The sequence below is a fragment of the Anabrus simplex genome, chromosome 5, assembly GCF_040414725.1.
Source record: "Anabrus simplex isolate iqAnaSimp1 chromosome 5, ASM4041472v1, whole genome shotgun sequence".
NCBI lineage: Eukaryota > Metazoa > Arthropoda > Insecta > Orthoptera > Tettigoniidae > Anabrus > Anabrus simplex.
In genome coordinates, this window is record NC_090269.1 from 263,976,404 (window position 1) to 264,120,582 (window position 144,179).

Genomic DNA, 144,179 nt, shown 5'->3' on the forward strand with positions numbered 1-144,179 from the left:
GCTATTCTGACTCATAATGCATATTTAAAATTAGAAGAAGGCTACTACATTAAATTAACAACAACATTAAAAATATCCTCCCTCTCTAAAGCACTCTCATACATTAAAAATAAACAATACATGCACATGAAATTTGATGAATCAAATTAAGGTGCTTGAAATTAACCTCACAAGTTTCCATTCCCAGATAATCTCACATAATTAAAATAATATCCTACTGACCACTCTAAGCTATCCCTATCTGACAATCTAATATTCAAGTGATACATATCATTATTAATCCGTATTGAATATACTATATATAAGATGCTAATAGTTTATTATGTCACCTATTCAATACATTAGAAATTTTAAACATTTAGGAATGTATCATTATTTAAATATGAGACATGTTTCGTACTTTTTTGTGGGCATGATCAGGCATAGTACTACCCAGTGCTGGATTAAGGTGTTTGGGGGCCCTGGGCTATTTAAAAATGTGGGGCCCCTTATTCGTAACATCTCGTAAGACTAGCATACTGAAGTCGTTATAGAACTACTTGCACTTAAATTAATGAATTGGGAAGTATTGAAATAGACTACAATTTTTCTCTATTTTTCATGTTAATATTTCATAATGCCAAAACATATTTTACATTTGTCTCATCATCACTATCAAATCGACATACAAAACAGAACTTACGTTGTTTGGCACCACTAGGATATTTTCTATCCATTTTACAAAAACATTACAGTTGTAACTTACGAATGGTTCAATAATCAGAGGTGAACTGGAAGTTCTTTTCCTGATGCAAAGATATAGTATAGCATCAGCATTCCACCGTGCTTCCCTTGTACCCTGCCGCTCACTTCATAGACCTCTTCACCCCCTTTCCCTTCTGCCCGTACTCGCAAGCTGCCAGATTTAAATTTTCGTCAACAATAACCTTTACAATAATTACAGTGCGTAAGTAGCGAGGATTCGTGTCTCTGTACGGTAATTGATTCTAGCAGTGATGAAATACTAACGCGGACAACTGATAAGAAGGAAGGAAGAGTGCGTGTTCGATATTTTGCAAGCGCAAATATTCATATACATGCACGGAGGTGGAGCAGGGAAAGTCAAGAGAAAAACAATTTACAATGATGATATAGATAACAAAATAACAGCCGTTGGCTGTAAATTATCAGTTGTGAAGCATAACAGCGTCAAAATGTTAGGGTATATCCTACAAAGGATGACATAACATATTAATGTGGGGCAGTTTAAGGGAAAGATAAGTGACTTGCACTAATAAGTAAGACCACAGGGTATATGACAGTGTCCAGCAGTAGTGGTCCATATGAAGTATTGACGTTACATTATCAGAAATGATGGTAACTGTTACTAAAATTTCATTAAGAAACAGTGTTCATTGAGAAAACAATGTTCATTAATATATGAGTTAAAAGGGGTTATACTAAGTGTATAGACACAGTAGTCGGCACCAGTGCGTAAAACCACAGGGTATTTTAGCAGTGTGCAGCAGTGGTGGTCCGAAGAATCATTGAGGCTACTCTATCAGAAAATCTTAGGAAATTATTATGTTTATATATATGTACATGGAAGCAATTTAGGGAGAAATGGTACAAAGTGTCTGGCACCAATGTTCATAACAATAATTACTGCCGTTGGTTGACGATCACAGTTCGACAGGGCAACTATACAGTAATATTTACGTTATCAATCAATCAATCAATCAATCAATCAATCAATCAATCAATCAATCAATCAATCAATCAATCAATCAATCAATCAATCAATCAATCAATCAATCAATCAATCAATCAATCAATCAATCAATCAATCAATCAATCAATCAATCAATCAATCAATCAATCAATCAATCAATCAATCAATCAATCAATCAATCAATCAATCAATCAATCAATCAATCAATCAATCAATCAATCAATCAATCAATCAATCAATCAATCAATCAATCAATCAATCAATCAATCAATCAATCAATCAATCAATCAATCAATCAATCAATCAATCAATCAATCAATCAATCAATCAATCAATCAATCAATCAATCAATCAATCAATCAATCAATCAATCAATCAATCAATCAATCAATCAATCAATCAATCAATCAATCAATCAATCAATCAATCAATCAATCAATCAATCAATCAATCAATCAATCAATCAATCAATCAATCAATCAATCAATCAATCAATCAATCAATCAATCAATCAATCAATCAATCAATCAATCAATCAATCAATCAATCAATCAATCAATCAATCAATCAATCAATCAATCAATCAATCAATCAATCAATCAATCAATCAATCAATCAATCAATCAATCAATCAATCAATCAATCAATCAATCAATCAATCAATCAATCAATCAATCAATCAATATTGATATGCATTTAGGGTAGTAGTCCAGGTGGCAGATTCGCTATCTGTTGTTTTCCTAGCCGTTTCTTAAATTATATCAATGACATTGGAAATTTATTGAACATCTCCCTTGATAAGTTATTCCAAATCCTAACTCCCCTTCCTATAAATGGATATTTGCCCCAACTTGTCCTTTTGAATTCCAACTTTATCTTATTGTGATCGTTCCTACTTTTAAAGACGCCACTCAAACTTACTCGTCTACTGATGTCATTCCACGCCATTTCTCCGCTCACAGCTCGCAACGACCACTCAGTCGAGCAGCTCGTCTCCTTTCTCCCAGTTCTTCCCAGCCCAAACTTTGCAACAATTTGTAACACTCCTCTTTTTTCGGAAATCACCCAGAACAAATCGAGCTGCTTTTCTTTGGATATTTTCCAGTTCTTGAATCAAGTAATCGTGAATCAAGTAATTATTCTATTGAACAGTTGGGAAATTACAAGCTTATATTACATGTTTACAAGGGAGCAGTTTAGGGAGAAAGGATACAAAATGTCTGGCACCACTGTGCATCATATTATTTACCCGGTTGGTTGATGATTGCAGCATTAACAAGGCAACTGGGCCTACACAGTAATATGTATATACCAACGGCAGAAATAATGTAATGCACATTGGTGCCAGACATTTTGTATCCTTTCTCCCCAAACTGCTCCCTTGTAAATATGTATTATAAGCTTGTAATTTCCCAACTGTTCAATAGAATAACGTAAATATTACTGTGTAGTTGCCCTGTCAAACTGTGATCGTCGACCAACGGCAGTAATTATTGTTATGAACATTGGTGCCAGACACTTTGTACCCTTTCTCCCCAAACAGCTTTCATGCATATATATAAACTTTATAATTTCCTAAGATGTTCTAATAGAGTAGCGTCAATTGATTCTTCGGACCACCACTGCTGGACACTGCTAAAATACCCTGTGGTTTTACGCATTGGTGCCGACTACTGTGCCTATAAGTAAGTTAATATAACCACTTTTAACTCCATATATTAATGAACGTTGTTTTCTTAATGAACACTGTTTCTTAATCAAATTTTAGTAATAGTTACCAACATTTCTGATAATGTAACATCAACACTTCATATAGACCACTACTGCTGGCCACTGTGTATTTACAATATAATTACAAATCAGGTACCTGATTTATGCCTTTAGGCAGTACTGTGACTGATGATGCTCTCAAAGAAGGGCAAAACATGCCTTATATGGAAATAATGATAAATTCCTAAATGTTTAAAATTTCTAATGTACTTAATAGATGACATAATAAACTATTTAGCATCCTACATAATCTAATATTCATCAAATTACTCTAATTCTATCCTGATATTATCTACATATTTACAACAAGAAAGAATCCCCCGCATTCACTTAAATCGGAAATCTGTACTCAACATCGTGTCGGGTTGTCCATCATTCGAGCCTCTGGAGAATCGCGGCGTAGCTTATCCCATCCTGAAGCTGTTGTAGGCCATCGGTTCCAAACGTCTTGCGTCGATTATGGAAATCTTCATGGTCCTTGAATTCGCAAGCACTGCAACAAGACTAATGACACCACGATCACAGAGAATCCTCCTCCACACATCACAGTCATGTTGAGCCGATACTGGCAACTCTAAAATTGCACTAGCTGTCAGTAGGTGAGCTATATAATCACTAATATAGTTTAGGCATGAGCCGAATGTGAATATAAGGAAACTCCACTTTTGTACTTTAACCAACCAAAGTTAAACCACGGCAGACACTATTACGATCACTGCTACAGTTTAAGCAACTTAAAGAAATGTGATAGTGGATTTCTGTGTTCAAAATAGTGTCACAGTGATCTGTATTTCTGCAGACAAAGCCTATCTCTACTGGGACCTTTCCCATCAACCCCCATAGCTCATGGAACCTTGTGACAACGCAAATTTACCCCGACCGGGTCGTGAACACATGGGACCACGCGCCACAGAGATTAACAGTCAAGGGACCTTTTCTGTCTAGTGACAAATGTCTCCTCATCTGGATTTAAATAACTAATCCGAACAGATGAGATGACAAATGCCCTTACGACAGTGCGAGGTCAACTTCACTCCTTCCGTTCCGAGGTATGAGCACAAGCCTCCCAGGGACATAGTGCGTCCACGGTTACGAAATACAACTACCTTAAATCTAACTTACATGCATAAATGAACGGAAGAAAAAAGGATACAGTTATCGCCAATTATAAGCAAAAATGGAGTTTAAAAAAGTTTAATTAACTCTCGTTGCAACATATAATTAAAACTCTACAACCCTGATAATAAAGTTCATTAAGTTACATAAATATGTTTAACACCCGATAAAGCAACGGGAAACCAACTTCGTGCTATCAAACATGTAAAAATACAGATTGTATCTACATGAATGTCCTTAGTTGGACTATTGTGTTCATGGTTTCGAATCTCACTTAATTATATAACAATCCATTCATATTTTAATGATGTATTGAGTGTTTTTTTCGATTCAAACAAATTGAAAAGGTTGAAATACTTTTAAAATACTCAAATGTTTGTGATTGATTTTGACGTTGTTCGACCCTTCATTAAACACCAGCTGTTGAAGACGACAAAAAGTTACCTTTCAAAATGACCTAAAAATCGACTATCTACATTGACAATATAGGACCCTGCGAATGCGAAATATTTCCCGGGAAGGCTCCCAATTCACATATTCAAAAAGCACAGATTTACTCTGAGATTAGTCTTAGAGTGGCTGCCTAATTAAATTATAGCGCAATAAAATTATATGCAAAAAATATAAGAGAAAGCTAAAAACACATACTACAAAATTACGACGTATAATCCACGAATAATAAAAAACTGAATTCCGGTGAATCCATATCACCACGTTTGATGACCAACAGTGTAAAGTCATGAGAATCTGACCCCTTTCACCTGATCAACACTATCTATGAATCTCACGAAAACTACCATCAACAAAGCAATAGTTACCTAAACATAATATACAAACACTAATAACACCTGGAAGAGAAAAACATATTGCACAAATATTGGCTGCATTTTGTATTTACACGTTGCTGTGCGACTAGTGATCCTCATGTGCCCCGGAATTCGAAGTGGTGGCCTCGATTTCGCCATCGTTAGGGATCCTGAAAACAAAACCCTAGCTGTCGCATCAATAGGGATAATAATTAATGACTGAGACATTAATATTATCATAGCTCGTTACAAATATGGAAAGTAAATGGAAATACATCTCCTGCTAAATGCTGGAAATTGTGTGTCAGAATTATGTATTTTAAAACCAGCTGTGAGAGCTCAGTTCGCTTGTCCTTCCTTTAAACATTTCTCCCCTCGACTGGACAGCCATAAATTTCAGTCTGACAGGGCCCTTAACACGAGTTAGGAACCTTACTCAAACGAGCTTCTCCACAAGCAAATACATTCTCAAAGCATCTTCAGCGGCTAGTTATTTCAACACAATAACACTGATGCACCATACATAAAGCTCAAATCAGCTCGTGGGTGTATCATATTCTTTAAATACCTCTCAAAATCATGCCGCTATTGAACCGACTTACTCTTCACTGTGGTGTCAGTCTCTCTTCCAATCAACTACACGCCGGCGTTCAAGAAAATCTCCAGCTAGCTATGCCATACAACTCAGGGATTATCCTCTTTCAAACTAAAATGTTGTATTTTCTTTTTTAACGTGAATCCGACTGAGATACGCACCTCTAATATTTCCATCATGTTTACCTGACTAACAGGTCAATAATTCAAAATACGACCAATCTTAAATTCCATTATTTCCATATGAAATTAACTTAAATTATTCTTATAACCTATAAATAATATTAATAAGTTAAATTCTTAAATACTAATTTTATTCAAAAATTATTTTTGTATTAATAAGTTGTTATTTAAATGATTCTTATGTACATGTAGGTATCTCATCAAAAATAAAAAAAATATTGACTTGAAGATATCACTCTAATTATTGGTTTACATTTCATTCACATTATTAGTATTTTTTTAACATCCACGGTCTCGTCTACTCTGATAATCAATTGTGAAGTGGAATTGTATTATTTCAGGAAGCTCTCCTGACCTGACATGGATTACCTCCTACATCTCCTCAGTCTCATATATAAAAGAATTAAAATGTTCAGTCCACTAAACTACCATAAAAATAATTCTATGATTCCTTCTGGCTACTTCAAAATTAATGAACTGTTATATTAAGAATGAACTAACATGAAATTATCTGGGAATAGAACTCTCAAGTTCTCCTTAAATATCACATTCTAACTTGTTATTAAGTTTTATCAAGACTTTGAATGATTACATAATATTATGTTCTACATATGTACGTAATTATTAAAAGGTTTGTTCGGCCATGTATTTAAAGAATACTTCTTTTTGGTGTCTCATTCTAACATTATTTCATTTTTGTGACTGCATCATTAATAACGTAGATGGAGTAAGCAATGTTTCACATGTGTAGCTTTCAATTGCTACCTAGGCTGATATACAAATGAACATAAAAAAAAAATATATATATATGTTTGATCATACTTGGACATATTCAAAATATTCCCTAAGAAATATGTAATAATTGTTCAATAAAATCTCAACAAGTTTATGTCTAGGTCAAATAAAGGTCGAAATGCTTTATAAATCCAATCACTGAGTGCTAATGCTCAAGGGCTACCGTTGATGAAACTTCCACACTCGCAAATAGCAATAACATAACAGTATGAAGACACTACCGTCAATGATTTACTGTTCCCACTTAAGTCATTTTAAATATTGAGTAACATGTGAAATTTTCTTAGAAAATGCCGTCATTATGCTCTACTATAGGTTATCTAGGATTATTTTTGAGGATCGTACGTTATTACCAATCTGCAAGTTCACTAACCAAATGTCAATAACTCAAATAATAAGACAAGCCATATTACATATCGCTATATGCGTCAAATATATCCTGATCCATAGCTGCTTGAAATAAACGGACATCAATCCCTTATTCGTCGTCGTATTAATCATAATTCCACGCCTAATATCTCAATGCATATATTATTTATAACATTGACAAGTCTTACCTCAATATTCCCGACGTATATGAGCTCACCGTAAATATAAACATCATTAATTCTTTTCAAAGTACCGCTCAATTCACTATATTCAATATCTCATCAGAATTCACATTATATGGATCAACAACTATAATTTATATCGACGCATACTTCTCTCATTAAAGTATGAAGATATTAGGCCTGTATCAATTTACATTAGGTAAAAGTTGACGTCGTATCCGTACGTTAACCTATAATTCAATATACTATATATTCTCGTTTGAAATATCTCATTTCACATTATATACGGCAATATTCTTTGAAAGAAAACTAAACATTGCAAGCAAAGCACATCATTTGCGAGTGTTATCTTTCCTACACATGGGAGTGTTTATTAGTTTTGGAAGATTACCTAAATCCATCAGTTAAACATCAACATTGGTACATTCGCGCTGAAACTCGATATTGAGATCACCTCTCGAAGATATATCGACCTAGCTCTCGTACAATCACCATCGACAACTTGATATCACCATCTAACTACAATTTAAGAAAAGAAATTTGTGAAACTTAACTTAATCCATCTGCGTTTCTGGACTGGGATGGCTGCTTCCTGGTTCTCCTAGGACGTTCATCTCCGGGTTATCGCTGCATCATGACCGGGCTGCGGCCACGATCCTCGGGTCCGTAGGAATGGTTGGCGGGTTACCGTCAGACTCTCGTCCCATCTTCAGTCTAGCCGGTCATCTCGTAGCTCTCGAAGACGTGCATAAAACACATATTTGAAGGCATCATTAGCTTCCTTAAACTATACTTATGTTGAGCAGAGTAGGTTATGTGACAAACGTCAATATTATAATTTGAATGATCTTAAGAGGTATCTTAAGTGTTGCTGTGTATTCACTAAATACATTAATTGATCGATTTTCGCTAGTTTACTCGGAACCTGCGCTCCACTATTTGCTTTGTTTATTTATTATTTTTTTTTGATACTCTGCTTGGGATTTCCGTTACGACTACGAAAAATATATTCTTCTGTTCTAGTTGCCTATCAATTCATACGTAAATCTCTTCCCGATGACTTCATGCGATGTTCACCCGTTCTTATTGTTGTTGCTTCCAATTAAAAGTCACTGCATTCATCTAAATCACGGCCATTTGGATTCCACATGTCTGCACTTTCTTCTAAGATATTCATGGCCTATTTAATTCTGCACGCCTGTATATTACAAGTCGTATTTTCTGCCGCATGATTTCCGACACTTTATCGCTATTCACGGCAAAACGACGATTTTAATATCGCGATTCTCAATGACCAGGGCAATGAAATGGTACATTTTTCTTCCCTGCTACAGACAAATAAATGTACTGCTCGCAGTATATTTATTTCAATTTCATTTCTATATATAAATGGAGCTTTCATTGACCTGTTTATATTATAGTGTCCTGCATAGTTCTAATGAAGCATTCTACATTCTATTCTCGGTCTTCTTCATAATTGACAAGTTAGGGTTTTCGTATTCAATTTCTGCTCTTCTCTATCTTTTCTTTTATCCTCCTGAATTTCTAGACTCTCGGCTTCCTCTATATCTCCATTGATATGTCGACCTTTGATCGCTCCTTCCCATCTCTTCTTTTCTCTGGTTCGTTTTCTTTTATTTCGGTAATCCATTTCGTTCTTCCTTTCCTTCGGAAATTTCCTTGTCCGTTTGACATTCGTTCTTGCCTGTTCTGCTTTTATTTTCACCTTTGGATTCGGTTGACCTCCTCCATGGTGATGTACTTGATTTACACCTGTTATAGTTGTAAGCTCTCTCACGATTCTCTTCATCATTATTTGGTCTAACTCAAATAAGTATCTTCCGTCTTGGTCCTGTTCGTTGATTTGGTTCCTCTCTAATTCGTTCTGCATTTGCCAAATTTCTGCTCGGACTATTCCAATTTCCATCTTTCTTCTTTTCTTCTGCCTCTCTTCCGTTCTTCTTATTTGTCTTAGCTGCTTCTGCCGCCATTCTTCTTGCTTCTTCTCCTGTTTCCCGGTTTCTTCATGTAATGATTTTTGTGGACTTATACGTTCTTCTTCTTTTGTTTCCAATTCTTCACTAGCTTCTTGATCTTTCTCGTTATTTTCTCCTCTCAAATTTTTCATAAATTTTTGATGACTGTCATCTATTTGTCTCATGAATTCTTGATGTCTCTCCTCCATCCGTCTCATGGATTCTTCCATCTGGTTTCGATAAGTTTCTTCTTGTTTCTTCATCATTTGTTTTAACAATTCTATTATTCCCTTCTGTTCTTCTTTCCCTTCTTCTTCTTGCAATTGTTTTCTCTTTGTTTCCTTTTCTCTTTCTTGACTTAATTTTTTCATTTTTCTCTCGAATTTTATCTTCCACTCATCACTTCTTCTGTAAAGTTCTTCCATTCTTTTTCTTCCTTCTTCCGTCATGCCTTCCAATAATTTCTCTCTTCTTCTTCTTCTTTCTTTCAACCATTCTCGCTCCTTCTCTTCTAGTTTTCTATCGTCTTCTAACTCCTCGGCTATCTTGTTTATTTGTTCGTCCTTCTGTTTCTGTTCTCCTTTTGCCTTTTGTACATCCTCTATTATCCTATTTATCTCCTCATCCTTTTCTTGCTGTGTATCCCCCTGCTCCTTTTGATACTCTTCACATTGCGAGCGCAACTGACTTATATTAGACATTTTAATATTTGATTTATTAAGTTTTGCTAAGGTTCCTATTTCTCTATATATGTATAGATTACAATCACAATAATTATATCAATATTTCAATCTAATTTGGGACTGACAGTCTGACTTCCCCCAATAAACCAACCATCCTACTATCCCAGTCACTCATGACACTCAAAAAGAAGCATTCTTGGTATTTCTTAAATTATTATCCTATTAACCATCTCTATCTTAATATAAAATCCTATCATAATCTGAATTAATATTGTCAATCAACTTAACCTATCAATTATTCAAATTATTATTGTAACTTATCATTAATATCTATCTCTTCTTCCGCTCCCATATGCATCTGCATATCTTCTCGCTTGATTCTTGATTTGCCCTTCTTTTCTCTCTTTCTTCTATGTAGTAGCGTGAAATAATTTCTGTTCTACTGTGCTTCTCTTCCCTTGATCTCAATCATAAATGTCCAATTCTAATCATTTTCTTCTTCCTCTCAGCCTTACTTCACAATTGTACATCAAGTTCTCTTAATTATTCTTTCTCCTGGTCATGCAACACCTCTTTCTCAGTCTTGCCTCATTGGTGGGCATTGATTTTTCTTGATGCGCCCTACATTCATTTTGTAACTGTGCTGGGCGTTCTCAGTCTTGCTCCACTGTTGGGCGTCAATTTTTCTTGAACCGACTTACTCTTCACTGTGGTGTCAGTCTCTCTTCCAATCAACTACACGCCGGCGTTCAAGAAAATCTCCAGCTAGCTATGCCATACAACTCAGGGATTATCCTCTTTCAAACTAAAATGTTGTATTTTCTTTTTTAACGTGAATCCGACTGAGATACGCACCTCTAATATTTCCATCGTGTTTACCTGGCTAACAGGTCAATAATTCAAAATACGACCAATCTTAAATTCCATTATTTCCATATGAAATTAACTTAAATTATTCTTATAACCTATAAATAATATTAATAAGTTAAATTCTTAAATACTAATTTTATTCAAAAATTATTTTTGTATTAATAAGTTGTTATTTAAATGATTCTTATGTACATGTAGGTATCTCATCAAAAATAAAAAAAATATTGACTTGAAGATATCACTCTAATTATTGGTTTACATTTCATTCACATTATTAGTATTTTTTTAACATCCACGGTCTCGTCTACTCTGATAATCAATTGTGAAGTGGAATTGTATTATTTCAGGAAGCTCTCCTGACCTGACATGGATTACCTCCTACATCTCCTCAGTCTCATATATAAAAGAATTAAAATGTTCAGTCCACTAAACTACCATAAAAATAATTCTATGATTCCTTCTGGCTACTTCAAAATTAATGAACTGTTATATTAAGAATGAACTAACATGAAATTATCTGGGAATAGAACTCTCAAGTTCTCCTTAAATATCACATTCTAACTTGTTATTAAGTTTTATCAAGACTTTGAATGATTACATAATATTATGTTCTACATATGTACGTAATTATTAAAAGGTTTGTTCGGCCATGTATTTAAAGAATACTTCTTTTTGGTGTCTCATTCTAACATTATTTCATTTTTGTGACTGCATCATTAATAACGTAGATGGAGTAAGCAATGTTTCACATGTGTAGCTTTCAATTGCTACCTAGGCTGATATACAAATGAACATAAAAAAAATATATATATATATGTTTGATCATACTTGGACATATTCAAAATATTCCCTAAGAAATATGTAATAATTGTTCAATAAAATCTCAACAAGTTTATGTCTAGGTCAAATAAAGGTCGAAATGCTTTATAAATCCAATCACTGAGTGCTAATGCTCAAGGGCTACCGTTGATGAAACTTCCACACTCGCAAATAGCAATAACATAACAGTATGAAGACACTACCGTCAATGATTTACTGTTCCCACTTAAGTCATTTTAAATATTGAGTAACATGTGAAATTTTCTTAGAAAATGCCGTCATTATGCTCTACTATAGGTTATCTAGGATTATTTTTGAGGATCGTACGTTATTACCAATCTGCAAGTTCACTAACCAAATGTCAATAACTCAAATAATAAGACAAGCCATATTACATATCGCTATATGCGTCAAATATATCCTGATCCATAGCTGCTTGAAATAAACGGACATCAATCCCTTATTCGTCGTCGTATTAATCATAATTCCACGCCTAATATCTCAATGCATATATTATTTATAACATTGACAAGTCTTATCTCAATATTCCCGACGTATATGAGCTCACCGTAAATATAAACATCATTAATTCTTTTCAAAGTACCGCTCAATTCACTATATTCAATATCTCATCAGAATTCACATTATATGGATCAACAACTATAATTTATATCGACGCATACTTCTCTCATTAAAGTATGAAGATATTAGGCCTGTATCAATTTACATTAGGTAAAAGTTGACGTCGTATCCGTACGTTAACCGATAATTCAATATACTATATATTCTCGTTTGAAATATCTCATTTCACATTATATACGGCAATATTCTTTGAAAGAAAACTAAACATTGCAAGCAAAGCACATCATTTGCGAGTGTTATCTTTCCTACACATGGGAGTGTTTATTAGTTTTGGAAGATTACCTAAATCCATCAGTTAAACATCAACATTGGTACATTCGCGCTGAAACTCGATATTGAGATCACCTCTCGAAGATATATCGACCTAGCTCTCGTACAATCACCATCGACAACTTGATATCACCATCTAACTACAATTTAAGAAAAGAAATTTGTGAAACTTAACTTAATCCATCTGCGTTTCTGGACTGGGATGGCTGCTTCCTGGTTCTCCTAGGACGTTCATCTCCGGGTTATCGCTGCATCATGACCGGGCTGCGGCCACGATCCTCGGGTCCGTAGGAATGGTTGGCGGGTTACCGTCAGACTCCCGTCCCATCTTCAGTCTAGCCGGTCATCTCGTAGCTCTCGAAGACGTGCATAAAACACATATTTGAAGGCATCATTAGCTTCCTTAAACTATACTTATGTTGAGCAGAGTAGGTTATGTGACAAACGTCAATATTATAATTTGAATGATCTTAAGAGGTATCTTAAGTGTTGCTGTGTATTCACTAAATACATTAATTGATCGATTTTCGCTAGTTTACTCGGAACCTGCGCTCCACTATTTGCTTTGTTTATTTATTATTTTTTTTGATACTCTGCTTGGGATTTCCGTTACGACTACGAAAAATATATTCTTCTGTTCTAGTTGCCTATCAATTCATACGTAAATCTCTTCCCGATGACTTCATGCGATGTTCACCCGTTCTTATTGTTGTTGCTTCCAATTAAAAGTCACTGCATTCATCTAAATCACGGCCATTTGGATTCCACATGTCTGCACTTTCTTCTAAGATATTCATGGCCTATTTAATTCTGCACGCCTGTATATTACAAGTCGTATTTTCTGCCGCATGATTTCCGACACTTTATCGCTATTCACGGCAAAACGACGATTTTAATATCGCGATTCTCAATGACCAGGGCAATGAAATGGTACACTATATCATTTCGATTCATCTCAACTTCACGGAAGGCCGGAGTTCAGACACAGCTCCTTCCATCGCAGAGTTAACCACGGTTTCCCCTAGCTCACAAGCTAAAACTTTATCATTAACTCTAACAATGATATGAGATTGTATACTTGAAATGAAGTAAATTTACTTTAAATAAAATCAGCATTTAATATCAAATAAAATCAAATAAATGAATATAAAATAAAAAATACTCATGGGCCTAGCTACTGTAGGGAGGATGGACTTTCGAATCTGGGCACGACGTTTTATTCACACACAGGTCATACAGCCATTCCTTAACCTAGCATGCAATCAACTCTACAACTTTACATTATGAATAGAGTGCTTTTACTATTCCCACATTTAAAATACTGTCCACAGGCAGTGGTGAAGATCCCACCGTCCTGCGATCCTGACTTATATTGAATAATTAATTCAGAGGAAGAGTAATACATTAACTCACCAATATAAAATCATTCTCCCCTTTCTTAAGAGCACACTTGATCACAAATAAACCCAACACATGCCCATGCAACTAAATTGGGGTAAAATACATGCCATTATCCTTACTTGTTTCCTACACAAATAATTTCATGTCATTAAAATAGAAGGAATCCTACTGGCCACTCTAAGCAAAACTAATCTGACAATTCCATATTTATAAAATTATACTAATCGTATCCTTACAATCTCTACCTATTTACAAAAGGGAATATTAGAATTGCAATGTCATAATTTTGTACTCAACAGCTGTGATAGGTCCTCCGTTGTTCGAGCCTCGAGAGGCTTGCAGGATGAGTCTACTCCATATCGCTGTGGCGGTGAATCACGGGTTCCAAATGTCCCTCGATGACTCTTGAAGTATCCATGGTTTTGAGTTCGTGAACACTGGAATGATACTAATCACACTACGTTTTAGAAAGACTCCTTCTCCACACGTCACAGATAAAATTCCACTCACAATCTTATGATAGCGTTTACCCTCAGTGTGAAAGTTAAATACTTGTTAATCTGATTCCAGCTATGGCTGTGCTACTACAATCAGACCAAGCTAGTACAGAAATCACTGCTATAGTTTAATAAATCTTAAAAGAACGTGACAATGGGTTCCTATGTTTTTAAAACCCTGTCACTTAAAGAAAATTACTCCGTCGTTTAGCACGATAATTTAGACCTGGAATTATGTTTATGTTATTTTACATGGACTTTCGTATTTCGATACCCGCGTGTCTATCCACACAATTTTTACAGATTATTCGCGCGCACACTGCGGCCACTCTCTATACCACAAGACATTGATTAGAGGATAGTTCTCTTCGTCCGACATTCGGCACGATACAGCGTCACAATCTCGCGATATGAAAGTACCACATGGTTCATTTAATCGCACGCGCGTCGCATCCGACCCGTAGTTCGTACGGCACCATTGTTCAATCACAGTTTGTTTTATTATACTGAGAACACACTAAAAATTTATTCATTCACCGCACTCCCGTTTACTTTCATGATTTCTTCACAAAGACAAAGCAGAGTCCGACCACAGAACGGCCGTGTGGTTGCCTCAGAGACTCTGTGTCGACTACAAAGCCACCATCGCAAGTGTAAGCTTATATGGTTTCACATGGGGTCGGAGGCACACAGAGAGGCGATTCCCCATTCCAATTTTGAGATCTCAAGATCCACGAGGTCTAGAGAAATTAGCGATGCGTCAGATTGTGTGGCCCGTCAATCACTAATACTTGTAGTCGGAAAGCAAAATGATCAGTTGTTGAACAATAATTCGGCCGTCTAAATCAGGCCTTCAACGGGGAATCCCTACTGGCGGTCTGCTATCGTAGCTAGCGTGGGGACGCTCCAGCCACTTATGTAACCCCTTTGTGGCGTAATTTCATGAATGATATTATATTTTGTTTTATAATTTTGCCAATGACCAAATATTCTTGATGTTCCTTCGACGTGTGCTTAATTTAGGCGTTATTTTCCCAAAAATGCTTCCAAAATCCCCTTCTAACGTTGGCTCTACTGTGAGTTGGCATTTTGTAGGGGCGGAGTCAGCTAAATATATTTTTCTTCCTTGTCTTCCCTCATCATGCGCTCTCACTTTGGGGGTTTCATCAGCTACGATACGCGTGAGTTTGGCGTCACGCAGGCGGGGATGTTGCGCAATAAGATGAAACTGAGCTCCCGTCCTGACAAAGAATCTCAAAGCATATTAATTTCGTAGTAAATATTCATAGTGACGATACGGTCACATTACGTAATGTTATAAGTACAGTTTATACGTCAAAATATAGTACTATCAATTTACATGGAACTTCCTCCTTCTCTATCCGCATGTTTATCCACACGATTTCACCAGTTTGTTGAGGATCACACTACGGGCTTCATCCTTATCACAAGTCATTGTCTAGAGAACAGTTCCTTTCTCTTGATGCACGGCGCAATACCGCGTCACCATCTCGCGATAAGAATATCGGCACGGTCTGATCATACGCCCGACGCGTCGCGATCGTCCCGTAATTTGCAAGACACTACCGTTTTCAGAGATTTTTACTTTTAATGTGCTATTATAGAGACTTGATCCCCGCACTGCCGTTCAGTTTGCGCGGTTTCACACCGAAACAAGGGCAAAGTCCGATCGCTAACCGGACGTGTAACTGTTTCACAAACTTGACGATGACTGTCCTTCCATCCACACAGGCGGGTCCTTATATGATCTCACCCCGGGTCGGAGATGAACAAAGGGTGGCTCCCCACTCCAATTTCTATATCTCTTGATCTACAAGATCTACGATATTAGCGATGCGATCGATAGATCGCGTGGCCCATCAATCAATATCACTTGCTGTGATGCGTAACCCAAACCGATCGGTAGATTATTTATTATCTGCGATCTGAAATCAGGCCTACTTCTGGGAATCCCTATTGGACGCATTAGTTTGCGGCTAACGTGGGCACGCTCCGGCCGATTTCATAATGCTTGGCGGCGTAATTTCATACATAGTGCTATATTAATCTGACTTATGATTTTGTTAAGAACCAAATATTCTCAATTTTGATTTGACATGTTTTCTTCGTATAATTTAGGCGACTTTTACCAAATATTCATCTAAAATCACCTTCTCACGTTGGCAATACTGTGATCCGGCATTTGTTTTAGGGGCGGAGTTAACCAGATATATTTTCCTTCCTTGTCTTTCCTAGCCGTGCGCTCTCACTTTGGGAGTTTCTCTAGCTACGAAACTCTTGAGTTCGGCGCCACCAATTCGGGTATATTGCGCAATGTGATGCAACCTATCTCCCATACGGACAAAGAAGATCTATGCATGTTTTCTTCCCATATACTAATTTCAGAATCAATATTCCCAGTACTGATACGGTCACAATATCGAATATAAATAAGAATATTTCTACACCGGTATCATCACCGTTCTATTCTACATCGAAGATAATGGAACAGAAGAAACAAAAATAGGGGTCGGTATTGTAAATTATTTTGATAACGAACAATGGAACATCTTGCATCGAGTCTAACACTTTACTAGTGTGTAAGGCTATTACTGCTAATTATGAACATCTAAACTTACTCTGTATGTTTGCAGTATTTATTACATATTTACCAACTGGGTTCCTCTCAAAGTACATGTACAGATGTAGAACAAGCCTGGGAAGTAATACCTTCATATAATAAGATAGTATTAGATGTAAATACATGTAGACGCTGTAATCGTCTCTATAACAGAAGTAAGTAAAACTTTCATGGACCATATCCAGTGATAAAAACTGCAAACTATATAAAAGTGTATTAAGTGATGCATTTAAGAATTATGCTGTAGAATAGAAATAAGAATATTTCTACGCCGTTATCATCACGGTTCGCTTCTATATCGAATGTAATGGAACAGAAGAAAGAAAGAAAGAAAGAAAGAAAGAAAGAAAGAAAGAAAGAAAGAAAGAAAGAAAAAATAGGGGTCGGTGTAATAAATTCTTGAACATACCGGTATGGAAAAGAAGTGTTAATTAATGAGTACGTAAAGCGTATTGTTTTTATTTCTTTGTTAAGATAACCATTTCCCGTTTTGTATTTTCAACCGCTACTCCTAATACCTCAATCTGTTCTACTTCTACCGACGATAGAGCTATCATCATAAAAGAGGCACTTTTCGCACCCTGCCACAATAAGTATTATTTGGTGCTCGCGTGAGATTAAGTTCTAGTTACATATCTAGAAAATATCGTAAATATATCAGGTAAGTATAAGAGAAATCTGATCGTAAACTCATTCAGGAGGCATGTAGCGTGACAGTGGTCCTAGGTATGGGTCCACATATACAAATGGACCTGTTAGCGCTTAAAGTCCTCGTCTCTGGACCTAGGCTTGACTCAGATATGTGATAGATCTAATAGTGTGGACGGCCCTCGTCCGTGACCTGAGGATTGCCCAAAGATGTGGATGGATCCGGATCTAGTAGCGTGGAAGTCTCTTTATAGTGTGTTCTGAACATAACGGTTCATTCACTGAGTATTCTAAAAGTCCCTTTAGCCTGCTAGAAGTCTCTAGACTTCACATCTACATGCATAGGTGTTTAGATCAGAAATTGAGCGTTTTAGTCACAAAAACAGTGACTGTGATCGAACCAGCTCAAGAAGTCATGCATCATGATCAGTTTCCGGTATTGCACGTGTTTGACCGTGCCCGCGTGATCACCGCATGCCGAAACCGTGGGAGTTTTGTATGCATCACGTGCTACGCCTCTTGCCATCTTGTCTCAGCTGTTAAAGATAGCTGTTGCAGTGCGATGGTAGCTGTGGAAAAAAAATACGTTCACTTATGCTTACTCTGATCTAAAAGTCTCATCCTGTCAACACATCTTTCTCTCTAACACGTGTTCTATGTTAACTGTCAAATTAAAAACGCGCACTCTCACTTCCAAAAACATGGTCAAGTTTTAAAATACGCGGTCCAGTTCAAAACATATGCTTGTACCACGATGTTAGGCTCGAACTACGCTCTTTCAATATTCAAAATAAGCGCTCGTGTTAAAAAATCCTACGCATGGGTTTCAACATTTCAATTATTGTGCCAAACCACCCCATATACACTGACTGACTGACAGAGCAAATGCAACACCAAGGAGGAGTGGTTCGAAAGGGATGAAAGTTGGGGAAAAAACAGAGACGGCACGGACGAATAATTGATGTTTATTTCAAACCGATATGCAGGTTACACAATGCGCACGGCATCGACTCAGTAGGATGTAGGACCACCGCGAGCGGCGATGCACGCAGAAACACGTCGAGGTACAGAGTCAATAAGAGTGCGGATGGTGTCCTGAGGGATGGTTCTCCATTCTCTGTCAACCATTTGCCACAGTTGGTCGTCCGTACGAGGCTGGGGCAGAGTTTACAAACGACGTCCAATGAGATCCCACACGTGTTCGATTGGTGAGAGATCCGGAGAGTACGCTGGCCACGAAAGAATCTGTACACCTCGTAGAGCCTGTTGGGAGATGCGAGCAGTGTGTGGGCGGGCATTATCCTGCTGAAACAGAGCATTGGGCAGCCCCTGAAGGTACGGGAGTGCCACCGGCCGCAGCACATGCTGCACGTACCGGTGGGCATTTAACGTGCCTTGAATACGCACTAGAGGTGACGTGGAATCATACGCAATAGCGCCCCAAACCATGATGCCGCGTTGTCTAGCGGTAGGGCGCTCCACAGTTACTGCCGGATTTGACCTTTCTCCACGCCGACGCCACACTCGTCTGCGGTGACTATCACTGACAGAACAGAAGCGTGACTCATCGGAGAACACGACGTTCCGCCATTCCCTCATCCAAGTCGCTCTAGCCCGGCACCATGCCAGGCGTGCACGTCTATGCTGTGGAGTCAATGGTAGTCTTCTGAGCGGACGCCGGGAGTGCAGGCCTCCTTCAACCAATCGACGGGAAATTGTTCTGGTCGATATTGGAACAGCCAGGGTGTCTTGCACATGCTGAAGAATGGCGGTTGACGTGACGTGCGGGGCTGCCACCGCTTGGCGGCGGATGCGCTGATCCTCGCGTGCTGACGTCACTCGGGCTGCGCCTGGACCCCTCGCACGTGCCACATGTCCCTGCGCCAACCATCTTCGCCACAGGCGCTGCACCATGGACACATCCCTATGGGTATCGGCTGCGATTTGACGAAGCGACCAACCTGCCCTGCTCAGCCCGATCACCATACCCCTCGTAAAGTCGTCTGTCTGCTGGAAATGCCTCCGTTGACGGCGGCCTGGCATTCTTAGCTATACACGTGTCCTGTGGCACACGACAACACGTTCTACAATGACTGTCGGCTGAGAAATCACGGTACGAAGTGGGCCATTCGCTAACGCCGTGTCCCATTTATCGTTCGCTACGTGCGCACTACAGCGGCGCATTTCACATCATGAGAATACCTCAGTGACGTCAGTCTACCCTGCAATTGGCATAAAGTTCTGACCACTCCTTCTTGGTGTTGCATTTGCTCTGTCAGTCAGTGTAATATCCCCCAAGAAATCAATACGATGATATTACACCGAAAAGTGACGCATACATTGAGAATAATTGAGGCGTGGACCCCGGCTAGGAAAGGCCGAGACAGCCCTGAGCAGGAAATGACCCTCGTTGTCGGTGAACAAGGGGTAAAAACTACAACTACCGGCAATGAAAAGCAGAATGAATTAAAAGAAAAATGCATGTACAACCCAAGCTTGAAGACGTAAAGAAAATCTTTAAAAATCACATAACCACATTTCAGTTGAGAACTGTAGTGTAGATACAGCATATTAGATAGTATCTTGCCTGTTATATTTGTGTGTATTTTTGTGCAAACGGGAGGTTTCATTTCTATTACAGCATAGTAGGACAAAGTAGTACTAATATTAATCTTTATACGTGTTTAACTTTGTTGTTAATCTTTGAGTACCGTACTTACCGGTAGTTCTTGAGAATATCTAAATTTAGGCCTAATTGGAATTTTCATTTCTATTTGTGCTTAGTAAGAAGCGAGGATACGTCTGAACGTAGTTTTAACATTATTGCAGTGTAGTATAGTAACTTATTAGAAATTAGAGTGCCTATTCTATAATTGAAGGTGTCGGGGCAAAAGAGTGCCAGGCAACATTTTCTTAACTTTAAGGGAGAGCAGTTAGAAAGTTTGTTCAAATCGTGAAATCGTACCATTCACGGGAATGATGTAATAATAGCTTTGAAAGGTTCAGTAATATTCATTGTACATGATTTGCAGGCATAATTTCTTTGGGCTGCTATTTGTAGAGTAAAAGTCAATACTTTTAATACCATGTCACAGAATACTGTGGCTTGGCATTTTATTGCCCCAATGGAAGTGACACTTATCTTAGGAAAATTATTTTATGATAATGAAACAATGTCTGATATTTCAACTATTTTAATCAGAAATGAAAACTAACACCAATTAAAATAACATTTCCACCAATAATATTTAAATTGGTAGCAGTGGAAATCGGGGTAGAACTGGCAACTGAAAAGAAATTTAAATAAATCAACATAAATTCATCACGGAAGAAGGTCTGTTTGTATCTTTTAACTATGATGTTCTTTTCAAAATATGGAATTTAGGGACTTATAGCTGCGCATGCATAACATTAAAGCTAAAAGATCAGCTGCTCCTTTCTTACACTCCTTCAACTTCATTAGTGTCTTCAGAATCAGGAATCAAGCTGAGATAAAACTGGTGATGGACAGGTGGGACACAGTCCAGGAGTTTCAACACATTTTGCAGTTTATTTTTCTTTATTTTTCGCACAGCAGTGTACTTTCGTTTCAAGCTCAACGTTGTGGTGTTGCCTCTTTTTCGCATGCTACAGTCTTCAAAATCCATATTCACTCTTGTTTTTAGTTTGATGAACCGTGGATTACTTGCTTCAAATTTGATCAAATTACGTCTGTGAATTTAAATTCCATGCCACTTACACATGTTTTTTTACTGGTGTTCAGGAGTCCAACTTTTAATGCTGCCAGGTCATAAACGTCGTCTTGTTTCATGTCTGTTACACTGAACTTCTTCTTTCTCCCACATTCTTGAATGATACATTTCTAGTCGGCAGCGTCGTACACAGGCGGTTGATTTCGTTGGTACTTCTCAATTTTAACAAAGTCTCTATCTGATGGCAGGAATGTGTGGACAGATGTTAAAACCAGTGTTCGATCTCATTAAATCCTTTAGTGTGAATTAAATAAGGCCAGAGTGCCATTATATTCCAGTTTTATTCTGGCCCCCGCAGGTATCAGAAAAAACCACAAGCTTTTTTTTTTTTTGCTAGGGGCTTTACGTCGCGCCGACACAGGTAGGTCTTATGGCGACGACACAAGCTTTTTAGCATCGACGGCGTTTGTTTTCAGATACTTCAAACCTGCACTACCTATTTCGTCGCTGCCTCTCCTACAATACTCTCATCCCACAAAAACATGCAAACTAAGTCTTTACCACAGTCATGCATGCCTACATTGTATGTCCACAATTTCCGTAGCTTGGCTCTCCTTCAGGTGTCCTGTATCTCCGTTTTACAGGAATAGCTATAATACATCCAAATAAATAAGCATTTTGCTTATCAATATCAGCGAGATCCCAAAACCCATTAAATATTGACAAAATCAGTTGTTCTTCATGTTCAAAACATCTCAGGGAACAGCGACATAGCTCTCCAACTTTTGCTCCTGGAACAACTTTTCCGGTCTTACGCGCTAAATATTCTCTTCCTTCGTTTCGCTCTTCTTATTCATCTGTATCTTAATACGTCTATTTCTCTTTCTAGAATTCGGGCCTTTCTCAGGGGAATGTTACGGTATCCTTGAATGATCCAGGATATCCTAAACAGTGCAAAACACCAAGTCTTAGTACGAGAAATACCCATGTTGTATCCTCTGTTATGTAACTAATAACGATACTTTAACAAGAGTGTTGCAAAATTATGCACTCGTTTTTCTGTTAACTTGTATAAACCTCTGGTCACAAGTGACAATGTAACCTTTCTTGAGAAAAATGATGACTGATAGCAACAGATTTACAATTGGAGCAATATAGTGCCAAGCCACATAATGAATATTTGCGAATGTTGGTCAGCAAAGGCCTTAAACTAACTTGAGAAAACTTTGAACTGGAAAAGCCACTTGCTATAGATCCAAGAGTGTGTTATAACGGTTCCTAAAACATAACCTAATGACTTAATAAGTTACATAACCTCAGCAACAATGGCGGAAACTTTAGTTATGATCAAAATAATGCCAAGCAACACTTACCTCACTTCCACTTTGAGAGGAAATTTCACATGCTATGCGAGGAAGATAGTCAGCGTCTACATCAGGATCACTCAGATATTCTTCAGAATCACTCGAAAACACAAGCTTCCTCCTACAATCCATGGTAATATGGGTCTCCTGGTTGCTCGACACTGTTTTGCTCCGGGTGTTTCTAAGAACTGTTGGGGGCAACAAGATGAAAGTCACATGCAGTGCCACTTGAATGCGTTTCTATGCAAGTTTCCAGTGTTTACTGACAGCTTATCATAATCCTCAACAAATGGCATCGACAGCTCAGTTTTTTCAAAAATGTTGCTTGGCACTCTTTTGCCCCGACCCCTTCAATTTTGAGTAGTTTTGCGAATTTCGAACTTTAATGGTAATTTTCTTTTCCGTTTTTGCTTGGTAATAACCTGTTGTAATTAGAATACGTCTGAACGTAGTTTAAAATTATTGTAGTGTATTATAGGATCGTATTAGAAAGTAGTGTGTTTATTCTATTACTGTGAAATATTTGTATAGTATAGTACCGTTTCTGTGGTATCTGTAGTAACTCTCTTACTCAAATTCTGTTGTTGTAATTAGGGTAGACTTAACTGCAGTTAAGAATTGTGTAATTCTTGTGTATTATTCTCTGTTTCCAGTAAATAACAGCAATTTTCATCGTGTTAACGTGTTGTAGGAATAAAAATAGTACAATTAAGTAGTATTGTAGTGTAGAAGTAGACTATATTAAATAACTTAGTGTCGTGTGTTCTTTGTGAACTAACCTAGACGATATTGTTTTCCCTTTCATTTTTATTCTGCACAGAATATCTTATTTTTTCTTCTCTTTTCATTATTTAGTAAAGAATGAGTAAGCAGTGCGAGTGTAGGAGCTGTGGGTGTGGCCAGGCATTAAGGAGTATGAGGGAGGAGTTGGAGAGCTTGAGGGAGATAATTAGGATTCTCTCAGAGGACAGGAAGGAAAGTAGGCCTACAAACAATGTACAGGATACAGTAGGTGTAACAGAGGGATTGGAAGGAAAGGGGGAATCGTGGAAGACACGTTGACTAATGTTTTAAGGGGAAGGAGATTGCAGGCTAAGGGCTCCATTCAGGATAAGAATTCAGGGCAGGTGTCGGTGAGAAATCGGTACGGGTCACTGCAGGGAGAACAACCGTGAGAAGATGAGGAACAGGGAACTGTTGCCGAGAAGTTTGGAAGTAGGAGAAAGGGAAGAGGTAGGAAAGGGAAATGTGGAGTAGTGGATAGGAAAAGACAGGTGGAACAGGGTCATGGGATGGAGAAAAGGGAGGAGGAAGCAGCTTCTGCAGCTGTCAGGAAAGATAGGACTGACCTGAAGGGGAGGGTATCAAATGAGGTGGGTAGGGTTGAGGCTCTGGTCATGGGGGATTCTAACGTTAGACGTGTCGGGAAAGTGTGTGGGGGAAAGAGTACCAGGGTAGAGTGTTATCCAGGAATTAGGTTAAGGCAGATGTTGAAGAAAGTAGAAGAGAAGGAGGGAAAGGAGAAGGTGGTAGTGTTTCACGTTGGTACTAACAATGTAAGACAAGCAGGTATAAGTACTAACATAGTTGGGGATGTGTGGGTTTTGGTAAATGCAGCACGGGTGAAATTTAAGGAAGCGGAGGTTGTTATCAGTGGAGTACTGTGTAGGAGGGATACTGACTGGAAGGTGATTGGGAATTTAAATGAGACTATGGAGTGGGTATGTGGGAAACTGGGAGTGAAATTTCTAAATCCTGTTGGGTGGGTAGGGGATAGGGATCTGCGCTCAGATGGCCTTCACTCAAACCGCAGCGGTACATATAAGTTAGGAAATTTGTTTGGAAGGGTTATAGGGAGGTACATTCAGGAAAACAGGGTGACCTACGGAGCGGTGTTAAGGGAACAGGGAACTTGAAATCAAGTAGCGATGACATAAAACTGTTAGTGCTCAACTGTAGAAGTATTGTAAAGAAAGGAATATAATTAAGTAATTTAATAGATATTGTAATAGGAGTTGAATCATGGCTGAGAAATGATATAATGGATGCAGAAATTTTCTCACGAAACTGGAGGGTGTATCGTAGAGATAGGATAGGAAAGGTAGCAGGGGGAGTATTCATTCTCTTGAAAGAAGAATTTGAAAGCTACGAAAAAGTAAAGATGACAAGCACGAAATTCTAGGGGTAAGGCTCATTTCTAAAGATAATAGGCAACTTGATGTCTTTGTAGTGTAAAGACCAGTAAAGGGTAGCGCAGATGCTGATTCAGAATATTTGATAAGATAATCGGCTATGTGGGAAACGATAAGGAAAGGAACGTGATCGTAGCGGGTGATCTCAATTTACCAAATGTCAATTGGGAAGGTAAGGCGAACGACAGGAAGCATGACCAATAAATGGCAAATATGTTAATATGGGAAGGGCACCTGATTCAGAAAGTGATGGAACCAACTAAAGGGAAGAATATTCTGGATGTGGTGCCGGTAAAACCAGATGAGCTCTATAGAGAAACCGAAGTAATAGATGGTATTAGTGATCACGAATCTGTCTTTATGGTAATTAAAAATAAATGTGAAAGAAAGGAAGGTAGTAATATTACGACTATTAGGCAGTACCTATGGCTGATATAACAGGCATGAGGGAGATTTTAAAAAGTAACTATCATCGATGGAAAATGGTAAATAAAAATGTAAACAGACTCTGGGGTGGGTTTAAAGCAATCGTTGCGGAAAGTGAAGATAGGTTTGTTCCCATAAAGGTGGTAAGGAATGGTAAGGATCCACTATATTATAACAGAGAAGTAAGGAGACTGGAAAGAAATAGAGTTAGAAATGGTTATGGAAGTAAAGAGAAACTGAAGGAACTTACTAGGAAATTGAATCTAGCAAAGAAGTCAGCTAAGGATAACATGATGGCAAGCATAATTGGTGGTCATACAAATTTTAGTGAAAAGTGGAAGGGTATGTACAGGTACTTTATGGTAGAAACAGGTTCCAAGATGGACATTCCAGGAATCATTAATGAACAAGGGGAGTGTGTATACGAGGATCTTCAAAAGGCAGAAGTATTCAGTCAACAGTATGTAAAGATTGTTGGTTAAAAGGATAATGTCCAGATAGAGGAGGTGACTAATACTAAAGAAGTATTAAAATTTACCTATGACAGCAATGACATTTACAGTAAGATACAAATTTGAAAACTAGAAAAGCAGCTGGAATTGATAAGGTTTCGGGGGACATACTAAGGACAATGGGTTGGGATATAATACCATATCTGAAGTACTTGTTTGATTATTGTTTGCATGAAGGAACTTTACCAAATGAATGGAGGGTTGCTATAGTAGCCCCCGTATATAAAGGAAAGGGTGATAGACATAAAGCTGGAAATTACAGGCCAGTCAGTTTGACATGCAGTGTATGTGAGCTTTGGGAAAGCATTATTTCTGATTATCTAAGACATGTTTGCAAAATTAGTAATTGGTTCGATAGAATGCATTTGGGTTTAGGAAAGGTTATTCCACTGAAGCCCAAGTTGTAGGATTCCAGCAAGATATAGCGGACATTCTGGATTCAGAAGGTCAATTGGACTGTATTGCGATTGACTTATCTAAGGCATTTGATAGGGTAGATCATGGGAGACTAGTGGCAAAACTGAGTGCAATTGGACTTCACAAAAGAGTGACAGAATGGGTGGCTCTGTTTCTAGAAAATAGAACTCAGAGAGTTAGAGTAGGTGAAGCTTTATCTGTCCCTGTAAAAATTAAGAGGGGAATTCCTCAAGGCAGTATTATTATTGTACCTTTGGGTTTTCTTATATATATCAATGATATGTGTAAAGAAGTGGAATCAGAGATAAGGGTTTCCGCAGATGATGTTATTCTGTACAGAGTAATAAGTAAGTTACGAGATTGTGAGCAACTGCAAAATGACCTCGATAATGCTGTGAGATGGACAGTAGGCAATGGTGATAAACGGGGATTAAAGTCAGGTTATGAGTTTCACAAATAGGAAAAGTCCTCTGAGTTTTAATTACTGCGTTGATGGGGTGAAAGTTCCCTTTGGGGATAATTCTAAATACCTAGGTATAAATATAAGGAAAGATCTTCATTGGGGTAATCACATAAATATGATTGTAAATAAAGGGTGCAGACCTCTGCACATGGTTATGAGAGTATTTAGGGGTTGTAGTAAGGATGTAAAGGAGAGAGCATATTTGTCTGTGGTGAGACCCCAACTAGAGTATGGTTCCAGTGTGTGAGACCCTTACCAGGACTACTTGATTCAGGAACTGGAAAGAATCCAAAGAAAAGCAGCTCGATTTGTTCTGGGCGATTTCCGACAAAAGAGTAGTGTTACAAATATGTTGCAAAGTTTGGGCTGGGAAGACTTGGGGGAAAGGAGACGAGCTGCTCGACTAAGTGGTATGTTCCGAACTGTCAGTGGAGAGATGTCGTGGGAAAACATCTGTAGACGAATAAGATCGGATGGTGTCTTTAAAAGTAGGAAAGATCACAATATGAAAATAAAGTTGGAATTCAAGAGGACAATTTGGGGCAAGTATTCGTTTATAGGAAGGGGTGTTAGGTATTGGAATAACTTACCAAGGGAGATGTTCAATGCATTTCCATTTTCTTTACAGTCATTTAAGAAAAGGCTAGGAAACAACAGATAAGGAATCTGCCACCTGGGCGACTGCCCTAAATGCAGACCAGTGTTTATTGATTGATTGATTGATTGATTGATTGATTGATTGATTGATTGATTGACGTTAAATTAATATATATGACACAAAAACTCCACCTCGATCATCGTGGCTCCCATTGTTGTTATTTGCCACATACACAACGACAAGGTGAGCTTTAAATAGAAAAACGTTACAGCTCTCGTAAAATGAACGGTCTCCCTGTTTTACACCTAAGGGTGTTTCCCTCTACTGGAGATTACTAGAGATACATAAGTTATTGGGAAATGAGGCTGATAGAAGCGGTTTGTATAGAGAAATGTCTCCTATGTGAACATGCCACAGGCATGTTTCAATATTTAAGTTACTCACTTGCACATGTTACGGCCGTTAACATTCAAAATACGTGGCTTCGATCAAGAAAATATGACCATTTCAAAACATATGCTGTCTCCTATTCAATGAATAAATTCTGGTCACTGTTAGCGCATTCTATATCCCCACCCCGACGGAGAGTGGGCTCTCTATAACCCCCACATTCCCATTTCTCACCCTCTGATCGATGGCGTCTCCTATGGAGTATGTGAGATTAGTTGAGGACTGTTAATACTCTCACGTGGTCTGTTGTCGATGTCCACCATCTTTTACTTGTGTTTATGAGGCTGCACTATAATATATTATATCATTGACCAACAGTGGCACTCTCTATATCTACTTCATCATGCCATTAGTCGAGTCGAGATGGCTCCGACCATGGTGTTTGTGGTGTCTGGACAGGTAGATTAGGACGGGCACGGAGTATGTATCAGATGTCCGCTGTTTTGTACTGTGCCGATGGTGCTGCACTCTATATACCCACCACCGACCTATAGTGACGTTCTCTATTGAAGTCTACCGGGCACGAGTTACGAAGCATAATTATGGTGCTAAAATAATTGCATTCCTCTGTTCGAGAACAGTAGCCGACGGTGGGAGCTGGCTCAGTTTTCAAGCGAGCAAAGGAATGGAGAATAGCATCACTCGCTAATACTAGATAAAAAGGTAATTCAAGAAGGGAATGGAGAGCGTTTGCGAATCCTACGGAGATTTTCCGTCCTTCGTGGCCCTTGTGTTTCTTTGCCCGACATCTTCATTTTCGAAGCGTCGGACACCTCGCACGTTTTCCTCTCTGATTAATGTTATTAGAGGATGGTTTCCCAGTTGTACTTCACCTTAAACAATAACCACCACCAGAACAAACACCACTTTTCAAACTTATGAAACCTGCAAGGGTAAGAATTATATGCCATAGGCCTTCAGTCCATTAAAGGGCTGTGAAACATATTTCCGTCACTCTGCTGCCCGTAGAGGTCATTGGCTGTTAGACAGTAATAATAATAATAATAATAATAATAATAATAATAATAATAATAATAATAATAATAATAATAATAATAATAATAATAATAATAATAATAATAATAATAATAATAATAATAATAATAATAATAATAATCCGTGCCCAGTGGGTAAGATCATGTGTAATGGTGCTGCGTCATTTGTCGGCTTATACAGAAGAACTGTACTTCTTTTATGGCTTCCGAGGAATAATAGTGGTTCTACTTGTGGTGTTACAAATGAGTTAGTGTTATCTTGTGATTTTGTTGTTATATAACAGGGTTTTTGGTTAATATTTAAAATGAATTTCATGCCGTAAATGTCCGCCATATTGGTAAATACGACAATTATTCCATAGATAACACGATCTAGAGGTCACTTCATATATCTAGTGAACATTTTTGATATAACTGCACTCATTTTGTTTCCTTTGTCATCAATTCCATAGAAACCACGAATAAGATATGCAATATTCCTTTTACTATCAGCGTTGCCAAGGCCACACTGCCGGCCACTATATTGTCAGCCATTTTTAAGCCTGGCAATGTGACGCATATGTAATGGACAGCATAATGCATTATTACCTGGTCAGCTCACGTGGGGGTTTAGTTCCGAACTAAGTACGAGCTAAGCATAACCCTACGTGAGACACTGGGATGGGGCTCTCAACCCCGACACGGCGCGTCCCAATGGCTAATAGGGAAGTTTCCTGTAGAAATACAGGACAAGTGTGAATACGACGCAGTCAAATAAGCACTCGCGGATCAACTGAGGAAACTAGAACTGTGGTCAACGGCTTCGATGGCAGAAGAGGACATAAGTCTCAATGGCTGAGAGGGCGGAAGAACCAAAAATAAAATCCACCTCGCGTCTGACTCGGATCGAGCGGTGAAGTGGTCAGCGTCTGTTTACCTAGTAGGTACGGCTGTATAGTTACGTTCCAGGAACTAGCAATCCCTGGTCCTAATTTCCCAGTGGAAACACTGGATCAATCTTTGATTACAAGCTATGATGATTCGTGAGAGTAAAATCAGCATTACCCCAGGTGGTAACCAATCCACCCGTCATGAGACGGCTACTGGGTATTCGGATTCTGGGGAACCCAGGCAATCACGAACGCAGAGAAAGTCGGAGTTCTCTGGCAAACTAACATCCAAAACCTTCACATACATTGGCATGTTCAATGTAAATACCTTAATCCAACCTGGTAAATTGCACAATCTTGCAACAGAACTAGATCAACAGAAAATTCAGATACTTGCCCTGCAGGAAACGAGATTCACTGATGAGGACACAGCTGATTATGGAAACTACCGTATCTTCAAGAGTAAAACGGAGCGGAGAGTTGGTAAGGGAACTCCCTTACTAGGAATGGCCTTCATGGTACATAAAAGTATTGTAGACTCAATAAAAGAAGTTACTCCCATAAGTAACCGGCTCATGACAATGCGAATCCAATGTGCTAACAAGAAATATACAATAGTGAATGTACATGCACCCACTAACGCGGACAATAAAAAAGAACCGCAAAAAACGGATGCATTCTGGGCTAAACTTGAGAAAATCATGGCGAAGTTTCCAAAAGAGGATACAAAAATTTTGCTGGGCGACTTTAACGCACAAATTGGTAAAGAAAAAGAACATCAGAAAACTGTTGGCAAATTCCCTGCTCACAAATTCACTAATAAAAACGGGTTGAGACTCGTTGAACTGTGTCAACAAAACAATCTTAAAATCATGTCAACTTCTCTGAGAAAATCTCCACGGAAACAGAAGACCTGGAGGTCTCCCGTTCCAGGGATCGGTGAATTTCAAATCGATCACATTGCCATCTCTCATCCCATGCAGAGAGAGGTACACGATGTACAGGTACGCCGAGGAGCAAACGTCGATTCCGATCACTACCTAGTGAGAATAAAAGTAAGATTCACCCCGAAGAAAATTCATCATAAGAGGTCACAAATACCGAAGTTTGATACGACACAGATTGGAAATATTAATCTGCAAGAAGTGTGGGAAAGGGAACATGCAGGCACCTGGGAGAAATTCCGCAACAAAATCATCCAGAAAGCTCGAGAGCAAATTCCCCTGAAAAAGAATACTAAACACCCTTGGTGGAATTCTGAATGTGAACGTGCCTTGAAGGAACGAAAAGAAGCATTCCAGAAATACAACAGCAAGAAATCACCAGAAAACCAAACATATTTCAATGAAACTAGAAAACGAGTAACCAAAATCATCAGGCAGGTCAAGAGAAAACACTTGAAGCAACAACTGGACTCGATTGAAGACAACTTTCGTAACTACAATGTACGAGATTTCTACAGGGAATTTGGAGGACAAGTCCGTGGGTATGCTCCTCAAAACCTGGCTTTCAAAAGATCAGATGGAAAACTTGCATTCAGTAATCAGGATAATTGTCAGGAATTAGCACTTTACTTCGCTGATCTCCTCAACTGTCCAGAGCCCCTCACAAGATTCCCTCAAGAACCCCCAAGTCACACTTTCCCAGAATCTCCACCACCGACAGAGGAAGAAATCCGTGGCCACATCCTGAAACTTAAAAACAATAGGACCTCCGGAGAAGATGGCATCATTGCGGAACTTCTGAAAAATCTTGGACCTAACTCCCTCAAGGAGCTCACTCAAATCATCACAGATATCTGGCAATCGGAAGAATTACCTCAGGACTGGAAGTGCGCCCTCATCCACCCATTACACAAAAAGGGAGATAAGACCGACGTAAACAATTACAGGGGCATTTCTCTTCTCCAAGTGACTTACAAAATTCTTTCAGCTTGCCTTTTGAAGAGAACGCAAGAACAACTTGAACAAAGTATTGGCGAATATCAAGCAGGCTTCCGCCCTGGTCGCTCGTGTACAGAACAAATATTCAACTTGAAGGCAACACTTAAATACAAAGCATTGAGGAACAAAGCGGTCATCTGCATTTTTGTTGACTTCAGGAAAGCGTACGACTCGGTTGATCGACAGTCTCTCTTCGTTATTCTTGAGGAACTGGGGCTTGATTCCAAGACCCTCAACCTCATCAAGGCAACACTCACTGACACTATCTCCAAAGTTAAATTCATGGGGGAGATCTCTGAACCATTCCCGATTAAAACTGGCGTCCGACAAGGTGACGGCTTATCTCCGCTTCTTTTCAACCTCGTCCTAGACAAAGTCATCCGCGAGTGGGAAAAGGTATTGAAAGACATGGGATACTGGCGCCCCATACGACTAGGACGACCCAAAGACGGTATTGAGATATCATGCCTCGCTTTTGCAGATGACCTGGCCATACTTACAGATGATGTATTCACAGCCGTTAAACAAATTGAAACCCTTAGCGAATGTGCTGGAAAGGTTGGCCTACAAATTTCCTTTGAAAAGACCAAGTTCTTCTGCTCAAAACTTGACATCCAAACTTTGAACACGACACATGGGCAAATCAACCGAGTACCACACTTCAAGTACTTGGGAGAAATACTTGAACCAACGGGAGGCGAGAAGGTTGCCCAGAAAATTCGCCTACAAAAATTTCGGAAAGCCTACGGTAGGGTTCACAACATATACAATAAAAAGTGCTTGTCCCGCCATGCAAAGATCAGACACTACAATACAGTAATAAAGCCCGAAGTCTTATATGCCAGTGAGACCCTTACACTAAACGGGAAAGGTGACCTAGAAAATATTTTAAAAGAAGAAAGGAGAATCCTGAGGAAAATTCTCGGCCCCCGAAAAACAGAAGATGGATATAGACTGAGGTCAAGCAAAGAGACAGAAGAGCATTCCAACATTGCAGCAGACATCCGTAAAAGACGCCTGAAATTCTATGGGCACGTCCACAGATTGCCGGCAAGTAGACTGACACACAAGATTCTCACCTACATAGAACATCTAAAAAATATTCCATGGGTACTGGAAGTGAAGAAGGATCTGGAAAAAGCCCAGATAAACCCAAATGACACCGCGGACAGAAACCTTTATAGGAAAAAAATTAATGGATGGAAAGTGCAACCAGAGAACGAAGTGAAAAAGAAGACTGGAGCAAAGTGGACAGAAGAACGAAAAAGGATCCACGGAGAAAGGATGAGAGCTGTTTGGCAACTCAGAAAACAGAATCGTTAGAGCTTTGCGTGATCCATTGGGTCCATACGCACATAATAATAATAATAATAATAATAATAATAATAATAATAATAATAATAATAATAATAATAATAATAATAATAATAATAATAATAATAATAATAATAATAATAATCTGCCGTTTAGGCAGACTGCATACCAATTTAGAAGAGCTGTTTAGCAAAGTGTTACTTTACCAAATGGTTCCTAGGGCTAAGTTTATTTTGTTGAAGGAAATCCAAATATGCCATCAGATGTTTTTTATGAAATGGAGTGCCTAGATCTTTGCCCACGCTTCTAAAATCAGTTGCTTTGGATGTCATCATGCCCACAAACGTGGAATTATAAATCAGATAGCCTATGTTTCATCCATCCATTCTTTTTGTTCTTCTTATTATTTGTTTGTTATATATCGTTGTTTCGGTGAAACTGAAAAATCTGGTTCCCAATAAATTCCAATAAAATGTTTTACAAAATAAATTCTGTAATTCCTGAGAAATGTTTACCAGTAACTATATGTTTAAAGAATGTATTACTTCACTGAAAGAATAACTTAATTTTAAGCAATGTAAGGAAGAAATTGACTGTAAGATCCAGTATATTTTAAAGCTAAATAGATCTAACTGGATGAATATCAAGTATATAATATTTCATTCATTTCTGGTTGCAAGAAATGTGTTTTAATGTTGTTTTTCTTTGCAGGTCCAGGTCCGGGGGTGTATATGCTGCCCCCATTAACGGGTTACGACAAACATGACGTTAGAAAACTACGATACCCTGCCTATTCCATGGGGATCAAGACTCCTATTTTGGGGATGGGGTTACCAACTCGTACCCCTGGTCCTCAATACATGATCGAGAAAAATTATACTCGCTTTGGTAAAAATGGTATTCCTGCCTATACCATGCGACCACAACTACCGCATTTTGGTAAGTTGCAATTCAGAAACACGATTTCAAGGTTTTTGAAACCTGTTTGCAGTTCAACAAGTGATTTGGCTACGTGGTTTGGGTCAGGCAGATGTCAGCTTGCATTCAGAAGATAGTGGGTTAGAACTCCACTGTCAGCAGCCCTGAAGATGTTTTTCCGTGATTTCCCATTTTCACATCAGACGTTCCTCTGGGTAATTCGAGGCTTTGGTCCATAGGAAAATGACTATTTATTCACAGTGAACGCATCTCCCAGTCTGCTGGCCCGGAAGTAAATAATAACTTCGCTCTATAAAACAAGACTGGTTCTCTTCAGATTTTAGTTGATGGAAATTTTCGATTCTATGCTTACCATCACATTCAGAATAGGCAGATAATTACGATTCCTTGCAGGTCAGGAAGGAAATTAGGCCTTTCTCAAACAATGTACGGGATACGCTAGGTGTACAAGAAGGATGGGAAGGAAAGAGGGAGTTATAGAAGAGAGGAGGTCTAATATTTTAAGGCGGAGGAAATTGCAAGCTAAGGGCTCTATTCAGGAGTAGAATTCAGGAAAGGTGTCAGTGAGAAATCGGTATCAATCATTGCAGGTAGAACAATAGAGGGTAGATGAGGAACAAGGAACTCTTTCTGAGGAGTGCAGAAGTACGAGAAAAAGAAAAGTAGGAAAAGGGAGATGGAACAGGGTCCGGGAGGGAGAAAAGGGAGGAAGAAGTAGCTTCTGCAGTAGTCAGGAATGATTGGGGAGAGCAGGAGGGGAGGGGATCAAATAAGGTGTGTAAGGTTGAGCTCTGGTCATGGCGGAATCGTTTGTTATTAGATATGTGGGGAAAGTGTATGCAGGAAAGGGAACCAGGGTAGGTTAAAGCAGATGTTGAGGAAAGTAGAAGAGAAAGAAGAGGGAAAGATGAAAGTAGTAGTTTTTCGACTTTGTACCAATAACGTAAGGCAAGTATGAGTGACAACTTACTATATTAGGGGATGTGTGGTATCTGGAAAATGCAGCACGGGATATTATCAATAGAATATTGTGTAGGAGAGAGATTGACCGGATGGTGATCGGGAATTTAAATTAGACTAAGGAGTGGGTATTTGGAAAACTGGGAGTGAGATATATAGAGAGCAGATGTCTGCGCTGAAATGGCCTTCAATTGAGCAGCAGTGATACGTATAAGTTAGAAAGTTTGTTTAGAAGGATTATAGGGAGGTATATACTGAGAATCGGGGAAGATTAGAGAACGGTGATAGGGGTACAGGGAGCTGGAAGTCAAGTAGGGATGACATAAAAATATTAGTGTAAAGCTGTACAGAAAGGAATAGAACTAAGCAACTAATAGGTATATCTTTGCCAGATATTGTACTAGGAGCTGAATCACGGTTTCGAAATTAAATAGTACTGGATGCAGACATTTTTTCACGGAACTAAAGTGTTTATCGTAGGGACAGGAATAGGAATTCTAAGAAGAATTTGTAAGCTACGAACAAGTAAAGATGTAAAACATGAAATAATAGGTGTAAGGCTCGTCTATAAAGATGATAGGAAACTTGATATTTTTGAAGTATACAGACCTGGAGAGGGTGGCGCAGACACTGATTGTTGGGGGTGATCTCAATTTATCAAATAAAAATTGGGAATGTAATGCGAATGACAAGAAGCATGACCAACAAATGGAAAATAAGTTAATCTGGGAAGGACAACTGAATCAGAAAAAGATGGAACCAACTAGAGGGAAGAATATCCTCGACGTGGTGCTGTTAAACCAAATGAGATCTATAGAGGAACTGAATTAAGAGATGGTACTCGTAATCACGAATTTATTTTTGGCGTAGTGAAAAATAAATATGATGGAAAGGAAGGTCGAAAAGTGGGACTATTGGGCAATACCATATGGCTGATAAGACAGGCATGAGCGAGTTCTTCAAAAGTAATTATGATCGGAGTAAAACAGGAGAACAAATTTAAACAGACAGTTTGAAGTGATAAAACAATTGTTGAGTAAGGTGAATCATGGAAGGGCATATGTGAATACTTTGAGGCAGAAACAGGTTCCAAGAAGGACATTCCAGAAATCATTAATGGACAAGGAGATGTGAGGATCTACGGAAGGAACAAGTATTCAGTCAGCAGTATGTAAGGAGTGTTGGTTATAAGGAAAATGTCTAGATAGAAGGGGTTATTATTTATTTATCGTATGATGTACACAGAAAGATTATATAAATAAGTATGCAAATAAGTACACAATGTATACAAACAGAAGCCTATAGTTCCAAATCAAGTCCATTGATCCATTTTAAGGCCTCCTCAGTTGCGTTATGAATGTCCTCCAAAGGACCTTGAAATGCTCTCTGTGGACACTCGACAATTACATGGTAGATGGTCTGTGAGGTAGCTCCACAATCACACCCAGGAGACTTCTGCCAGCCCCATTTATAAAGAGTATAGCCACATCTTCCTTGATTGACTCTAATCCTGTTTATAGTCCTCCATTGACGTCTGGGTAGATGGAATCCGGGAGGTTGAACATGAGGTAGGGTCACAAGATGTTGATTGGGAACAGAAGACTGTTGCCATTGATGTAACCAGGCGTTCGTGATGGAGAACCCAGATTCTTCCAGTGTAAGTGCAGCACGCCAGGATGGAGATCTAGACTTAAGTCTTGGAGGGGCAAATTGATTAATATCTTGATGAACGGGGAGGTTGGAGTCCTGGTTGATCTTCTTCCACAATTTTAGAAGAGCTTCAGACCTTCTTAAGCAAGGCGGTGGAATATTGCTGAGTGTAGGCAGCCAGGCCACGTTTGTAGAGCGAATGCAACCAGTTATAATGCGTATTGCTTTATTTAGTTGAGCATCTATCTTCGCAGTATGAGCACTGTTCAGCCAAGTTGAAGCGCAGTATTCGGCAACTGAATAGCAAAGGGCTAGAGCAGTAGATCTCAACACTTGGTTGTTTGCGCCCCAAGAGGTGCCGGCTAATTTTTGAAGGATACTATTCCGACTTTTAATCTTGGCGGCTGTGTTGTTAATATGATGCTTATATGTTAGGGAACTGTCTAATGTGACTCCTAAATATTTTGGGAAGGGACAATGCTGTAAGGATTGATTTCTGATTGTTATTGAAGGCTTGTAGTTGGCAAATTTATTTCTGAGATGGAACACAGATACAACAGTCTTTTGGAGGTTTGGACGAAGACACCATTTTTGGAAATATGTGTCTAGCTTTTTTAGATCTGCTGTAAGTATTTGTTCAGCTTCTGGAAAGCTTGGTGTTTGACTAACCAGTAGTATATCATCTGCGTAAATAAATTTCCTGGACTTAGTTGCTGGTAAGTCAGCAGTATAGACGTTGAAAAGTAAGGGTGCCAGAACAGATCCTTGTGGAAGTCCATCATTCAGTTTGTAAATTTTGCTTACTGCATCATCCGAGAAGATCTGAAAGTTTCTGTTGCTAATCATATTGCCAATGAGATTTGTAAGCTTGACACAGGGGATGGCAGAGATAAGTTTTAGCAGAAGCCCTTCTCGCCAAACAGTATCATAGGCTGCTGATAAGTCTAAGAAGACAGCCATACTAATCTTCCGATTCTCAAATCCATTTTCAATATGAGAAGTCAAAGCAAAAAATTGGTCATCGCAATTTCTTCCAGGTCTGAAGCCAGCTTGTTCTGTGGGAAATTTGAAATTTGCCTACGATAATAAAAACATTTATAATAAGACTTTTTCGAATACTGGAAAAGCAGCTGGAATTGATAAGATTTCTGGGGATATACCCAAGACAACGACTTGCGATATAGTAGCTGTCCTTCGCATATTAGCTTGTTTGCCATTTGTTGGTCATGCTTCCTGTCGTTGGTTTTACCTTCCCAATTGACACTTGGTAAATTCAGATCTCCCGCCACAAACACATTATTTTCCATGTCGTTTCCCTATAGCTGATTATGTTATCAAATAATTCTAAATCAGCGTCAGTGCTACCCTTTCCAGATCTGTATACTCCAAGGACATCATGTTGCCTATTATCTTCAGAAATTAGCCTTACAACTAGAATTTCATGTTTGTCATCTTTAACTTTTTCGTAGCTTACGAATTCTTCTTTCACCAGAATGAATACTCCTCCTCATACCATTCATATCCTATATCTACGATACACACTCCATTTCCGTGAGAAAATGCCTGCATCCATTATATCACTTCTCAGCCATAATTCAACACCTATTACAATATCTGGTAAGTATACATCAATTAAATTACTTAACTCTATTCGTTTCTTTACAATATTTCTACAGTTCAACACTAATTTGTTTATGTTATCCCTGCTTGACTTCTAGGTTCCCGTACTCTTATCACCGCTCCCTAGACAACACCGTTTCACTCAATGTACCTCCCTATAAAACTTCCAAACAAATTTTCTAACTTATACGTACCACTGCGGTTTAAGTGAGGGACACCTGAGTGCAGATTCGTATCTCCTACCCACCCATTCGGATCTAGAAGTCTTACTCAAAGTTCACCACGTACCCACTGTATAGTCTCATTCAAATACCCAATCGCAATCCAGTCAGTAACACTCCTACACAGTACTCCACTGATAACAATTTCCATGTTATTATATTTTGTTCCTCGCGAGTAACAACCGTTTACAAGTTATAAACAAATCCCTTTATTATTGTTGGTAAGTACAAACTCTCTGGTTTTACAGATAGACAACTCACTGTAGTCTCTGTCATAGAATGCTACACTGATAGAGGACATAGAGGGCGTCTCAATCCCTGACATCCTCCCCACCCTGGTCTATCTCCAGGGGTATGACCAGCTGCACTGGACGAGTTATCACAGTCCGCTTTGAATCCTTAAGGATCACAGTTCTGATCACTCCGTCTCTTCCAGCTCGGATTTCCACTATGCGGGCCTTCTTCCACATGTGTCGTGGTTGGTTGTTTTCTTGAAGGAGTGCTACGTCTCCAACTCTCAGATGTGGTCTGTTACCTCGAGGACGTCGAACTTCGTGAAAGCTCCTCAGCTCCATGAGGTATTCCTTAGTCCAGCGCTTCCAGAAGTCGTCTGAGATCTTTGGTCGTACTGCTAACTCCTTTGTCAGGTTTGTCTTTAATGCTGGTTCTGGTCCAGTTGGTATGGCCGTTAATCTTTGTCCGGTCAAGAAATGGGCGGGAGTCAGAGCTTCTGTTTCATCTTCATTCTGAGAGATGGGTCGTGAGTTGATGGCGGCTTCAATGGTGTTAAGCCTTTCCTCGGTTATCAACGCCTTGCCTTAACACCTTCCTCAGGCATCGTTTTGTAGTGCCAACCATCCTCTCCCACCATCCTCCCCACCAAGCCGCCCGTGGAGGAATGAACCTCCATTTGATAGAATGATGTGCTAGGTACTGGTGGACGGAAGATGCGGTGAGGTATTGCCAGAGTGAAGACAATTCTGTGTTTGTAGCGTGGAAAGTCTTCGCGTTGTCCGTGTAGATTACATGCGGCAACCCTCGTCTTCCTGCAAATCTTTGTAATGCGAGGATGAATGTTTCAGCGGTCATGTCTGAACATAATTCTAGGTGTAAGGCCCTCGTTGATGCACACGTGAAGAGAGCAATATAACATTTCTTCGACTCATTCCCCACCTTGATATATAAGGGGCCTGCAAAGTCAATGCCAGTCACTTCGAATGGTCGTAAGGGCTTTACACGGTCAGGTGGCAAGGGTGCTTCAATAGCTTCACCAAATTTGTTGTGCGCCATTTTACAGGGTAGACAAGTGTGCAGAACTTTCTTTATGGCTTGCCTGGCGCGAAGAATCCAATATTCTGATCGTAGCTCTGACAGCACTATCCGTACACCTAAGTGATGAAGCCTGATGTGTGTCTGCCTTCTCAGAAGTCTGGTGAAAGTGTGGGATCCATCCAAAAGTATTGGATGCCTTTCTCTATGCGTCAGGTCTGCGTATTGAAGTCGTCCACCAAGTCGAATGATGTCGTCTTGGATGTATGGATTGAATCTTGCAATCTTGGACTTATTTGGAAGCGGAATGTTTCGCCTCAAAGCGGTGAGTTCCATACCGAAACATTCTTCTTGAGTCTGACGTATCCAGTAAAGTCGAGCGTTATTTATATCTATTTCTGTGAGATACTTGGAGTATCGTACTCTTTCCTTCATCACTCTGATAAAACGTAGAACCCAACAAGTAACATGTATCAGTTTCCAGTACGAACTGAATTGTGATGTGTCTAGCAGTGATACATGCGGAGTGATTAGTAGAATTTGCTTAGTTGGTTTTTTCGCATCTGGTAGAGATGTTATGTCTGACGGGTTTTCCAATGGCCATGATGTGTGTTCACCAACGAGCCAAGAAGGACCATGCCACCAAGAATCATTTGAGCGTAAGTCATTTGTCGAGAGTCCCCGCGAGAGGTAGTCTGCGGGATTAGTGTCGCCGGGGCAATGTCGCCATTGACTAGGGGCTGTGTAGCTTAGAATTTCATTAACCCTGTTAGCAACGAAAGGTTTCCACCTATTTGGGTCACTGCGAATCCAACCAGGCGTTATCTTACTGTCGCTCCATAGCGTGGCCTTGTTTATGCTGAGATCGGTCTCCATGCAGATGTAGTAGAGGAGGCGTGTACCAATTAGAGCAGCAAGCAATTCTAATCTGGGAATCGTTACTTTTCTCACAGGAGCTAGTCGTGCCTTGCTGCAAACAAGGCATACGGAACACAACATATCAGACTCTGACCTCGAATATAGTGCAGCACCATATGCCTTCTCACTTGCGTCACAAAATACATGTATCTCAGTGTTCCCTTTGCCTTTTGAAATGCCAATCCATCGGGAAACGTATATTGGTGATAAGTGAATTAGTTCTGACAACCAACATTGCCATCTTTGCGCCAGATCTGGTGGGAGAATTTCTTCCCATGCGAGTCCTCGACGCCAAGTGTCTTGAAAGATGATCTTCGCCGTGATGAGTATCGGTGCAAGTAAACCTAAGGTATCATAGAATTTAGCTGTTCCCTTTAAAACGCTACGTTTGGTTCCAGGCTCTTCTGCCAGATATTCTAAGATGTGCTTGAAATCGAATGTCAGGGAATCTTTGTCTGTATCCCAACTAACTCCAAGTACAGTAGTTTCGTTTTTTGTTTCCCTGCCCTCTGTTTTCCATATCTCCTTAAGTGGTATTGAGTTCGTAGCCCATTTTGAAAGCGGGAGTTTTATTAGTCTCAGAAGACTATTCAACTCGTAGTAGGTTGTGATCACTTCGTTGTTATCTTCTAGGCTGATTGTGAAATCATCCATGAAGGTTGATTTGTCAATAAGAGCTGTCGCTAATGGGTACGTTTCCTTATGAAGTGAAGCTAGTTCCCTTATAGTGGCAGATAATAGAAATGGGCTGCTTGCGAGACCGAAGGGAAGGCGTGTGAAGCGATATGCAATGATCTCTTCCGTCACTTGATAGTCTCCGGAGCCATCTGAATTTATGCGATACCACAGAAATCTAGTTAAGTTGCGGTCTTTCTCATTTAGATAAAGTTGGAGAAATGCTTGGCTTCCATCTGAAACGATTGCATTACGATACTGCCGAAAACGTAATAGGGTAGCAAGAATTTCGGGCAGGAAGTTTGGTCCAGTTTCTAGGGCATCATTTAAGGACGGTGACCCCTTTTCATGTGATGACGCATCAAATACCATCCTGAACTTAGTAACATTACCAGTTTTCTTCTTCACGGCATGATGTGGCAAGTAGAACACATTTTCAGATGAATCGTTTGCAGGCACGCTCTCTATCTGGTCTTTAGCAAAGTAGTCTAGCATATGCTTGTGATACATGTCGCGAAAATCTCCATCTCTCTACAGTCTCATCTCTAGGGCTTGAAACCGTTTTCTTGCTGTGGGGAGATTACTTGAAAACTGAACATCCTTCTTCCTAGGAAGTGACACTACTCTCCTTCCATCTTTAATGCAATAACTGTCATGAAACTCTTGAAGGATAAGCTTATCTTTCGCCAGGGGTGTCCTGGTGGCCTTCTCTTGTATCCCGATAGACTCTAGCTCCCAGAACTGTCTAACGACGTTGTCCAATATCACGTCTTCGTGCAATGAAATGTGATGTACTGTGGTTTGTTTGACTGTAGTACTTGATCTGTTCCCACTAAGTATGTGTCCGAAAATTGTGGAAATCAGGACCAGTGAAGGTGACACTCTAATTGGCTGTTTTGAAGTCACGATCTTCCAATAGTAATCCGCACCTATAAGAACTTCTATAGGTAGGTCTTCGTTAGATTCGTCTGGTGGATCAGCTAGTTTTACCTTCCTGACCGCAGCCAGAACTCCGATGTCTTGCGGCGGTGTTGGTTGCGCTGGATATGGGTTATTACTTTCGAAAGCCTTAACGGTAATCAAAGCCTTTGTTGAGTATCCCATGATGTCAAAGCTGACTTCTCTTCTCTTTTCTGCAGTGCTAGAGGGCGCTTCAAAAGCAGTGATTTCTAGACTCGTGTTACCGGTGACATTAAGTTCCAGTGAATGTATTAAGGAACTATGAATGAAGCTCGACTGGCTTCCCGAATCCAGTATGCAGCGCCTTAGTTTATTTCTCCCTGTTGGGCCTTTGATCCATATGCGGGCTGTTTGTAAGTACGTGAAGTTTGGAGTCGTAACTGAAATCTTGCCAACTGATGTCTGCAAGCTGTCGTTTCTATTGCAGATGGAGACATGGTGTTGCTCTTTACATTTAGTGCAGAATGCCTTCCAGCGTTTGAAACATTGGCCTTTGTTGTGGCCTCGCCTTAAGCATAGAAAACAACGATTCGTAGCTCTCAGTTTTTCGATTCTTGCCCGGATATCTTTTATTTGATTACAGTCTTGACCCCAATGTCCGGAATTCTTCTCAGAATACACGCAGAAAGGCTGTAGTGTGGAATTGACCCCTCTCTTACTCTTATTGGTCTTCGTATTTACTTGAAGAGCGGCTGCCGTTGGCATGTAGTTCAGTGGTTGTGCAGCATCACCACGTATCTTTTGAGCGCTTAGAGCTCCTTGAATTTCTTCATTTAAAAATTCCATTAAACGTGTAAGGTTGCCTTCTTGTAAGCCATTTCTTTTTGCATGAATTAGCCAGCGGCGGCAAAGGGCTTCTGGGAATGCTCTCAACAGTTTGGGTGCTAATATCCGTCCGAACGCGTCTATGTTTTCCCCTAGTGCTCTTAGTGCTTCTAATCGTCGATGGCACTCAATGTAGGTAGTGTTTAACATCGCTGGGCTATCCGAGGTGGCAGGTTCTAAATTTTCCAAGAAATCTAGGTGGCTTTGTATGATTCGGTCCGTGTCGCCGTATCTCGAGTGAAGAATCCGCTTCGTTCGATCGTAGTTATCTGCCGTGACCGCTATTCCGTCAACCAGGAGCTTAGGTTCACCCTCTAGGTAACCTCGGAGAAACACGTGTTTATTTATGGTTGAAAGACGCGCGTTGTTGTCCACAGAAGACTGGAATTGTTCCCAGAACCTGGGCCATGTCTCGATATCGCCTGTGAAAGGTTCAAGTCTGATAGTAGGTAGTTTAACGTCTTGAGTGATTGGAGGTTGTGTAATTGAATCAGCGGTGGCTTGAGTGATGTCCTCACGCTTCTCTTTAATGAGATTAGTGGCCTTCCGTATTGCACGCTTCGAGCGGTCAATACATTGCTCGCAATCCTGTGCGTCCGTCTCGTACTCATCATCATTCAACAAATCGTGTTCTTGTTCGTCTAGGATTAATAGTTTTTGTAGAGTGTCTTGTAAGCGGTCAAGAGCGTGAGCTATTTCATCCTGTTCCGTCGAGTCGTTAACTTCATTCAGGTACGTGGAGAAACGTGTAACAGTCGACCGGTGGGTCTTTCGTGTCCTTTTAAGTTTTTAAGAAGCTGTTAATTTTCCGTCATCGTGAAACTCAAGGGAAAGTTGACCTGAGGTGGGCTAGTATGGCAGTGATGGAGACGTTTGTGAGTGTGCGCTGACAGATTTTTTGGATCTTCTGTAATTGTATTGCTTGGCCACAGATGGCAGCACCTGTACCTTACTGATTCGTGGATGACCTTCGTATAACGGCAGATTACGTATGTATTAATATTCAAATTGGCTACTCTCTGCTTCTAAGATATCATGCACTTATAAACTTCTATTGCGATGTAAGCTTGACCATTTCTCAATAGGCATGCTTCCCTTTACTACAACCCTTTTCATTCAACATTATTTCCTTTACAACAACTTTCCTAATTAACTATTACAGAATAAATAGAATGCGATCTACTCATCTGCCGTCTGTCGTGATGTTGATTATCTTCTGATATTAATACTCGCGGCGTGAAGGAAAGGAAAATCTCTTACAGACATCCGTTCATTGTAGTCTTTAATGCCAGTGTTGATGATTCTTCGTTCCCGGGTTTCGGCACCAGTATTATATTTTGTTCCTCGCGAGTAACGACCGTTTACAAGTTATAAACAAATCCCTTTATTATTGTTAGTAAGTACAAACTCTCTGGTTTTACAGATAGACAACTCCCTGTAGTCTCTGTCATAGAATGCTACACTGATAGAGGACATAGAGGGCGTCTCAATCCCTGACACATGTCCTTAAACACCCGTGCTGCACTTACCAGGTCCCGCACTTCCCCAATTATGTTGATAATTATACCTGCTTGCCTTACATTGTTGGTACCAACGAGAAACAATACCACCTTCTCCTTCCCCTCCTCCTTCTCTTCTACTTTCCTCAACATAATTCCTGGATAACACCCTACCCTGGTACTCTTTCCTCCACACACTTTTCAGACATATCTAACAATGGAATCCCCTATGAACAGAGCCTCAACCCTACCCACCTCATTTGATTCCCTCCCCTCCTGGTCATTCCTATCTTTCCTAACAGTTGCAGAAGTTACTTCCTCCTCCCTTTCTTCCCTCGCTCGACCCTGTTCCACCTCACTTTTTCTATCCTCTAATATATATTTCCTTTTCGTACCTTTTCCTTTCCTCCTACTTTCACACTTCTCAGCAACAGTTCCATGTTCCTCATCTTCCCTCTGTTCTACCTGCAGTAGTTCGTACCGATTTCTCACAGACACCCGTCCTGAATGCTGATCCTGAATAGAGCCCTTAGCCTGCAGTCTCCTTCCCGTTACAACATTATATCACTTGTCTTCTACAATTCCCCCCTTTCCATCCCGTCCTTCATTTACACCTACTGTATCCTGTACATTGTTTGAGGGAGGCCTACCTTCCTTTCTGTCCTCTGAGATAATCCTCATTATCTTCCTCAAACTCTTCAGCTCCTCCCTCATCCTCCTTAATGCTTGGCCACACGAACAATTTCTAGACTTGCACGCCTTAGCCATTCTTTACAGAAAAAAGAAAAGGGGAAAGAAAAATAACTTATTATGCGCAAACAATTATAGGAAAGAAATACTGTCTAGGGTAATATCCGATTTAAGTAATCCAGTAGTATATCTACTTCCCGTAATGTTTCATTAGGAATTAAAATATCGTCCACATACCATATTCTGAAATCTTTCATCTCCTGGCTCAAATTCTTTCCCAAAGCTCTGATTAAAGCAGATACAGAGTTCATAAATCCAAACGGGAAACGATTAAATGGATAAATTCCCAGGTCAGAAAGAAAGCCTGTGAGAACCCAGACCTCGGATTTAACTCCACACATTGACAAGAAGAGGTTAGGTCCATAGTGGTTATATACGCCATTTTATTACCTTTCTTTACGATCTCCTTCATTGTTGGGGCAGGGTCGTATTCCTAAATTAATCTACGATTAACTTCCCGAGCATCTTGGCAACCTAAAATGGTTCCATTGGCTTTCGGTACCATCATCAACGCAGTGACGTATGTTGGGTTCAAGACGTGTGCTTCCACCAGACTTAGATTACTACTTTTCGATAGTCGGTTTAGTGAACGTTAAGCCTTGAGCGTTTTGAGCTGCAGCCAATAGCCAACTTAGTAGCCTGCTGTGTTTTCAAGGCCGGTACACTGCCCTGGCATCTGCTACCGTCAATAATCAAGACCTTATCAGTGGAAATGGTAGCCTAAGGTTTAACAAATTCCCTGGTACAAATTCAAGTCCGGCTTTGTAGCTAAATGGATAGAATGCTTGCCTTTGGTCCGATGTCCCCTGTTTAATTCTCAGAATCAACCGCACCGTACTTTTAATTCTCGTGGCTTGGGAACTGGGTGTTTATGACGTCTTCATGTTTCATTTTATGATCAGGTCACCACCAAGCCTCTACAGATGCCATGGACCATTACTATTATTAAACAAAACTTTGAATTTTACAACATTATCAGCGGTCGTACCCATCGTTCACCATTTAATTAGCTTCCTCGAGTGATCAGTGGTGGTGTCCGTCCCATGATCACGGATTATATTCGAACCAACAAAAGAGAACTCTAAACCTGAAAGATTGCATTTTATTTTAGCAGATCTACCTATAAAAGAGAAACCTATATTACTCCTATAACAGCAGTCCTGCAGTGTCTTCCTGCAAGGATGTAGAATTAAACGGGCGTGAAATACCAACACTCTGTTATCTACATACAGATTAAGCCAGAAGTGTGAGGTAAGGAATTATATACGTTGACTAACGCATGGTTGTTCGTTAGTAGTGGCGATCTGACGGAATGAAGCTAAGAACACCTATACCCCATGTCCGACCACCTGTCTACCATTCAGCAGTATCCAGAGCGATTTGAGGCGAGGGTGGAGGGGTGCAGCACTGGGACTACAATATCCGTCTCCGATGCCTTGCTCTCAGAAATATGTGCGACGTTTTTCTCTTTGTTTTCAAGTTTTTTAAATGGAACAATATGCCAGAAGCTTACTGTAACCTATAACCGTTGGGTTAAACAATAATATCAAATAACAATAATAATAATACATTTTATGAACACAGTACAAACAGTAAAACAAACTAAACTTTCATAGAAGCGGAGTACCATACAACGTAAGCAGGTTGGGAAACATGACAAGTACAAAATGGATGTAGAAAGCGGCATGGACCCTACGAGGTTGATGGAACGTATCCGTTGTGAATGAACAAATAGTAGGTAGATGGTCATTTCGCTTGAATATTTTTAATTAAACTAAACAAAACAAAATAATTAAAAGACGAACCAAAACACATCATAGAAAGAACTAAACAAACTCATAAGATACTGTAGATGTAAGTGTTAACTGCGCCTGCAGTTATGCGCTACGTACGAAGGAAAATTTTAAGTTACACTTAAAAGAGGGCTCATCCCCATGTACACAATTCAGGAAAAAGACATAAATAAAATCTTAACACAGAGGCACAGAAAACTTGCGTCAGTACCTAAAATGCTTCCAGTAAAGAGCATAGATTTTCGGTGCTAGTGATAAAAGAATCAGAACTGCAGGAGGCGACCCGAGGAAAGTTAAATTACATGTTAGTTACAAGGTTAAAAAAGAAAAGGGAATTGCCTCCAAAACACGGGGTGACCTTAGCTAGAAAGCTAAGTCATTATGATGATTCTAGCGGCGAATGTGAATCCCGAAGATAAACTCCTGCGCAAGAAAAGAAATAATTACATTTAAATGAAGTTAATGTCCGAAATAAAAGAAGAAATAGTGCTTACTCCGAGACAGGTATCCCATGACCGAACCGATGCAAGATTACATTCGCTCTCTAGGATGGTCAAAAATAAGACGCAGGGACAACATCGCTCCCATGGAAGAAGCGGATGAGATCGACAAACACGAAATGGTGCAACCATCAAAGTAACCAATCAGGATACGGAATTTATTCTCGACTTTCACATTCACCAATTATATTTTATTTTACTTCCATCAATCAAAAGTCTCTTCATTCTTGATGGCCCAGAAAAGTCTTTTACGCAACAGGAAATATTCTTCTAAAACGGCACTTTTAGGTACATACTGTTTCACAAGTTAGATACAAAACATTTCACATATAAATAATTTTGATACAACACAAAAATTTCCAAAATAGATTTTTAAGTTCGCAGGTCCAAACGCGGTAACATCTTATACCACATAAATAATCCTCCGCTGTCTTAAATCCTGCCACATCCTCCACCTCACAAACTCGAGCCACGCTCGAAATTGACAAACATTTTATATTGATAGGATGTTTTGCCACACGTCACAATTTTGACGGTTCATTTTCTTTTAGGTATCGCTGATTTAGGAAGCTGTCGACATAGGCTGGCTGCCAAAAAACTCATATATACTTTCAGTCCAACCACATAAAGGCACGAACATTCCGTCAACTCCGATCCCAATTTTCGACCGTTGTGACCAAGTAGATTAGTGCAGCAACCAGACAGGCACAGTAGCATGCCCACCATATGGACTAATTTTTTTTTGCAGCAACTGGAACATAAACATATACGCAGCAGAAAAGGGGAATCTATCAGGCGAGGCCAGGCTCCAATAATTCTGAATGGTTTTGACGAAGAACTGAGAAAAAGTTGAAGATATTCAAGGGAGTTTTTGTTCTTAATTTATTCCAGCAATGAAATGAGCATTGCCCCAGAAATCCAATGCAAGCACTATTCATTATTTTTGAAAAGGACAAAACATATGAAATTCTACAGGAGTTTACCCCAGAGCCTGAACGTTTACAGTTACAATTGCCAAAGTTGTGACCATAAAATCAAAATCTTACATAACCTAATCGTTATCGTTCAAAATCCATTACATTTTAAAAATACCCTTGGAGGATACTTAATATAATTACAAATCATCATTACAATTCATATTCCTTAACTTACTGATATTAATCTTACACAAAGTCTATATTCATAGGGATAACATGTGTGGGCTGACCAGCCATAAATTAATTCAGACATAAATAGTTACACATAAAGGAATGCACATAACTGATACCAATAACTAGGGGTATCTTTATCTGCGATAAATGCTCTCTACTGATCCTCTTTCTTTCAAGATAACTTACCAATAAAGATACTGTGGTAAGAAATTTGAAAATCGTGCCGGGACCTTGATATCTGGGGCTAACTATCTAATAACATGGTCCACAGCACTACTGACCGGATGAAGTTTAATAAAAACGTTGTCACCCCCAGACAGATTGTGCGGCCTTCGCCCGTGACTGTAGTTACTTTGAACTTTGGCGTAATAAACCTTCAAACTTTTACGCGCACGATGTCAAGTAGCACGGATCATTTCTGGGTTAGCGATGTCAGGAAAGAGATCATAACGGGGCCATACATTCTAAAGTGGTGAATTAGGAGAAAAAACTAGTATTAACGAAGAAGTGTTTGCTTATGACTCTCATAGACAGCAGTATTAAAGGCAAAAATCAACCAATTGAGCGATGAATCCCACTTAGATTGGTCAGCAGTGTGATAGGCAATAACAGCTGATCTAAGATTTCGATTAACTCTTTCCGCGTAATTACTCCTAGGATAATACGGGGTAGTAGTTAAGTGAGAAGTTGACAAATCAAGACAGATATAACGGAACTGAACAGAGGTTAAAGCTTTGGCATTGTCGCTCACTAAATGTTGACAAGATCCCAAGGAAGCAAAACGTGTTTCAAACAAGAGATCGAGTTGGGTACGGCCACGTAAAACGCGAGAAAACATCAACACACAAAAGTACGAAACGTTGGCCAGTCCGTGACCTCGGGAAACGACCGATGTAATCTATGAATAATCTCTCCATAGGACGAGAATCTTGCTCAGATGACAACCGACCTAGACGGATATTATGTGCAGGTTTACTAATATTACAAGTTTTGCAAGATTTGATAAGAGTATGGATTTCATTATGCACGGATTTCCAAATGAAATGTTTACGGATTTTCTCTCTAGTTTTGAAAACATCAAGATGACCACCAGCTGGGGATTCGTGAAAATATTTTAAAAGAGCAGTAACTAGGTTAGATGGGACAACAATTTTGGGTTCTCTTCTACCGTGAGCAGGACGACATAGATCACCATACTTAAGAACATAAGGTTTTACATGTTAGCCATTATTTCCGTATCATCTTCCTGATGTTTGGAAGTATCTTTGAAAAGAAAAGGCGAATAAGTTAGAACTATGTTCACAAAGGTCGAAACTTGATTAGGAGAGGAGTCTGAAGACTCGGTTTGAGGATCAGAACAACCTGGATAGAACATTCTACTGAGGCTATGAGCCACAACATTTTCAGTGCCACGAATGTGACGAACTTCGAACTGAAATACCGAGATGCGTACTGCCCAACGCGCAAGATGAATTGTCCGTCTTGTTTTGGCCAATACCCAACTCAATGCCTGAATATCAGTTTCAAGCTCGACAGGAGATGTCCAAGATACATTCTGAACCGTTCTAAAGAAAAACAACAGCTAGGGCTTCTAGTTTATAAATAGAATAGTTTCGCTCAGCAGGATTCAGACTACGTGAAGCATAAGAAATTCCTGAAGAACACCAGATATACCTGTCGAAGAGGCATCGGTTCGAAGAATGAAACTTTTAAAAATATGGCATTGCCAGAAGAGGAGCGTTACATAAGGCAGATTTCAAATCATAAAGTGCTTCAATTTGGGCATCATCCCACACGAATTCGGCATCCTTTCCTCTCAAGGCAACGGAGCTGCTCCTTCAGCAAAATTTTAGAATAATTTAAGGAAGTAATTGACCATAGCAATGAATCTGGCTACAGCTTTGACATCTATAGGGGTAGGAAAATTTTGGATTGCAGACGTATGAGATTGATCAATGGAGACACCTTTCTCTGACACAATATGCCCCAAGAATGACATTTGGGGTTGTACGAAAGTAACCTTGCTAGCCTTAAGGGTGAGGCCTGATTTACGGAGTTTTTCAAGGACTTCATTCAGATGGATAAGGTGCTCTTCAAATGTTTCACTGAAATTCACCAAATCGTCAAGGTAATTGTACAAAAACTTGAATTTTATATCTGACAGAATATTGTCTAGTAACCGAGTAAGGACAGCTGCTCCAGTACTCAAAAAGAACGAGACCCTTTTAAATTCATAGAGGTTCCAATCAGTGGCAAAAGCCGTGAGGTGCTTGGATTCCTCAGCAATAGGTATCAGATTACGTGCCTGATTAAAAATCTAAAGTAGTAAAAATTTTGGCATTAGAAAACCAAGAAAAGGAAGAATGAATATCAGGAAGGGGAACAGACAGAAATACAACTTTCTTGTTCAACATCCTATAAACAACGACAGGACGAAAACCACCTTGCGGATTTGGGACAAGAAATAAGGGATGAGAATAAGCAGATTTAGAAAGACGTACTACACCTTCAGCAAGCATTTGGTTAATAATGGCCTTAAGGGCTTTCATTTTAGGTGGAGACAGGCAATACGGAGGAGAGCGAGCGGGGATGTTATGAGTGACTTCAAATTTGTACTCTAAAATATCAGCTACACCCAACTTGTCAGTAAATACATGAGGAAATTTATCACAGATATTCTTGAGTTGGTTGGCCTGATCATCAGGCTGATGATGAAAATCAAAAGCTTTGGGTTCACCAGTATCTTCAGGAAGAGCATTGACGTGATAAGGAAGAATAATGGAGCAATTACACAACTTATAGATTCTTATAGAAAATTTTAAATGGAATTCATTGACCTGCAGTTCCAAAATCATATGTTTTAGGAATAAAATTTGCACGTTAAATGAAGGGACAAGATAAATCTTTATGAACGAGTATAGGCATTTACCATGTAAGAGCACGGATTCTGGTTTTGACATTTAGAGATATTACTGTATTCAAATTGTTAGAATTAGCAGTGTGGAAAATTAAGGATACTGATTTCGCCGGAGGTTTTTATGAAATTATACCAATTCTTACTCATCAATGTGATGTTACTTCCTGAATCTACCAATGCACATACAGGTGCACATACAGGTTCATTATTTACCTCTAAGCATATGTAAAGTAACTTACAAGGGGGAATAGCAGATATGGCACAAGATTGCGGAGAATTTACATTAGGTTCAGACTGGGTAATAACATCAGCCTCAGAAATAGGTGAACCATCCTACAACATACAGTTATAACAAACAAAATTTGAAGCAAATGTTTGGGATTCATCGCAAGAATTGGTGATTAGTCATCTACTAACTTATAGAATTACTATTGATAGGACGCCCATGTCCATAAGAATTATGTGGACACTGCCTGGAGAAATGGCTATTCGACCCACAGTATTGACAAGAATTACTGGTGGATGACACTCTATCCACATGGGGTTGTGAATTGCTTAAGGATACAATGTTAGGACAATTCTTCTGGAAATATTCAGTATAACCACAACTAAAACATAGCCGAGAATTAGGTGGCTTTGAAGAAAGGGAAGAAACGGTTTTAGTAACCTAATGGACAGATGTACTCATAGGAGGGGGAGCTAACGCAACCCGTAGTTGGTCGGCATATGTAATACCTTCAGCAGAAACTGTAATAGCTTCCAATGGTGCAAAAGTTGCTGGTCGTGGTGAAGGAGCAAGATATGACCAATAGTTAGGAGCAAGACCCTCAACAATGCTGGCAATCATTTGAGACACAGAATAATTAAGCATAAACATTCTAGCATAGAATTTAATACCGTGAATATATTCTGACAAAGATTCATTCACATGCTGCACTCTGAAATATTGTTTCTCCACTAACGAACACAAGGCACGAGAAGGAATGAAGAATTCAAGTACATGCGTATGAAACTGATCCACAGTCCATCTCTCAGAAATGGATCTAACGATTTGCTCAGAAAGATTTCCACATACATGTGGAGATAAGACCTGAAAAATGTGATCATTACTCAAATTGTACACAGTAGCCTGATATTTAAGTTGTATTAAAAAGTGAAGGAAAGAAATAACCCCGTCAATATAATTAAATACAATTGTCGATTTATGAAGTAAATTGGAAAAAATCTGGAAAAAGGCAGGTGTAGGAGATATTTGGGAAGGACTATAGTGGTCCTGAGAAGGAATTACAGCGGCATAATAACCCTGATTCGAACGCACTTAAGAAAAGAATAGAAAAATGAAAGTGAGGTTAGGACTATCATTAGACTAATGTAACAGGCGCAGATATCCTCATCTGCGAAACGTTTTCACAAATTTGAGAAATCACGAAGCATTGATTACTTGTTTAGGGGTTATACAACCAACAGGAATATTTGGTACGGATGGCACTTGGATAGGAGAATATTTTTGCACTATCGCACGAGAAACACGTTGTGCAACAAAGGTAGCTGACACTGAGAAACGGTAGAGTTAGTTGGCGTAATAGAATTATTAGCTGCCATGCCATCATGTGCAGAAGACACATTACATGCATAATTTACAGACACCAAAGCACTTGAAAAGAGAGCAGAGAAAGAAACCTGGGGAACGTTACGCACAAAAGAATCCCGAATAACATTAGCACTAGTGACCACGGTACATGTTTAAGAAGGTGCAGAAATAGAAATTGGAGTAACACTTTCACTTGCGTGCGGAACAACTGGAGATTCAATCAGTAGGTAATTATGATTACTTTCGCAAGATTCTGAAGAGGTAGGAACTTGAACATCTGATATTGAATTAGACAATTCATACCGGTACCATTCAAGCAAGCTTACAAATTTGTCAAGCAATTCGGAAAATGGTGTTAACAATGATTTCCACTCCTGCCACTCAGTTTTCGGCAAATTAAGAGACAACAAATCCCGGATACCATCCGTGTAATATTGTAATTGAACTTTAACCCGCATGAATTGATTTTCTGAGGGGTTAGAAGAATGAAAAGACAAAATTATACCATTAAACTCAGGTAATTTATATTTATTCATTGCCAAAGACTCACTCAATTCATCTGCGGTTAGCTCAGAGACAGTCACCGGTAAGTTAAGAGAAGAAGCTAAAAAACTCATATCGTCCCTAACAGTCCTTGCGGGATTTACTTTACAAATCCGGAGTTAGAAACGTAATTCCTCCTTGCTCAAAAGATAAGGAGCAAGAACGGCTCCAGACAGCATGAAAGGAAGAAACTAATATACATGATGATTCTGTGCATTTGCAATCTTACCTAATTTTAAGGTTAACTCGGGTCAATCATCATCTACTAATTCTTCTTTCACAACACACCCTCCTGCTACCAAATGTAACCTTTAACGGTTGGTTTACACAATACTATCAAAATAACAATAAAAATAATAACTTTTGTGAACACAGTAAGAACAGTACAACAAACTCAAGTTTCATAGAAGCGGAGTACCATAGAGCGTAAACAACAGGTTGGGAAACATGACAACTACAAATGGATGCGGAAGGCGGCATGGACCCTACGAGGTTGATGGTATCAAATGCAGTAGAGACAATACGCCACTCTTCCGGATTTAGTCTAGTTAAAATGGGAGACAAATCGCAAATGGCGCTCCTAGTTGCGTGACCTGAAAATTCTCGCTAAATTCAAATATCAATGGAAATGTATATACGGAAATGAATACATAAATTAGTCTAGCAATAAAGTGTTGCTAAAATATTAAGTTCAAAGTTGCTAAAGCAATTCTGGATACATGAATGAAGAATTATTTAACAGGTTATTATTTAAAGACTGAAATTAGACATATAATCAAGATGTGAAATGGACTGCTGTGGAAGGGCTTGATCTTTCATTTACGCATTACTTTTTTAGCTTTAGCATACCTGCCTGAACGTTCACGGCTAGATGTGTCTTTTTTCTCATTTAAAAGCATTGTACATCACATTAGGACACTTGTCAATAAAAATATCGGCACATTCTTTACACACATGATTAAATGAATTTACATTTAAGAGCTGGACAATTTTCCTTTTCACTTGAAGCCTACGAACAGAAAGAAAATCTATATATTTAGCCGCAAAAAAAAAACATTCAAAATTTCCCTATAAGCAATACTTGCCATTACATTAAGGTAAAGCAAATTTTCATCATCATCACATTTCTTAAATCACCCATATTTCCTTCAGTGTTTGACAACGCATTACGGCATTCCAAATGGGATAACTTGGAACACAACCAGCCACACACATATGCATATGAATTTTCCTTATTTAAATCAAAACCCACAGATCACACCTACAACAACATAGCGTATTCAAGGTTAACTGCTGCACTAATACAATACAATGAGCTTATTATATTTTAAGCCAGTTAAATATGGGTCGCACATGTCAGAAATTTAGAAATTAGGCCTTCCATTAAAATATCTTTGTAACTGGAAGAATATAAATGCAAACACAGTATTTACTTACATTATTTACAGGAAAACGGAAGAAAGACCGCGAATCCTTCTGCACTTCACAGTTATTGCAGCCAAACGCAGCATATATCTTTCCACTCATATTGACAGGAGATATAAAGGAATGGCACACTCTACTATTTACTTATGTCAAATTAATGCAAACGCATAAATAACCCCCAAATCTTCACAAACAAATACACGTGCTCTTATGACAGAATCAGTAACTCTCAGGTCACTCCGCTAGATGGAGCTCTAATCGCTGAACCTCAATGTGTCGCAGAGTGCCGCATATTGTCTCTACTGTATTTGATGGAACGTATCCGTTGTGAGTGAACAAATAGTAGGTAGATGGTAATTTCCGTTGAATATTTTTAATTTAAGTTAACAAAACAAAATAATTAAAGTACGAACCAGAACGAACACATCATAAAAAGAACTAAACAAGCTCATAAGATACTCTAAATGTAAGTGTTACCTGCGCCTGCAGATATACGCTACGTGCGAAGGAACATTTTAAGTTACACTTAAATGTACAATAATGAATTATGATTTAAATGAGGGCTAATCCCCATCTACATAAACTAGAAAGAGAAATAAATAAATTCCTTTTTTTTTGCAAGTTGGTTTACGTCGCACCGACACGGATAGGTCTTATGGCGACGATGGGACAGGAAAGGGCTAGGAGTGGGTAGGAAGCGGCCGTGGCCTTAATTAAGGTACAGCCCCAGCATTTGCCTGGTGTGAAAATGGGAAACCACGGAAACCCATCTTCAGGGCTGCCGACAGTGGGGTTCGAACCCACTATCTCCCGAATACTAGATACTGACCGCACTTAAGCGACTGCAGCTATCGAGCTCGGTGAAATAAATTCTTAACACAGACAAAGAAAACTTGCGTCAGTACCTAAAACGCTTCCAGTAAAGTGCATAGATTTTGGGTGCTTGTGATAAAAGAAGCAGAACTACGGAAGGCGACCCGAGGAATGTTAAATTACATGTTAGTTACAAGGTTAAAAAAAAGAAAAGTGTATTGCCTCCAAAAACACAGGCTAAGTCATTATGACGATTCTAGCGGAGAATGTGAATCGCGAGGATGAACTCCTGCGCAAGGAAAGAAATAATTACATTTAAATGAAGTTAATGTCCGAAATAAAAAAAGGAATAGTGCTTTCCCCGAGCCAGGTACGGTATCCCATGACCGGACGGATGCAGGGTCACGTCCGCTCTCTAGGATGGACAAAATCAAAGAAGCAGAAACAACCTCGCTCCCACGGAAGGAGCGGATGGGATCGAAAAACAGGAAATGGTGCAACCACCAAAGTAACCAATCAGGATACGGAATTCATTCTCGACTTTCACATTCACCAATTATATTTTATTTTCACCGATTAGTATGTTGGGTATTCAGCCCGAAGGCTGGTCTGATCCTCCACAGTTCCACCAAAGGCTATCATAGACAGCCTAGGCGTCTCTGAAGAGGCATACTAGGGAAATAAGGAGTGAGGTAGTTTCCCGTTGCGTGTCTCACCGAGCCAGAAATTGCAATTGCATATCAGTCTGCCAAGCCCACTGAAATGCATGCACCAACACCGATTAGACTTCTCTTCTTTCTTGATGATCCAGAAAAGTCTTTTACGCAAGAGGAAATATTCTTCTAAAACGGCACGTGTAGGTACACGCTATTTCACAAGTTTCCCCACTGCTGTCTTAAAATCCTGCCACACTTACATTGTAATGTGCTTTAGATTTCCGTACTTCTCTTTGAGTTTTGGGTTTCACCGATAGCCTTAGTAGCCCACAGTATAAACCATTGGACCACCGGGTTATGAAATGACGTCGGCATTTTTTGAAATTAGGTAATGCTACTCCATGTCCTCGATAATTTCCTGATAATAATAATAATAATAATAATAATAATAATAATAATAATAATAATAATAATAATAATAATAATAATAATAATAATAATAATAATAATAATAATAATAATAATAATTATAAATCTATGTACCACTAACTACCTTACCGTAGACGCCAAGGTGCCGGAATTTAGTCCCACAGGAGTTCTTATACGTGCCAGCAAATCTACCGACACAAGGCTATCGTATTTTAAAACCTCCAAATACCACCGGAGTGAGCCAGCATCGAACCTGCCAAGTTGCGGTCAGAAGGCTATCACCTCATCTGTCTGAGCCACTCATCCCTGCGATAATTTCCTTGAACCATGAATGGAACTTCTCCGGAATCGGATATTGCTTTGTTTAAATGGCTCCCTCACATTTACCACCAAATTTTTCTGATCTCAATGGTAATTAGATCACTCGAGGCCTAGGGAGTCTTCCGTTTTCATGCCCTTCGTAACCTTGCCTTTCCTTGGCCGATACCTTCATTTTTGAAGTGTCAAATCCCTTCCCATTTTTTCCTTCTGTTTAGTGTTAATAGCGGTTGGTTTCCTAGTTGTACTTCCTCTTAAAACAATAATCACCACCACTGTACTTAAAGTTGGTTATCTTTCCTGCGTTCTGCATGAACGCATGCGGAACTTATCTAAAATTCGCCCAAAATTTATCTCTGTTTTCTTCGCTGACCATCTCCTTTGCAGCCTTTTCCTGCACGATGTGCCTGATTTTCTCCGTCTCGTTCTGTCCTTACGAAGTTGCGACAATTGTCTCAAACTCATGAAATATATAGTTTTGATTTTCAAACCAGTTGGAAGAAATTTTACCCCACTCCTTTTCCTCATCGTGTACAGTCGTGTGCCAAATTTTCTCTTCTCGATCATAATTTCCAGTTTCCTTCAATTCATTGTCTTCTTGGATAGTGTTGATACTCAATTTGAATCTGTTGAAGTTCCGATATAGGTGCATGGGACACCACAATGATTCTGGCCCCTGTGATCACTAACCATCTGACTCTTAAATGATTGACATTTACCCAACGTATTGCACCGTTCCCGCGTCCAGATCAAGTCGCATGAGATCCAGGCTAGCTCGAATATTCTATTAATTTTCCGATACTTTAAATTTATGGGCTATGGGTCCTGCATTGGAGAAAGGATCACCAGATTATTCTAGCAGAAAACCCTAACCTACGTAGTGGACGTCTCCTACTTGTAATTCGGTTAGTTTTCGCATTCGTCTCACAAAGATATGCAAATAATCATCACGTACAACTACAATAATATTCAAACAATCATCACTTATAACTAGATCCTTATCCTAGGAAGTCATTAAAAGAGGAATTAAATTTTACAATATAATATTTATTTAAAAATAAAGTAAAAATTGAAGTAAATACTTGGTATGTAATGAAATATTTCTTGAAAATATAAATAAGGAATAGCTGACTTCGTGCTTCATCAATTAATCTTCGAAATGCATCAAAATTAGAGATCTCTAACTGAGTAAAAAAAATCACATCTTATTATAATATCTACAATATTGACTGAGAGCTATTAAATGTGTCGGACGCAGATTCTAAGGTCTGATTAAATCATAAATAAAATTAGAATCTCATCTTTCATCTTATCAATCATCGCGTGAAGTTGTTCCTAAAATCTTACTAACTTTTTCTCGAACATTCATTAATTGCTTTATAGTACTTGGATGTAGCTGTCCATGCTCAATTATTGACAACAACTTGGTTGTGAGAAAATATTTTCTAAAAATAAATAAATACGGTATATAATTTAAATTATTTAACATGATTCACTTATGTTAAACTTTCCCAACATTCTTTCAAAATTCTTGGTGTCGCATTTCGTACGGGAAGAAAGGTAATTCATTAAGTCATTATGTCCTTAAAAATAATATGACAAACATCATAACTAATATTTACTCAAATTGTTCACTTGGGGTGGCTATAAATTGATTTAAGTGCTCATATAGTGATTATACATGTCGTAATACTGTGCTATCATCCATATTTGACGGTCATTTAACACAATTATGCTGGATATCAGGTGATCTAGCTTGTAGAAAGATACTATCAATTACTAATAGCCTTCAATTTTAAAGAACAGTTAACAGTGATACCAATTAATGTACTACAGTAAGCTTCCAAGCTTTCCTAATCTAAGTGAGAATACTTGTGGTTAGAAGAAACATATAAGTATAGGCTAATTCTGTGCCAAACCCACCAACCTGGGCCCAATGTTTGGGAAGCCAGGCTCTGCCTGTCACAAGTCAGGACAAAGGGCGAGTGATAGAGGAGTAACACCTCTTTAAAAAAACCTTGGTCCAGCTGACCCGGTTGGTAGTCCCATGTAAGGGTCCCTTGTCAGAGTTGCGGTGAAGACCTCAACGGCAGTGAAAGCGGAGAAGACGGACTTCGGAACGGTGGAACTGACGGACGAGGCAACCCTCCTATGCGGGGAAAATAGAACAGGAACTGATGCCACGTAGTCAGAAGAGGGAACTTCAAAGGCTAAGGGAAGAAACCCCGACAGAAAATCCGTAGGCCTGGCTACTTAGAAGGCAGCCCCTTCACCAGGCTTTGGGTGCTGAAGGCCAATAACCTACACGCCCGAGATTAACCTATTACAGAAACATCAATGGATAGAATCCCGATGGGTAAAATGGATTTGACTTTTAGCATGAAATCGGACACGAGAATTGGAATGTGGAATGTACAGACAGAATGTGGCAGGCAGGAAGATTGGCTGAAGAATCTAGGGAGGTGAAGCGATACAGGTTGGACATAATAGGCTTGAGTGAGACGAGATGGACTGGATTCGGTGAGATAAAGACCCAGGAACGGGACACGCTGCTGTACTCAGGAAGAGAAGAAGAACATAGAGGGGGTGCTGGATTACTGATCACTCAAAAGACAAGGAAGAGTTTGAAAGAATGGTACCCAGACTCAGAAAGGATTCTAGTGGCTCGATTTGCATCAAGAGTAAGACCAATTACAGTGGTGCAGTGTTATGCACCAACAGAGGCAGGAAAAGAAGAAAAAGAGCAATTTTATGGTCAACTACATCGAACGCTGTTAAAGGCAAAGAAAAGGGATATTATGGTCGTGGTGGGAGACCTGAATGCGAAAGTTGGCAATGATAACCAAGGAGTAGAAAATATAATGGGAAAACATGGTATAGGTAATAGAAATGAGAATGGTGAAAGACATTGAATTTTGTAGTAACCACAGGTTGGTCATAAGAGGCACTATCTTCCCTCATAAGAATTGCCATAAAGTGACGTGGGTTTCCCCTGACCATAGAATGGAGAATCAGATCGACCATTTCACTATCAGCAAGACATGGCGAACCTCCCTTTTGGATGTGAGGAACAAGAGGAGGCAGATGTGGGCAGTGACCATCAATTAGTAGTAGCTACGCTCCGACTGAAGATTTCAAGTACTAGGCACATTCATCAGAAGAGGAGGAAAAAGTATAACTGGGATAAACTGAAGGATAAGGAGGTGCAACAATATTTTTCACTAGAATTGAGTAACCGATTCCAACAGCTAAGAGAGGAAGAAGGACAGGATATTGAACATAATTGGAAGAGCATAGAGAGTACTTACATTAATACCTGTGAAAAGGTCTTAGGCAAAAGGGAGAGAGGAAGAGAGGAATGGATTACTTCTGAGACATGGGAAGCCGTGAATCAAAGGAAGGAATGTAAGAAAAGACTCAATACCGCAAGAACACAAGAAGAGAAGGCACAAGCTAGAACTGATTTTAATGAACTTAACAAAATAGTGAAGAGATGATTTCGACGTGACAAACGAGCATTTATCAATAATCTTGCAACACAAGCTGAGACTGCAGGACAAAACAATGATAGTAAGACCCTTTACCACATTACTAAGAGATTAACAGGAAAGTTTTCTAGATCTGACAAGCCAGTGAAAGCCAAAGATGGGAGATTATTGTCCACACAAAAAGAAAAGCTAAAAAGATGGAGAGAACACTTTCTGGAGATCTTGAATCGTGAAACAATCGAGGAAGAAGAGACAGAGGTGATGATCGTAGAAGAGCAGGAAGATTTTCTATAAGTACAGAACCGCCATCAAGAACAGAGATCCAAAGGGTCATTAAACAACTAAAGAAGTGCAAAGCGGCAGGTATGGACAATATCACACCGGAGACCTGGAAAGTGGATGTGGGTACTTCAGTCGAGATTCTGTTCCCACTTTCCAAGAAGATTTGGGAAGAAGAGAAGATCCCCACAGATTGGAAGAGATGATTGTTGATTAAGCTTCCGAAGTAAGGAGATTTATTAGAATGCCAAAGCTGGAGAGGGTTTACCCTCCTTTCGATACCAAGTAAGGCACTCTCACGAATAATTTTAGAAAGGATCAAAAAGCGAGTTAACTCAAGGCTGAGGAAAGTACAAGCAGGATTTAAAGAAGGTTACTCCTGTACAGACCAGATCAACGCACTGCGCATAATTATAGAACAATCCAAGGAGCTGCAGTCGTCACTGTATCTACTATTTGTAGACTTTGAAAAGGCATTTAATAATGTAATGAGGAAGAAGATGTGGAAAGCCATGAAAGTGTTTGGGATTCCGGAGAAAATTATAAAGATAGCCCAAGAAATATATGAAAACTGCACATGCCAAGTTTTTACATCAGGGGATGTTGTCTGAGCCCATCGCAGTAAACACAAGAGTTAAGCAAGGATGTTTGCTGTCACCTATACTATTTCTGATGGTGCTGGATCTTACGATGAAGAAGGCAATGAATCGCCAAAGAGGAATTCAATGGGGACTGATAGGCAGGTTGGAGAACTTGGACTTTGCGGATGACTTGTGTTTGCTAGCCAACAGTTTTAAGGATATGGAAGCAAAGCTGAATGATTTAAAAACCGAAGCATCAGAGGTGGGATTGAAGATAAATGGAAAGAAAAGCAAGAAGATGCGCTATAATAACTGAAACAAGGCACTATTATTTTTAGGAAACCAAGAGATCGAACAAGTCAACCAGTTTTGCTACCTGGGAAATATAGTCACCCCTGAGGGAGGAACTATAGGGGATATAGGAAATAGAATAAATAAGGCTAAATGAGCATTTGCAATGCTGAGACCAATCTGGAAATCAAGGGAACTTAACACCCATACTAAACTACGCTTCTTCAATACAAATATCAAATCAGTACTGCTCTATGGGTATGAAACATGGAAGACTATCAAACAACTGATTAGCAGACTTCAAACATTTGTGAATAGAAGTTTGAGGAATATCCTGAGGATATGGTGGCCACAAGTAATCTCCAATGAAGAACTGTGGAAAAAACATCAAACACCCATTGATATTGAGATGCGTCGTAGGAAATGGAAGTGGATCGGGCATACATTACGGCGAGATAAAGACAACATAGCAAGACAAGCCCTGGAATGGAACCCACAAGGTAGCAGAGAAGAGGCAGACCAAGAAACACACGGGGGAGGAGTGCAATGGCAGAAGGGATGGAGAAAGGAGGGAAGACCTGGACAGAGAGACGATGGCGCAGAATAGAGTCCGGTGGCGGAAGTTCATTGATGCCCTATGCTTCACTTAGGAGATACAGGAAATAAGTCAAGTAAGTCAATTCTGTGCCACTCCCATTATCAGGAATTATTTGATGATGTACTAAGTATATGTCAACATAGGAACATTATGAAGATCGTATTCAAGGCTATATATGGCTTATCCAAAGATTAAGGGGCAATTGAGAACAAATCATAGCCTTCTTCCATCCAAAAATACGTAAATTGAAATAATATCGTCGCTAAACTAAACCATAACTTCATCTACAACGAAGCAATAATCATCACCAATATTATTCATCATATTCACATACCATTATTGGCATATAAATCATTCACTTCACATTATTCATCTCATATTACACTTCACATTACCATAAACACATTAATTCATTTCAACTTGACGTATACCACACTAACATCATTAATCATCTGTTCTATTATCTTATTATGTTCTCAATCTTTCAACAATTCCATAAAATATCATCATATTTTTCTAGCGATTTATCAAAAATCCAACATACGAGCTCATTTCCTCTTAACTTTACGTCACCTGTTCTAAAATAAACCTGATGTTCACCACGATGTCGTTTTGTATTCATAATGAAATTACCTTAACCTCTCAATACTGACAGCATTGCAAACAGAATATTAAATCTTCATTGGTTGACTGCTTCCTACATAATGGATTTGATATTTATGTTAGATGAGTACCTACTAACCTCTAACATACCTATATGAGTTGTCTTCTCATGTAACATCACTTCTTTGGCACCGTAATATTTATGTTAGCACTTCGTTCACATTTTGATAAAAGAATAAAAATGTAGCATAGCACTCTCCAAAAGAAAACAAATATCATTTAAATTAATGACTATAATGACTTACCTTTCACCGTACTCCCTCGTTGTCATCACATGTCCTGGTGGTTAGACATGTGGGATTGGTTCATGGCATTTGCCTCATCCTTTTGGGAACATCTGGGACAATCTCGGGTTGTTGCCGGTCATCATAGGCTGGATTTGTCATCTCGTGTTGCCATAACCTAGGTAGCTCTGCCTCCACTCCTTTAGTGCATGATGTCTTCGGCCTCTTGCGCAGTTAAAACAGAATAATACGTCAGCATAGTTAGTTTCGTCATCTTACGGACACAGCCTGCTATAATCTATGGATAATATAAGAGTATCGCTTCTCTAAAATAATCTTTTATAATGCTTTAGGGTTTGCAGTGTGTATGTGAATATTTCAATTTGACTAAGATATTAGGTTTTCTCGGTCTTGCGCTCTTTTTCTTCTTCTTCTTCTTCTTCTTCTTCTTGTTATTATTTAGCTTCCTAAAATAAGCTCCGTCGGCTAACACATCGTCTTGCGAGGAAAATGTGACGTAGTAATGCGGAAGTCTTTCTGTCTGCTGGAATAATTTTATTCTTTTACGGATCTGAATATCCTTCAACGTCAGTGTCTCGCAAATAACTCTTAGACAATTATTTTTAATAGATTTGCGTCTATAACATAAGTAACTCACCAAATTCCACAAATACAGAACGAACAACACTTAAAATAAGTGCACACGTCCAAGTTTTAGAAAATAGTAATTTCGACACCAGTATCAATCATCAGTGCAATATTCAATTTCAGATTCACCACACAGCGGAAGTGCGTTACCGGTTAACATCACCACAATAGCAAAAATCCACAACCCCAAGCTAAATAACAGTGCCCCACAGAACACTAAACTCGGTAACACACAAAGTTAACGCACTCATCACATGTACTTACCAAACCAGGTCAAGACACATCACAGTGAAGATAATATAACCCGCCGTATATCTAGAGATACAATTTCCTAACCAGAACACATTACACTTGCAAACGTTCAGAAGGTAGACTAATTTTCAAATTTTAGAGCGAAGTCATCTAAATACTATAGCTCGGTGAGCAATAGATGCATTAAGAATTTCCCAAAACTTATCAGAAGCATAAAGTAAAATTTCCAACAACAACTGGTTCAGCGTTCCCAATCACAATACATCACCTGATTGAACAAGAAAAATGAGAGGAAATGGTACTTCAATTCAACGATATCACACACCTACTACAAGTTTTAAGAAAATGAAGATGTCCTAGGGTTAAAGGTATAGATTTTCGTGACAAGATAACGTTGGTAGTAACGGTAGGAGACCTCTGTTTCAATGAAATGGTGTGGTGCACTAAATATTTGTCATCAACAACTGAACTAACAACAACAATACCAAGCCAAGAACAATACTAGGATGGAGAAAAATAAATACATATTGACTCCTTCATTAACACCATAGGAATAACGGAATAGAAAATGGATGAAAGAAATTCAGGAGGGAAAACAATCCGAAGTCACATAACCTCTAACTTCATTGAATTAACAAAAGCATGCCTTCACACAGGACACCCTATTAAATTAGAAAAGGTGATACAATCCACCTCAAACCAGATGACTATCAAGAATTTCAGAGCAATGACCAACACAACCTAATCTACCGGTTGCCTTTAGGAGGCCTGGCAGTTAAAACGGTCTAAAAATATGTGACATCCGCAGATTCACACTGTCGCATTACCGCTAAACAGGTACCTTCCCCATACAGCCAGGAGATCAGGTAAACAAAATATAAATGGCAGAAAAGATGGCAGGACGTTAGAAAATGCTCACAGACAATGAAGAATAAAGGAACACAACAGACAGATACCATAATCCAACAGTCGGGCGATTACGGTACCACCTGGGAATTAATACCCAGTCCCATACCTAGTTAATAATCCCACAGAACGGCAAGATGACAAACAACCCTGTCAATAGACAGCTAAGTTCCACTGAAGAAAAGAAAAATGTCCAAGAGTGACAGGTAAACATTAACAGAGCTTTACAAGAGGTACCAATAGAACACAAGGCAACGTCGGATCAATAGGCAATGTAGAGAGACAAGAAGAGAAGAGACCAGGACACACCAAACCGACACGTTATTTTAAACGAATTAAAAATTATTCCATTCGAGCGATAGACCCATACGAAAGGTTATTCCCAAATCTACCAAGACACAAGGTACAATTAAAAGGCAACGAATAGCCCATACCTGACATGTCAAAATAAATCAATAACACAACACCATAATATCCATACAACCATGACTAACTTCAACAGACATGCGCCAGTCCCAACAGGGATAAAGGACATTACAACCCTCAACGACATGCTGCAAAACCATCATGCCCACCCCAAAATATAACCCCAAACAATAATCACATGGTACCAATATCATCACCAAACACCGAACCATTAATCAAATCCTACTGTATTAGGCCAAAAGGAATTCCTCCTCAGATTAAGGTCCACTCTTGCCAACAGCAACACAAGAACAGTAGAAATGGTAAGGGAGCCGATGGAATCCACAACTCAAAATGGAATATAGTAAGATAAAAATAGGTTAAGAAAATTTTACACCATTAGTATTCCATGAACTAATGACCACGTCCAGTCGCAACACTAACTATACAGGAGTCACCAAAAATATTCACACCTGAACCAGAACTAACACAAGAAGGTTAACAGAATCAATTTCACAGATACAACAGGTTAGGTTATAAAAAGGAAAACAGGAAATACATGAGCTGGAAACTTGAGGAAGACCACACATCAGGCGACTACACTACAACCAGGAAACAGGTTAAATTAATTAGAGGGCACAGGATCCATCAGAAATAGAGAACTACCAGAAACCAATAACCAGAACGGATAAACTAGTAAAGACCTGAATAGGTCCAGACACAGGGTCAACAAGTTACCCAGCCAGTAACCGGCTGACAGAATTCAATGATAACCCACACCTGTCCAAATACCCCACGTTAAATGAATGACCTGGGTGAAATGACTCGAGCAACTGCCCAACAACTCACCAACCCACATAAACCACGAGACAGGGGAAAATAGTACTATGTTCATGCCATAGGCAACCCTCAGCCTCACAATCAGTACAGGCTAGCTATCGCATAGCAGAGACACCAGCACATTACCCCCGACATGAGCTAGATCATAATACCAATAATACAAATCACCAGTATAATTCCCTTGCAGAAGGTATAATTTAAAATACCGTGCCAAGATCTCACACCAATTAATAACATGGTCAATCCAAAAGATACCGCAGAAAGATTAATAACGTTTTTAAAAAAATCAGAAATAGTTACAAGCCAAAGGTTACTAATACACCACAGTGCATCATAAATTTCAAAGCTCCTAAAATAATTCAGCACAGTAAGGTTTCAATAAATTTAGTAAACGTAGTTCTAGCATGAAAACCATACCGACTAGGCCATAAGTCAGAATTAGCCATAAATATTCATATACGACACAGGTAAAATGATCACAAGTCAACCACACTAAACCGGAAACAATTAAATAGTAGGCCTAATATAATAACGATGGCAGTACGAAACAAATCACTGTATATGTCGGTACTACACAGCTCACACATATTAATAACACACGATGGTCATGCCTAAGTAAGATTACGGTTCACACGCCAGATACAACACAGCAGAACAATTTTAGAAACAGAAGGTTCCTATATAAAATGTTGGTACAAACGCCACGCAAGTACACATGCCAGGAAATAATGATAATAATAACGTTAAATCTGAGAACTGAAACACAGAGCCAGGACCGATAATACAATAAAATATTCTCAGAGCACAAACTACCACACATAATCACAGCGTAAACCGAAAACCAAATGCACTTCACACGCAGAATAATTATCACGTAAGTACACCAAGGTAGAGATTAAAATTAATGCACATCAAACTAGTATACCGTACACATACGTAGTTATGAAAATATCGAAACAGATAAGTCACACGAAACACAGACAGTACACCAAAAACCGTAGTATTCTCATAGCCCACAGCCAATCGATTCGCATCCAAATATAAATACCAACCATATTTTCAATATTTACGGTAAAACACCACAATCCCGAATACCAGAAAATATTTAGTACCCACCAATTTATGAAGAACCAAAAGAGGAAAAGATTCAGGGCACCTGAGAAGCAGAAAACTAGGAAGCAGCTTACACCGGAACATAACAGCTGGTAAGAGGGCTACCACCCGCACACACATAACCCTAAACAGTCACCAGAACACCACGAAGGCGATAACACGTAACTCCATGAAGATAATCACATGAAACAAAAGGTAATACGTTTAAACAAGATGATTGCATTCCTTTAACAATAATATCCTACATCATTCTCTTTTGTTCTACAGGTCCTTCGTTCACTATTCCAAGCATTTACCACCGTGCCAGGGAAAGATTTTAAAAATGTACTACCGGTACCAAAATTGCAAAGACCACGCTCTGCTACCAATTACTGAACCAGCTCGTACCAGCAACTATTGGCACAAGTAAACAAAGGCAGGAAATAGCACAAACAAAAAATATATTAAAACAGGAAACGTGATACTCACGCAAAGCAGAAACTGGACCATAAAACAGAGGCATTTGTGACCGTAACCATGCGGTTTTTGCGGTGGTAAATGATTGTAGAATGAAAGGAAAATACTGCTTAATTTCCTTATAAAAATATATTGTTCAATTCCCAAGATTTTTAAAAAACATTAACACAAGACAATAGAAATGAGCAATGGAGACGTGTGGTTCCTGAACAGCCCTGCGCTTAGTTTCTGTAGGCATCAGTTACCTTAAGACATTTTTATAGCTGTTGACCTGTTAATGCTGAGATTACACAAGAAAGGATTCTCCAGGAGAGTTTGTTGAGCAGGCAAAGGTCTTTGGGACCACATATTTGTAATTAAGAACAAAAACATTGAATATACACTCAAATGTTTGATGAACTACTTTTATTATAATTATGTTTGATTCCCATATGAAGCCAAATTTATAACTTAGGTCAAGGGTTCATAAACCGATTTTGTACATTCAGTTAAGAAATTTGGAGGAAAACCCACTGCCTCATAATAAATGATCATGCAGGGGTAGAAAAGAACATATCAATTAAGAATTGTAAATGCAAAATACTTGAACCTACAGAAATGTAACAGTATCGTGGCAAATATAAAATAAAACAATGAGAATTTGGACAGGAAAAACAACTTTTATGTTTCATCACAAAACTCTAGAGGGGATTATCTATTTTGAACAATCTAGAGAATAAGCATTCTCGTAACCTAGAAACAGATTATTTGAACTTTTCACCTCAATTGGAGGTCATTGTTATACTGAGTGATAAAACCTCATAGGGGAAAATAGTTCCGATCATTCAAAGAACTCTGAAATCAACGATAGAAGTGTACAGTCATAAAAGCCAGGTGAATGAAAAACTTTCTGGTCCTTGCAAACCCCATTTGGTACTATCAGAGCCAAAAGAGAAAAGGGCTTGTCATTGGAGGTTGGATAAAAGAATGAAAGAGAGGAACCTGGCATATGTGGAAAGAATGTTACTCAGGTGGGGTCCCATGGGTGTTATGACAAGTCTCAGCAGTTGTGAGCCCCAAAGTGGTACTCTGAAAATGCACTCCATTGACTCCGATGCTTGATTCTAATAACGCGAGATGAAAATTCTCCAAATTTTACAGGAATAACCTGGAATGCAGTACTGTAGTACAATGATGCAACAGAACAAAATGACTACTACCCTGCGGAAAATGAAATCCCAACATCAAGAAGATATTAGTTTAGAGCAATACAATTTAGGATCAGAAATTGTCTAAGTAACATATTTAATTGATTAAAGTTTCAAGTTCACAGGTTCAAGTATGCACATGAAGACATGCAATATGGTGCTGTATTAATAACTGCTGTACTCACCATAATTTTGAATGCAAGCTTGCAAACATGCATGCAATGTGTCGTACAGGTGCCATACATCGTTTTGTGGATGTAGTTCTACGCCTATGGCACTTGGTCGGTCAAATCAGTAACGGTTAATGCTGGTATTGCATGATACTGGATTCCTATCCCATAATGTCCATACGTGCTCAATGGGCACAAGGTCTAGTGATCTCGTAGGCCAAGACAACTGGTCACTTAAAGCATGTTGGGTGACAGTAGTACTAAGAGGACGAGCGTTATCCTATTGGGAAACACCCCCTTTAATACTGCAAATGAATGGCAGCACAACAGGTTCAATCACCAGTCTGATGTAGAAATCCGCTCTCAAGGTTCTCGGGTTAATGACGAGCGTGGTCCTACTGTCAAAGGAAATCGCTTCCCAGACCATAACTCGAGTGTGTCGACGCAGCGCTCACCTGGCCTCCTTCTTACCAACCTATGGCGATCACTGGCACAAAGGACAGAAATGGCTCTCATCTGAGAACAACAGATCTCCTCTCCACACTCTAATGAGCTCTAACTGGACGCCATTGAAGTTGCTGATGGCAGTGATCTGGAGTTAGTAACATGAACGCTAAAGGACATCTGGTTCGAAGCTGGCCCTCAAGTACCATAATTGATTTGTTACAGTGTACTGTGTCACTCTGGTGCCAGCTGAAGCTCTAATGGCTACTGCAGATGGAGTACAATCCACCGCAGCCATGTGGCCAATACAGCGGTCTTCCTTCTCCATACGGTATGCCCCTTGTGTGGCCGGGCGGTGGTCATAAATTAGGGGTAGAGAGACAACCTCCAGATAAAACACTTCCAAGGCTTATGGAGAGGCACTTCATCAGATAAGTGCCACTTAATGGTGAAAATCTAAGCCACAGAGAAGATTCATCATGTGCACTATGCATGGAAAAAAGATTTCAGTATACTGCTATCATGCACTGAAGAGTGTTTTGAGCTGTATCACACCAAACTGAATTACTAAGGCAATATTTTTCTCTACCAAGCGAGGTGAAATCTGACGCATAGCAGAGGGAATGAGTGTGCACGCAAGTAGGAAATCAACTGCCGGATGGTGAAAAATACCTTAAATTATATGTTTTTTCTCATGAACTGAGTGTCTTATTAACATGGGGTTTGCGCTGGATTAATCTTTAAACTATTCCCCCAAAATTTTCTGCACAACATTTCTGAAGCAATAATAACACTAGTTTTCATTGCCTCCTGAAATAACCACTGCAAAATATAATGCAACAATCATTCTATCTAAAATGTACTAGTTCTCTTCCCTATTATTGTAAGTAATAAAATAATAAAAATGACTGAATGTAAACTGCGTCCTATTGAAAATTTGCTGTAAATATTTGAAAATGATCAGAACTATTTTGTAGGAACAGCGATTTTTTAAAGAGACCACCGCACTTACTTAGTGCTCACACTTGAATCATCTCCGTTCACTGGGTAGTGCAGCACGGGATTGGCCCACATTACCGAGGGGGTAAAAGTTTTACACAATGGCAAAGGTCCACTATAATGGAGAAATAGAGAGATTAAGGATGAAGTTCAGTTTGGAAACAAATCGAGTTACGAAATGTTGTGGATATAAAAAGAAAATGCAGGTACTTCACAGGAAATTAAATTTAGTGAAGAAGTCAGATAAGGACAACGTGACGGCAAGCATAACTGGCACTCGTATGAGCTTTAGTGAAAAATGATAGGGGATGTATAAGTACTTTAAGGCAGAAACAGGATCCAGGACGGACATTACGGGCACTATAAATGACCAAAGAGGATGTGAGGATTTAGAGAAGGCAAGTATTTAGTCAACAGTGTGTAAAGATAGTTGATTATAAGGATAATGTCCAGATAGAGGAGGTGACTAACACTAGCAAGTACTTAAATTTACCAAATAAAGATATTTATGAAATGATACAAAATTTGAAAACTGGAAAAAGAGTTAGAATTGATAATAGTCCTGGAGATGAAATAAAAGCAATGCATTGCGATATAGTAGGCCTACAACATCTGATTTGATTATTATTTATATGAAGGAGCTATACTAAATTAATGGGGGAGTTGCTATAGTAACCCCAGTATGAAGGAAATGGTGATAAAAAATAAAGCAGATAATTACTGGTCAGTCAGCTTGATGTGTTGCATCTAGGCTCTGGGACAGCATTCTTTCTGATTATATTAGACACGTTTGTGAAATTACTAATTGGTGTGTTAGAAGGCAGTTCCGGTTTAGGAAAAGTTATTCCAGAGAAGGTTAACTTGCAGGATTCCAGCAAGATACAACAGATATTTTAGATTCAGTACGTAAAATGGACTGGTTTGCTATTGACTTATCCAAGACCTTTGACAGGGTACATCATGAAAGATTATTGATAAAAGTGAGGGCTATTGGACTAGACAAGAGTGACTGGATGGGTGGCTAAATTTCTAGAAAATAGAACCCAGAAAATTAGACTAGGTGATGCGTTGTCCGGTCCAGTAATATTTAAGAGGGGGTCCTGCAGGGCGTACCTCTGTGTTTTCTTGTATAAATATAAAAAATACGAGTAAAGAACTAGAATTAGTTATAAGGATTTTTGAATATCATGTTATACTCTATGGAATAATAAATAAACAACTACAGAACGACCATGTACAAAGTTGTGAGATGGACAGCAGACAATGGTAAATCATAAATGGGATGATCAGTCAGGTTGCTTCACTAAGATGAAAAGTACCCTTTTAATTACTGTGTTGATGGGGTGACAGTAACTCATGGGGATCACTGTAAGTACATAGGTGTTAATATATCAAGAGATCTGCATTGGGGCAATCACATAAAAGCGATTGTAAATAAAGGTTACATATCTCTTCATATGGTTATGAGCTTTTAGGGGTTGTAGTAAGGATGTAAAGGAGAGGGGGTATAAGTCACTGGTAAGACCGCAATGAGAGTATGGTTCTAGTGTGTGGGATCCTCACCAGGTCTACTTGAGTAAAGACCTGGAAAAGATGAAAGGAAAGCAGGATGACGTCTTGTTTTGGGCGATTTCTAACTGAAGAGTAGTGTTACAAATATGTTGCAAACTTTGTGCTGGAAAGATTTGGGAGTAGGGAAATGAACAGCTTGTTTAAGCGAAGTGCCCCGAGATATCAGTGAAGAGAAGACATGGAATGGCATTAGCAGAGGAATAAGTTTGAGTAGAGTTATTCAAAGTAGAAAAGTTCATAATATGAGGAAAATGTTGTGTGACCACTGTTGAACGGCAGTGTACAGAGATCGGTGAAGCCGCAGAAGTCCTGGTTGTGTGATGTTGTTTAATTTTGGTATTGCCATCATTTTGGGTAAACAAAAAAATAGAAAAAGTTTATTTGAAGAATATATTGATAGTTGATCTTTTTTATTATTGTATGAAGATGAAGAATTACTGAACTAACTTGTATTATAATTTTATATTCTGTACATCAACAATTGTAATTTTTAAACGTGTTTGAAAAATGTAAAACGGTCTTTATTTTTGAGGCAACCTGTGCCGCACGTGCCAATTTTTGATTGTGAAAAATTGCTACATGTTTTGCAATCGAACTCTCTCGAACCTACCCTGCGGAAATCGGATGAGATGGGATTGGTCGGAATAACGTCTTTTCCAATTGGCGAAAACGGGATTCTAGAGAAATTCGGTGTCCTATTGGTTACTTGTGATCTGTCCATTTTGGGCCTTCTATCGGCTTCGCGTGTGATGCGTGTTGTCCACGTCCTTTCCATCTGACCGTCCTCGTGAGCGCTTGCGCTCGAGGGTTACCCCTCAAGGGGTCCTCAGCTTATCTTGGTAAGTGCTATTTCTATGCTTTTCTATTATGTTTGATTTTATTTAATTCCTTCTAGTGCTTCGGTATTTTCTCGTTTAATGTAACTTTCAATGATTTAAACTCAACGTGTCGGAGTTTGCTCTAGATTCCCGTCGTCACCACTTTCACTTTTCTGAATGACTGTGTTTTCGACAGACAGTCACCTGCATTTTGTTATTGACAATTTATTGTAATGCTGTATCATCTTACTATATTATACCTTGTGTTTTATAAATTTACTTAAGTATCTTGATTATGTCTTTATTTTGGTTTATTGGATTTATATATTTTGTTAATTTTAATATATTTGAGGTAAAGGGTGATTATTGTGAACCTCTTCTTCCCTATAACGTCATAACATCCCGCGAACCTTAATAGGGTTCCCAACACGTTCCACAATTCTTTCTGTGGTTGTCGTTGTTAGACCTGTAAGTTATGATTAGCTTGCGTATGTTTCAATTTCGCGTGTTTGATAAGTTAACCGTCTTATTTCCAAAGCTTAGATATGAAACGCCGGTACATTGATATTTTCCTATTTTATTTCTTCTTCTTCTTCTTCTCCCTATTATTATTATTATTATTATTATTATTATGTGTAGACACGCTTACCAGGTGCATCATTGATATCGGAGCGTGTGCTATGGAAGAAAGGGAGGTTGACGATAATCGTTCTTGGCCAAGTTTTGAAAATTTGATTTTTAAATCTTAATTTTGAATATGTTCCTCACATATTTTTAAAAGTTGTGAATGTTACGTGTGGATTCTTAATTCCTTTTTATTTGTTTTCCATGATTTTTGCTCGAGTTCTATACATCACGAGGAAGCTGCCTATTATTTCCGGATGAGGCAGTCGAATGTGTTATTCGTTTCGCGATGTGCAATCTGGGTTGCTGTGTTTCACCCTGTAATTAACGGTTGGAGGAAATGGTAAGTCACTATCTATAACAAATTCCTTCTGTTTCATTGTTAATTTTCATTAAATTTTCTTTGGTGGAAAGGCTTCTGCTGACCACGTGTTCTTTTGTAAAGTGATATCATCACATTGCGTGTGCCGTGTTGTGATTTAAGTCTTCGGTGATAAATTTCAATGTGTGTTTATTAACTTACTTCCTTCGAACCGTGTTCCGATCGCAACATCTTTGTGATCACCTGTTGCTTTGAACTTCCGGTATGTCATGAAATTATGTCAAGTAATGTACTTTCTTGTCTGCCTGCAGGTTACTTTTCTAACAGCTGGTGTGCTCATCTGGTGGAGACAGCTGGTTACTGACCTACCCCGAGTTTATGAGCGCACATCCATCTTATAAAATTACTCGTGGCGTAATCTTCTTGTTCTTCCAGATGACGTAAATTGTAGTGTTGATTGTCGTATTAATCGTCGTGTTCCGGTTAATTTTAGCATGGAGTCTCATTAGTTTTCTGAAATTTCTGTTTTCTTAAATTTTCGGCAATAATTTTGTGGTTAAGGTTCGTAATTTTTCGTCGGTCTTTTGATTGGTTTGCATTTCGTAGATTTCTTGTTTCGGCAAACTATTTTCAAACTTTCGTCACTTGTCACCTGTTGTGTTTTCTTTGGTATTATTTTTCGTCTGTGATCTTTTAAAATTAACCTTTGCGTCGTGTTTTGGGCTCAGTGAATATCTTTCTGGACATGTGTTGTGTTGTATTCGGTCTCCTACTGTACTTGAGTTCGTTGCCAAGTAGGTATGGGACTATTTGGGGCGGTTTCCAGCCAGTCACTAAATTCGCCAATCAGATTAGAGAGTATGGGATCTTTTAATCTGACTGAAAATGTCCTAGTTCGTTTATTGAGCGTTTCTATCATGTGTCTGTTTGCTTGTCACGTTATTTTTATTTACCCTTGTATTCCTATACTTGCTAGGGAATGTTCTACGAGGACTGGGATGGTCTCGTAGGGTGAAACGTGCTCACCATATTAATAGACCAGCGTCAGCTGAGGCCATTACGGCAAACTTGGACGGGTTGCGAACCTGCACTTGTGCTCATGGCAGTTTTGAAATCTGGTGTATCTGATACGAGATTCTTCTGTAATCTTTGGTCCAGTAGTAGATGACTAGATGGAGTATAGTGTCTATTGTAATTATGAATTGTGAATTGTGTAGTAGGAAGATTTTTCAAATGTTTATTTCGGTATCATTATGCTGAGCTATGAATTCCGGTTAAATTCGTTGTTGGTTTGTAGGTCATCAAGATTTTCCTTTCTGTTATTTTAAATTCGTCACAAGTGAGATGTTGAAGGTGTTACGATTTATCAAAATTCCACCAATTAAATGTCCATCGTTCTTGTCTTGTTCGATTTTCTCTGTGTTAAATTTTCGTTCGTTTTGGTTTCGTGTCTTCTAAATGTATTTACCCAGTTTGCGCGAGTATGGGATCCTGTGGACTGACTAAGTTTCTAAATTTCGTAGCCCTACTGTATCTGTTTTTCCACTTTTGTAAATATTGTAAATTCGAATGCCATTTGTGTTTGTCTTGGGTGCTTAAGGTGCTGAGAGGCCATTCCTCTCCTGGGAGTACGATATTGGTCCAAAGAATCTCATTGTTGTGTGATTAATTCAAGGGTTCTTGAGGACATATTCTGCCATTTGAGGTCATGTTCTGTCCTTTTATTTTTGTGCGTACTTCTTGATGTATGAGTCATCGCACGGGTGTGTTTGTGTGTGTGTACTTGTGATGCAGTGTGATGGAATCGGTAATATTGAGGTCGTGATGTGCCTTTTGTCATTGATTGGTACTGCTGATTCAGAGTCATCGCACTTGTGTTTCGTGAGTGTCCTTGTATCGTGTGTTGGAGGGCACATAGGCTCGTAGTCTTGCGTGTCATGCTGTAATCTGATATGCCCTGGTACGAAGGTGTTATTTGTGCTTTTTATTGCTTATATCAGCGAGTTTCATTGTTTCATTGGGATTTTCTCTTCGTCGGTAAAGTAATGTGATTTCAATTTTGTCTTCCAGGCTTAGTTCCTTTTTAATTTGTGTGACACGTAACACGTAATGTGAGTTTTATCTGTGTTAAAATTTTAATAGTGAGTACATGACATTGTAAATGAATAGTGACTTGCTAACCTCATTTATGGAATATTGTAGTAAAGTGCACCGAGATCGATAGCTGCAGTCGCTTAATTGCGGCAAGTATGCAGTATTCGGAAGATAGTGTGTTCGAACCCCATTGTCGGCAGCCCTGAAGATGGTTTTCGGTGGTTTCCCATTTTCACACCAGGCAAATGCTGGGGCTGTACCTAATTAAGGCCACGGCCGCTTCCTTCCCACTCCTAGCTCCTTCCTGTCCCATCGTCGCCATGAGACCTGTCTGTGCCGGTGCGACGTAAAACAACTTGTTACTTACTTGTAGTAAAGTGCAAGCTAACGTAATTAAGTAGTTATTTCCCTGTTTTGAGTTCCCTTGCAACATCCTGAATTTTTCCTTCTATTTTTTAATGTTGGGCAGTTAAGAATGCACACAGTAACTTAATTTAGGGGAAAATTTTACAGAGGGTATTGTAGTATATGCAGTGCCAAAAGGGTAAGATTGTATATATGTAGTACTTCAGTTTATGAAGGTCTAGTTTCGGTAGTTTATTACTTGGAGGATGCTTTCTCTTGTATGCTGACCTGTCAAACCTGTAGTGCTTGGAGAGGTGAATTGACTGAATGGTAATGTGTCCTGTTATATCCTCAGTAACATGAATGTTAAAATGTATTTTCCTTGTGAATTTTCTTTATTTTTCAACACTTTTATTTTGAAATTTTGAAATACCGCTTGCCAGTGGGGGCTGGGGCATCTCTTGATCTATGGGAGGGTACCTCCCTAAGGAGATTCAGTTATTATTTATTTAAAGAAAAACCTACCCTTGAACTCAGCTACATTCAAGTTCTTCTGTAATTTTGGCCGATGGCCTTATTTCTTCAGTTCGACGTTTCTGCTGTGTGTGCTTATGTTCCAGTGACCGCGATACTGTGGTCCTTCTTCCAAATGATGGTGCCTGTTTGGAGGCTGCTATGTACCTATTGGCCTAATATCCGACGCTGGAATGGGCAGCTGTTCCTAAGAGTGGCAGTTGGCAGTACTGCGCCACACTCCTCTGCCTGTTATAAGTCAGTTCACTGCTCGAGAGAGCTGAAAAGAAGCTTCGCTGGTAACCTCAGTGGGACTGAACGTGTGTGTAGGTCGTTGGCATCGGAAGTGGTCAGCGCCTTCATTAATCAGCGATACCGGTGGTCACCTTGTGACTCTTCGGCCTGTATGGACGTTCCTGGAGGGAACGAATATATTGTAGTGTCAAGTGTCGGATAGGATGTGTGGACACAATTCCCCTCAGTAAAAGTTAAAATATATTTGTTTCGAGCGTAGCTCGAGTTTAAAGGGGAGAAATGTGACCATTGTTGAACGGCACTGTAGAGAGGTCGACGAAGCCGCAGAAATCCTGGTCGTGTGATGTTATTTAATTTTGGTATTGTCATCATTTTTTGTAAAAAAAGAACATTTAAAGACTGAAGAATTTATGTGAATTAGAAAAATTTTATTTGAAGAATATATTGATAGTTGATCTTTTTTATTATTGTATGAAGAGGAAGAACTATTGAATTAAACTGTATTATAATTTTATATCCTTTATATCAGGAATTGTAATTTTTCAATGCGTTTGAAAAATTTAAAAGGGTCTTTATTTTTGAGGCAACCTGTGCCGCACGTGTAAATTTTCGATTATGAAATTGCTACATGTTTTGCAATCGAACTCTCTCGAACTTACCCTGAGGAAATCGGATGAGTTGGGATTGGTCGGAATAACGCCCTTTCCAATTGGCGAAAGCGGGAATCTAGAGAAATTCGGTGTCTCATTGGTTACATGTGATCTGTCCATTTTTGGCCTTCTGCCGGCTTCACGTGTGATGCGTGTTGTCCGCGTCTCTTCCATTTAACCCTCCTCGTGAGCGCTTGAGCTCGAGGACTACGCCTCCAGGGGTCCTCAGCTTATCTTGGAAAATGCAATTTCCATGCTTTTTCTATTATGTTTGATTTTATTTAATTACTTCTAGTGCTTCGGTATTTTCTCGTTTAATGTAACTTTCAATGATTTAAATTCAACGTGTCAGAGTTTGCTCTAGATTCCCGTCGTCACCAATTTCACTTTTCTGAATGACTGTGTTTTCGATAGACAGTCACCTACATTTTGTTATTGACTATTTATTGCAATTCTGTATCATCTTACTATGTTAAACCTTGTGTTATACAAATTTACTTAAGTATCTCGATTATGTATTTTGGTTTATTGGATTTATGTATTTTGTTCATTTTAATATATGTGGGCTAAAGGGTGATTATTGTGAACCTCTTCTTCCCTATGACGTCATACCTTCCCACGGACCTTAACAGGGTCCCCAACACGTTCCACTATGTTATGATTACCTTGCATATGTTTCGATTTTGCGTGATGGACGGACGGACGGACGGACGGATGGATGGATGGATGGATGGATGGATGGATGGATGGATGGATGGATGGATGGATGGATGGATGGATGGATGGATGGATCATCTTTGTTCTTTCCTTCCAATCTTCTCTTTACTCTGTAGTGCACTGATAGCTTTTTCACTAGGGTTATACACAAGAAGAAGAGAAACAAACCATAGTTTAAAGGATGATTATTTTAATGAACTTTAAGCATTCTTTTGTATTTTCTACAGGGAGGATGAAAATTCCGGGTCCTGGAACTTATGCCCCCGAGAAATGTCCCCGCATGAAGGAGCAACGACCACCAGCATACAGCATGGCTAGTCGTACGCCCCTTCGTAAACACGATCAAACACCAGGTCCAAACAGATATGAAATACCTACATACCTGGGACCCAAGGTACCCACTAAACCAGCATCAGCAGCATATACAATGTAAGTTCACTTCCCCTCTTTAGAACAGAGATATTTTCATAATAAGGAAAAGTCTAGTTCATACATGATAAGGCAGAAGTCACTTTATCCTCCAACAAATTTGTAGATATTATTGTAAATACTATTTATAAATAGGATACAATGAGAAAAAGTGAACCCTAGTTGCATCTTTAAGCATGGCTCACTAGCCACCGTCCAAAGCACCCTATTTCACCAGGGCGCCTGGTTGAGTTTTAGCACTATTTAAAAAAATAGCAAGAATAAGTTTTATTGTATGTTATTTTTCTTGTTTAATTTGTAATTCATAATAATTAATACTGATATATCAAGCAAGTTGGCCATGTGGTTGGGGCCATGCAGCTGTTAGCTTGCATTCGGCAGATAGTGACTTTGAACCCCACTGTTAGCAACCTCTGAACAAAACAGGAAATACGTGATTCTTAACTTTTAAATGAGATTCCAAATACCAATTTTCACGTCAATAAAATCTTCAGTTTTTGAGATATCAGTATCCGAATAAAAAGAATTCAACCCCTTTTGCAGTCCTTTTTATTCCTGTTTAGAGATTTTTCTGAAAACAAAAAATACATGTTTCTTTATTTATAAAAGAGATTTATAAAAGAGATTTCTAATATCAACCAATCTTCATGTCTGTAACACTTTCAGGTTTTTGTGATATAAGTATCCTCATAAAAAGAAAATAATTCAGCTCCTTTTTCATCGCCCCTCAAGTTTATCCCCCCGAAAGGAATATATTTTTCTTCATTTTTAAAGGAAATTCCAAATAACAATTTTCACATCTACATCTTCACATTTTGAGATTTAAGCATACAAAGAATTAAACTCACTTTTCAATTCTTTCTTCCTCCCGCCCTTAAGTGCGTTTTCCAAAAACAAAAGACTACACATTTCTTTATTTGAAAAGAAGTTTACAAATACCAATTGTCACGTCCGTAATGTCTTCATTACTTGATATGAAACTATCTTCATAAAACGAATTCAAATCTTTCTTCATTTCTATTCATCACCCATCACTCCTTAAGTAGATTTTCCAAAAACAAAAAATACATGCATCTTTCACTTCAAAAAAGATTCCAAATACAAATTTTCATGTCTGTAACATCTTCATTTTTGAGATATAAGTATACTTCATAAAATATTTCTACCCCTTTTTCAGTCCTTTTTACAAATCCACTTTAGCGAATTTTTCAAAAACAAAAAAGTGTTTATATTTAAAAGAATAAAAATAGCAATGTTCATGTCAGTGACTTGTTATGCTCATTTTAAAAATTCGCCCCCTTTTTCACCTCCCCTTCAGTAGATTATACAGAAACAAATTATGAGTGTTTCTTTACTTTTACGGGGGATTCCAAGTACCAATTTTCACGTCTGTTATTCGTAACGTTTTTGAGATATAGTGTAGATATACTCATTTTTAAAATTTACCACCGGGCTGAATGGCTCAGATGGTTGAGGCGCCGGGCTTCTGACTCCAACCTGGCAATTTCGATCCTGACTCAGTCCGGTGGTATCTGAAGGGGCTCAAATACATCAGCCTTGTGTCGGTAGATTTACTGGGATATAAAAGAACTCCTACGGGACAACATTACAGCATCTCGGCGTCTCCGAAAACACTACAAGTTTATTATTATTATTATTATTATTATTATTATTATTATTATTATTATTATTATTATTATTATTAAAAATTCACCCCCTTCGAACTCCTGTTCACTCCCGCTTGAGTGGATTTTCAAAAAACAAAAATATACATGTACTTTAATTTTTAAAGGAAATTCCATATACCAATTTTCATGTCTATACCATCTTCAGTTTTTTATATATAAGTATCCTAATTCGAGGTATTCAACCTCTTTTCCACTTTTTACTCACCTTATGGTGATTTTCCTAGAACATAAAAATACGTGTTTATTTTTAAAGATGATATACAATATCGCTACCAATTTTTACGCCTGTAAACTGTTAAATTTTCGAGATATAGATATACTCATATAAACAAATAAACCCTCCTCCCTTTTCATCCCCTTAGCGATGGAATATCCACAAATCCTCCTTTGGTGAGCACTTACACTGCAATATAAATGTACCCCACAATTTAATTTCTTAATGTCCAGTAGTTTTGGCAGAGCGATGATGATAAAATTGGTTCTGTAGAAAAATATCTGTATAGAGAGGTGTCCGCTGAGTAAAGGTGTCCGTTAGAGCGGGTTCGACTGTATTCCTATGGAATTTTATCAAATAATAATACAGTATTAAAAAGTTAATTTTAATATTAAAATATGTATTTTCTTCATGAATATGCATGTTCTTAATGCGCCGTTCACGCGTCCAGGACGAGTCGCGTAGATTCAGGCTAGCTCGAATATAATATTAATTTCTAAATAAATCGGATTTCTGGGCTATGGGTTCCGCATCGAGAGATCACCGGGATATGTTGTCAGCTTAACCTAACCCTCGTAACGGACGTCTCCTGTTCGATCTCTGGTTAGTATGCGCATGACTTACTCTAATCCTTAACCAACAATCACTTAAAACTAAACACTTAACCTAGGAAGTCATTGAGAGAGTAATTAAGTTTTATATAATATTTATTAATAATAAAGAAAAAGTCTTAGGAAGTGAATTAAGTACTTTGAATGTTATGTTCAAGGATAAATAATAAACCACTGACTTCATGTCCCATCAATTAAGCTTAAAATGTTGTCGAATTAGAGGCCTACGACTAAATAAAAAGAATAAAATATGTTTACAGTATTTACAATCTTGATTGGGAGTTATGAAAATGTGTCTGACGCAAGTACTTTGACTTGATTAAGTCAAGACTAGAAATTAAAATCACGCTCTCATCTTTCCTTAAGCGTTGCATGAAATGCATCCTAAACACTTACTTGTTTTTACAAAAATGTTATCTAATCACATCATAGCGCGATAGATTCATTTGACCATAGCTGTTCATAATTATCAGTACCATTTGCTATCAGGAAATGTTTTCTTAATTATTACATATATTTAACATTTTTCACTAGAAAAACTTCAATCACTTCAAAACTCTTGGTATTATGGAGAGAAAGATAATTCATTAAGTCATTACTTCTTTTAAAATAACATGATCGCAATGTCATGACCTATATTTACTCAAATTGTACACTCAAATAAATACACGGACTGACAGTGACAATGCAACACTAAGGAGGAGTGGTTCGAAAGGGATGAAAGTTGGGGAAAAACAGAGACGGCACGGATGAATAATTGATGTTTATTTCAAACCGATATGCAGGTTACACAATGCGCACGGCATCGACCCAGTAGGATGTAGGACCACTGCGAGCGGCGATGCACGCAGAAACACGTCGAGGTACAGAGTCAATAAGAGTGCGGATGGTGTCCTGAGGGATGGTTCTCCATTCTCTGTCAACCATTTGCCACAGTTGGTCGTCCGTACGAGGCTGGGGCAGAGTTTGCAAACGGCGTCCAATGAGATCCCACACGTGTTCGATTGGTGAGAGATCCGGAGAGTACGCTGGCCACGAAAGAATCTGTACACCTCGTAGAGCCTGTTGGGAGATGCGAGCAGTGTGTGGGCGGGCATTATCCTGCTGAAACAGAGCATTGGGCAGCCCCTGAAGGTACGGGAGTGCCACCGGCCGCAGCACATGCTGCACGTAGCGGTGGGCATTTAACGTGCCTTGAATACGCACTAGAGGTGACGTGGAATCATACGCAATAGCGCCCCAAACCATGATGCCGCGTTGTCTAGCGGTAGGGCGCTCCACAGTTACTGCCGGATTTGACCTTTCTCCACGCCGACGCCACACTCGTCTGCGGTGACTATCACTGACAGAACAGAAGCGTGACTCATCGGAGAACACGACGTTCCGCCATTCCCTCATCCAAGTCGCTCTAGCCCGGCACCATGCCAGGCGTGCACGTCTATGCTGTGGAGTCAATGGTAGTCTTCTGAGCGGACGCCGGGAGTGCAGGCCTCCTTCAACCAATCGACGGGAAATTGTTCTGGTCGATATTGGAACAGCCAGGGTGTCTTGCACATGCTGAAGAATGGCGGTTGACGTGGCGTGCGGGGCTGCCACCGCTTGGCGGCGGATGCGCCGATCCTCGCGTGCTGACGTCACTCGGGCTGCGCCTGGACCCCTCGCACGTGCCACATGTCCCTGCGCCAACCATCTTCGTCACAGGCGCTGCAACGTGGACACATCCCTATGGGTATCGGCTGCGATTTGACGAAGCGACCAACCTGCCCTTCTCAGCCCGATCACCATACCCCTCGTAAAGTCGTCTGTCTGCTGGAAATGCCTCCGTTGACGGCGGCCTGGCATTCTTAGCTATACACGTGTCCTGTGGCACACGACAACACGTTCTACAATGACTGTCGGCTGAGAAATCACGGTACGAAGTGGGCCATTCGCCAACGCCGTGTCCCATTTATCGTTCGCTACGTGCGCAGCACAGCGCCGCATTTCACATCATGAGCATACCTCAGTGACGTCAGTCTACCCTGCAATTGGCATAAAGTTCTGACCACTCCTTCTTGGTGTTGCATTTGCTCTGTCAGTCAGTGTATTAACTTCAAAAATTTAATTAAGTGCCCATATTATAATCATATGTGATCCGTTGCTGTGTTATCATTCATATCTGACCACTAATTAACTAGATTCTGCTGGATATCAAGTGATCTAGCTGGTAAGAAGACTCTGCCAAGTACTACTAGCCTTCAATTATGGAGAGAAGTTACCAGTGATATCGATTAATGCGATTAAATAAGCTCCTTAGTTTTCTTTATCTGGATGAGAATATTTGTGGTGAGGAGAAATCGTATAAATATAGGCTACGTTTGTGTTACTCTTCCTATCTGGAATTATTTGATGATCCAATAGGTAGGTGTCAACATAGGAACGTTATCTAGATAGTAACTATATATGGCTTGTTGAAGGACTAACAGACATTTGAGAACTAATTATAACCATTCTCCATCTCAAATTACGTAAATTAAACTACTATTGTCGCTGAAATAATCTACACTTTCATTTAAGACGAAACAATAATCATCACCAACACTATTTATCATAACCTTCTACCATTCTTCACATATAAATTACTCATTTCACATTGTACATCTCATGTTTCACTCCACGTTACAATAATTGTATTAATTCATCTCGATTTAACGCTTGTTATTCCGTCATCATTAGTCATCCATCTGATTATTTCATTCTGTTCTCAATCTATTTAATAATTGAATGGGTGAAAACCATAACGGTATAAGTGACATTTCTTTAAAAAATGAGTTAAATGCAGGATGTAACTCCAGGAGGATGTATCCTTTCACCAACCAGGGGATACAAGTGATAGCGGTAATATTCTGCGCTCTAGTGATGGGTGGTATAACTACAAATACCATGCTTTATATGAGTGTTGAAGATGTTTAAATGTCTTTTTCTCTGAATGACCAGAATGTTACTTATACCGTTATGGTTTTCACCCATTCAATTCAATAAAAGATCTCCATATATCTTCCTACGACATTATTACATCTTATATACGATCTCATTCCATCCTAGCTTAATAGTACATGCCCTAACATAAGCCTAATGTTCAGCACAATGTCGCATTATAATAACAATTAAGCTAACTTAACCTCTTCTCATATAACATTGACAGCATTGCGAACGGCAAATTAAATTATCACTGGGTAACCACTTCCTACAGTAATGGATTTATTATTCATGGTAGATGGATACCTAATAACCTCTAACGTCATTACTCTGGTTGTTTTTTCAGCAACAACACTTCTTTGGACAAGTTAAAGAGCACTTCGTTTATCATAAAGAAATACATAGAGTATAGAATGGCATTTTCCAAAAACAAATATTATTTACAATACTCACGTGAGCACTGGCTAATGACTTATCTTTCCTCCTGCTCCATCGTTGTTGGCATATGTCCCGCTGACTAGGACATGCTGCGTTTGGGTTCACGGCATCCTCTCATCCTTTCGGAAACATCTGGGACGGTCGTAGGTCATCGCCGATCATCGTGGACTGGATTTGTCAACTCGTGCCGCCATAGCCTATGTAGCTCTTGCCTCTGCTTCTTAGTCCATGATGACTCTGGTCTCTTGCGCGGTTGGAACAGAAAAGTACGTCAATATGGTTAATTTCATCATCTTACGGACACAGCCTGCTACGTACTATTGCTAATTTGTGACTACCGCTTCTTAAAATGATCTCTTATAATGTTTTAATGATTTTCAAGATGTCTAGTAAGGCTTCACTCTGACTGTAATATGACGTTTTCTATGTCTTGCGCGACCGTTATTTTTATTATTCAGCTTTCCAAAATTAAACTTTAGCGTTTGATACGTCGCCTTGCTGGGATCTTGTGATGTACCGGTAGTAATGCAGAAGTTCTCCGGTCCGCCTGTACAATTTTAATTCTACAGAGTTAAATAAATCTTTTATCGCCGATGTCTCGCGATGTTCCCATAGACGATTATTATTATTTGTAGTGTTACTCTTCCTTCCTCAGGACTAGTCTTCTTCCAATATATTCACGTAGAATTCTGCTAATGTGTCTCCAGTGAAGTCGAATGTTATTTTTTCAATAATACATTTTAATAATACTCTGATGTCTTTCTTTCTCACCACCTTCTATATTCCATTCCCCTCAAGTGCCTGATGAAGACATCATTCTTTAAAATTTAGGAATACTTTGACATTTATCTCTGACGTTCTCATTGTTTAGACACCACTTTCGTTCCAAACAATACTCACTACGAATAGTGAAATGGCACATTAATATAACATGGTTTTGTAATGACAAAAATAACTTGCAGCTTCACAGAATTAGCCATATTTTTGAGCAGTAACCATTTCTTTCATTGTCTATACAGCCAATTTATCTTTCTCCATCAGACTTTAAAGAAATAATATTTCAGTGCTTGCATTGTTATAGGGGATCTGTACAACTTTATCAACCACATGTTACATAATACACAACATAAAACAGATTTTGAATTTTAACTTTCCATTCTTTCTTGATATTGTCCTAAAATTTAATTTAATAGGAGTTGTATCATGGCTGAGAAATGATATAATGGATGCAGAAATATTATCACGGAACTGGAGGGTGTATCGTGGATATAGGATAGGAATGGTAGGAGGGGGAGTATTCATTCTGCTGAAAGAAGAATTTGTAAGCTACGAAAAATTTAAGGATGAAAAACATGACATTCTTGGTGTAAGGCTCTTCTCTAAAGATAATAGGCAACTTGATGTCTTTGGAGTGTACAGACCGGGAAAGGGTAGCGCTGACGCTGGTTCAGAATTATTTGATAATCAGCTATGTTGGAAATGATATGGAAAGGAATCTGATAGTAGCAGGTGATCTCAATTTACCAAATGTCAATTGGGAAGGTAAGGCGAACGACAGGAAGCATGACCAACAAATGGCAAATAAGTGATTATGGGAAGGGCACCTGATTCAGAAAGTGATGGAACCAACTAGAGGGAAGAATATTTTGGATGTGGTGCTGATAAAACCAGATGAACTCTATAGAGAAACCGAAGTAATAGATGGCATTAGTGATCACGAAGCTGTTTTCATCGTAGTTAAAAATAAATGTGAAAGAAAGGAAGATATTAAAATTAGGACTATTAGGCAGTACCATATGGCTGATAAAACAGGCATGAGGGAGTTTTAAAAAGTAACTATGATCGATGGAAAACGGTAAATAAAAATGTAAACAGACTCTGGGATGGGTTTAAAGCAATCGTTGCGGGATGTGAAGATAGGTTCGTTCCTATAAAGGTAGTAAGGAATGGTAAGGGTCCACTATATTATAACAGAGAAGTAAAGAGACTGGAAAGAAATAGAGTTAGAAATGGTTATGGAAGTAAGGAGAAATTGAAGGAACTTACTAGGAAATTGAATCTAGCAAAGAAGTGAGCTAAGGATAACATGATGGCAATCATAATTGGTGGTCATACAAATTTTAGTGAAAAGTGGCAGGGTATGTATAAGTACTTTATGGCAGAAACAGGTTCTAAGAAGGACATTCCAGGAATCATAAATGAAAAAGGCGAGTGCGTTTGCGAGGATCTTCAAAAGGCAGAAGTATTCAATCAGCAGTATGTAAAGATTGTTGGTTACAAGGATGATGTCCAGATATGGGATGTGATTAATAATAGAGAATTATTAAAATTTACCTATAATAACAATGACATTTACATAAGGTACAAAAGTTGAAAACTAGAAAAACAGCTGGAATTGATAAGATTTCTGGGGACATACTAAAGGCAGTTGTAATCGAGCTAGCGAAGCGAGAGGTTGTATTGTGCAGTGAGTGCTGAGTGAGAAGTATGAATATTGCTATAGACCAATATCGCGCGGTCATAGGTTGATGGCACGGGCGAGTGAAGTGTGTGTGTACGCCAAGTGATAAGGTGCATTTACGAAAATCTGGGCTTGAGGGAACTATGATGGTGGCAGCAGTGGTGGTAATTCTTCTGATAATAGGAGGCATAGAAATGAACCCTGGACCAACGGGTTCATTGAGCTGGGAGGACATAGATAAGATTAGGGAAATAGTCAGAGATGCTTGCCAGTTTGAGCAAACGAGGGAGTTAATTCGGGAGCTGAGAAATGATATGACAGAAATGAAAGACTGTATAAAGGAAGAGAGAAGAATTATGATAGAAAAGGTGGTGGAAAACTCCAGGGAAATAGAATTATTGAAGTCGAATATGAAGGAGATTGAAGGAGAAACTGATAAATTAAAGTGGCAACAGAAAATGACTATCCACGACGCAAAGAGGAAAAATATTTTCATATACGGCATCCCAGAGAAGGAAAAGGAGGATTTGAATGATCTAACGAATAAAGTGTTGGATATCATAAATAACCATATAAAGATAAATTGTAAAGAAGAAGATATTGATGAAATGTATAGGCTGGGGAGAGTCAAAGGGAAAAGACCTATTAAGGTTAAGTTGATTTCTGCTTTGAAGGCGAACAAAATTATCCTCAATGGGGAGAACTTGAAAGGAGAAAGGATTTGGGTAAGAAGAGATATGGATAAAGAGACAATCATGGAACAGAGAGTCTTGCGACTTCACCTAGTAAAAGCTAGGAACTATGGATTAAAAGCATACATAAGAGGCAAACGTCTTATAGTAGGTGACAGTAACTGGCCGCGTATCTGGTCAATTACACAGCTACGAGAAATGGATAGACAGTTGAGTTCATCACACCAGGAAGTGCAACGGCCTGTAGAGGAAGGAATGTGCCAGTCAGCTGCCTGTACAGTGGCTGATAACTTACAATCTGATGACAACAGCGATCTGCATACTCTACAGAGGAACAGAAGACGGCAGAGTGACGAACACCTAGTGGAGGAGGATGGACAACCAGCTGACTGTCGAGTCGACACGAATCCAGGAAGCAGCGGCACACCTGATTACAGAACCAAGACTCTGGCTGGGAAAGGTAAATCCTTGAGTGTAATAGACTTATGGATTATAAAGGGCAAAGGACAGAAAGACAATTTAGACAAAGAAATAGTTACTTCACCAGAGGGTAGTATTATAGAAATGGAGAAAAATAGAATAACTAGAAGTAAGATAAGCAACTCGTCTGAGAGTAAAAGTAAGAAATAACTAGAATGGAATATTGGTATGGTCAACATTGAAGGTTTCTTCTGCAAGTTAGGAAATGAACAGGTGAAATTGTTAATGTCAGAAATGCACATCATTACCTTTGTTGAGAGTTGGATAGCACCGGGATATGAAGTACATATTGAAGGTTTTAAAACGTATAGTAAGGCAAGGGGCAGGAATGCTCGTAAAGGTAGATATCCGGTGGTATTCGAACCTTGATAAGGGAAGAAATAAAGGAGAAATTTGAAATAATAGAAACAGATATTGAAGAAATACTTTGGGTGAAAACAAGGGTAAAACAGAACAGGGAGGTTAATCTATGTTTCGGTTTTGTATACAATCCTCCCGAGGACTCCACATTGGCAAACAAGGAATTCTTCACAGAATTAGCTCTAGAAGTAAACAAATTAAGGAATATATATGAAGACATAGGTACTGTAATAATGGGGGACTTTAATGCGAGGATTGCAGACTTAAAACCAATTTATAGTAAAGAGGCTGAGGAAATAATAATTGGAAAAAGAATTAGTCAAGTTAAAGTTTACAATAACTATGGTGGAAAACTGTTAGAAATATGTGGTACAGAAGAACTCTATATTTTAAATGGGTGGTGGCCAAGAGATGAAGTTGGTAATTTAACGTTTATAACAGAATTGGGTGGTAGTGCAATTGACCTAGTATTATGTTCTCGGGAGGCATTACCACTCATTAAGAGGATAAATGTTAAAGGTTGGGGAGAATCGCATCACTTACCTATAATTATTAATATGGTAAGCACGGAAGAGAATACTGGGGGGAATTGTATAAATAATATTAAAGAGAGGCCAGTGACAAAATATATATGGAGAGAAGACCTCAGCGCAGAATTCAAGGAATATTTTGAAGGTAGGTCCTTTGAAATTATCAAGATAGGAATAAAGTCCGCGGTGGAAGATAATAAAATAGACGAGGCGATAAACATAAGATGCGGGCTCGGGATGTAAGAATACAAAGAAATAGTGGGTGGTACAATGAAGAATGCAGACAAAAAACAGAAGTAATGAAAGCACTACACACATTCAGAAAAATAGGCGGGCAGGAACCATTCTGCATGCTGCATTCTGTAGCAAAAGAAAAGAGTATAAAGAATTATTGGTAAGAACTAAAGTTTTGTGGCAGAAGAAACAAACTGACAACTTAAACAGAGAGGCTCTGAATAATAATACTAAGAAAGTATGGCTTAGTAAAACTAAAATTTGTAATGATAGAAAAAATATAACCCAGGTAAATATAAGCCATAGAGAATGGATAAATTACTTTAGTAAACTATTAAGTGGTGAAGATAGTTGGAAACAGGATGTTCAGAAGAGGGCAATCTCGAGAGGGTTGCGGTGCTCCCTGTCCGATTTAGATAAGGAAATTTCAGCCGCTGAAGTAAAAGAAATATTAGAGAAAGCGAGGAAAGGGAAAGCAGGAGCAATTTCAGGAATAAACAATGAATTCTGGAAGGAAGGAAGCAAGCAAAAATAGCTTTATCCTAGCTAGTATAGTCAAAATATTTAACACGATCTTCGAGGGAGCAAGATTCCCTAAATCATGGCAAGAAGGTATAATTTGTCCGTATACAAGAATCGTGGAGAGAGATCTAACCCAAGTAACTATAGAGGGATTACATTGCTAGATTCTTTAAGCAAGATATACACAGGGATATTGGAAAAAACATTAATGAATTGGGCAGCGGAGTACTCGATCCTGTCGAGATTACAAGCAGGATTCAGAAAGGAAATGAGGACTAGTGACAATATAATGATAGTTTAAACAATATTAGATAAATATATCAAAAAGAAAAGAGGCAAGTTGTACATTGCCGTAATTGATTTAGAAAAGGCTTTTGATTCGGTGAGTAGAAAAGCTGTTGCCCTTAAGTTGGGGCAGATCGGAGTATCAGCTAAAATTATAAGAGCAATTGATAAAATATATTCGGAATTTAAATGTTCAGTCAAAGTTAAGAATGGTTTAGTAGTACGATATTTTCCACTCGAAAGAATTTAAGAAAGGAGCTTCTCCATGTCTTGAGTGCCAAGATATTCCAGGCCTAATCTTTGCGGACGATATCATTCTACTTGCATTAACACCCAGCAAGATGCAAAATAGTATTAATGAGGTAGAGAACTACTTGAAAGAGTGGAATTTAAAGGTTAACCCACAGAAAACAAGAGTAATGGTCTGTGAAAGGGATGTTAAGCATTCTAAGAGTGAACAGTGGTGGTTGGGTAGGACAAAGTTAGAAGTGGTCAAAAAAATCGAATACTTAGGGACGATTATAAGTAGTAATAGAAACTGGTCTGACCAAATAAAAAGATCAAAATGAGGGAATAAGTGCCTTGGCTAGTAGCAAAATATTAGATAAAAAGATGCCTAACGTAGAATACGAAATCCAAGAAAACATATTTAATGCAATAGTTAAAGCTAAAGTACTGTATGGATCAGAAATTTGGGGAATAGATCAGGGAATTGTAGCATTAGATGTAATCGTTAGCAAATTTGCCAAAATAATTATGGGACTACCTAACTGTACTGCAAACAGTGGAGTAAGAATGATGTGTGAAGGGGTGAGTATGCGAGCTGAGATTGCTAAGCGAATAGTCAAGTATTGGTTAAGATTAAAGACTGGGGGAGGTGGTGAAATATTAGGCTTAGCCTACCATCACCAAATGAAAGATTTAAACGAAGGCTACTGGGTGGATGGGGCGAGGAATCTTCTAGAGTACATAGGAATGGGATCATACTGGGTGACTAATATTGAAAGGGATGACAAGAGATTGCATAAGAAAGTAGTTCAAAGAGTGAAAGATATAGAAAGACAACGAAAATAAATGTATTTTATGTAATTCAAATATGGAAGTGGCTCATTTGATTAAGGACTGCAAAGAAACAAGAAACATTAGAGAGAAATACATAGAAAGGAAAGAATTGGATAAAATTCTAAATGAAAATGAACTGTACACACTCTCAAGTCTATTAAACAGAGAATGGAAGAAACCGGGAAAGATAGCCAAATTATTTAATATTATGAGAGGTATGTAGTTACGTTCAAAGATATATGTAAGTAACTATTAATAAATATGTCTCTGGTAGTAAATTATAATTGAATATGGCACAAGTTACAAGAGAGTAACAGTTCGAAATTGAACAGAACCAGTAACATGTGATAGTGATGGATGCGATGATCGGACGGTCTCTCCCCCGTATTGGTGGCCATCCTTGGATGGGGGGGGGGGGGGAATTGGGTAATGTCCGTTCATTGTTTTCAATCGGTCGTGTGGAATTAATATATTCGATTTATTCACAGATATGGAACATTATATAGTATAACCCACTAATAAGTAAGGGCGACAATAATTATAAGTTTAGTATTATGTTTCGTTTTTTATATTTGCTCAGTTTTGTTCCTTTGTTCCTTAGGTATTGCATATTTCTAATTAGTAGTTTCAATTCATTGATATGTAATCCGTACTGTATATATTCTAATGAGGTTGTTGGTTGTTTGTCTGCCCGTTTTATTTTAGTTTGGTTTTGTTAGTTTGTTTTTGGCTGCTGACGTACAGTAGAGTTGGAAGAGGGGGAGATAGGCCTGACCTATCTCAAGTTAAAGTGTTGATTCGGTACGTCTGCACATGTAGAGTAGAGTAAAGTAGTGAATAGTGTTAGGTTAGAGGAAGTAAGTTGTCAATGAGACAGTGAAAAATGCGCCGAGTTATGGAATCCGTCTCGGCAGTGAAATCCTACATGTAGAGCTAGGCAATCCGCACACATGTGGGCTGTTACAGGAAGGAGTGGTGAGGAAATAACATTGACAGCTTAAAGGGTCTATGAGGTATCGGTTTCCGAGCCTCATGAGACATGTCTGGTCGTGACAACCCAGGGAAGGGTGGTGGCAGTTCCTTACCAGGGGTGATGTCGCGGCCAGACAGATTTAGGATAGAGCTAGTATATATTTATGTAGTAAAGTATTTAGTTTAGTTAGGTGGTGCGTTGCATGTGGATCTGGCGATCCGCCCATGTGCAAGATGCTACATAGTAGATTTAGAAGTAGTTAAGTAGTAAGTAGTTAGTGCCTAGCTATAAATAGTCTGTGAAGGTTTATTTTGAATTGCATATTGGAACATTGTAACTGGGCGAAAGACTGTTATGTTCAGTTCAATATATATATTAAAGGCAATGGGTTGGGATATTCGATTATTGGTTAGTGTTATTTGATTATTGTTTGGTTGAAGGAGCTGTACCAAATGGATGGAGAGTTGCTATAGTAGCCCCTGTGTATAAGGAAAAGGGTGATAGGCATAAAGCTGAAAATTACAAGCCAGTCAGTTTGACATGCATTGTATGTAAGCTTTGGGAAGGCATTCTTTCTGATTATATTAGATATGTTAGCGAAATTAATAACTGGTTTGACAGAAGGCAGTTTGGGTTTAGGAAAGGTTATTCGACTGAAGCTCAGCTTGTAGGATTTCAGCAAGATATGGCAGACATCCTATCAGGAGGCCAAATGGACTGTATTGCAATTGACCTATCTAAGGCATTTGATAGGGTAGATCATGGAAGACTACTGGCAAAAGTGAGTGCAATTGGACTAGAAAAAAGAGTGACTGAATGGGTGGCTATATTTCTAGAAAATAGAACTCAGAGAATTAGAGTAGGCGAAGCTTTATCTGACCCTGTAATAATAAAGAGGGGAATTCCTCAAGGCAGTATAATTGGACCTTTATGTTTTCTTATATATATCAATGATGTGTAAAGAAGTGGAATCAGAGATAAGGCTGTTGGCAGATGATGTTATTCTGTACAGAGTAATAAATAAGTTACAAGATTGTGAGCGGCTGCAGGGTGACCTCGATAGTGTTGGTAGATGGACGGTGGGCAATGGTATGATGATAAGCGGGGTTAAAAGTCAGGCTGTGAGTTTCACAAACAGGAAAAGTCCTCTCGGTTTTAAATACTGCGTTGATGGGGTGAAAGTTCCTTTTGGGGATCATGTAAGTATCTAGGTGTCAATATAAGAAAATACCTTCATTGTGGTAATCACATAAATATGATTGTTAATAAAGGGTGCAGATCTCTGCACATGATTATGAGGGTATTTAGGGGTTGTAGTAAGGATGTAAAGGAGAGGGAATATAAGTCTCTGGTAAGACCCCAACTAGAATATAGTTCCAGTGTATGGGACCCTCACCAGGATTACTTGATTCAAGAACTGGAAAAAATCCAAAGAAAAGCAGCTCGATTTGTTCTGGGTGATTTCTGACAAAAGAGTGGCGTTACAAAAATGTTGCAAAGTTTGGGCTGGGAAGATTTGGGAGAAAGGAGACGAGCTGCTCGATTAAGTGGTATGTTCCGAGCTGTCAGTGGAGAGATGGCGTGGAAGGACATCAGTAGACGAATAAGTTCGAGTGGTGTCTTTAAAAGTATCATAATTATCATATACTTCATTATTTTTCTCTAGATCTACAGTAACAATTACCCATTTGTTCCGTTAAATGAGAAAAATAACAATGTTCGGCCTATGCCAAAATTCACTCTTTTAAACTCCACATACTGTACAGAAAAAGAAAAGAAAAATATTACACGCAGTAGACAGAGATGAACAAACAAAATAATAATCATAATAATAATAATAAGAAGAAGAAGAAGAAGAAGAAGAATCAAATGTACTCCTTGGACATGCCATGAAATTCCTCGGATACTCCGGAAACGTAACCCCCAAAGTGAGGGTCACCGCGGCAGTCATCCTCGGCCCTTTCATGCCTCGTCTAACGTCTCCCCTGAATATTTCTATTGTTTTTCCAGAATGTGCAGTTTAAATAAAATATAATTTGAAGACATAATAAAGTTGAAATAAAATTAGCTGTATAAGAATGTCAAAGACCTTCATGCCCCTCTTGATTAGACACGCATACCCTTGCACATTCCATTCCTGTTACCTTTTTTACTTCACCCACTCAGGGTTGCTGAGTCCAGATTTACGTTACATCACCAGCCGGGTATGTGTACCTCATCATAATGTCCTCGCTACACATACATTCTGCCATTATGTATTCTGCTCATGTTGCAACTTTATCCTTGTACTACTTATCTGCCCCTGCACATCATAATCAACCATGCTTAATCAATTTAAATACAAAGCCATAGTCCACATTAAATTTGCCATCACGTCCACCAAATCAAAATTTACAAACAAACACCACTTCTCAATTCTCACCCCGCTCAACACTTACATTCTGCCATTACATATACCATTACTTCTCCATCTCCACATTTCAGCAATAAATAAACGCACTTCATTACCTACATATTCAACCATGCTTAATCAATTTAAATACCAATCCATATTCCACATTAAATTGCCATCACGTCCACCCAAACCAAAATTTACAAACGAACAGAACTTCTCAATTATCATCCCTCTCAACACTTACATTCTGCCATTACATATACCACCACTTCTCCATCTCCACATTTCAGCAATAAATAAACACATTTCATTACCTACAGAAAACTCCATCCAACTCGGCAATAATTCACTTACACTTAACAACCTCAATCAACTCTAATTATCTTACTATATACCACTTACAACTTACTCCATTATTTCCCTGTACCTATTATACCAACATATACCACCATCACCATCCAGTTCACTATGCAGACACACCAATTACAACTCCACCTCATAACACACCTCAAGACAATTATTCAAACGAACACCAATTCTCAATTCTCATCCCTCTCAACACTTAAATTCTGCCATTACATATACCACCACTTCTCCATCTCCACGTTTCAGCAATAAATAAACACACTTCATAACCTACCGAAAAATATCTGTAGGTTCGTTGGTATTATACTTACAAAGGCAGATAATCATAAGGAGTTGTAACTCATTGTAATTTTCGCCGCTACTTTTCCTATATTTCGTACAGATATCCGTTCAAACTATCACGAAGGTAATAATTTATTACATGAAATAGCACGATAAGCCTGTAAACATCGATTTAAAGAGAATTCGCAATAATTTCACTGGATAATTATGGTACTTAACAGTTTTTCGCAATGTTGACGATTGTTGCTACATACACATGATAGTAGTGTTAATAAATACAAAGTCAGCTGATTCATTATTCCGATAATTTGTAGTCTTAGTTCCCTGCATACTTTGTAATTTCCACCTTCGTTTATTCGTCGAGTAAAAGTTAATAATCAAATTCCTATATCAACAGATTTTCGGATTGTTGACGATTGTTGCTACATACACATGATATTAGTGTTAATAAATACAAAGTCAGCTGATTCATTATTCCGATAATTTGTAGTCTAAGTTCCCTGCATACTTTGTACTTTCCACCTTCGTTTATTCATCGAGTAAAAGTTAATAATCAAATTCCTATATCCCAATAATATTGCACTTCAAACTCCCAGCGTGGTTTTGACAGAAATTATAGTAGACAACCTCTTATTCTCAGAAATTTAAGGACACTTTTATTCTCCGTCCGGCGTAGTAGGGAAAATAATACTAATCCACCAGCAGTAAATGTTCATATAACCACACTTCAGCTGAAAATTGTAGTGTAGCTACATTGTAGTATAGATACAGTATATTTAGATAGTGCCTATCTTGTCTGCTATATTCATGTGTTATCTTACGTGTATATCTATTAGAGCGTAGTATTAATAATAATTTGTCTAAGCATTCAGCTTTGTTGGTAATCTTTGAGTACAGTAGTTCTTCCAAATTTCATTTCTGTTTGTGCTTAGTAATAATGTAAGGTACCGGTATCGTAATCAGGATACGTCTGAAAGTAGTTTAAATATTACTGTAGTGTACTGTACAGTAGTATATGAGTAATATCCAATTAGAATTTAGTGTGCTTATTTTATTATTGTAAAATATTTGTGTAGTACTGGTGTAGTAGTGGTATCCGTAGAAACTCTTACTAAAATTATGTTGTAATTAGAATAGGCTTAATTGCAGTTTGGAATTGTGTAGTTCTTGTGTATTACTTTCGATATTCAGTAATTAACAGCAGTTTTTATCCTTTTAGCCAACGGCCGTAGCCGTGTTGAAACACCGGATCCCGTGAGATCTCCGAAGTTAAGCAACATTGGGCGTGGACAGGAGTTGGATGGGTTGCCACACGCTCTTAGTGGGGGTAAGGGAATGGAGGAGCGGAAAGGAACTGGCCACCCTACCGCACGTAAACTCCGGCTCAGGAACACCTCTGCGGAGGTTCGAACCTGCCTTCGGGCAGAATAACCCTTACCTTACCTTATCCTTTTAGGGGTTGTAGGATAAAAATAGAGTACGACTAAGTAGTATTGTAGTGTAGTCGTATATTAATTACCGTATTGTTGTGTGATCTTTGAGTACTATCCCAGACAATATATCCCTCCGTTCATTTATTTCTTGCAAATAAGTTATTTTATTTTTATGTTCATTTTTTCTGTAAAGAATGGCTAAGAAGCGCGAGTGTATGAACTGTGGGTGTGGCGAGGCATTGAGGGATATGAGGGAGGAGTTGGAGAGTTTGAGGGAGATAATTAGAATTCTAACAGAAGACAGGAAGGAAGATAGGTCTCCCTCAAACAATGTACAGGTTACAGTAGGTGTACAAGAGGGAGGGGAAGGAAAGGGGGGAGTTGTAGAAGACAGGTGGTCCAATGTTCTAAGGGGAAGGAAATTACAGGCTAAGGGCTCTATTCAGGATCAAAATTCGGGACAGGTGTCTGTGCGAAATCGGTACGAGTCACTCCAGGTAGAACAACAGAGGGAAGATGAGGGACAGGGAACTCTTGCTGAGATGTGTGGAAGTAGGAAGAAGGGAAAAGGTAGGAAAGGGAAATGTAGAGTAGAGGATAGGAAAAGACAGGTGGAACAAGGTAATGGGAAGGAGAAAGGGGAGGAGGAAGTAGCTTCTGCAGCTATCAGAAAAGATAGGGCTGACCAAGAGGGGAGGTGATCAAATGAGGTAGATAGGGTAGAAGCTCTGGTCATGGGGGATTCCATCGTTAGACACGTGGGGAAAGTGTGTGGAAGAAAGGGAACCAGGGTAGAATGTTATCCAGGAATTAGGTTGAGGCAGATGTTGAGGAAAGTAGAAGAAAGGGAGGGGGGAAGGAGAAGGTGGTAGTGTTTCACGTTGGTACCAACAACGTAAGGCAAGCTGATATAAGTACCAACATAGTTGGAGATGTGTGGGATCTAGTAAATGCAGCACGGATGAAGTTTAAGAAAGCGAAGATTGTTATTAGTGGAATACTGTGTAGGAGGCATACTAACTGGAGGGTAATTGGGGATTTAAATGAGACTATGGAGTAGGTATGTGGAAAACTGGGAGTGAAATTTCTAGATCCTAATGGGTGGGTAGGAGATAGGTATCTGCGCTCAGATGGCCTTCACTTAAACCGCAGCGGTACGTATAAGTTAGGAAATTTGTTTGGAAGGGTAATAGGGAAACGGGGTGGCCTAGGGAGCGGTGATAAGGGAACAGGGAACTGGAAATCAAGTAGGGATGACATAAAATTGTTAGTGTTGAACTGTAGAAGTATGGTAAAGAACGGAATAGATCTAATTAATTTAATAGATATATATTTACCAGATATCGTAATAGAATTTGAATCATGGCTGAGAAATGATATAATGGATGCAGAAATTTTTTCACGGCACTGGAGTGTGTATGGTGGGAGGAGGAGTATTCATTCTGGTGAAAGAAGAATTTGTAAGCTACGAAAAGGTTAAAGATGAGACACATGAAATTCTAGATGTAAGGCTCGTTTCTAAAGATAATAGGAAACTTGATATATTTGGAGTGTACACACCGGGAAAGGGTAGCACTGACGCGGATTCGGAATTATTTGATAGGATAGTCGGCTATGTGGGAAACGACATGGAAAGAAATGTGATTGTAGCAGGAGATCTGAATTTGCCAGATGTCAATGGGAAGGAAATGCGAACAGGAAGCATGACCAACAAATGGCAAATAAGTTAATATGGGAAGGACAGCTGATTCAGAAAGTGATGGAACCAACCAGAAGGAAAAATATGCTGGATGTGGTGCTGATAAAACCAGATGAGCTCTATAGGGAAACTGAAGTAATATATGGTATTAGTGATCATGAAACTGTTTTTGTCGTAGTTAAAAATATATATGATAGAAAGGAAGGTCTTAAAAGTAGGACTATTAGGCAGTACCATATGGCTGACAAAGCAGGCATGAGGCAGTTTCTAAAAAGTAACTATTATCGGTGGAAAACGGTAAATAAAAATTTAAACAGACTCTGGGATGGGTTTAAAGAAATTGTTGAGGAATTGGAAAACAGGTTTGTACCTTTAAGGGTGGTAAGGAATGGTAAAGACCCACCTTATCATAATAGAGAAATCAAGAGACTAAGAAGGAGGTGCAGGCGGGAAAGAAATAGAGTTAGAAATGGCTGTGGAAGTAAGGAGAAATTGAAGGAACTTACTAGAAAATTGAATCTAGCAAAGAAGGCAGCTAAGGATAACATGATGGCAAGCATACTTGGCAGTCATACAAATTTTAGTGAAAAATGGAAGGATATATATAGGTATTTTAAGGCAGAAACAGGTTCCAAGAAGGACATTCCAGGAATAATTAATGAACAAGGGGAGTGTGTATGCGAGGATCTTCAAAAGGCAGAAGTATTCATTTAGCAGTATGTAAAGATTGTTGGTTACGAGGATAATGTCCAGATAGAGGAGGAGACTAAGGCCAAAGAAGTATTAAAATTTACATATGATAACAATGACATTTACATTTACAATAAGATACAAAAGTTGAAAACTAGGAAAGCGGCTGGAATTAATCAGATTTCTGGGGATATACTAAAGACAAAGGGTTGGGATATAGTACCATACCTGAAGTACTTATTTGATTATTGTTTGGTCAGAGGAACTATACCAGACGAATGGAGAGTTGCTATAGTAGCCCCTGTGTATAAAGGAAAGGGTGATAGACATAAAGCTGAAAATTACAGGCCAGTATGTTTGACGTGCATTGTATGTAAGCTTTGGGAAGGCATTCTTTCCGATTATATTAGACATGTTTGTGAAATTAATAACTGGTTCTATAGAAGGCAGTTCGGTTTTAGGAAAGGTTATTCCACTGAAGCTCAACTTGTAGGATTCCAGCAAGATATAGCAGATATCTTGGGGTTCTAGAGGTCAAATGGACTGTATCGCGATTGACCTCTCTAAAGCATTTGATAGGGTGGATCATGGGAGACTACTGGCAAAAATGAGTGCAATTGGACTAGACAAAAGAGTGACTGAATGGGTTGCTATATTTCTAGAAAATAGATCTCAGAGAATTAGAGTAGGTGAAGCTTTGTCTGAGCCTGTAATAGTTGAGAGGGGAGTTCCTCAGGGCAGTGTTATCGGACCTTTATGTTTTCTTATATAAATAAATGATATGAGTAAAGGAGTGGAATCGGAGGTAAGGCTTTTTGCGAATGATGTTATTCTCTATAGAGTGATAAGTTACAAGATTGTGAGCAACTGCAACGTGACCTCGAAAATGTTGTGAGATGGACAGCAGGCAATGGTATGTTAATAAACAGGGCTAAAAGTCAGGTTGTGAGTTTCACAAATAGGAAAAGTCCTCGCAGTTTTAATTACTGTGTTGATGGGGTGAAAGTTCCTTTTGGGGATCATTGTAAGTATCTAGGTGTTAATATAAGGAAAGATCTTCACTGGGGTAATCACATAAATGGGATTGTAAATAAAGGGTACCGATCTCTACACATGGTTATGAGGGTGTTTAGGGGTTGTAGTAAGGATGTAAAGGAGAAGGCATATAAGTCTCTGGTAAGACCCCAACTACAGTATGGTTCCAGTGTATGGGACCCTCACCAGGATTACTCGATTCAAGAAATGGAAAAAATCCAAAGAAAAGCAGCTCGATTTGTTCTGGGTGATTTCCGACAAAAGAGTAGCGTTACAAAAATGTTGCAAAGTTTGGGTTGGGAAGAACTGAGAGAAAGAAGAAGAGCTGCTCGACTAAGTGGTATGTTCCGAGCTGTCAGCGGAGAGATGGCGTGGAATGACATTAGTAGACGAATAGGTTTGAATGGTGTTTATAAAAGTAGGAAAGATCACAATATGAAGATAAAGTTGGAATTCAAGAGGACAAACTGGGGCAAATATTCATTTATAGGAAGGGGAGTTAGGCATTGGAATAACTTGCCAAGGGAGACGTTCAATAAATTTCCAATTTCTTTGTAATCATTCAGGAAAAGGCTAGGAAAGCAACAGATAGGGAATCTGGCACCTGGGCGACTGCTCTAAATGCAGATCAGTATTGATTGATTGATTGATTGATTGATTGATTGATTGATTTAATATGAAATATATTGCTGCCTTGGCAAGATTTCACAGGGCATTTAGACGACATTTCATTCCTTTCCTCCTACTGTCAGGTTGCCATAATTTCCTACCGCGGAACAGGGACAGAAGTAACCGTGACAAAAATTACCGAATTCTTATTGGCAAAAGAGCTTTATTTAAATCAAACATAACCTAATGACAATGGTAAAGAGCTCTTTCACGCACATCAATTTATCATACCGTGGTGTTTGTACTTACAACAGTTATTATACCAATCATACTTTTCAGAACGCTCTACTTTTCCAAGGTACTTTGATGTTTTATCACTGTTAATCTGCGATATACAAATAAAGTTCTGAACTACACACACTGGAATCCACTGCATCAAACAAAGAATAAACAATTAGAAGTGGTATTCTAAATGGAACTAGCATTGGCATGTCTTGTAAAACACAAGAGTTATTACTCCAAGATGGGCAGGAAAGTAGCTGACGGTAATTGATGATGGGAGTTTGAATGTTTTTCAAAACTGTGTCATAATACTGACCTAATGGGTGATCTCGAGCTTTCCCAGGAAATTTACTGAACTATCTACGACAATCGTAGTTTTCTGATATGTATTGCAACCCTATCCCACTGACAGCATTACCTCTGCACCAGCATGCAACATTTCATATCCTAATGCCTCGAACTCTTGTATGGAGATTTTGGCATCAAATATTTCGTATATAATATTTGTCATTACATTTCCGGGAGTGATTTATAAGAAGTAAGATACGTAATTTCATGACTTACAGTCCTCGTTTCCTTAAAAGTAGTCTGTTCTGGTATCAATACATTGGTACTTATGCTTAGGAAATTTTTTGAACCAGTCTAAGAAAGGTACATCTAGCATACTTTCCAGTTCCCTTCACAGCCTTCTGGATAGCTGTAAAGCCCTTATACTACATTTCTTTCAGCATTCATTTTAGTCAGGTATTGTGGATGAAATTTCAAATTAACATATCAGGAGAATGTAGAATATCTGTCATTTCACGTTATGAAAATAATTCTGGACTGAAATACCAGTTTGTGGTTGTGCTTTTTCATACATGGAGAATGATTGTCCAGATGCCTGTCACATAAACTAGTCATGCCCAGGGACATTATGATATATAGCCAATGATTTTATACATTGTGTTGTAACAATTTCTAAAGTACAGACACTACGGTATTCTGGAACTTTCATCACAAAGGTTGTACTCACATAATTTACCTTTACAATTCTCATTTAATACCTTCTGTTTTACAGGACTGGTAGACCACATGGTTTATCGGGATTCCAGGGTCCTGGACCAGCTCAATACAATCCAGCAGATCTCAACAAGTACAAACACAAGCCACCCCAATACTCTATCGCAGGTCGTAACCAACTGCCTGGAGATCGTACTCGTATACCTGGTCCTGCTGCATATTATCCTGGGTACTTGCCCGGGCCTGATCCACCAAAGTTTTCATTTGGTATCAAGCATTCACCTTATATGGAACCATTGATCCTTGAAACTGACAACTGAATGTGATCTATTTATTGACATTATTTATTTTTTATATATTGTTAAATAGATCCACAAATGTTGAAGCACTGTGATGTGTGAACATGATACAAGGTTAAGTCTTGTACTGTGGATCGGGTACTGCAGTGTACAGGTGGATTTTGTAAAATAATAAGATCTTGTGTTATATGTACTTTGTTTTAATGACTACAGTATTTTAATGTTGTCAAGTGTAGTGCAACTTATTAGTTCAGAACATTTCGCTAGTGTAACTTACATTACGTAGGCACTGAGACAGTCTCCTTTTCCAATGATTTTACCCAGTGTTCACACACATTACTGATGCTGCTTCATATTGTTAACTAGTTTTGATAATGAAAAAGACAAGCAAAGAAAAGAAAAGAAAAGAAAAGAAAAGAAAAGAAAAGAAAAGAAAAGAAAAGAAAAGAAAAGAAAAGAAGTTTTATCTAACAAGGATGTTTTTGAAAACATAAAACCAGCATCATTATTCTAACTTGTGTGTGCTTATTTTCAAAGTGATTATGTATCCTGAAAAAACATCATCAGGTTTCCCGTATGAAGTAGTTCCTTGTTCATTGAATTCCAATTGACTAGACGATGCCCAGGGACATTATGATATATATGATATATTAACAAGTTTTGTTAACCTTTACGCTGCACAATTAAATACTGACCAGTTCACGGAAGAATTCAATTATGAGGCAAGAAATTAATATTTTAAGTCAGTTTTTATGTGCTATGTATGTACCAGTGAGAAATAGGGACTCACTAGAGTAAATAATGACCTTTATTGGACATTAACAGAGCCTCCGTGGCTCAGACAGCAGTGCGTCGGCCTCTCTCAGCTGAGTTCTGCGGTTGATATCCTGGTCACTCCATGTAAAATTTATGCTAGAAAAAATGGAGGTGGGACAGGATTTTCTCCATGTACTCCGGTTTTCCCTGCCATCTTTCATTCCAGTAACATTCTGAAATCTGTCAGTCATTAACCATTGCTCCAGAAAAATGGGACAGGTTTCGACAGCCCGCACAATTCCTATCCTCTCCGCTAGACGAGGCTTCATTTATTCCATTCCTGACCCGGTCGAATGACTGGAAACAGGGTGAGATTTTTCATTATCATTGGACTTTAACAATGCTTATTGTTGATTTATTATGGTTCAGAGATACTTGAAAATATACATGTAAATAAATACTTGCTCAACACTTATGAATAATGGCATTCGAAAACAGTATTACAGTAGAGGAAATGTGCATGGTTAATAAACAATCAACGTCCTCGGCAAACAATCTGGCAGTAATTCGTCTAAAATACTGTTTTTCTGATTCAAGGAGTAAAGTAACATAGCAAACCATGAAGTATTTCCTCGGAAAAATAGAAGTCGAATATTGCAATGAAAGGAAAAAAAAGACCACAGACGAATGTTGCAGTATGAAGGTTAAAATAGATACAAGAATGAATTAATCATGTTGAACACCTTTGAAATTTGATTGTGGGAAATACTGGAACAAAAATATCACTTCTACTCAAACACATTGAACACATTTACATTTTAATAAACACTGAAAACACTGACATAATACTGGTATTGTAAGCACCATCCATAAACCCAGAAAGTTCTTATCTTTTGGTAATTTCCGGAGTTTTATCTTGAAGTACGTGACTATAGAACAAAATTTTCAGTGAGTGTATATACATTAATTATTCAACATGAAAGCTTCCAATTTTTCAATCTTTATTCAATCCACCAAAATAATTTCTCAAATTAAACTATATCTATTCTAAAATAAAAAATCATGATTCCACTCGTTCCGGGGATTACGTGGTGGACAGAGCTGAAAGAAAGTGCGGGCATGAATGGGTCAAGATAGGACAATCAGAAGATTGATTTAAAAATTTTAAAATTATGGTTATATTTCTTTCTCAGCTCTCTCCTTTCCTTTTTTTAGAAATAAGACTTTATAAAATTCAGGTACAAAAGATCATAAGATAGGATAACAATTTTAGAATATCGAATAACAACCACCTTGAGTTTGAGGTTCTCTAATTATACATTCTCCAATGAGTGCTGCAGCTCCTTTCAAAAAAACAGTCACGGAGATGACCCTCCCAAATTCTTTTACAGAGTATTCAAAATATACAATGTTTTAAGAGCACCTTTTGCTCCACAAAATTATCTAGGAGTCTAGGAGATTATTTCCCGAACATTACACCTTTACAGCCTCCCAAAGGCATCCTTCAACATTTACATTAACATTCAGAGGATCTTCGCTCTATAAAATTTACATTTTCAACAAAATGTCCAGGCCTACCGAAGGCACAACCTACATTTTACAATTCCAACCCCATTTACTGTCTTAGATCTTCTACTTTTCTTCATGTGGCCTCTAAGTATTAGTTCCTAATTAGCGTCGACCTATAAGATCTTTTGCTACCATGTTTTTCCTTCATTTCCACCTACGTATATCTGCTCCCTTCACAAAGCTGCAGATTGTTCTTATTGGGTTTTCGTGGATTTCCCTCTCTCTTCACCTGGTAGTCCTAGAGTGGAGAGTCTGATTCTACCCAGCGCCTCACATTTGAAAAGTAAGTGTTCAGCTGATTCCTCTACTTCATAGTATTTCCTATAAATATTGTCTCTTATTAATCCAATTCTATCGAGGTGTTTTTTCAGATGGCAGTGTCTTGTCAACAGTCCTACTACCTATCTTATATTTTCTCTGCTGAGTTTGAACATTTCTTTAGTATGCTTCTTATTTGGTCCTTTTATCAGTTCCTTTGCAAGCCTGCATCCTGCGTATTTCTTGGTTCTCCATTTGTTTCTTTTGTACCAATTTTCCTAGTAGTGTCGGGCTTGTATATAGGAAATCCCGCATATAGGTTCTAGGCCTACGAAATGTGTTTCTGCCCCTTTCCTGGCCAGTTTATCTGCCTTTTCACTTCCTTCTATATCTGCATACCCTGGTACCCATATTATTTTGACAATGTTGTACTTTGAGAGCTTCAGGAGAAATGAATGGCAATACCAGACAATTCTGTATATTATCAGAACTGCTTCTAGTGCCTTAATGGCCGCCTGTCTGTTCGTAAAAATGAAAATCGTCTTATTCCTATACTTCATTTTCAGATTTTCTTCAAGACATGTTGTGATAGCTATCACTTCAGCTTGAAAGACTGTAGTGTGTTTGCCCAGGCTCATCTGTATTGATCCCTCCTCCTGTGCCATCCCCAGCCTTTGAGCCATCAGTCCACCACACTATATCATCCTTTTCAGTATTCCATTTCTTGAAATCCCAGCCTTCATTTTTAATATCTGGGTCTCAAACATTTTTTCAAAGTTGTACTTTGGTATCATATTATCAGGACACATGTGTAGAACTTTCTCTATTATTATTACGGTGTTAATTTTACATTGTCCTATATTGGGTTTTTATGCATTCCAGCACTCTGTTCCAATCTATATGAACTCATTCTAGCCTGCCCTTTTATGAAATTGCATAGTAATGGGAGGTCTAGTAAAGTATTCAAGGCTTCTGTCGGCGTAGTTTTCATAGCCCCATGGCTATGCATGCCATTCTCTGTAGGCTATCCAATCTACTACTGACTTCTCCTTGGCTTACTCTCTGCCACCAGATGAATGCAGCACAGGCCATCAACAGTCTAATGATCATTGTATATATCCACATTACCATTGATGGTCTTAGGCCCCATGTTTTCCCGACGGCTCTTTTTCATGCATGCAGCAAGTTCTTGGCCCGGGTTATGTTCTTTTCTATATGTGGATTCCAGGATAGATTTTTATCCAACACCACACCTAGGTGCAGTGCCTGGTCTTCCATATATATATATATATCTTGCCCAAAGAGCTTCAGTGATCTCTTTCCCTCCAATTTCTTCCTTCTTGTAAAAGGGACCAGAGTTATCTTGTTCGCATTGACTGATAGTTGTTCTTCCTGACACCAGTACTTCACAAGATTAAGTGATCTTTGCATGAGGTCCTGGATAACACTCATTACCTTACCTGGTACGACAATAGCTAGGATATTTGCGTATCCTTGTTTGTAAAAATCTTGTTCGTTGAGCATAGCTATGATTTTGTTCACCACGAGGTTCCACAGCAGAGTAGAAAGAACTCCTCCCTGAGCACAGCCTTGGTTGGCCCTAACCGTCAGCGTTTCTTCAAACAGGGTTGCTTTTATCTTCCTTCCGTCTAACATGGATTTAATCCATTTGACGACGGTTTTACTCACCATGTTCTTTTCCAATGCTTTGATCATAGAGTCATAGGTTGTAGTGCTGAAGGCTCCTTCTATATCTAGAAATGCCGACAGTGTAATTTCTTTATATTCTAGCCTTTCCTCCAGTTTAACAACCTACTGGTGGAGTGCTACTTCAGTGGATCTGCCAGGTCTATACGCAAACTGATTTTCATGTAACGTTGAGTTTAGTTGCATCGTTCTTCTGGTACGGTATATTTATCCAGAATTTTCTCCAGCATGAAGAAGGTTAAACTTAATGGTCTGTATGTTTTGGCTTGGGCATAATTTGCCCTTCCAGGCTTAGGTATGAATACTTCTTTAGTTTCAGACAATGATTTTGGCACTTACCCTAAAGCCAGACTAGCTCTGAAAAGGTCTGTCATGGCATTGACGAGTATCTCCCGTCCTTCCGGTAGGAGTATCGGAAGTATCTCATCTGGCCCCGGAGTCTTTATAGAATGAAACGTGTCGATTTCCCATTTTACATGGCTATGTTTTATTACTCTGTTGACACAGTTCCAGTCTGCTCTTCGAGCTCCGGTCTCTGTTCCAACCGTTTCTTCTTCTGTCATCTCCTCAGCCTCAGGATAGTCGCACGCCATTAGTTTCTCCAGCGTGTCCCTCCCCGCCTGAGTAAACGGCCCATCTGCTTTCTCCATTGTCCCCACTTGATTTATATGGGTTGCTTTCAGAACCTCCTGGAGCCTTACTGTTTCAGTGTGTGATTCCACTTTCTCACAGAAGAGTCTCCAAGATTGTCTTTTTGCTTTCCGTGTCTCTAAGTTATACTTAGTGAGTTTTCTATGATATGCGTCCCATATACCATTTCTAGATGATATTCTATACAACATCCTAACCTCTTCTTTCATTTTTGCTAGTTTGTTGTTCCACCACCTTGCTTTTTTGTGTTTTTTTCCAGAGAGAGGGGACAGTTTTCACGGAATAAGTCTATAATGGCCTTTTCTAATAGTTCCACTGCCTCGTCCAGTTCTTTCTGTCCTCTCACGTTAGTTGGAATTTTTTGTACAGCCTTCCCTAGAACTTCTCTGTATCAATCCCAGTTAGTTCCTTTTGGGTCTCTGTACATCTCAATCCCACATAGTCTCGCATCTATTGCAAATTGGATGTGCTGGTGGTCTGCCAATGATGGTCCGTCCAGTACCTTCCAGTCTTAAATAAAGTTTGCAATTAGCGTGTAAATGTAGGCTTGTTTTCTAGGTTTAGTATCGTCAACTCAGTTCCAATAATAAACCCTAGTAAAGTCTCACCTCTTGCATTGCAGTTCATGCTGCCTTATGCCTTGTGGTGTGAATTTGCATCTGCTTCAAAGTCTAGGTGTTTGCGTTTTCTCTTTGCGTTGCAAATTAGGTTCTCAACTTCTTCTGATGGAGGCAGATTTGTTGAGTCATATGGGAGGTATGCAGAGCCTATGATTATTTCTCTGGGTCCCTCCCAATTTCCAAGTTTAATCTTGGCCACGGTTAAGTCCCGTGAACAGTGTTTCTGCAACATAAGACATTTTAATTTCCTGTTCACAAGAAGATATGTTATGGGTATTTCCGATGTCGTATCGTCCACTCGGAGGTGAGACTACACAAGTGTACAATATGCGGTAATACGTTATCATGAAACAAACTACAGATTAACCAATATAATAATGCTCTTCAGGACCTGCTCACCTGATGAGCTAAACTTAGCACTGTCCCTGCTTTGCAGGAGGCCATAGACCTTAGGGTATTCACACGGTAATTTATTTATCGTCCATCAGCTTACCTCCGTATTCCGCCAGTCCTGCTACTCTGACCTTGACTACCCATGGCTCTTGAATGAGGGTCACGTCAATAGCCTCGGACTTGAACTTCCTGGCGAAATTGGCCAGTAGGTTTAACTTGCCATTAGAATTTTACCTTTAAAAAGCAACTTGTGTGCAGACAAAGTTAATACAAGAGCGACACGCATTTCCCTCTATAGGAATAAATTGGCGCCAACATGTAAACAGTGTGACAAACATACATCATTTTTCACAACTCTCCCACTTAAATGTTTCCTTGATATATAAATGCACTTACAGTCTTCCTGAAAACATTTTCCAGTATCGAAAATGGTTAAATGAATCCTTAAGGAGAGAAAATACGAGGTGGTCATATTAATTTGGCCAGGGACTGTAGCTGCTTTTTAATGCCGAAGATTGGCCTGAAGGACCCTCAGCTCCATCTTTATCAAGATTGGGTTTCGTTCTTCCCCTGATGCCTTGAAACTTGGTCTGCCCAAGTCTGAGCTTAGCCTTAAGGCTTCTCTTTTTGAGAACTTCAAAGTCTCTTTCATAAGGGCTAAAACGACTGTTGTTCCTGTCTTGCCGATTGAAGTGGCATTCACCACTCTCCACTCTCGTGTTAGAAGTTTGGTATCGTGCTGATTGATTCTGACAGCAGCCTGCTCTACTGGAGCTTCTGTTGCCATTTCTTGTTTTCAGTCGGCGACAGCCTGCCCAATTGGGACTTCTGTCACCATTTTTTCATCTTGGGTTTTATCCCGGATTTGCTGTTCCGGAGCTTCCTTGGCTTCCCTTGATGTCGAGTTTTTTAAATTTGTTCTTTATAAGCATCCATATTTCAATCAATCGTAGGGTTTTTGCCCCTTCTAGTGTCCTGAGCGTCGTTCTCACATTCCATGGTGAGGCATACAGCCAGGCATTGTTCTTTCGCAACTCAGGCTCTCCGTAGCACAGACCACGCCCCTCAGTCGTCCATCCAACTGTCCGCCCCTGGCCCGTACTGTATCTAGCCAGGTTTATTTCCCCTTCAGTAGGCCTACCCACGTGGTCTCCACTTGGCATTATCGTAACTGAGTTCACAGCCATGACTTCTCCCCTAGGTTGGAATCGTCCCTTTCCCAACCTGCGGCTCGTCCAGCCTACATAGAGCAAAGTGATCAATCACCAGCCCCACTCCACCTGAACCACCGTATCATCCTGTATAACATATTTACACAGAATAAAATAGAATTTCTCAGGAGTATCGAATACCCAATCTACCGTGCCTTTGTGGAAGAAACAACAGGTTAAAGTTACTTACCTAAAAATCAAAATGATGTGGAGGCGGCCACTTGCACTCCTTGAAATTTGCAATTAAAACATTAAAACCCCATTTGGTATTCTGGCCCAAATTCATGAAGGTTTCAATCAGTGGCAAATGAAGTGAGGTGCTTGGATTCCTCAGCAGGAGGTACCTGGTAGTACAGTATATCTGATTTAAATCAAAGGTGGTGAGATTTTGGCATTAGCAAACTAAGAAAAACAAGAGTGCAAATCAGGAAGGGTAATAGATTGGAGGACGACCTTACGGTTCAACATCCGATAGTCAACGACAGGACGATAACCACCTTGCGATTTAGGGACAAGAAACATGGGAGAAGAATAAGCTGACTTAGTAGGACGTATCACTCCATCAGCGAGCATTTGGTCAATAATAGCCTTAAGGCTTTCATTTTAGGAGGTGACAGCCGATACGGAGCAGAGCGAACAGGTATGGTATCCGTGACTTCAATTTTGTACTCTAAAACATTGGTAACACCTAACTTGTCAGTAAAGACACCAGGAAACTTATCGCAGAGTTTCCTAAGTTGGTTGGCCTGATCATCGGGTAAATGAAAAAATCAAAAGCTTTGGGTTCCCCCACATCTTCAGGAACAATATTAACGTGGCAAGGAAGAATAGGGGAGCGATCGCACAGCTCAAAGGTTCTTGCAGAAAATTTAGAATGGAATCTGTTGAACTGCAGGTCGAAAATCATGCCAGTTTTGGAGATAGAATTTGCACCCAAGATGAACTGACAAGATAAATCTTTTGCCAGTACTACTGGTATTTTTCGTGTGAAATCACGGAGTTTTATCTTGACATCTGGGTATCCTACAATGTTCAATGAGTTAGAATTAGCAGTATGGCAGGTTAAGGACACGGGTTCGAATGTAGGTAACTTGCAAACAGTTTTCATCGAATCGTACCAGATCTCACTCATCAAGGTGATACTACTTCCAGAATCTACCAATGCACAGACAGGTTCATTATTTACCTCTAAGCATAAGTAAGATAATTTAGAAGAAGGAATGGCAGGAGTCAAACAAGATTGCAAAAAAATGGACACTAGGTTCAGACTGGGACCAATCATCAGCCTCAGGATTAGGTAAATTCATCCTTCAATGTACAGCTATTACAGACAAAACAAAAAGCCACACCTTGCGATTTAGCATCAGAAATGGCGGATAGTCATCTAGAATTGCCTGGAGGTCCAGAGCGTGAAGTATTACGTGAGCACTGCCTAGAGAAGTGCCTATTTGACCCACAGTATCGGCAAGAAGTATTGGTGGAAGAGACACTACCCATGGCATATTTTGTATTGCCGAAGGTCCCAACCTTAGGACATTTCCGCTGGAAATCATCAGTGGAGCCACAATTAAAACATGCACGAGAATTACGCGGATTGGAAGCAGGTGAAGGGGAGGTTTTAGTATCCTGAGAAGACATGCGCATAGGAGGGGGGTTAATGCAACGCGTAACTAGTCGGCATATCGAATACCTTCTGCAGAAAGTGACAGCTTCCATATGAGCAAAAGTTGCTTGTCGCGGTGAGAGAGCGAGATAGGACCTATAGTTCGGGGCAAGACCTTCAACAATGCTGGCAACCATTTGAGACTCAGAATAGTGGAGCATAAAAATCCTAGCATGGAGCTTAATGTCCTGAATATATTGAAATAACGACTCGTTCAAATTCTGCACTCTGGAATAGTGCTTCTGCACTAAGGAAGACAAGGCGCGAGAAGGAAAGAAAAATTCAAGCACATGTGTGTGAAACTGATCTACAGTCCATCTTTCCGAAATGGCTCTAACTATATGCTCAGGAAGAGCCCCAGATACATGTGGATATAGGATTTGAAGCACGTGATCGCTACTGAGATTGTACACGATTGCCTGATCCTTAAACTCGATTAAAAACCGAAGGTAAGAAATAACCTCGTCAACCGAGTTAGCCGAAAATTTAGAGACTCCCTTAAGCACAGTAGTTAATGGGTGAGGTAGGTTGTAGCAAATCTGGGGCAAGGCAGGTGGAGGAGGTGCCTGGGAAGGCTTAGAGTGGTCTTGAGGGGTTACAGTGTCATCGTACCATTGATTCGGGCACCCTTACGGAAATGATGGAGTACTGAAAATGAGATTATGGCTACTGTTAGCCTACAATGTTACAGGCGCAGATCATCTGTGGAAGGTTCTCGCTAATTTGAGAGACCATTGTAGCATTAACCACTTGTGTAGGGGTTATGCAACCTAAAAGAGCACTTGATACAGGTGGCACTAAGACAGAGGGATGGTTTTGCACCATTGCATAAGAACCAGGTTGTGTAACAATAGAGGGCAGACGCTGAGCCACGGTAGAATTACCAGTTACCACAAGGAAATTTGTAGAGATACCGACATGCGAAGAAGATACATTACATGGATCACTTGTCAATAAAGCAAAAGGTCCTAGGCGAGCATTATTCACATCCGACTCCTGAATTAACACCAGCACTAGTGGCCACAGTACACACTTGAGAAGCTACAGATGCGGAACCAGAGTTAAGACATTCACACGATTCAGAAAAGGTAAGGCACTTGAACCTCAGAACTAGTGTTAGGCAATTCATTCCCTTAAGCAAGCCTATGATATTGTCCAATATTCTTGAAATCCGTACTAAAAGGATTTACACCCCTGCCGCTTATTTGCCGGCAGTTTAAGAGACAACAAATCCCTAATTCTGTCCAGGCAATGTAATAACTGTGCCTTAACCCGCGCTAATTGGCTACGGGATGGCTCAGAAGCACCGAAAGACACAAGAATGGCATTAAAGTCTACCAATTTATCTTTAACTACGGCCAAAGACTCACGCAACTCGTCCGTAGTTAACTCAGGAATGGTTACGGTTAAATTGAGCGACTGTTTCAATAGGCTCGTGTCATATCTGATATTGCCTGTAGAATTCAGTTTGCGGATACGACGTTCGTAAATTAATTCTAACTTTCTCAAATGGAAAGGATTAGGAACGGCACGAGCCATCCTGACAGGTAGAAAATAAATTTCAAGGCGATTTACTACTTAAGCTTTTTTTAGGTTAGTTACGATCACCATTCACTTTTCTTTCGTCCGCAATCAGTCACTTGCTCGGCTACCAATACGTAACCGGTTTCCAGTGGTTACACGATACACAGTTAAGAAAATGGGAAAAAATCATATTACACTGCACTTTAAAACCTGCCGGGAATAGATCCTGGGACCCGTGTGACTAAGCACGCTAACCATTTAGTCATAGAGCCGGACAGTGTTCTCTATGACTTAACATCTGCAAGCAAACAATCCAAAAACATCTTCAGTATAACTTTATTGGTTTACGAAAATGGATACATAGTTCTTTGGCTACCCCCGTACATCCGTGACTTCAGTCTCATAGAACTGTCATGGTCAAACATTAAAATGGAGCACAGAATGTGACAGGTGATATTCCTTTGCAACACTGAAAAAAAACTGTCAGTGCATTCTCCAACGTTTCCAGTTGTGACAGGGAAGGTTATTACAGGCACGTGGAGATATTGGACCAACAACGCTGGGGAAAGATGGCATCATGGAAATAACAGTTAATGATCTGATTGTCAATTTGAAAGATGCCCCCAAACCTGATCATGTACAGATTCAGGTGACTTGCATACAAATGTCAGTGCATGAAGGCCCAGTACATGAGGTACTTGTTTCTTTTATCATTATTGGGCTATGAATCGTAAGCACATGAACAATTACATTAATACTGTTTGCTTACTGGTTTTCTGATGGTCATTCTTTTTTCCTTAGTTTTACATTTGTTTTTATTGCTAGTGATATGAAGTTCCTACAGTGAGTTGGTTGTTCAACAGTTGACAGCATCAATCAATCAATCAATCAATCAATCAATCAATCAATCAATCAATCAATCAATCAATCAATCAATCAATCAATCAATCAATCAATCAATCAACCACTACTGATCTGCATTTAGGGCAGTCGCCCAGGTGCCAGATTCCCTATCTGTTGTTTTCCTAGCTTTTTCTTAAATGACTGCAAATAAATTGGAAATTTATTGAACATCTCCCTTGGTAAGATATTCCAATCCCTAACTCCCCTTCCTATAAACGAATATTTGCCCCAATTTGTCCTCTTGAAATCCAACTTTATCTTCATATTGTGATATTTCCTACTTTTAAAGACACCATCCAAACTTAATCGTCTACAGAAGTCCTCACACGCCATATATCCACTGACAGCTCAGAACATACCACTTAATCGAGCAGCTCGTCTCCTTTCTCCCAAGTCTTACCAGCCCAAACTTTGCAACATTTTTGTAACGCTACTCTTTTGTCGGTAATCGCCTAGAACAAATCGAGCTGCTTTTCTTTGGATTTTTTCCAGTTCCTGAATCAAGTAATCCTGGTAAGGGTCCCATACACTGGAACCATACTCCAGTTGGGATATCACCAGAGACAAATATGCTCTCGCCTTCATATCATTACTACAACCCCTAAATACTCTCATAACCATGAGCAGAGATCTGTACCCTTTATTTACAATCATATTTATGTGATTACCCCAAAGAAGGTCTTTCCTTATATTAATACCTAGGTATTTACAATGATATGCAAGGGGAACTTTCACCCCATCAACGCAGTAATTAAAACTGAGAGGACTTTTCCTATTTGTGAAACTTACAACCTGACTTTTATCCCCGTTTATCATCATACCATTGCCTACTGCCCATCTCATAACATAATCGAGGTCATTTTGCAGCAATCTTGTAACTTATTTGTTACTTTGAACAGAGAAACATCATCTGCGAAAAGCCTTATCTCTGATTCCAATTCTTTACACATATCATTGATATATATAAGAAAACATAAAGGTCCAATAATTCTCTGAGTTCTATTTTCTAGAAACAGAGCCACCCATTCAGTCACTCTTTTGTCTAGTCCAATTGCATCCATTTTTGCCAGTAGTCTCCCATGATCTACCCTATCAAATGCCTTAGACAGGTCAATCGCGATAGAGTCCAATTGACCTCCTGAATCCAGGATATCTGCTTTATCTTGCTGGAATCCTACAAGTTGGGTTTCCTAAACCCAAACTGCTTTCTGTCAAACCATTTATTAATTTCACAAACATTTCTTATATAATCAGAAAGAATTCTTTCCCAAAGCTTACATACAATGCATGTCAAACTGACTGGCCTGTAATTTTCAGCTTTATGTCTATCACCGTTTCCTTTATACACAGGGGCTACTATAGCAACTCTCCATTCATTTGGTAAAGTTCCTTCATGGAAACAATAATCAAACAAGTACTTCAAATATGGTACTATATCCCAACCCGTTGCCTTTAGTATATCCCCCGAAACCTTATTAATTCCAGCTGCTTTTCTAATTTTCAACTTTTGTATCCTACTGTAAATGTCATTGCTGTCATAGGTAAATTTTAATGCTTCTTTAGTATTAGTCGCCTCCTCTATCTGGACATTATCCTTGTAATCAACAATCTTTACATACTGCTGACTGGATACTTCTGCCTTTTGAAGATCCTCACAAACACACTCCTCTTGCTCATTAATGAATCCTGGAATGTCCTCCTTGGAACCCGTTTTGCCTTAAAGTACCTATACATACTCTTCCATTTTTCACTAAAATTAGTGTGGCCACCAATTAAGCTTGTCATCATGTTATCCTTAGATGACTTCTTTGCTAGATTCAATTTCCTACTAAGTTCCTTCAATTTCTCCTTATTTCCACAGCCATTTCTAACTCTATTTCTTTCCAATCTGCACCTCCTACTTAGTCTCTTTTCTTCTCTGTTATAATATAATGGATCCTTACCATTCCGTACCACCTTTAAAGGTACAAAGCTCTTTTCACATTCCTCAACAATTGCTTTAAACCCATCCCAGAGTCTGTTTACATTTTTATTTACCGTTTTCCACCGATCACAGTTACTTATTAAAAACTCCCTCATGCCTGTTTTATCAGCCATATGGTACTGCCTAATAGTCCTAACTTTAATCTCTTCCTTTCTTTCACATTTATTTTTAATTACAACAAAAACAGTTTCGTGATCACTAATACCATCTATTACTTCGGTTTTTCTATACAGCTCATCTGGAATATTCTTCCCTCTAGTTGGTTCCATCACTTTCTGAATCAGGTGCCCTTCCCATATTAACTTATTTGCCATTTGTTGGTCATGCTTCCTGTCGTTCGCATTACCTTCCCAATTGACATTTGGTAAATTGAGGTCACCCGCTACGATCCGCTCCTTTCCTTATCGTTTCCCACATAGCTGATTATTAGGGCAAGGCATTTGATGATTTTGCATCTTTTTATGAAGGCCAAAGTATAACTTGAGTATATGTACATGTGTTTCATGAATTGACTGATTAAATAAGGGCAATTTGTTTGGGTATTTTTCATTTTTTATCGTTTACAAGAGATAGGTCATTTTTGGAGCAATTTATGGTCATGTTTGGCATTTTTAATTGTTTTCTGGGAAGTGTTATATTTCGTTATATTTGGATATTTAATTAATACTATTTATGTTTAAATTACTTGTCTATTATGTTTAACTTAGACAAATAACTTGCTCAAGAAAGAACGTAGACTTGCAACATACCCTGCTGCCACTAGTTTTCAAGGAAAGGGTATTTTCAACTCGATTGCACGTCCAAGAAAACATACTATAAGCAGTACCTGCTTCCCCTACATGTAAGACGCATAATGGACTCGTCCAAGCTGGGCATTGCTCCTTATCTTCAGCCAGAAAAGAAGGAAGTCAGTCGCCTACGTACTGAGAGTCGAGTGAATTCTTTGTTGACAAGTACTGTAAGATGCCCAAAGTTAAAGGAAGTACAATTGTTAAATTAAAACAATTTGTTACACAATATGGAGAAAATATATTTTCCACTGATGGGAAAATATTATTTTTCAAAGTGTGTGATGTGGGAGTTTCAGCAGAAAAGAAGTCTACAGTTGAACAACATGTGTCGCGAGAAAAACATAAACGTGGTGTGCAGCGACTTGAAGATAAAAGAAACCGTGGCATTCACCAGACACTACTGGGTGAATCTTCAACATTTTCTCCATTTTGTGAGAAACTGTGTACAGTATTTTATGCCCCGATATTCCACTGAACAAATTGAACCATCCAAAGCTGCGTACATTCTTAGAAGAGGAGACTGGAAAATCTGTACCAAATCCCAGAACATTAAGAAGAACCTACGTTGGAAGATGCTACGACAAAACGTTACCAGAAATAAGGATAAGGGTAGCAGACGGAAACATATGGGTATGCATAGATGAAACAACAGACAGTATGAGACGATATATAGCAAACGTTATTGTAGGCGTTCTAGAAGCAGGGAATGCTGGAGAACCATTTCTACTACATTGTGAGCAATTGGACAAAGCTAACTGGTCAACAATTAGCAAACTGTTTGACCAGTGTTTGAGACTATGGTGGCCCGATGGCATTCGGAATGACAATGTGCTGCTTTTACTAACAGACGCAGCACCCTACATGGTAAAGCCTGCAAATTCGTTACAAGCGCTTTTCTCGAAAATGGTGCATGTCACATGCCTAGCCCATGCATTACATCGGACCGCGGAAGAGGCACGGCATAATTTTCCTGAAGTTGACAAGTTAATTGAGTGCATAAAGAAAGTGTTTTTAAAATCCCCATCTAGAGTTCTAGCATTCAAAACAGAAGCTCTTGAAATTCCCTTGCCATTTTCACCTGTTTTGACTAGATGGGGAACGTTGATTGAGGCTTGTTGATATTACTGCGAGAACTTTGAAGTTGTAAAGAAAGTGGTTGATTCCTTCGACAAAACTGAGGCTGGATCAATAAAAACAGCCCAGAAACTCTTGGCCGAAAAAGAAATTGCAGGTAAACTTTCTTACCTAAAATTAAATTTCGGATCCCCTCCTAATGCAATAAGTGCTCTAAAAAATCCCAAGTGCCATTAGTGGAGCAGCTGAAAATTGTGTATAAAGTTGTGAATGATGTGAATCGTGTGTGTGGTACAGTGGGTGAAGTTGTATCCATGAAATTGAATAAGGTGTTGCAAAAGAACAGTGGGTATAAAACTTTGTGTTCTATTGGCAAAGCATTGTCGGGTGAAAACTTTTCTCTTACAGACTGTGAATTGAATCCGGGAGATATTGCTTGTTTTCAGTATGCACCAATTGTTTCAGTTGAGGTAAGGAGAAGCTTTTCCAAGTACAAATCGTTACTTGCAGACAATAGGCAATCGTTTTCATTTGAGAACCTACGCAAAGTTTTTATTGTGGATTTCAATTCGAATTTATTGTAAACAGCCACTGAAGTTTGTTTTTTAAATATTCTTTGTTAATTAAATGACACCTATTTGCTAGGAGAGTATTTGAAGAATATGACAGTTCTAAAATATTTCATTTTTTCACCACGGGTGCAAAGTGGTATTTACTTTGTTAGTAACAAAAATAATTCAAACTTAATGCATTGTCATCCATAAAAATTCTCTCTCAAATCCGCTAATTATTTCTTAAAGTATTAATAAATAAGTGACTTACGATTAGTTTATTGGGCATTTTTTCAAATTTTGTGTCATTTTAAACCATTTTTAGATCATAAATGCATTTTTATTTTGCATTTTCTTGCTATTTTTTGGTCATTAAATGCCTTGCCCTACTGATGAGGAACCTTCTTATATTCGTGCTTCAAATGTGATTTGTGCGCTTTATGATGTGCTTCAGACTAAGACTAATTTAATAGATGACGGTGTAGTGAAATATTACCTTTTTTGGTTTTTTATGCAAACCTTTATGTTATTATTATTATTATTATTATTATTATTATTATTATTATTATTATTATTATTATTATTATTATTATTTTGTCACTAAGTTGTTGCGTATGTATGGTGCTTGATAATGTTCCCTGTTTACAGACTTATGATAAGTTATGATTTCTTGTACCTGTTTATCTTCTGACCTTGAAATTTCATTTTTGTTGCCATGTGCCATTGGAGGTGTATACATCACTGAAGTGTAATATTCATGTTCTTTCCACCCCCTCCCCTTTCCATTGTGGTCCTGAAGGCTATGTGTTACTCTCTTCTTGTGTTTGGGCATTGGTTTGAAGCAGTCTTATTTCAGTCAAACCTACACCAATCATGGTAAATAAAGTATTTTACTGCTGTCTGTGAAATTTATGTAGCCCTTATTGTAGATGTCAGTTGCATTGGTATTTAACATCCCAGTATGATATTGTAATGGGAAAAATGATATGTCCCCTATATTATAATTAATTACATTAAACAATTATACTGTAGAGATACAGTACTCATGGGCATGCAATACTTTTTAAAATATACAGAATAAGGTTGTAACCTATTGTAAGTCCATACCATTTTATGGATTTCTCTCATAAATATTTATGTCCACGGTTTTTATTGTAATTTACGCTTCACCACATCAGCCAAGTAGGGTAAAGCTCTTGTTCCGGTTTGGAGGGCCATTCGTATGTCACCGTGCGACGATTTCGAACTACCCTTCAATCATCTGATCGTGACGTTGGCCCTGTGCCACAACGTGATGAAGTGCCAGTATTCGCAGTCTAGGATTGTTAATGCTTTAATCTTTCGGCTAACGAACCTCAATTCTGCCCCAGTGCTTCTAAAATGCGTATTTTCTACGCTTTTCGTCATTCAATTGCAACGCCCATTTGCTTGTATGACCACAGGGAACATGGCGGACGTTCGTTCTATTAGCTTTACCCAGGCAGCGCATCCGCCTCTCTGTGTTATTCTAGCTCGTTGTTCCCCTCCCTTCCCTGAAGCGCTGTCCACTGCTGTGCTTCAGGAAAGGGAGGGGAAGCGGAGTGTACAATAGACTCATAGACAGTTAATGCTTCACACAAATTCACGTTTCTTCATTCGACTCGCGCACGCAATATCCATAGTTTGTTTACCAAACAGACGTAATTTTAAACACAGTAAAATAACACGCAGTAATTAAGATGCACTTGTCAGTCAAGGAATGCACCCAATCTGTTGGCCTCAGTAAAGTTCTCTATTATTTAACATGCACGAAGATGCATCGCTGATACGTGAACCATGCTAATATAGCATGTTCATTGAGATGTTGTTTCCCGTATTACAAAGAAATTGTATCGGTCTCGCCTCAATTCACTTAAGTGTTTCCATGTTTGTATCAGAGAGGGCAGCTCCCTCGGTCGTGAGCACGGGAGATCATTCTTTCGGCGAGAGAGTAGTTTTATCTCTTTGGAGCCCTTCCTTGTTTTGTTACGTGTGTGAAATATAAACATGGACCCCATGCATATTTGAGTGGCATTTTTGTGCCACAAATGGATCTTTAACCCTTTCAGTCCCACATTATTATTTTTGGGAGAACATTTTTTTTGTGTTTAGAACAGTTGTTTTAGAACACAGTGACCATGTTTAATAACAATTTTCAAAATTTCCCAAATAAATTTAGAAAATCCAGCATGTTGCTCTAGGTTAACATTGGGAGCCTGTGGTAACATTCAAATGCGACATACATATTTCCCAGAGCAATTTACACGGTGTTCTTCTGTGCACAAAATTACATCTTGCAAACAAAATAAGTTATAGCTAACATTGTCTCACAATATAATTCTACAAAGGTGAATAGAACAATAAATTATGCCTCAAAAATAATGTTTCTTCAATTACTTGTTATGAAATTCGAAGAAGTAGTTCTTAGCTCCTGTCAAGCACACATTAACACTACATTTAGAGCAGTTCAGGTGGGTGATTCCACTAGGACAACATTTACACCAGCCTTTCTTTCTTCATACTGAGGCCAGTGTGGATATGCATCATACCTTACAGCATCGACTGGTCTTGGAGCAAACTTTTCTCGACTGGGTTCTGGAATTGGACTGTCACTTGGTCGGCCACACTTTCAATTCAGAACTTTCCCTGCCGTAGTCAGTGCTTGAGATATTTCTAACTGAAATTATGGAATATATGCATTTTTCTCCTTGCTGTTTTTTATGTTTACGGTACAGTAGCCAACCACTGATTACTGCAACACTAACACACCAAAACACAGTTCTCATATACTAATTGCCCGATCTAATGTCTATTCTGTATAACTCAAGCAGCATATCTGCTAAATCTACTCCCCCCATAAACTGATTGTATTCTTTTACCACTTGGGGACACTCTATTCCCACAGTTTTCTTTTCCGACTGGCTCCATCGTTGGCATTTATCTTCTGGATCTACACCGATATATGTAGAAATGAAATTGATTTCCTTACTATTGAACCCCGAATGAGGGCAATGTTGTGTTCCTCTCCCACTCTATAGTCATAGGTGCCTCTTCCTTTCATTTTTAGGTCACTTTCAGCCATAAGCGGACATCTCACCATTCTGTCATTTAGGAGGGTACCAACAAAAATACCTCTTTCTTTCGGGGCAATAGCTAACTGCAGGAAGGGAAACCAATTGTGAAAGTAAACTTCAAAATTCAAAACGATACTTGGGACGTTCTTTCTTTTCACTGTTCACTTATATTGTTGTCTCAACTTCCTCCAGTACATTGTTCTCCATAATCCAGATTTGCATCTGTGACCTACAGAACAAATTATTAAATCAAGGCGAGTATGATGTTCATAATACACTATATATAGGCCTATACAATTACAAAATTCATCATTGAATCACTATCTTCGAAGTCAGATATTGTCCCGTCAACAAGCTCCTCGAAAATACCCTTTTTTCTGTCTCTTTCAGTGCCTTACCAAAACGCTTCATCTTGATCATTGTTGTTTTGAGGTTAGGATATGGTAACACAGTTTACCCCTTGGGTCCCAATGTTGCTTTAGATTAACAACAACTTCATATATATTTATAACAAAATAACATTGCTAAATTTAAGTGTATGTGATACACATGGTATTTTGAAAGGTTTTTACACAAAACAAAATAAATACACCCCTAATTCAACACACTCTCACTTATAAAATGCAGAAAGTAAACACTAAGACATCATCCTCCATGACCATGGAGTGCACCACTGTCAACTTTTTTATCTAACAAATTATATTCAACTTTTCTGCCATCTCTTGACTGACTATGGAAGCTTACATCTATAGTTAATTCACAGCAACATTGGGACTTGGTGGAACGTAATAAGCTAGCGCATGTGTGTACTGAATATCATGTTAACCTAAAGCAACATTGGGACTGAAAGGGTTAACAGGTTTAAACTTGATCCGTACTACATTTCTTCTTGATGTCTTGAGTATTGATATGGCAGGTACGGTAAATCTTGTATTTATATTATAACTATGCCTTTTAGTAATGATGGCCGGTTGATATGCATCCTTGTGGTCTACTGCATGAATGGGCCGTGTGTCTGTGGTTGATGTGATTGCGATGTATTAATAACTGGGACTCTGATCGATTATTTTCGTGCACTTCATTGTATTGTGTCTAGCCGTCAATGAATGCACACGCTGCTTGTCGACGCGGATGTCCATTCGTGTTGTACGCAGCGCGTGAGATGATGGTTTTATGTGTGACTACTGAGTCTGTATTATCCTGCTGGTAATTGTGCGCGCTATGGACGCTGCTCTGTCATACGCGAGACCCTGGTTTATGACCGTGTGAGACATACTAGTGATTGAGTTCGACTTATTTATGACAGCTAATGCTCAGATTATTTTGCCGTTCCGGCGATGTCAGAATTTTTGGGAGTGTGCTTGCAAGTGAATGGGGAGAAGGGATGACATATCGATCTGTTTATTTTATATTTTAACCTTGTTTCTGTGCCTCATATTTGTTTTGCCTTGGTTTTTATCGCGGCCGTTGTTTGCCTAGGAGGCCGCCATTTTCTTTTCTTATTCAGGCCATGGGTATGTCTGTGATGGTCCTTGAGTTTATATTTTACTTCCGTGGTCCAGACATGCTTCTCTGTGGTCATACAAGCAAATGGGCGTTTACTGTATACTGCCTACCAGAGTTGGAAAGCGACTGCATTAAACAAACGAGAAATGTGTGCATTCGCACCAAACATTATCTCTGTATCTGTATAACGTACACTCCACTTCCCCTACCTTCCTTCCCTTCCCTCCTTTGAACCACAGCAGCAGGCAGTGACTTGTGCTCTAGCAGAGCAAACACGATGAGTTCGTCAAATTGAATCATGCTCCTGAAAGTAACAAATCAAACTCATTTTTTAAAACTGAAAGAGAGGGAGGGAGAAGAGTGAGTGAGTGTCACGTGTAACATTGTTGCAATAGTATTAATATGCTGAGTAAAAAGAAATGTTGTAAAGATAATCCTTTTTCTACAGTCCCAATTAAATTTTGACTTTGTATGATAAAGTTGAAAACATTTGGGTAAACAGAGAGGTGTGTTGCTATTATAATTGTGCTGTTTGGTAACATTATACACATAAAACAGTAACCTAATAAACAAGCAAGGGAAGATAAATAATTACGCTTAAGAAGGACAACCAATATGAACAGACAGACAACAGAATGTGTAGAAGAATGCAGGACAACCCTGTTGGGATTGTAAACTGGTAATGCATGAACTCTCAAATAAGGTTATTAGGTTCCTTGAAATATCATTTATTAAACATAACTCTTCAGGTTCATTAACCATCAAAAATGATCTTAGAAAACACGTACCCTCTGGATTTACTATACAACACACTGTATTCTGTATTCATTATTGAATATACAATATACTTGGTTTATTTACTATGCAACGTAATGTATGGTACTTTAAGATTTGATATTTACACAGTGCTCTTAAATACTCACAAAATTATTTGAAGATATATTTACTGTAAATTTTTAACCTGAAAACATCACATTCCTAACAAATACAGTGACCCTTATGGTCTAAGGACTATCAAACAAGTAATTGATACTACATGAAGACTACGTAAAGATGCTACACTGAAGAACAACTAAAGGCGACCAAATTGACAGCTGTCTTTGCAGGCATGGGGGTTTGGTAGTCCTGACCTCAGAAACCAAGTGATGAAGTGATGTTGGCCATGCATCAAGTAATCTCTGACAGTTTTAATGGTGATATAAAGGGATTTACCATTTTGGAATTAAGGTTCAACAATTGTCATTTAGAACATTCAAGTGAACTAATGAGCATCAAGGGAATTCTAACGACATGACCCCGAAACTAAAAGCCTTCGTCGGAACTGAAGATTCCCTATTGCAGTGAGCTAGTCCCATTCTACTAAGACAGGCAATAAAGAGAAACACAATGACATTACTTTGTCTTATGATTTACTTGGTTAGATTGCCTGCTCCCAAATAAAGTGTGTGTTTTGGTGCTGAAAAGCGCTTCTGTCGACTAAATTGTATAACCGAAGATGCAAGACTGCCCCAGACATTTGCTCCGAGAGAAACGAGTTAATTTAAGGCATGATAACAAAAATAAAATCAGACCAGACTCCTCTCGGAGTGACAACTTTAACAAACCACATCCACTCTGACTGACAATGAAGATCAGAATCCCTAATGCAAACCTCGTGTCTTAGGATATTACACCCCCCGGTTCATGCGGCACCCTTCAGAAACAAGGGAGCCAATCAACCAATCACGTGCAGAATTTTAATGAACTGTCTTTGCATCTTCTTACATGAGGGTGGAATATTTCCCATACTCTCTGACGTTCTCCCAAACACCCTGAAGTTTGCCAGAACACCCAAGAAAACATTTTGGCCTGGCGTCATTCCCACACTCTTTGATATAAACCAGAACACAGTAAACAAATGTTATTTCTGGTGCCAGTGAGACGTGAGAAAGACGTAGCCAGGCTTGCTATAGGGTGTTCCAACATCGTCACCTCACTATTTTACTGAGTAGTATAATACCTCAATTTTCTTTATTACAGTGATGATAATAATTTCACACACTCTATAAACGGTTACAATAATCATAACTAGGTATGTGTCTTTATCTGAATTATGGAAAGTAGCGATCACTGTCATCCAGTTCAGATCCTCATTTCCATTTTATTAGGGTTTCTGTTTCAATAGTGCTATAACTCAAATAATAAAGTCACTGTGACACCCTTGTGGAAATGAGTGGAAAATCAAAGGATTCAGAACACTTGCTTGCTGTTCTTCAAAACAAGCACTCATATTCTGTACAGTAAATGTCAGTGGTTGCATATAGCAGCAGTATAAGGAACTGTAACATTGTCATTCAAGTTTACCAGAAGAGACTTGTATATATTTCCAGCATGTGATGATTTATTAATTCAGAAAACCAAGCCCAAGTGCTGCTCAGGCACCATATGTAGCAGTAAATAAGGTAGCCTAATGCATTGCACGAAGAATTGATTAAATTTATCAGGAGGGTGGTTGTTTTATTTTGCAATTTGTTTTATGATTTGTATTTCATTATTTAAATCCCTTGTGCATCAGTTCCGCTTAACTGGTTCAGTGCAGTTCTTGATGTTGAACTGTACACCACACTACCATAGTCAATACGGGAAAGAACTGTAGACATGTAAAACATGGCAGCGTTGCACAATCAGTCCTCCGCAAAGTACCACTGAGAAATACTGCTCATGCAGTCTACCTTCAGTTGATGAATGTGGGGCTCAAAATAGAGACCCAGATATATGCAGGTGTCTACTCTGTTATGACAGTTTTATAAAGCGAGCTCTGGTTCAGGATGCACAGAGTGATGTTATCAGAAGTGTATAATGGAGGTTTTAGCCACTGAAAATTGAAATCATGCTGTAGGACTTATCTGCCATCTCACTTAATAGCTTACAGTAGCTGTCTCCCAGCAACTGCGAATTGGCAACTGCGAATAATGTAACAATCGGTGGAGTTCCCTGAGGTACTGAATTGTATTGAAAGTAATTTTGAGAGTACGCCCTTCCTACTTAAACTTGGAACAGTCGGAGGGACACGAAGTTCTCAATAAATGTTGGTAAATTTCCCCAAAATCCCCACTGGTGTAGGGTAGAGATAATCTCATACCGCTAGGTAGTGCCGTAAGATTTCAGGTCAAAAAGCATGGCGATTAAATGCTCCTTTTGAAGAAAGGCCTCCTGAATGGTATTCTCCAGTCTAACCACATTTGAAGGTAGACCGATTAGAGGAAATCCATACTGGTAGTTAGCCAGGGGATATCTCTCTCTTTCAAGACTCACTCAAGTCGACAGTTGAACATCCTTTCGAATAGCCTTCAGAGGCCATTTGTTAGGCATATTGACCTATACTTATCCAGAAGCTTTGGCTCTTTACCTGACTTGATAAATAGTATAACAACTCCCTCATGTCACAGAGTGTGAGTATATCATCAGGACATCAGCCATTCAGATGTTTGAACATTTGATTATGGATTCTGCCCAGCCCAGGAGCTGTGTTCCTGCACAGTATGATTGCACTCCACAATTCCCATTCCATGAAAGGCACATTATTAGAATATGAAGCACTGTAGGAAAAGACAGGTGGTGAGCCTTTCTCTTGTGCTTCAGGTAGAAAAGCAGGGTCATATACCTAAGGATGGACATAATTGCAAAATGTGATGTGATGTGATCTGCAATGATTGAAGAAAACATAACTACGTCTCAATTAATGGAGATTTGGGTTGCTGTTGGTGATTTACATACTCCGATGATATGGCAGAGTTTTATCCACACTTGTGATGACATTGTATGTGCCATCATGGAGGACATATACTTTTTCCAAGTAGCTTCCATACTCTCTCGAATAAAAAACTTGGCTTTACCGTGTAGGTAATGTGGTTGGCCATTGTAGAATTCTGACAGTAATGCTTAAAAGCCTACCAACTGTCATGAATGCCTAACCCAATTTCATTAGTCCCCCATGGGACCTGTTTCTGGCGAAGTATACCAGACAAGGGAGGTATTGTTTCCTTTGTAGCGGCCAGAATGCAAGTTGCAATAGAACAAATGTGGTCTTCAACAAACCTCAACACCTCAACAGCCAATTCTTTCTGGGAAAGTTCACACAGAAGAAAATTGGTTCCAATATACTTTCATTTTGTGATAGGAAGTGGACTTCAAAATATAAATCCATTCATCTATTTCCTGAGCAATTTGTTTCTGAAGCTCTCCAGACCCTGTCAGTTGATAGCAACATTGCAATAAGCTTTTTTATTTGGGCTAAACATCTGTATTTCTTGTATCACAACAAAATAATTCGCAAATATCCTCAATTGGATCCAGTGGCTAACTTTCTTCAAGTAGTTGAAATTAACCCTCTCTGTGTTCAAGAACATATACAATGTATGCACAAAGTTAAGAGCTCTGAAAGAAGTGTGAGGAAACAAAGGTCACGTCAATCACTGACAATTGTAAAGAAAGGAATAGAATTAAGTATTTTAATAGATATATACTTACCAGATATTGTAATAGGAGTTGAATCATGGCTGAGGAATGATATAATGGATGCAGAAATTTTCTCGCGGAACTGGAGGGTGTATCGTAGAGATAGGATAGGAATGGTAAGAGGGGGAGTATTCATTCTCGTGAAAGAAAAATGTGTAAGCTACGAAAAAGTTAAAGATGACAAGCACGAAATTCTAGCGGTAAGGCTCATTTCTAAAGATAATAGGCAACTTGATGTCTTTGGAATGTACAGACCAAGAAATGGTAGCGCAGATGCTGATTAAGAATTATTTCATAAGATAATCAGTAGGGCAAGGCATTTAATGACCAAAAAATAGCAAGAAAATGCAAAATAAAAAATGTATTTATGACCTAAAATGTTAAAAAAAGACACAAAATTTGAAAAAATGACCAAAAAATTAATCATAAGTCACTTATTTATTAATCCTTTAAGAAACAATTAGCTTATTTGAGAGAGAATTTTAATGGATGACAATGCATTAAGTGTAAATTATTTTTGTTACTAACAAAGTAAATACCACTTTGCACCCCTGGTGAAAAAAATGAAATATTTTGGAACTTGCATATTCTTCAAATACTCTCCTAGCAAATAGGTGTCATTTAATTAACAAAGAATATTTAAGAAAACAAACTTCAGTGGTTGTTAACAATAAATTCGAATCGAAATACACAATGAAAACTTTGCGTAGGTTCTCAAATGAAAACAATTGCCTATTGTCTGCAAGTAACGATTTTTACATGGAAAAGCTTCTCTCTACCTCAACTGAAACAATTGGTACATACTGAAAACAAGCAATATCTCCCGGATTCAATTCACAGTCGGTAAGAGAAAAATTTTCACCTGACAATGCTTTGCCAATAGAACACAAAGTTTTATACCCACTGTTCTTTTTCAACACCTTATTCAATTTCATGGATACAACTTCACCCACTTTACCACACACACGATTCACATCATTCATAACTTTGTCCAATTGCTCACAATGTAGTAGAAATGGTTCTCCAGCATTCCCTGCTTCTAGAACGCCTACAGTAACTTTTGCTATATATCGTCCCATACTGTCTGTTGTTTCATCTATGCATACCCATATGTTTCCGTTTGCTACCCTTATCCTTATTTCTGGTAACGTTTTGTTATAGCATCTTCCAACGTAGGTTCTTCTTAATGTTCTGGGATTTGGTACAGATTTTCCAGTCTCCTCTTCTAAGAATGTACGCAGCTTTGGATGGTTCAATTTGTTCAATGGAATATCGGGGCATAAAATACTGTACACAGTTTCTCGCAAAATGGAGAAAATGTTGAAGATTCACCCAGTAGTGTCTGGTGTATGCCACGGTTTCTTTTATCTTCAAGTCGCTGCACACCACGTTTATGTTTTTCTCGCGACACATGTTGTTCAACTGTAAACTTCTTTTCTGCTGAAACTCCCACATCACACACTTTGAAAAATAATATTTTCCCATCAGTGGAAAATATATTTTCTCCATATTGTGTAACAAATTGTTTTAATTTAACAATTGTACTTCCTTTAACTTTGGGCATCTTACAGTATTTGTCAACAAAGAATTCACTCGACTCTCAGCACGCGGGCGACTGACTTCCTTCTTATCTGGCTGAAGATAAGGAGCAATGCCCAGCTTGGGCGAGTCCATTATGCGTCTTACATGTAGGGGAAGCAGGTACTGCTTATAGTATGTTTTCTTGGACGTGCAGTCGAGTTGAAAATACTCTTTCCTTGAAAACTAGTGGCAGCAGGGTATGTTGCAAGTCTACGTTCTTTCTTGAGCAAGTTATTTGTCTAAGTTAAACATAATAGACAAGTAATTTAAACATAAATAGTATTAATTAAATATCCAAATATAACGAAATATAACACTTCCCAGAAAACAATTAAAAATGCCAAACATGACCATAAATTGCTCCAAAAATGACCTATCTGTTGTAAACGGCAAAAAATGAAAAAATCCCCTAACAAATTGCCCTTATTTAATCAGTCAATTCATGAAACACATGTACATATACTCAAGCTATATTTTGGCCTTCATAAAAAAAGATGCAAAATTATCAAATGCCTTGCCCTACTCATCAGTCACCTCAGGTGGCTTTTCGTGGTTACGTTTCCTTGGAGGTGGGCGCTCCATTTTATTTGTTTGTAAATGTAAAGGAAAATGAAATAGGGTTGGAACGGCATTTGTTAGTAATCGCCGTTGGTCATTTGTTTCATACATGTACTTATCTTCGAAATGTACAGAGCATAAGCGGCTGTATTGAGTAGGATACCATTTAACTCTTCGTTCTCACAACGCATGGTTGCGCTAATTCCTTGTTCTTAAAGGGAAATCTGAAATGCAATCCGAAAATAATTACCGTGGCTATCAATACATTCGCTGTGTAAGCATTAAAATGGGTTTAATTGCACATAGAAATGACAAAAAGTGATCTCCGCTATCATTCAGTACTTAAAATAGGACATATCCTTGGTTTTATTACTCCGATTAGTGCAGTCGTACGCTGAGCATACGGCTGGCATTCTTGACAGCGAGAATCTGCCTTTTCACGTCTTAAAACGAAATTAAATTGCCATGCACAATCTCCCTGTCACCTCAACATAACGTTCTCACTCCAAACTCGCTTTGTTTTGACAACCGTTAATATGGCTACCCTTTATCAACTTGCTTTAGCAGGGAGCGCTGATGTCAGGCATACAGCCCCTCTATGTTATTCTAACTCGTTGGTGGGGAAGCAGAGTGTATAATAATTATTTACAGTCTCATGGAAAAGGAAATACAAAGAACTCCCTAACTCTTTCCTGTCTAACTGCTAGTATAGTTCGCAGCGGCCGAAATTATGCTCAGACCGCGCTGCGGGCATAGCCCGTAGTAAGGTTGGACAATTCACTAAAAATCGAGAACAAGCCATGCACGCATTCTGGTAGTTATATCGTGTTTCTTCGTGTATTCGTTACGAGAGTATTTAAGCAGATGGCAGTATTATATGTCTAAGTCAGAGAATTTATGATATTTTCGACCAGCATGCATCAGTAGATGTTGTCACTCAGTGAGCTCTAACACATCGCTTCTCGCGGCAAACATGTGCTTGATGAAGGTGATATTTTAGATATTTTATGTGACGATAGTGGCTCGGAGGGTGATGTTAGCATTATTCAGAGTGAAGATTATAATGAAGGTATGTAATTATAAGTTTATGCGCAAATGAACATATTATTGACATAAGAATTCAAAACAACTTCTTACATTTCATTATGATTGGAGTTCGTTTTACTGCCTATCGCATGTTCCCGCGTATTTCATATTTGCGTGAATACGTAAGATTGTGTACATATTAGTAAAGTTGTCTGTTCCCGCGTATTTCATATTTGCGTGAATACGTAAGATTGTCTACATATTAGTAAAGTTGTCCGTTTGTTTCTAGATAGGGCCTATGAAGGATTACAATGTCGAGGTGACTTTGGGTACAACGGTGTGAATAATGACAGCAGTGCCAGTGATGGAGGTAAGTATAACCTAAATATGTCAAGTAACAGCAATATTTTGCCATATATTTTGTTTATGTTATGAAATGTGACAACCTTCACTATTATAACTCCTTTTTATGCTTCAGAAAATGCACCTGCGTATGAAATACCCCCAGAACCGGAACAATTTAAGAAAAGAAGGCATCGTAAAGCACCAATGATAGACGCTGATTTGGGATGGGATGATGTACGAGTTCTCACCTCCAAGAAGAAACAAGATTTATGCAGAGATTCCGAGAGTTGCTGTTGAACTGAATATTTTTTTCAGTGAGTTCGACTGCTTCTAGTATAATTTCACTAAGGATGTGATCAAGAATATAAAGCAAGAAACCAACAGGTATGCCGCAAACACAATCTCAAAACTCAGACGGGCAAATAAATTGAAAGAACATAGTATGTTGCAGTGATGGGTTCTAGTTACATTGTCTGAACTGTACAAATTTTTTGCCATAATCCTGCATATGTGCTTAGTTATAAAAAGTAATCTGAAGGATTAATGGTCGGCATCCCCTATTTTTCAGACAACATTTGCTGGCAAGCTACTGCCACATGACAGATTCAAAATGATCATGTATATGCTGTATTTGAACAACAATGACACTTACATACCTCGTGATCAACCAGGTCATGATCCTCTCCACAACGTTAGGCCATATTTTGATTCTCTGGTGAAATAGTTTAGAGGTGGAATTGTCCCATCCGAAAATCTGACCGTTCATGAAGGTATTTGTGCCTTTCATGATAGAATACACTTTCGTGTTGAGGGTTTCCTATATTGCTGACTAGCTTTACAAATATTATATTTAAAACTGAATTTATATTGAAAAATCTGAATATCTGCATTTAACATGAAAATTATGAAAGTTAACATTCATTAAATAAAATACACACTCGTCGGACCTTGTACTCACACTTACTTGTTACCTGCTTACTTACACATACGTTATTTGAAGAGCGCCAGCTGCCACTCAGTGCAGCAATAATAGAATGAGACTCTTGACTATCTCTAGGGTGTGGGGTAATAAGCTCACTTTTGACAACATACCATATAAGTTCTGGGAAAAGGAGATTGGCGTTCGGTTTCCCCATTAATTTTGAGGTTAAGATATTTTACTGTCAATGAAATGAAACTATGAATTCGTTTGATAGAACAATATATATATTCTTTAAATAATATATAAAAAATAGTGAGTCTTGTTGCGATAAAACAGATGAGAATATGAAATTATGACATTGCAACTGAAAGAAACTAGGCATGAATTTGAATTCTTCTTGACCGGACATTTAACAATTTATACAAAATATTTCCCTCACTGATTCACTTGACTGTACCTTCAACACTTTTAGTGTAATTACGACGTATTCCTTTGATCTGGTGTTTACTGTAGATGTGTCACGCCTAACTTGGTGATACATCCTTGTGACTGCTTCTTCTCCATATCATCTGACTTCTTTGTAAGTCAATATGGTATTACCTCTTGGCAGGTCCAGGGTTGCCCTCTCTGACTCCATGGTAAGCCCTTGCGTCCGTGTCTTCCACTAAGTGACGGACCAACCTTTTGGTCTCACTCTCTCAATGACCAATAATTAATGACTCACTGAGTCTTCTCCATCTCTCGTTCACATTTGTTGACTGACCGACTGAGGCCTCTTGATCTAGTAGACTTCTTCACTGTACTGCATCCGTATAACTAATGACTGACGCTACAATATGCATCCACCTTTTATAGACGTTGGTTGACACAGCTACGTAATCTCCAGAAATAACAATGACATACTCCCACCTACGCGACAGATATTTCATCCAGTTGTGAAATCCCCCGGGGCGGCTGACTCTCTGAGCGCATACCTAAATAAATACGATGACGTAGCCATGGAGTGATGATGACTTGGCAGAATCGCCAGTGGTATTGACGTCCGAAACGGGGGAGGAGCTTACGGTCAGCTGTTTCCATTATGGCGGCGAGATAGTGACGGGAAGTAAACACGACAGTGATCGGGTGTGCGTCTGTAGGATTTATTAAGTATTCATAATGTCTTTGGTGTCGTATGCGCAACTGTTGAGAGTTGTCGGAGATTTCACGCGTCCATTGGTGGAAGGGAAAGAAATATTCTAGCGTAATTACTTGATATGTGTAGGTAAAAAGTTTGAAACCGAAGATGAAACTGGTGTTGTAGCGTTGTGTTTACAATCATCCCACATCGATTCAAAACCGCACAAAGTTAATGTTGTCTTGAACAAGGGGGTGAAAATGTGAAGTGCAACTGTATATATAAAGCGGGTTTTTCAGAGAAATGTTACCGTTGACACGCTGATTCACCTTAACAGTTAAGCTACTGTAATTTTCCACTATTAGAGGTTATGGAGTAATTTCTTGTTGATTTGGCCCATGCCAAAGCCTTAGCCACGTGACGGGGGAGTTACCTGTTTTATAAACTGTAATCTTGGGGAAGAAAGAAAATAATAATTCTACTAAGTAAATGTTGTAAAGCAAATAAATCCTAGGCTTTATACAGGCTTGTGTTGGAACAGCCCACATTAACTTAATGTTCTTCCATTTTCACCATCAGCACAAAATTTAGAACTTAGAACCGACAATAATAAGTATAAAAATTATAACTACCTACAGAATATGCAGACCAAAGTTGGAAAATTATAATTTAAGAGTACTATAACCTCTACAGTCACAGCTGTTTGGGGTTGAAGAATACTTGGTTTGTCCAATTCTACCAAATAATTAGGTTATGGCTTCTAATTTAAGATGACCGGGCGAGTTGGCCGTGCGGTTAGGATCGTGAAGCTGTGAGCTCGCATCCGGGAGATAGTGGGTTCGAACCCCACTGTCGGCAGCCCTGAAGGTGGTTTTCCGTGGTTTCCCATTTTCACACCAGGCAAATGCTGGGACTGTACCTTAATTAAGGCCACGGCCGATTCCTTCCCATTCCTAGACCTTTCCTTTCCCATCGTCGCCATAAGACCTATCTGTGTCGGTGTGACGTAAAACAAATAGCAAAAAAAGTTAATTTATGATGGAAAAATACTACATATTTTCTTTCATTGTTAGAAGTATTTTATAGGCAATTTAAATGCAGCGCTTAATTACTACCAGTTAAAGATATTACTCACATGTAGATAGTTAATTTACTGTCTGCTGTTACACATATGAAGAAGTTTACAAAGAGCGGATTACATTCTATGTGCGGCACAGAAGTATTAGGCTACAAGTTTATCAGTATTTTTGATGTAGCTAAATCTTTGTGAATACAAATTAGAGACAGTACCGATACCTACGCTGTGGAAAGAAGTCGTCTTCACGAGAATGCAGACTGCACACTGTCATATATCGCGTAACGCGTTTTCCAATTGACAGCGCGGAAACTCATCTTTCTCTCTGAACCTTTTGTACAGGAAAGTAGTGAACAGATTTCGCATCCATTTTATACGATTTACAACCGTATACAGAGCAGTACCTCCTCAAATTCGACAATTTTCTTTCTGTTTCCATCACGACGTCAATGCTTCGCCATGTAAATAAATCTCACCAGTCACTATGTTGCAGCTTCAAAATTCTACCGCGTGGCTGCGCCATCCAACTTTTCTGACGTCAATAGCAATATAACAACGTCACTTCCAATCTCTGATATATACAACAATTCTCACTGTACAGGTATTGAGTGTTATTCTACACATACGTATATATGCATACATCTAAGTACAATCTTGCAAGCAACAGGCAATTGCAAAATCGAATTGAATAAAACGGATAATTACAATAATAGTAACAATATCACAGATAACAGCCTAATAGATATCAAAACTGATCCAGTGGCATTAATTGCGAATCATTGAGTCTTGCGTGTGTAGTGATTCAGTAGACATCTGCATAAGGCGAAGAACTCCAAATCGTGATTGTTATATAACTCAAGTGCTAGTGCACTAAAATAAGCAGCGGCCATTTTATGGTTTGGATGAAAAAACCGAGCTTTACTAGTTCACAAAGCTCCGTGGGTTGACTAGTAATCGACTATTACAATAATTATTCGGTGATAGTGAGCTTTACTTGTTTCATATAGATTCTTAGATTTGGCTTCAAAATTGATAGCAAGGAATATAGATACATTTAGTAAACAACTATTGCAATAATTATTCAGTGACAGTCTCGCTATAATGCTCGAATTGCCACAACACAGTTCGGTATAACATTCATCTTTGCGACAGGACATTACACCAAACAGTTATAGCATGGAAGCGGCAAAATGTTCAAAATGTAACGTCCCTTTCACAAAGGACGACAACGCCGTGGGCTGTGATGGATGTCCCCTTTGGTTTCATAGTACCTGTACCCCATTGGGAGTAACAGAAGCCAAGGCATTGAATTCCAAAAAAGGCAATCTACTCTGGATGTGTGACACTTGCAGATACAGACTACACAACTATGGGCTGTGTAAAACATCTCCGGAAAATGCCGAAGCCATCACAGAAAGCATAAAGTCCTGTAAGGAGCTGAAAGAAAAAATGAATGATGTCGCTGAGACTTTGATGCAGAAAATGTCCCATATTCTAGAAGCTCAATTACAACAAACAGAGCTACTGACGACAGTGAAGGAAACTGCGAAGTTATATGATGAATCCGTAATCCTAGAGCAGAGAAGTCTTGAAGCTCACAACAATTCTCACTCCTCAATCATTAGAGAAAGGCGGGAAAATACGTTAGGCAAGGAGCAGAACAACCCAGGAAAATATGAGATTGAAGAATGTAGTGTAAATCCGTCAACAGAGCAAGTTCATGACAAATATAAAGTGGAATTTAGAGAGGGATACCAGGAGGTAACTAAAAGGCAACAAGGAGTCAGAAAGGACAGTACTGCCGTTGTGGGCACCATGGACCCTTCAAGTACAGAATTACAAGCAGGAGAAAGACGAGCCTGGCTTTACGTGGGAAAGTTACATCGGGATACCACAACTGATAAACTTAAAAGGCATATGCAGAAACAAGGTATAACAGGTGAAATACAGTGTGACGAGCTGCAAAGTAAGGGCTACTTTAAAGCTTTTAAAATTGGAATACGGTTCGATGAACTAGAACGAACAAGCTCACCCGCTTTCTGGCCTAAAGGAGTGCTCGTAAGACAGTATCGGTTTCGGAGTAGGAGAACTGAGGGAATCAAACTTGACTAGCAGTAATTATGTTGCAAATAGTGGAAGCGAATGCACAAGATGCACCACACAGATACATATTAGGACATTACTTTGGAATATAGAAGGCCTGACAAATGCAAGCAATATGCTCCCTGATAACTTCTTCATGACTTACGATATTGCTATCTTAACTGAGACAATGCTGACATATGAATGGTCCACAAAAGGCATGTATACAATCCATAATTTCGCCTCCCAGGAGCATGTAGGCAGAACAAAAGGTGGAATCACGTGCCTATTAAAATGCGATTTCTCTCCTTTTCAAGTAATACACTCTTCAGAGCACATCTTGTTTATAAGAACTAAAATATGTTCCATAGCATGCCTATACTACCAACCACACTCCCCAGTGAATGACATAATAGAAGGATTAGGTACTATCTTAAACAAGTTGGACCCAGATGAACCATTGTTACTTGCTGGTGATATGAATTGTATAATTGACAAGCCAGATTTTAAAACTACGTGTGTGATGGAATATTTGGAAGAAGAAGGCTTAAAATTAATCAACCAGCGAAATCAGTTTACATTCGTAGCATATAACGGGAGGAGTACAATAGGTCTTGTATTTACGAACTTGCAAAACATCCATCCAACGCACCAACAGGTCATCCCTATTGCTATTATAAAACATTTGCCAGTAGTAACAAACTTTAATCTTTTATTGCAAGATGGAAAAAAGAAAATGCCAGCACTCTACCCCACAAGGACACTTGACTCTGCCAAAATACAAGAAGCAAATTTTGAAATAGTACAGGAACTGATCAGGGACGGTATGTTGGACGAAGCTGTTCTAGAATTAGACCGCCAGATGCAGAAGGCTATACAGTATACAGATCCATACAAACGGAAAGCAAAGCCCTGGTTCGACTCAGACTGCTATGCTGCTAGGAAAGAAACGCTGAATAAATTACACATTACCTTGAATTCTCCGTCTCCAGAAAACCTTGAAATATACACACTCTCTCGCAGGCTCTATAAGCAGCTAATAAAACAAAAGAAGAAAGAGTACCAAGAAATACTAGATATAAAGAAGATAGAAGTTGCTGAACGACGTCCTTATAAAATACTGAACCCAAGAAAACCAAAATTCCCTAGGGACATACCAATAGAAACCTGGGAAAAACATATGTGTCAAGTGCTTCAGGTTAAAGATACTCGACCGCTACAGACACAATTAGAAGATGTAACTGAGTTTTTGCCTATAACTGTAATGAATAGAACGCTATACACAGCATGGGAAATGGAAAGGCTTGTGGACCTGATCAGATTTACTACGAACATTTAAAAACTGTGACTCCAATTTTGAAAGAAACGTTGTCTTATTTGATGAACGAATGTCTTCGGAGAGGTAGAATACCAGATAGCTGGAGGAGATCCTACATCAAAATGGTGGGCAAAGGGGACATGGGAGATCCAGACTCGTACAGAGGTATCGCACTCGAATGCACTCTTTTTAAGGTAATGACCAAAATTCTCACTGACAGGCTAACAACACTTGTGGATCAATATATACCAGAGCAACAGTTTGGTTTCAGAAGAGGTAGATCTACCCTGCAAGCGGTGGAGTGTTTAAAACAAGATATCGAGGAAGCACTAAGAGTACCAGGTGGAAAGCTCCACGCAATCTTTGTTGACTTCTCTAAAGCTTTCGATATGCTCAATAGGAACATACTCCTGACAAAGTTGGAACAATTAATTGGTAAGAGTCACTACCTGACGGTCATAATCAAAGACATTCTCTCCAACAATACAGTATTTATACAGGATAACATATCAATATCAGATGCAATAGCACAGACCAATGGTGTACTACAAGGAGATCCTCTAAGTCCTCTTCTGTTCTCAATAATCACTTCGGATGTGACGCGATACATCAAGGATGGTGTAAAGTTGTATGTATATGCAGATGATATGGTTCTCGCTGCAGAACGGCTGGAGGCCCTGCAAGAGTCCTTTGATCTTCTGGCAGCATGGGCACATGAAATTAATCTCAGCATAAATGACCAAAAGACTATCCACATGATTTTCAGAAAAGGGGGAAGATCAGCAGTGACTGACAGAGTCCATTACAATGGTAAAGAACTAACAAGGGTTAGTCACTTCAAATACCTGGGAGTCATATTCCAAACCAGAGGTGATGTTTTCACAAAACACATAGAGAATAGGACTATCTTGGCATTTAAAGCAGTGAATGAAATCAAATATTTATGTAAGATGTCAGTTAAAGCAGCGATACAGCTCTTCAATATTAAAGTTGTGCCTATAATCACCTATGGTCTACAACTCGTCTGGGCATACCTAAATATTAATAGTCTACGACGAATAGAGAAAGTCAAAGCCGCATACTTAAAGAGAGCTCTGGGGCTTTCGAAGTATACACTATCTCGACTTGTGTATGTTCTGACAAGGGAATCTTTCCTGATCGAAGAGCTACGCTTCAAGATGTCACTACCATCCACGACAAATTACGATCGACTACTTACGGAACTGAAGCAGAAAAGAGAAGACATTTGGTTAGATTTCTATGCAACAGATGCTATGACAACGCGGGGATGGATGGAAGCGAACTACGAATTAAGACATATTGTAATTAGATTGGCTGTTCATGGCTTTCACTTTAAGCTTTGCTAAACCAAAACATTTCATGAACGTAAATTCGGATGCATGTGTAAATTGTGCGATCGTGAATGTGATAGATACCACGTCTTGACATGTCCTAATAGAGGGAAATCATTGACTAAATTCTGTTCAGAAGAATGAGACCTATGTGGAAACGTTAGAATTAATGTACTTACTTACATGGCCATTTGGCTGCAATAAAACTATTATTAGATAACATAATAATACGGACATAATAATAATAATAATAATAATAATAATAATAATAATAATAATAATAATAATAATAATAATAATAATAATAATAATAATAATAATAATAATAATAATAATAATACAGATAAAATAATAAAAATACAGATATCATCTTGTAACGGGATTTGAACCGTTACAGTGTGTACATGAAGAACAAAAGAGAGAAGTATGGAATACCGGTAAAGTTGTTTCTTGTGTGTGAATCAAATTCAGGTTATGCTTTGAATATTGAAGTGTACTCTGGTTCTGGAAATGACTGTTCGATTGTTTCTCTGTTCAAAAGGTTGTTGTCTGATTACTTTTGCAAAGGCCATAGTGTGTATATGGACATATTTTACACTAGTCCAGCTGTTGTGCAATATTTATGGGATCGAGATACCTTAGGTATAGGGACTGTAATGATCAACAGGAAAGACATGTCTAAATGTTTAGTCACTGCTAAATTGAAGAGGGAAGAGTTGACCTTACGTCTTAGATCCAACATGATGGTCTGCAAATGTAAAGACACTAGAGATGTCACTGTTATTTTGTTATTTGCTTTACGTCACACCGACACAGATGAGTCTTATGGCGTTGATGGGAGAGGAAAGGCCTAGGAACTGGAAGGAATCGGTCGTAGGCTTAATTAACGTACAACCCCAGCATTAGCCTGGTGTGAAAATGGGAAACCACGAAAAACCATCTTCAGGGCTGGTGACAGTGCCCCACTGTTCTATCTTCAAAATATGGATGTACAGCTTCTGAAGTGCCAGTGAGGGCAAAGGGCTGTAAAGGAAAGGTTATGGGGAAGCAAGATGCTATATTGGACTATAACCCAAATAAACCTATAGTGGACTGTACTATCCATTCAAGACGAAAACGATGAAGTGATGGAAGAAGTTTTTTCATCTCTTCATTCGAGGTGTAGTGAATAGCTACATACTATTCAAGAAAATTGGAAGAAACTGACCAAACACTTCCCTTGCTAAATTCACGTGTGTCGTGGGTGAGATATTGCCTTTGGTAGCAGGAGAAGAATTTGTTGCCATGGACGGTGAAACAACAATACACCCACTCACCGGAAGGCATTTTTGGAGAAAAATCCCACCAATTGAGAACAAGGCCACACCATGTAAAAGCTGAAAAGTGTGTGGGGACAGAAGCAAGAAGGCAAATGGAAATGGGCAAGGAAGGAGACAGCGTATTGTTGCCCATTGTGTGATGCAGGACTTTGCCCGCCAGATTGTCTCGAAATTTACCACAAAAAAGACAAATTATGTTTAGAAGACTGTATTTTCTCTTGTTCAGAAGTCTTTTGTGGTAAATGTAACAATAATTTTATATTTGAATAACTTTTGACAAAATTTATCAATTAACCTGAAATTTCATAAGAGCTCCCATTTTCATTATTGTAACTATTATTTAAAAATTATTATTTTCATATCATACTCATTATTGTTGTTGTTTTGTAATTGCAATGCACATTTCATTTTATCAAAATAGAGTAAATATAACAGTATTTCAGAAAACTGTACTTGCTTAGTTATCCGTCAGACTCTCTTTCCTTTCGCAAAACATGGTATAATATATAAAAAACAATTTTAAAATCTCAAATGATAGTTGACATAGTGCCCGTTCGCATCTCGTAGACCATTTACAAGATGGCGGCGTAGGAAGGTATGGCCCATGCGATCTATTAAGGCAATGAACTTCTCATTAATGCGGTATATAGAGGACCATGCACGTCTCGGAACGGACCAATTTGGAAGACACTACAGGACAGTAGAGGGTCAATTGGATTGTTTTAAAAAAATATAGCAGCGGAGTAATTGTTTAAAAAAAACTTTACTCTAAAAAATTTCATCGGTTGAGGAAGGACGAAACTCCAAGCCAAGCTTCACATCTGTAGATTATTCAGGATTTCCGGAGAAGATATTGACTATTTTATGATTGACGTTCAAAACAGACGAAATAATTCACCGGCGCACATTATAAGAAGAGCCGAGATATTACAAAAATAAGTAAAGTACGGTGAGCTACATCTGACTTGGATCCCGTGAGCAACCATTCTGCGATTGGCGAAGAAGGACTCACTGTATCAGTGGACCGATAACTTCGTACGGGCAGAAAATTATCCCTGTTGAATTTAAAGATCAACAAAAGTACATTTCGAATTCGGGAGAAAAAGGCTGTTACATAAATTAATAAATATATATACGGAGAACTTATTTCCGACTGAAGAAAATTTGATCCCTAAGAATAAGAAATAGAACAATCGATTGGGATAGATCATCAAAGAAAAAGAATATATCATGACTGATTTCTCAGCATAAAGAATTTTCTATGCTATTTGCAGAATTGGATTGATGACTGCTTGCTAAATCTACAAGATGGACTGAACTGGGGAAAGGTACCTTCCCAACCAGGTGACCAGCCGATGAGGAAGAAGGCAATGGCCAACTAGACAACAAGCCGATGACCGGGAAGGCGATGTCCAACCTGAGATCCAGATCCTAACAGAGGGTCTAACCACATCCAAGCAATGGAGCGACAACCAGACCAAACATAACATCTAACGAGCTAAGACTTTACATTTTCTAGTAGAGTAGTTTCTTTCAACCTACACCCACACTCTAACTTCGGCATGTGCTGATTAATTGGTGATATTTATGAATTAATTAAGAACGTGTGTGAATCATAAAGTGAAGTGTGAGATATTTAAGGCTATAACATAAGATGGCAGTGTAGAATTAGAGTTCTATTATATCATATACATGCTACCGCACTTGCTCACAAATACTAGAAACTAGCATGAGAAAAATGAAAGAAGTGTTTCTGGTGAAGATCTGATAGCAATGAGTCTATACAAGTCGTGAAACTTCGATTGATCTCGTATTAGTTGTACAATGATTACGTCACGATTTTACCTGCGCGGTGGACATGAATATATTTAAGTTACGTACTCCTTACTTTATAGAAAGAGGGCATTGAACTTCGATTGCTGTTAAGATATAAGAGGTTATTGAAATGCGTTTTATAATAAGGCAATTCTAAGATGTTTGGCATAGAGCTTTAAGAGTAATCGGCGATATGCGTACGGTAATAAGTATGCCAGTGGTGTGATAATGTATATTGAAATGGTGTTATGATATGGTTATTTCTCGGAGTATATTAAGGAATATTTGAAATGCAGAGGTTTGTTTATGTGCTGCGGTATGAAAAAGAATTGCTATTTGCTGAGGAAACGTTACGTTAGATTAACATGAGGTGAGTTCTGTGTCACATAGAAAGAGTACGTTAAAAGAGTGCACATCGCACAGATGACGCATTTTAAGGTAAGATTGGCATGTATTATGGTAGAATTGTGAATCGTGACAGTTTTATCTGACATTGGTAAATGCGGTGTAGTATATACGAGAGAGTTCTTTAACATATGGTTTAACTATGCTCATGGCTAAGTCTACTTATGATATTCTTTGGTGCGGTGACATATTTCAATATGAATGCGTATTAATTTTGTTCTGTACTGACCATATGAGTTGAGTAGCTCACATACATGAGATATATTGAGTAATAGGAGATAGCTAAAGCACATCGAGCCGATGGTGGAGGTGTGTGTGGATCGGAAACTACCTAAACAGTTAGATAGATGATTTATTTCTTTTAACGCAGAGATGATTTGAGTTGAAGTTCTTAAAGAATATAATGAGTAGGAAAATGGTAAGCTAGGAGCCGTATGTCGTAGGCTCTAGGGAGGTATTGTCTTAGCCCGTGAGTTGTTATTTAAGCGTATTCAAGAAGAAGGACCAAATAATCAGAGTTCAGATTTACGAATGCAAACTCAAGAGAGCAGTTTTATGATTTCATACTCACGCTAGAGTTTATTTGGGAGACATATAAGCAAAGATATGCTCAGATTTATATTCAGAATCTGACTTTATCCCATTTAATTTTTATTACGCTTCATTCTAGCAAACTAACCGTTTTTATCACACAGAATTGACTTAAATGTTGTGAGAATAATTAATGTAATTATCGTGACAGTGTTCACATCAACAGACAGAAGTATTTATATGGAGACTGTGATTGCTCAGTGATCTATTGAATATAATTAGAGTAATTTAAACTCATTTCGGAACATGATTACGAATATAGACATAAATAATGAATGTGAACTTGAACATTGAATGAGAATGAGTGTAAATAATTTAAAATTCTCAATTATTTTACTTTTATTTGAGCCAGCGCTGACTCTGATCCCTTAGGCATAAAGGTTATCAAGCATATACTACCCAGAATCCACATCAACTTTTCATTGAACGTTATTTTAATCCAATAAATCTTGTTATATTATTTTTCTACGAAGTGTCTGTGTTATGAATTCTTTTTGGTAACACCTAGCTTATAAGTTAGCTGGTAAGCTAAGTAGACATAAGTAACTGAAGGATTTGATGAATGACAGAGATTCTTTTTGAGGTTTCCGGCCGTTGGTACTTACTCTAGCGAATAGGTTCCCCGGTGATACGTGTCTCAGCAGACCGAGTCTCTTCCGAAACCACGTTAAAAACAAGTATATGGAAAATCTCAGATTTTATGAGCGATAGATAGAATACCCTGAGAAGAAATAGAGCTACCGGGAGAATAGTGTGCTGACCGCCTGACAGCGGGCACAACATGATACAAACAGCATTTTTCAAAACTAG

General features: G+C 38.8%; 1 protein-coding gene across 1 annotated transcript; it reads left to right on the plus strand.

Annotated features, from left to right (window-relative positions):
- The first annotated feature begins 15,825 nt into the window (after window positions 1–15,825).
- Window positions 15,826–103,134, plus strand: LOC136874485 (ciliary microtubule associated protein 1A-like). The gene is made up of 4 exons (XM_067148112.1): window positions 15,826–15,865; window positions 33,920–34,147; window positions 79,312–79,513; window positions 102,873–103,134. Exons 1-4 carry the CDS (start codon window positions 15,826–15,828, stop codon window positions 103,132–103,134), a joined length of 732 nt encoding a protein of 243 aa, XP_067004213.1.
- Window positions 103,135–144,179: the final 41,045 nt, after the last annotated feature.

What these genes read in the sequence shown, in the direction of transcription:
- LOC136874485 (XM_067148112.1), top strand. Translation starts at nt 15,826, where the DNA reads ATGCGCTCTCACTTTGGGGGTTTCATCAGCTACGATACGC. An exon ending in ACCACAACTACCGCATTTTG is followed by an intron (nt 34,148 to 79,311) that starts GTAAGTTGCAAT and finishes TATTTTCTACAG; the next exon opens with GGAGGATGAAAATTCCGGGT. An exon ending in GCATCAGCAGCATATACAAT is followed by an intron (nt 79,514 to 102,872) that starts GTAAGTTCACTT and finishes TCTGTTTTACAG; the next exon opens with GACTGGTAGACCACATGGTT.